The sequence below is a fragment of the Castor canadensis genome, chromosome 13 (assembly GCF_047511655.1).
Source record: "Castor canadensis chromosome 13, mCasCan1.hap1v2, whole genome shotgun sequence".
NCBI lineage: Eukaryota > Metazoa > Chordata > Mammalia > Rodentia > Castoridae > Castor > Castor canadensis.
In genome coordinates, this window is record NC_133398.1 from 87,484,855 (window position 1) to 87,629,033 (window position 144,179).

The 144,179-nt window shown below is 36.9% G+C and overlaps 1 protein-coding gene and 2 pseudogenes across 5 annotated transcripts; 1 reads left to right on the forward strand and 2 right to left on the reverse strand.

The window, feature by feature from the left end:
• Positions 1-18,772: 18,772 nt before the first annotated feature.
• LOC141415522 (E3 ubiquitin-protein ligase UHRF2-like) lies at positions 18,773-93,142 on the reverse strand. Of its 5 annotated transcripts, none has more exons than XM_074052224.1 (7): positions 93,017-93,142; positions 71,166-71,384; positions 64,835-64,944; positions 63,839-64,025; positions 60,834-60,957; positions 60,502-60,609; positions 18,773-18,801 (listed from the first exon to the last, which is right to left on the reverse strand). In XM_074052224.1, the coding sequence occupies exons 2-5, from the start codon at positions 71,357-71,359 to the stop codon at positions 60,849-60,851; spliced, it is 600 nt and encodes a 199-aa protein (XP_073908325.1). In that variant the 5' UTR covers positions 71,360-71,384; positions 93,017-93,142; the 3' UTR covers positions 18,773-18,801; positions 60,502-60,609; positions 60,834-60,848. The 5 variants fall into 5 exon arrangements, with proteins under 5 accessions (XP_073908325.1, XP_073908327.1, XP_073908324.1 ...); XM_074052226.1 differs by lacking the exon at positions 18,773-18,801 and adding an exon at positions 22,568-22,589; XM_074052223.1 differs by lacking the exon at positions 18,773-18,801 and adding an exon at positions 33,163-33,275.
• Positions 30,342-33,164, reverse strand: LOC141415472 (protein argonaute-4 pseudogene; annotated as a pseudogene).
• A 44,164-nt stretch (positions 93,143-137,306) lies between the features above and the next one.
• Positions 137,307-137,425, forward strand: LOC141416019 (small nucleolar RNA SNORA51; annotated as a pseudogene).
• The last annotated feature ends 6,754 nt before the right edge of the window (positions 137,426-144,179 follow it).

Consider the following 144,179-nt stretch of genomic DNA (forward strand, 5'->3'; position numbering starts at 1 on the left):
GCTACCCACTCTTCCTTCCACTGTCTGCAAAAACTTCTGTTGGTACAAATTGAAGCCAAAGGCAGTTGCATGCAAAGGACATGGAAGGAGAGATTCCAAGGTGGTGACTAGAGGGAGGAAGCAGAAAGTGTGTTTCCTAAAGTAAAATCTTAGAGAGACGCTGGAGATACACCTTGCAGGAAAAACCACCAAGAAGAGGCAAAACTCTGACACCTCCACACCCCCAGCCCACGCATAGCATCCCCACTCTACATTAAACAGAGAAACCAGAAGGGCTCCTGTGCCTCCAGACGCCAGCTCCTAGACTGGGAGAAGCAGACCACAAGGTGAGCTAAGCAGTATACAGTACTCCCACAAACAACCCTGGGCCAGATCAGCATAGCCCCCTGGACAGACTGACCCCCACCCAGGGAAAAAAGAGAAAAAACCAACCTGAATAAACAGGCAGCTGAAAAAAAAAAGACACGTAGCAAAGAGGGCCTCATGGAATGGTAAATAAACAAGCCGGCTGGAGGAGGAGGTGGTAGCGCCACCTCCCCTTGTGTGCTTGGAGAGGGGAAGGTTTCCAATGGTGGCTGAAGTGTGGCACACTCCACCACAGAGTGGGGGAGGGGCACATCCCCTCATGAACTCTAAATAAAAAGAATGCAATTGCAAAAGGCGGGTAGGGCTGTATACTGGAGAACTCTAAATAAATAAAGCCTGTGGGGCTAGGTGAGTGTAAATCTCATTCCTGAGTTCTGCAATAAATAAAGCCTGCAGCAGCAGATGGCTGAAAGTAGGTGGCAGGTGAGCCACAGCCTCAGATAGACATTCACAAAGCTGTCTCCAGACTCTTTTTTTTTCTCCCACTTCCTTTGATGAGACAATGACAGAACTAGGACAGGATTATGAAGGACTAAGTGAAACTGTATTGCATTTGAACTTGGGATATTTTTTGTTTGTTTGTTCTTGTTTTTTCCCCTTTGATGAGACAATGACAGAACTACTTCACAGGCACCAATACCAGAACTAGAGGCTGAAGGACAAACACCAAAATTATTAACTGAAACTTTATTCCATTTGAACTTGGGATTTTTTAAAAATTTTCTTTGTCTCTCTAATGCCTGTTTAGCTTACTGTTGATTAGTACACTATCTCTCCCTGTTTATTTCTTTGGCTTGGTTGTGTGTGTGTGTGTGTGTGTGTGTGTGTGTGTGTGTATGTTTGTTTATTTGGTTTGGTTTTTTTCCCTTTTTCTTTACCTTCTTTGCTTTCCCTCTTCTCTCAACCTTCCACTCTAGGTATCACCATTGTTATTATTGCAAGCTGCACAATACTGAATTACACACAGTACAGGGACAGTAACAATAGCAAGGGAAATGATGGGAAGATGGAAAAAAAAGGGAAACCATTTCCCCCCCAATAATAAATTAGTACAGGAACCAGAGGGAAATGAAGAAAACAGATACTTAGATCCAGACTGTAACAAAATGAAGATAAACTATGCCAAAGACCCAATGAAGCCCACAAGAACAACCAGAAAGAAGAAATCCTGAAAGTAATCAATGAGAATTTTATAGAGATCATACTGGATATAGTCAACAAAAATGTACAGGAGACACTCAAGAAATTCCAAGACAACAAAAATAGAGAAATTGAGAAAGAACAAGAACAAATAAAAGAAACTATAGTAGCACTGTATAAACACCAAAGTGAAACAAAGAACATGATAAATAAAAAGATAAATGAACTCAGGGTGAAAACAGACAATATTAAAGAGGAAGTGACTCAGGATATGGAAAGCCTCAGAAAAAAGAATGAAACAGAAATGCAAAACAAAATGGAAGGACAATCAAGCAGACTAGAACAAGCAGAAGACAGAATCTCAGAACTCAAAGAGGAAATGGTAATTACAGGTAAAACCAAACAACTATTAGTTAAACAACTCAACACATGTGAAAAGAAAATGCAAGAACTTACTGACTCCATCAAAAGACCAAACAGGAGAATCATGGGCATTGAAGAAGGAGAAGAGGTACAAGAAGAATGAATGCATAATATACTCAAAAAAATAATAACAGAAAAATTCCAAATTCTCAAAAAATATGCCCACATAGGTACAGGAAGCCTCCAGAACTCCAAACAGAACTGACCAAAATAGAACTATCCCACGACATGTTATCATTAAAAAAACAGGTACAGAGACTAGAGAAAGAATATTGAAGGCTGTAAGAGAGAAAAAACAAATAACATACAATGGTAAACCCACCAAAATTACAGCAGATTTCTCAACAGAAATATTAAGAGCAAGAACAGCTTGGGGTGAGGTCTTCCAACCATTGAATGAAAATAACTTCAACCCTAGGATACTCTACCCAGCAAAACTGTATTCAAAATAGATGGAGCAACAAAAGTCTTCCATGATAAGCAGAAACTAAAACAATATATGACCACCAAGCCCCCACTACAAAAGATACTTCAAGGGATTCTGTACACAGAAAGTGAAACACAACATAACCATGAAAGGGCAGGCAATACCAAACTACAGGAAAAGAAAAAGCAAGAAAGTGGAGAGTAACATTGATTTAACTACACACAATCAAACTCTCAAACAACTATGACAACTAAATGACAGGAATCAACACAGACATATCAATACTAACACAATGTTAATGGACTTAATTCCGCCATCAAAAGGCAACGTTTGGCAAACTGAATTAAAAAGGAAGATCCAACAATGTGTTGCTTACAGTAGACCCATCTCATTGATAGAAATAAGCATAGGCTTAGGATGAGAGGCTGGAAGATTTACCAAGCCAATGGCCCTGAAAACAGGTAGGAGTAGCAATACTTATCTCTGACACTGACATAGTAGACTTCAAGCCTACATTGATTAAACAAGATAAAGAAGGACATTCTATACTAATAAAAGGGGAAATAGACCAAAAGGAAATAACAATTATCAACCTATATGCACCCAATATCAATGCACCCAATTTCATCAAACATACCCTGAAGAACCTAAAAGCATATATTAATTCCAACACAGTGGTCATGGGAGACTTTAACACCCCACTATCATCAATAGATAGGTCATCCAAACAAAAAATCAATAAAGAAATCCTAGATCTAAAACATACCATAAATCAAATGGACCTATTTGATGTCTACAGAACATTTCATTCAACTTCTGCACAATATACATTCTTCTCAGCAGCCCACAGAACCTTCTCCAAAATACATCATATCCTAGGGCACAAAGCAAGCCTCAGCAAACATAAGAAAACAGAAGTTATACAATGCATTCTATCTGATCACAATGCACTAAAGCTAAAGCTCAACAACAAAAATAAAGACAAAAAACATGCAAACAGCTGGATACTGAATAACTCAGTGCTTAATGATCAATGGGTCATTGATGAAATAAAAGAGGAAATTAAAAGGGTGCTAGAAGTCAATGAAAATTAAAACACAACTTACCACAACCTATGGACCCAGAAAAGGCAGTCCTGACAGGAAAGTTTATAGCCATGAGTGCATATATTAAAAAGACTAAAAGATCTCAAATCAATGACCTAATGATACATCTCAAACTCCTAGAAAAACAAGAACAAGCAAATAGGAGAGAAATAATAAAAATAAGAGCTGAAATCAATGAAATAGAACCAAAAAACCATACAAAGAATTAATTAAACAAAAAGGTGGTTCTTTGAAAACAATAAACAAGATCGATAGACCCCTGGAAACCTGACTAAAATAAGGAGCAAAAATACGCAAATTAGTAAAATCAGGAATGCAAAAGGGGAGATAACACCAAACACCATGGAAGTCCAGGAAATCATCAGAGACTACTTTGACATCCTATATTCAAATAAATTTGAAAATCTTTAAGAAATGGACAGATTTCTAGATACTTATGAACATCCAAAACTGAATCAAGAGGACATTAATCACATGAATATATCTATAACACAAAATGAAATTGAAGCAGCAAAAAGCATCTCCCAAAAAAGAAAAGTCTAAGTCCTGATGGATTCTCTGCTGAATTCTATCAGACCTTTAAAGAAGAACTAATACCAGCTCTCCTTAAACTGTTCCATGAGATAGAAAGGTAAGGAACCCTGCCTACTCATTTTATGAAGCCAGTATAACACTTATCCCAAAACCAGGCAACGACACCTCCAAAAAGGAGAACTATAGGCCAATCTCCTTAATGAACATTGATGCAAAAATCCTCAATAAAATAATGGCAAACTGAATCCCACATCGCATCAAAAAGATCATTGACCATGACCAAGTAGGCTTCATCCCAGGGATGCAAAGATGGTTCAAAATACAAAAATCAATAAATGTAATAAACTACATTAACAGAAGCAAAGACAAAAACCACTTGATCATCTCAATAGCTGCAGAAAAAGCCTTTGATAAGATCCAACACCATTTCATGATAAAAGCTCTAAGAAAACTAGGAATAGAAGGAAAGTACCTCAACATTATAAAAGCTATATATGACAAACCTACAGCCAGCATTATACATAATGGTGAAAAACTGAATCCATTCCCTCTAAAATCAGGAATGAGACAAGGATGCTCACTATCTCCACTCCTATTCAACATAGTACTGGAATTCCTAGCCAGAGCAATTAGGCAAGAAGAAGGAATAAAAGGAATACAAATACGTAAAGAAACTGTCAAAATATCCTTATTTGCAGATGACATGATCCTATACCTTAAAGACCCAAAAAACTCTACTCAGAAGCTTCTAGACATCATCAACAGCTATAGCAAGGTAGCAGGATATAAAATCAACATAGAAAAATCATTTGCATTTCTATACACTAATAATGAACAAATGGAGAAAGAATATATGAAAACAACCCCATTTACAATAGCCTCAAAAAAAATCAAACACCAGGTGTAAACTTAACAAAGGATGTGAATGACCTCTACAAGAAAAGCTATAAACTTCTGAGGAAAGAGATTGAGGAAGACTATAGAAAGTGGAGAGATCGCCCATGCTCATGGATTGGTAGAATCAACATAGTAAAAATGTCGATACTCCCAAAAGTAATCTACATGTTTAATGCAATTCCCATCAAAATTCCAATGACATTCATTAAAGAGATTGAAAAATCTACTGTTAAATTTATATGGAAACACAAGAGGCCACGAATAGCCAAGGCAATACTCAGTCAAAAGAACAATGCTGGAGGTATCACAATACCTGACTTCAAACTATATTACAAAGCAATAACAATAAAAACAGCATGGTACTGGCACAAAAACAGACATGAAGACGAGCGGAGCAGAATAGAGGACCCAGATATGAAGCCACACAACTATAACCAACTTATCTTTGACAAAGGTGCTAAAAATATATGATGGAGAAGAGACAGCCTCTTCAACAAAAATTGCTGGGAAAACTGCTTAGCAGTCTGCAAAAAACTGAAACTTGATCCATGTTTATCACCCTATACCAATATTAACTCAAAATGGATCAAGGGTCTTAATATCAAACTCTAAAGTTGGTACAGGAAAGAGTAGGAAATACTTTGGAACTAATAGGTATAGGAAAGGACTTTCTCAATGGAACCCCAGCAGCTCAGCAACTAAGAGATAGCATAGATAAATGGGACTTCATAAAACTAAAAAGCTTCTCCTCAACAAAAGAAAAGGTCTTTCAAGTGAAGAGACCACCCACAGAGTGGGAGAAAATATTTGCCAGCTACACATCAGACAAAGGACTGATAACCAGAATATATAGGGAACTCAAAAAACTAAATTCTCCCAAAATTAATGAACCAATAAAGAAATGGGCAAGTGAACTAAACAGAACTTTCTCAAAAGAAGAAATTCAAATGGCCAAAAAACACATGAAAAAATGCTCACCATCTCTAGCCATAAAGGAAATGCAAATTAAAACCACAAAAGATTCCACCTCACCCCTGTTAGAATAGCCATCATTAGCAACACCACTAACAACAGGTGTTGGGGAGGATGTGGGGAAAAAGGAACCCTTTTACACTGCTGGTGGGAATGCAAACTAGTACAACCGCTCTGGAAAAAAAAATTGGAGGCTTCTTAAAAATCTAAACATAGATCTACCATATGATCCAGCAATACAACTCCTGCGGATATACCCAAAGGAATGTGACACAGGTTACTCCAGAGGCACTTGCACACCCATGTTTATTGCAGCCAGCACTATTCACAATAGCCAAGATATGGAAACAGCCAAGATGCCCCACTACTGACAAATGGATTAAGAAAATGTGGTATTTACACACAGTGGAATTTTATGCAGCCATGAAGTGGAATGAAATCTTATCATTTGCAAGTAAATGGATATAACTGGAGGACATCATTCCGAGTGAGGTTAGTCTGGCCCAAAAGACCAAAAATCACATGTTCTCCGTCATATGCAGACATTAGATCAAGGCAAACACACAAAGGGATTGGAGTTTGATCACAGGATAAAGCAAGAGCACACAAGGGAGGTGTGAGGATAGGTAAGACACCCAAAAAACTAGATGCATTTGTTGCCCGCAATGCAGAGAAACTAATGCAGATACTTTAAAGCGACAGAGGACAATAAGAGAAGGGGACCAGGAACTAGAGAAAAGGTTAATTCAAGAAGAATTAATTGAGAAGGTAATACACATGTACATTAAAGCAATGTGAGTCAACTCCCTGTATAGCTATCCTTATCTCAACTAGCAAAAACCATTGTTCCTTCCTGTTATTGCTATACTCTCTCTTCAACAAAATTAGAGATAAGGCCAAAATAGTTTCTGCCTGGTAGTGAGGGGATGGGGGGGTGAGGGGAGGGTAAGGGAGGGGGTGAAAAATGACCCAAACATTGTATGCAGGTATGAATAAAGAAAAAAAAAAGGACATGGAAGGAGCTAGTCAGAACTTCTGACATTCTGTGAATGGGTGGTAGGGTAGGGGTTCTTTTGTCATGTCCTGAAGGAGTATTGATGATATCCATAAGGAAGGCTGAAGGAGGATGCTGCAGGGTAAGCTAGGAAAGGATATGGGGAATGAGGGGCAACTTAGACATAGGATGAAGAGTGGAGCAGAGGGAATCTCCAAAAACCTTTTGTCAGTGCTTTCTTTCAAGGACTTTTGTCAATGCTTTCCAAGGGTCCAGAAAGAGACACTAACATGAAGTAACATCGTGCAGTTGTGCCATGACATTGGGTGGAAGGGAGTAGAAAGATGGTCCCTTCCTAGCAGCTTGGAAGAATGACTCTAAAAGGTAGACAGACTTTGTAAAACTCCTTTGGTGCCTGCTCTTGACAAATAGATTCTAACAGGTGTTAGGTAGTACCAGTAGAGTGACTTGTTTGCCATTTTGTTGGTATTTAGAGTGGCTAACCTATTAGACTGTCTTATTTGCCATTTGCTCCTCCCACATTATTAAGGAAAACATGTGATGAAATCATAGCTAATAATGGAGGGTGGACATGTTTTCTTTGGGTGAGCATCAATTAGATAGGATATGATTGTTTTCTTAACACTGTCCCCAGTTCTTTTAAACACTGTTGCCTATGCTCACTGGAAGTAGACAGTTGAGGAGTTATCAGTTTTGCAACTGACACCATGGAGACCCAAAATGACTCTAGTATTTCCAAAGCTATGGGGAAAATGAATGCTGAAGCCAGATGAGAACCAAGGACCCTAAACCCCATGTTGATAAGATTTCTCATTGACATGAACTGCCTAGTATTGCTTTAGCCAGAATCTTTTCCCCAACAAATAATTTCTGTGCTTTCTCACTCTTTTCACAAACACAGAAGGAAAATATAGATCACTTGAAAGACAGGGTCACTTGGTACTAACAGGAACAGGTTTTGAATAATTTCTCCATCCCCATCATTATCAGTAGGATGTATTTTCTTTCTTTCCTGTTCATTCCCATTCTTACCCTTGAGCATCAACCTTTTCAGTTTACAGAGTACTACTGAGCCCAGCTTAATACTGTACATTGTAAAAGGTCTAGAATAATTTTATCCTTCAAAGAAAAATATAATCACAGACAATATTTCTTTGCATTTAAGGCACAGCTTGTCACATCTAGATCAAGAAGCACTAGCAGAAATTATTTATATATCTTATCTGGGTTCTGCAAAAAAATTAGACATTGTTTTAAAACATCATTGAGTTTGCTTTTTTTGTGGTGGAGGGTTGTCATTTATGCAATTGTCAGGTCTAGCAATCAAGTTGTTCATGTCTGAGTGTACACACTGTAGAATGAACACTTTTTGGGTATTGTAAGAATGCAAGATTTAGAAATATGGTATAACAGAGATGATTTGTACTTCTATTTAATTTCTCTATTTCAAGAGAATTTGTTATTTAAAAAGGAAGACTGTAGTGCAATCTATTTTATCCTATTTTTGTGGTAGCCTTCCCTTGTACAACGTTTTTTTAAAATTCATTTATTCACAAGTGCATACATTGTTTGGGCCATTTCTTCCCCCTGCCCCCTGCCTCCTCCTTGTGTCCCCACACCCCCCCCTGACTTCTAGGCAGAACCTGTTCTGGCCTTATCTCTAATTTTGTTAAAGAGAAAATACAAGCAATAATAAGAAAGACAAAGCATTTTTGATAGTTGAGATAAGGATAGCTATACAGAGAGACTCCTAGCATTGCTTCCATTTACAAATGTGTTATGACCCAAGTTGATTCATCTCTAACTGATCTTTAGACTGGTTCCTGATCCCCTTCTCGTGATGCCCTCTGTCACTTTAAGGTTGATGTATTAGCTCCTCTACAGTGGGGATATCAAACATTTTCATATTTTGGGTTTCCTACCTATCCCCATACCTCCCGTAAGTGCTCTCCCCTTATCATGTGACCCAAGTACAACCACATTGCTGTTTTTGCCTTAAATCTAAAGTCCACATATGAGGGAGAACATATGATTTTTGGTCTTTTGAGCCTGGCTAACCTCCCTCAGAATGGATGTTCTTCAGCTCCATCCATTTACTTGTGAATGATAAGATTTTATTCTTGTTCTTGGCTGACTAAAATTCCATTGTTTATAAATACATTTTCTTAATCCATTCGTCAGTAGTGGGGCATCTTGGCTGTTTCCATAACTTGGCTATTGTGATTAGTGCTGCAATGAACATGGGTGTGCAGGTGCCTCTGGAGTAACCTGTGTCACATTCCTTTGGGTATATCCCCAGGAGTGGGATTGATGGATTGTATGGCAGATCTATGTTTAGAATTTTAAGAAGCCTCCAATTTTTTTTTCCAGAGTGGTTGCACTAGCTTGCATTCCCTCCAGCAGTGTATGAGGGTTCCTTTTCCCCCACATCCTCCCCAACACCTGTTGTTAGTGGTGTTTTTGATGATGGCTACTCTAACAGGAGTGAAGTGGAATCTTCTTCTGGTTTTGATTTGCATTCCCTTTCTGGCTGTGATAAAGGAAGGAGATGGTGAGCATTTTTATCATGTGTTTTTTGGCCATTTGAATTTCTTCTTTTGTGAAAGTTCCGTTTAGAACTTTTTAAACAGAAAGTTCTTTATTGCTTCATTGATTTTGAGAGAGTTGTTTTTTTAAGTTCCCTGTATATTCTGGTTATCAGTCATTTGACTGATGTATAGCTGGCAAATATTTTTTCCCATTCTGTGGGTAGCCTCTTCAGTTTAGAGATCACTTCCTTTGTTGTACAGAAGCTTTTTAGTTTTATGAGGTCCCATTTGCCCATCATTTCTCTTAGTTGCTGAGCTGCTGGGGTTCTGTTGAGGCAGTCCTTGCCTATACCTATTACTTCCAGAGTGTTTCCTGCTCTTTCCTGTACTAACTTCAGAGTTTTGGGTCTCATATTAGGTCCTTGATCCATTTTGAGTTGATACTAGTACAGGGTGATGAACATAGGTCTAGTTTCAGGTTTTTGCAGATGGATAACCATTTTTCCCAACAACATTTGTTGAACAGGCTGTCTTTTCCCCACCATACATTTTTGGTGCCTTTGTCAAAAACAAGGTGGGCATAGCTGTGTGGATTCGTATCTGGATCCTCTATTCTGTTCCACTAGTCTTCATGACTGTTCTTGTGCCAGTACCATGCTGTTTTTATTGCTATTGCTTTGTCATATATTTGAAGTTGGGTATCGTGATACCTCCAGCATTGTTCTTTTTGCTGAGTATAGCCTTGGCTATTTGTGGTCTCTTGTGTTTCCAAATGAACTTTAGGGTAGATTTTTCAATCTCTGTGATTAATGTCATTGGGATTTTGATGGGAATTGCATTAAACATGTAGATTGCTTTTGAGAGTATAGCCATTTTTACTATTGTTGATTCTATCAATCCATGAGCATGGGAGATCTCCCCACCTTCTGTAGTCTTCCTCAATCTCTTTCTTCAGAGGTTTATAGTTCTCTTTGTAGAGGTCATTCACATCCTTTGTTAAGTTTACTCCTAGGTATTTCATTTTTTTTGAGGCTATTGTAAATGGAATTGTTTCCAGATATTCTTTCTCAGTTTGTTCATTATTGGTGTATAGAAAAGCTAAGGATTTTTGTAAGTTGATTTTGTATCCTGCCACTTTGCTGAAGCTGTTCATGGTGTCTAGGAGTTTTTGGGTAGAAATTTTTGGGTCTTTAAGGTATACGATCATATCATCTGCAAATCGGGATATTTTGACAGTTTCTTTACCTATTTGTATTCCTTTTAATTCTTCTTCTTGCCTAATTGCTCTGGCTAGGAATTCCAGTACTATGTTGAATAGGAGTGGGGATAGTGGGCACCCTTGTCTTATTCCTGATTTTAGGGGAAACTGTTTCAGTTTTTCACCATTAAGTATGATATTGGCTGTACGTTTGTCATATATAGCCTTATAATGTTGAGGAACTTTCCTTCTATTCCTAGTTTTCTTAGAGCTTTTATCATGAAGTGGTGTTAGATCATGTCAAAGGCTTTTTCTCATCCACTGAGATGATCAAGAGGTTTTTTGTCTTTGCTTCTATTAATGTGCTGTATTACATTTATAGATTCCTGTATGTTGAACCATGCCTGCATCCCTGGGATGAAGCCTACTTGGTCCTGGTGAATGATCTTTCCGATGTGATATTGGATTCAGTTTGCCGTTATTTTATTGAGGATTTTTACATGAATGTTCATTAAGGAGATTGGCCTATAGTTCTCCTTTTTGGAGTTATCTTTGTCTGGTTTGTTGATGAGAATTATACTGGCTTCATAAAATGAGTTAGGCAGTGTTGATTCCCTTTCTATTTCATGGAATAGTTTAAGGAGGGCTGGTATTTGTTCTTCTTTAAAGGTCTGATAGAATTCAGCAGAGAATCCATCAGGACTTAGACTTTTCTTTTTTGGGCAATGCTTTGTTGCTGCTTCAATTTCATTTTGTGTTATAGATCTAGTCAGGTGATTAATGTCCTCTTGGTTCAATTTTGAATGGTCATAAGTATCTAAAAATCTGTCCATTTCTTAAAGATTTTCAAATTTATTAGAATATAGGTTGTCAAAGTAGTCTCTGATGATTTCCTGGATTTCCGTGGTGTTTATTATTATCTCCCCTTTTACATTTCTGATTTTACTGATTTGGGTTTTTTCTCTCCTCATTTTAGTCAGGTTTGAAAGGGGTCTGTCGATCTTATTTATTTTTTCAAAGAACCAACATTTTTTTCATTGATTCTTTGCTTTTTTGTTTGTTGTTTCTATTTTATTGACTTCACCACTTATTTTTATTATTTCTCCCCTTCTGGTTGTTTTGGGATTTGCTTGTTCTTGTTTTTCTAGGAGTCTGAGATGAAGCATTAGGTCATTGATTTGAGATCTTTCTGACCTTTTAATACATGCACTCATGGCTATAAACTTTCCTCTCAAGACTGCCTTTGCTGTGTCCCCTAGGTTCTGGTAGGTCATGTTTTCATTTTCATTGACTTCCAGAAAACTTTTAATTTCCTCTTTTATTTCATTAATGACACATTGATCATTGAGCAATGTGTTGTTCAGCTTCCAACTGTTTGCATGATTTTTACTGTTTTTTTGGTTGCTGAGTTCTAGTTTTAATGCACTGTGATCAGATAGAATGCTTGGGACTATTTCTATTTTCTTATATTTACTGAGGCTTGCTTTGTGCCCTAATATATGATCACTCTTGGAGAAGGTTCCATGGGCTGCTGAGAAGAATGTACATTGTACAGAAGTTGGATGAAATATTCTGTAGACATCAGCTAGGTCCATTTGATCTATGGTGTGATTTAGATCTAGGATTTCTTTATTGATTTTTTGTTTGGATGACCTAGCTATTGGTGATAGGGGGGTATTAAAGTCCCCCACTACCATGTATGGGAGTCTATATAAGCTTTTAGATCCTTCAGACTATGTTTGATGAAATTGGGTTCACTGACATTGGGTGCATATAGGTTGATAATTGTTATTTCCTTTTGGTGTATGTCCCCTTTTATTAGTATGGAGTGTCCTTCTCATTTGATCAATGTAGGTTTGAAGTCTCCCTTGTCCAAGATAAGCATTGCTACTCCTGCCTGCTTTCAGGGGCCATTGACTTGGTAAATCTTCTTCCAGCCTTTCACCTTAAGCCAGTGTTTGTTTCTGTCAATGAATGAGACTCCTGTAAGCAACAGATTGTTGGATCTTCCTTTTTAATCCACTTTGCCAAATGGTGTCTTTTGATGGGGGAATTAAGTCCATTAACATTCAGTGTTAGTATTGATAGGTATGTGGTGATTCCTGTCATTTAGTTGTCTTAGTTATTGGAGGGTTTGATTATGTGTAGCTGAATCAATGTTACTCTCTATTCTCTTGCCTTTTCTTCTCCTGTGGTTTGGTACTGCCTTTCCTTTCATGGTTTTATTTGCTTTCACTTTCTGTGTGCAGAATTCCTTGAAGAATCTTTTGTAGTGGTGGCTTGGTGGTCATATATTGTTTTAGTTTCTGCTTATTGTGGAAGACCTTATTGCTCCATCTAGTTTGAATGATAGTTTTCCTGGGTAGAGTATCCTAGGTTTGAAGTTATGTTCACTCAGTGGCCAGAAGACCTCACCCTAAGCTCTTCTTGCTTTTAATATTTCTGTTGAGAAGTCTGCTGTGATTTTGATGGGTTTACCTTTGTATGTCATTTGTTTTTTCTCTCTTATAGCCCTCAATATTTGTTCTCTGTACCTGTTGTTTTAATGATAATATGTTGTGGGGTAGTTTCATTTTGGTCAAGTCTGTTTGGTGTCCTGTAGGCTTCCTGTACCTGAATGGGTGTAGTTTTCTCTAGATTTGGGAAAATTTATGTTATTATTTTGTTGAATATATTATGCTTGCACCTCTTCTCCTTCTTTAATGCCCATGATTCTCAGGTTTGGTCTTTTGATGGAGTAGGTGAGTTCTTACATATTCCTTTCAAAGGTCTTGTGTTGTTTGAGTAATAGCTCTTCAGTTTTTCCTTTAATTTCCATTTCATCTTCAAGTTCTGAGATTCTGTCTTCTTGTTCCAGTCTGCTGGAGTGGCCTTCCATTGTGTTTTGTGTTTCTGTTTCATTCTTTTTTCTGAGGTCTTCCAGGTCACTTCCTCATTAATATTGTTAATTTTTGTCCTTAATTCATTTCTCTCTCTACTTATGGTGTTCTCTGTTTCAATTTGGTATGTATTTAAGGCTCCTATGAGTTCATTTATTTGTTTTTGTTGTCTTGGAATTTCTTGAATGCCTCCTGTACATTTTGGTTGACCTTGTCTAGTAACATCACCATGAAATTCTCAGTGATTTCTTCTTTCAGGGTGTTCCTGTGGGCTTCATTGTGTTCCTTGGGATAGTTTATCATTGTTTTATGGGAGTCTGGAACTGGGTATCCATTTTCTTCATTTCCCTCTGAATCTTGTATTGTTCCATTTGGTGCTGTTTCTGTCCCTGGTTTGTGTGTAATTTAGTATTAGCTAGCTAATGAAACCAAGAAAGAAAATGAAAAAAAGAAAAAGAAAAAAAATAGAGAACCAAAGCTATCAAGAGGGATAGATGGTGGACAAACAGTGAAGAAGACAAAAAAACCCCCTTAGAGACATTTTTTTTAAACTCCAGGTTCAAGAACAAAAGAATTTCAGTCTTAGTAGCTCTGGTGTCACTCCTTCAGTGTCCAGTCTTGATGGTGGTATTTAAGCAGAATCTCTGTTTGAGTCTCGCCAGGTTGTTGTGGAGACTAGCCAGTTTTTTCTTTTTCTTGTCTTTCAGCAGCAGCTGCTTAGTCAGCTCCTTCCTCAGTGAGGTGTGGATTCTCCTCAGGTTCTGGGGAACAGCTCTGTGGCCACTAGCCATCCTGCTATGGCATTGGGTTCTTGCTGTGTTGGTTTATTGGGGGCCTGTTACTTTGCGTCATGCCCTTTCTCTGGGGCAAGGTCAGAGATCTGTTAGCCAGCTATCTGCTGTCAGCATGTTATGCTGGTTTGTTGACTGTTTTTCAGTTTTGCGACTTCATTTGACTTTGGATGTAGCTCACTGGTTCAGGGGATGAGCTTTGTGAACCACTATCTGTCCTATTTCAGGCAGCGGCTCATCACCTGCCCAATGTCAGCCTGTCTGCCTTTCCAGGCTTTGTTTACTGAAAGTTCACGTGGAGATCAGCTTCTTGCTCTTCCCCCCCTTCTCTGGTGCACTCAGTGCACCCTGCCCCCTCTGCTGTGTGTTCCTTTTCAGTTCTTTGTTATTTATTTATTTATTTATTTATTTTTGCGGGGCAGGCATCAGTCTGTCCAGGAGGCTATGCTGGTTTATTCTAGGGGTAGCTGTGGGAATACCACGTACGGCTTATTTGCTCACCTGCTGTTCTGCGTCTCCCAAGCGGGTTTGGAGCTGGCGTCTGGCAGCATGGGAGTCCTCCTGTTTTCTCAGTGTAATGTGGTGGGGAGAAGCTTTGTGTGGGTTGGGGGTTCAGGGTGTCAAAGTTTTGCTTATTCTTGGTGGTTTTTTTTCTGCCCAGTGTGTTTCCAGTGTTTCAGCAAAATTTTTGATTTACAGAGTGAATGCTATCTGCTTCCTCCCTCTAGTCACCATCTTGGATCACAACTTTTGAATGATACAGAGTCCCTTCTCTCATCAACACATAAACCTTTCAATCTCAGATTCTAGCAGCCAGCTGACAAAGCCTTAACTTTTCTAAACATGATGCTGTACTTAGGGAAATGTGGACTTTGGAGGTAATCACTAGTTCTTCCTTATGTGCATCTAAGCTGGGACTCTGCTGCCTACCATATTTCTTCCTTAATGACAATGTTGGGAGGCTTTCATGTAATTGAAATTATCCCCTTTGAAGAACTGATGTGTTAAGTGATCTCATAATTTCATGAAGAACTAGCAATGGAGAAATGAAAGAGAATTTATATACTGGCAAAAAGTGGAAATAAGTAGACAATCATGTAGTAAATTTCTGTAGCAACTTTGTGCTACAGAATTAAAGTGGCCAGGTGTTGCCACTGCAGCATAAATTTAGAAAGATGCTTCTAGACTATTTTAGGTAGATCATCAGTACATTTGAGTTGAACTCCATGAATTCTGCCACTTGGGATGAAGGAGAGTAGCAGGAGTGCAAGAAAACAAATGGAAGCAAGTAACACGACCAGGGCCTTCAGCCCCAAGCACTCCCACAACAAGCAAGTAGTACAACCAAGTTCAAGCAACTGCAGCAGAGAAGGAATGTTTTTCTAAGTCACACGGCAAAAGACATGAATGAATAGAATTATATTATGTGTAATAATGGCAAATACGATTTGAGTTATCACAGGCTAAGTGTATAAGCCTGCAAGATCTTCATGTAAATCTCATGGTCCTTATAACTGAGAAGCATAAACTATAAACTTTAACTTGTTTATAGGTATAGTAGTCTTTTTACTCTCAAATTCTCAGCACAGCAATAAATTTGAAACCATGCTAGGCATGGAGGCCCATACCTGTACTTCCAACTACTTGGGAGGTGGACACAAGAAGATTGAGGTTCCAGGTCAACCCTAGGCAAAGTTAACACAAGATCCTGTCTGTAAAAGAAATTTAAAACAAAAGAACTGGGGCCATGGCTCAAATGATAGGGTCTTCCCTGGCAAGTAAGAGGCCCTGAGTTCACTATTGCAAAAAAATTAAAAAGGAGCCATTAATACAGAATTCATTTCAAATGAAGATCACAAAATATGCTCAGGGGTTCAGAGGATCTTGCTTATTTGGGGGAATTTGATTAGGGATAAAAATAATTTGGTCAGAAGAAATGCTTAGAAGATGTTTTTTGTTAGAAAATATGCAACTCTCTTTATTGTAGACTCACCCACATCTCAGGGCGCCTTCACCATTGTGGGAAGAACGTAGAGCTACCACCTCCTCCTCCAGGATCTTCCACTCCCTTTTCTTAGATTTCTGGCCAGTCAGCATATCACTGCTACTCCAAGTGAAGCCTGGTCTTGTCACTATCTGGAGCACATATATATTTAAGGAGAGCTACCCTCAACTTTTATTCTGCATAGATACGTGTTCAGCTCTAGAAGAGAACTTAAGTATGAGATGCATCCAGCACTTCATTCAAATATGTGAATATGTAGTTCTTTTTCTTCATGGAATACTTATAAATTCACATTTTAGCAAGTTTTTCTATATATTATGAAGGGAAGGAAAAGAAAAAGGGTTTAAAAAAGTTTCTAGGTCCCTCCTGTTGAGTCATACATATAGGCCTGCTAAGCTTTACTATACACCTTGTCCACAATACTCAATAATTTGATTTTTTTCATTGTATGAAGATGAATATTTTTATGGGCAGTCTACACAGTGTTCAGCAAACCTTGGAAACATGGTCTGGCCATGGAGTAGAGATTTGTTTCCATTCTGATGATCTATTTCAAAATCTAATCTTTGAGAAAGGCTTTAATCTGCTTGAATAATTTCAAATCCCACATTGCATGTCAGCATTTCACAAATGCTTTTGGATTCTGGAATGACTTTTATTCAAATAGCAAGATACAGAGATGGAGAGATAAAGATGACAAAGAAGACTCAGTTCTTCAGCCCAGCCCCTTGCACTGGGTTTGTGGCCTAAGACAAGAAAGAACATCTTTGCATTTCTGTATGGAACTTGGCACAAAAAGCACACAGGGATGTCGTGCCATCTTTGGGGTATAAACCACAGTTAGTTTCCTGGGAGACTAGACCCTAGAGAAGACAGTTCACTTGTGGAGGAGCCTCAAGCACATCAATGTGGCAGAACCCTTGCAGGTAGTGTGACTGATACCCGACATTCCAGTGACTGCCAGAGTGGAAGAACAACTGGAGCATAATTTTGGGACCTGCCTGAAACATCTCTGTGGATGCACAGAAAATATTAGGAGATTCTGAGTAGGTGTGTGCATAGGTTGACTAGAGTGCTACAGAAGGACAATTATAAATCAGCAAATTTTTACTTACTGATAGCTTTAGAACTTTGTGCCTAAAAACAGGTGAAACCCAAGGCAATTCAGGTTGCCCAGAGGTAGATATGCCAAATACCAACTGTTGAATTTCTTGGCCTCATCCAATTAGTTCTCTGATGACTATATTGAAGAATGGTCATGAGTTCAGTGAAAGCAACTCTTTACCACTCCTGCTCTGTCTTACCATCCTTATAATTCTTTGCTTTGGTAAATTCCCCAGTTTACTGCCATCCTATGTTCCTGATCTCCTTGCTGGCACAGGAACTTTTGAGGATGATGTTTGATTCCAACTCCATTTTTTGGTATTCCACAGAACATGTGTGACTGGACCTCAGAAATAGGGATATTTATTTTAGCCCAGTTGGGGCTCAGCATTTAGTGGCATCATTCTTTTCCTTAGTGTGCAATGTTTTGAACTCAATACTTTGATCATAAATATCTGAGGCAGATCAAAGAATCTGGCCAGCTTTTCTACTTCGAAAGCTTAAGTTGACCATAACCCAGTTCTAACATGCCCAAGTGTTTGGAGTACTTTCATTGCATAGACATCATAGAAGTCACATTTCAAGTGCATTTCAATTACTGACTCAGATTTCTGCAATATAAGTCTTGGAATGTCTTGCCCATAATTACACTCAATTTTCAGACTCTCATCAAATTTTTAGACTCTCTTGCTGCCCACAGATTTTTAGAGAAAGTCATAGGAAATGAACTTTTTAAGTAGCATCAGTGCTAAAGTGTGATTCTGAAAGCACACCCCATTTCCAAGGTTTTCCTAAGTGCTCCTTGAGACAATGGTCCCTAGGTGAGATTTGAACTCCTGTGAGCTGCTTAATACTGTCAGCTCTCAAACATGAGAGCCTTCCATTCCCAATGCTGGTGAAATATAGCCTGATCCAGCAGCTAGAAGGATCTCAACTTTGAGTGTGGCCCGCCATGAATGTGAAATGCTGAGTCTTTGTAGTATGAGTATTTGAAATGGCCTTTTGTTCTTAATTAGTGAATGCTTTTTCTACAACTGACTACCTGGAACTGATATGGTGAAGAAATCACATGGTTTGCAAGGGGACCTAGGAAAGCCATTATCAATCACAGTGTGTTAGAAATGAAAGACTGAAGAAAAGATGATTAAAGCCCCAGCAGCTGCCTTCACAAATGAACTTCAAGAGAAAAAGCACTTTTAGTGTAAATGTGGCAACTCTTCAGATGGAGCTTGATGAAATTAAAGGCAATGCCAGGTAATATAAACCACTGTTGAATCTTTCTTTTATTACAACTAGGCTAAAACAAGGAGTAGGAATTTGTCAGGTGCAGTAATTACTTTGGTACTTACTGATGAAAGCTCTCTTGGGTGAAGACCTCATCTATTTTCCATTTCTTTTGAGTTGTACTTTCAGCTGCTAGGGAAGAATAAATACAAGTGAAGGAGAAGGAAAAAACACTCAAAATACATGGTTAAACCTACTGCAAAGTGATTGGAAAAAAACACTTTTTAATGAAAGTTGTTTGTAATAATAAACTCTCTTAATGAGCTCCAATGGATCTTAAATATTCTTCAATTTTCCCATATCTTAATTGTATTTTAGTATTTCTGCCATAGAATGAAATACATAATAACACTGCAAATTAATTTCATTTCTTCAATCAATTTTTAAAGAATGAAATCCATCCACACTAGTGTGACTATGACTATTTATCCAGGAGCTAACTACTAATGTGCACTTGAACTCAAGGTGAATGAGAATAAAAAATATCCAAGAAAATGGATGAGATTTCTGGAAGCAAAAGTAGGTAATGGGTTTTCTATTTCCAAAGACTTCATTTCTTGGCTATTTGAAGATATAGTTAAGTTCATTTATGAATACTTAAAATCCTACCCAATGTTCATGTTATTAGCCATATTTAAGGCATTCAGCACCTAAAATAAGACATCTATCCTCTCTGCAAGTGCTGGTTAAAGCCTCCTGGTTGAGAAAAATGAAAAGAAAAATCACAAAGTGCATGAACATTCCTAAGGGTTTCAATATGAAAGTGAGGAGCACAGCAGGTATGTTAGATGTGCAAGAAATATTTAATGCATGAATAGAAAATTCAAAGCTTGTTCTTATTTATATTCTTACCTGCCAGCAGCTTAGGAAATAGCCTATTTGCCTTACAATTGCCAATGGTATTCAGTTCTTTTCCATTTTCTAAATTTAAAAGGTAACACATTCTTACCGCACACCTATGAAAATGGCTAAATTGAAAAAAGCAACAATCATATCAAATACTAATGAAGATGTAGATCAGCTGGAACTCTTGCACATTGTTGGTGAAAATGCAAAATTGTTCAGCAGTCATGGGAGACAGTGCACCAGTTTCATGTAAGGTTAACTATACACCCAGCAAGAACAGTTCTAGGTATTTCCCTAGGGGAAATGAAAATTTGTGTTCCTACAAAAACCTGTACACAAATGTGTGGGTTCTGCTCGTGGAAAATCCAAAATGAGAAACAGCCAAAATATCCTTCAGTGGGTAACTGGGTAAGCAAAATGGTGTATGTCCACAGGATGGAATACTACACAGCACTAAAAGGAGCAGACTAGTGATGTATGCAGCTACTTGGATAAATCTCAAGGGCTTTATGCTGAGTGAAATAAGCAAGTCTCAAAATCTTTATGCTGTATGATGATCTCAAACCCCCAAAACTATTGTTTGCCAAGGACCTCGAAGGGAGATTGCATGGGACTCTCAAGCGACAGTAAAAGGGAGGAAGTTCTCCTGTATCCTGATTATGCTGCTGGTGGCATGAATCCACTTGGGTTAAAATTCCTAAACTGTGTATTCCCAAACAAAAAGGCCAATTTTATGCTGTGATTATTAAAAATGGAAAAAAACTTATGGAAGAGTAGTAAACAACAGGAAAATGTAAAAGTAAATGGGAAGTTTTCATGCCTGATCTCTCTGGGGTCTGTCCTAGTGTATGTCCTTTCATCATGCTCCATGCTGTTGGGCAGGACCACCCAGTAGCTGGATATCTTGATTTGTGTCTCACTCCCTTCACTCTGTGATCTTGGACAAATTGTTTTACCTCTTCTTGCCTCAGTTTCCTTGGGAATAAAATGGTGCTAATGGTAGTGGAAGCATTTTCATAGCTTACATTTTTTGCTTAAATTTTAATATACAAACATGCATACATAAATACATTTGCAGTGTTCACAGAATGTTGATGCTGGTCTTTTTTATATCTCACCATGTGATCGACATCAGGCCAGTATATAAAGACCTTTCCTACTGTTATGTATTCCAAAGGCTGCAGATAATATATATGAGCTTAAATATATCATATATTAAATTATTTGCTTAGTAAATGTAATATTAAAATGAAATACTCTTTATCCTATTTAAACACATAATAAATACCAATAATATACTCAAAATGTTTTTATTGATGATGACCCTGTTTAACTGAAGTTCATTTTAAAATTTTTGGTTTTGAAATGTTCTCTCTGCTAATCCAATCAGTGTTTTCTTCCTTCTAGGATTTGCTTCAAACTTTATGCTTCAATTCTGGTGCCTTTCCCTCTTTTCATCTTCTTCCTGCTCTTTCTCCTACTTTTATAACTCTTCCAAAAATTTGAAGGGACTTTGGGAGGCAGAGGAGATGGTGTGTGTGGTAAGTCCACTGTTGTGATCCATAGTTCTAGAAGAAATACTGAAGCAGAGCCATCAGTTAACTGGGTGAACTTGGGAATTCACTTTATATGTATGGTTCTCAATCTCTTCTTCTTTTCTTCCTCTTCCTCTTCCTCCTCCTCCTCCCTTCTTCTTCCAGTACTGAGGTTTGAATTCAGGTCCTCTCACTTGCCAGACAAGTGCTGTACCATGTAAGCCACACACACCCCAACCTTGTTTTTTTTTTTTTTTTGCTTTAGTTATTTTTCAAGTAGGATCTCATACATTTTATTGGGGGGGCAATATTCATGTCCCTTGTTTTAAATTTCCATATAAATGTGGGTCAGCTTGTCAATATTGTGAATTAATTTCATTGATTCTTATTTTGATTGCAATTGCATTAAATCTATTTATCAACTTGGGAATAAATTAAGTCACACCTTGATTTAGTCTTCCAACACACAACTTCACTGTGTTTCTCTATGCAGTGATTTTGATTGATATTTTTCTTCTGACTTAGTAGTTTTCTGCACACAGATTCTGTACATACTTCGTTATGTTTGTACCATAATTTCTCATCTTTAGTACCACGGTATTGTCTTTTAGGTTGATTAACTGTTTATTATAGAAGGATTCCTGATATATTGCATGCAGTTTGGGGTGTATTTTAGAAATCAGTAAAATTCACAACCCCATTTATTATGGTGAACTGTGATTGCATTTCTTGGCCTCTGTTCATTACCTTTAATTTTATAGAATAGGATATCAGACCATAGCTCCTCCAACTCCCTTTGCCTTCCACCCTTATTACCCTCTGTGATGAGTTTATTATCCCCATATAAGCAAGCACGGTTTAGGCCTGAAATTTGAAATCAGATTTAAAATTGCATATGTGTTGAAGAAGTGGCCTATGCTATTGTTAGTTCAGAGTTACCTAACAAATTGCCACAGACTACCTGACTTAAGAAGCAGAAATTTGTTTTCTCCCAGCTTTGCAGGTGCTTGGATGGTTAGATTCTGGTGACAGCTCTCCTGCTGAGTCACACTGTGGCTACTTCCTCACTGTGTTCTGATATGGTAGAAAGAGAAAGAGAAAGCTCATTGCTGACTCTTCTTATAACAATACTAATCCCATCATGGGGGCTCCAACTATCAAGACTGACACCTGGTAATTCCCAAATGCCCCACTTCCAAAAATCACATTGGGCATTTGGGCTTCAACAAGTGAATGATCAGAAAATATAAACTGTAAAAGCTTTGTGTACTTGTCAGAATAAGTTAGGTTTTTCTGTTGTGACGAACTAGCTTCTCTATCATCCCGTAATAAAGATGGGCTTTTGAGAGACAGAGGTCTGATCATCCTAGGTCCTCAGAGAGTCAGCCCAGCAGATGTTCAACCTTAGCACCTGCTTGTAGGACCCCAGAGGCTGAAGAACAACAAGGATGGAGAACCACATGTTGTTGAAGCTTCTGCTTGGAAGCAACACTTACCATTCTTTTATGTCATTGAGCAAATCTAGGGGCCAGAGGTACACTGAACAGAAAAGAAATGGGAAACATCATGAAGGAAAGAATACAACAGCAGTAAATAATCCAGCTCAGTGTGCTTGAGGCAGTTTTGAAGGTTTATCATTTAACTCAATGTGTTTTATAATCCTGTCCTCCATGATACGTCAGTTGTGCTATACTTCATCCCTTTGACATATTTATCCCTTTGAGATTTCCATACGCAACACAGAATACAAATCCTTTAGTCCATATTCTATATTTCAGGGACTCCATGTCATCACACCTCCAGCCAAACATGGAAGGATTTTAATGCAAAGTTTAAATGGGGCTGGCATGCTTTTGTGAAATACCAGGAGAGAAGACAGAGGTGTGGAAATATGTGATTCCTTCAGTTAACTGTCAATAAGGAAAGTGTAATATAGGATTGTGATAGCAGCAAGAACATTTGAAATATTTGCATTTTTTTACCCCTGCCAAGACTTAAAGTGGGTTGGAGGCATATGGTCTCATAATCTTCAACCTCAGGAAAAGGTCACAGTCATCACTTGATTTGACTTGTTCTTAAAAACCATACCCTGAAACGAATCACATTTTTGCCTATTCTATTTGTCAATATTAGTTCTCTTATAATTTCAGAATCAAGACGGTGGCCAATATAGTGACTAAAATGTAGTATTTCTAGTATTTCTACACTGCTGTGTATTTAGCCTTACTATATCAAGGCAAACATTGCTTTTTTAAGTGAAGTTAATGAATCAATTTCTTCATTACTTGTCAGTGTATATATCTTGTTCATCTATAATAATAATGTTTGATTCATTTTATAAAGTTTTTATTCCTTTATGGTCAGCCCTGAATCAGAGTAAATGCTTTCATAAAACCATCACAGATCATTTAAGTGTTAACAATAACTAATTGTGAGTGGATGGTGCACCGTCTGGACTTGGACCATGAGGTAGGATCATATATTTACTACCAAAGTGATAATTCCATCATATGAATTTCCATGCTGCTTTTCTTCTGTCATCAGTCCCTCCTGATATCCCAAGTACTGGTAAAAACTGAGTTGTTTCCCACCCCTTTAGATTTTGCACTTTCTGAATGTATACATGTGGAATCATACAATGGATCCCATCTTGGATCTCGATTTTGGTCACATAGTGCAAGGCATTTAAGAATCATCCATGTTATTGCATGAATTGATGGTTTATTCTTTTCATTAATAAATATTTCATTGTGTGGATATACACAGTTTGTTAACTCATTTAGTGATGACAGACATCTGGACTGTTTCCACCTTGGGGCAATTATGAAAACAACTGGATATACAAACCAAGGGGTTGACAGATTTTGCTAAATCACAAAATAAAACTGATAGGGAGTTTATTTAATGCTGCGTCCTTGAGAGAATCTTGTGGCCACCAGAAATTTCTGTGGGAAAGTGAGGAAGGGAAAAAGAGACTTCACCAAATGTGTTTTCCCTACCAAGGAGAAAGAGCCAACAGTTCTAGAAGCCAGGGAGAGAGAACAACAAGAGGGTGTCATGAAATTCACTCACACTCACATAATGACTGTCCTGGAAAAAATGTAGAGGTGGAATTCTCCTTCATAAAGGGTAGAAAAGGCACCTAGGGATAGACACACAATCATTAACTGAGTGTGAGTGTGGGCTGGAGGCATGTCCTGGTCACACTTGGCTTAATTTATAGTTTTGGGAGAGGGGAGGGAATAAAGAAAGGTGAAAGAGCGTGAATATAGAAGAAGTACTATGCATTCATGTATGAAAATGGAACAATGAAACCTGTTGAAACTGTTCTAAGAAGGACAGGGGGGATAACGGGGAAAGATTGAGGTGGCAAACCTATTTAATATATATTTTGAGCACTTTTGTAAATTTCACAATGTACCCCATACAAATATAATATGATAATGAAAAACTAAAAATAGGAAATGAAAACATTCCAACACTAGCAAGTCAAAACAATCTGCCTATTGAATTCAGTTTCCAAATGCAGCCTTCCAATTACATTTCTTATGTTCTTATATCATAACTCTTCACCTTTTCTGTTCTTGCTGTTGGACCTTTTAACGTAATGATGAATTTAACCAACAAAATAAAAGATGAATGATTTCAAAAAATAATAGTAATAGTAGCAGTAATCATCACATTTTACCTAATTGAAAAGTAAATTTATAAAGATTGCATTTGTATTTGACTCAGTCAAATGATGGTGAATAGGTTCAAGACATTTCTAGTCCCTGGTAAGTAATAAGAACTTATCAAACTTTTCCACTTCTCTTGAGTCTTACCGTAATTCCTTTCTAAGGTCATGAATTACTCATAAAACAAACTCTACTTGTTCAACATTAAAAAAAGCAAAAATGAATTGACTTATAATACTATCTATAGATTTCCCTTCATGAGGCCCTTGAATAATATAGTATGTACATTTAGCAGCCATCTTGTATGCAAAATAGCAAACACAGTTATACCTCATTAATAGCATTTCTGTGCTGAGTGTATGTACGTAGAACAGCACCTGGCACATAAAAATTGCTCAGTAAGTGTAAACTCTTATTGTTAATGTCATTACAACAGGTTACTTAGTGTATTCTACATTGATTCAAAGAATTTCATACAAATATTGAACATATGTTCAATTATAACAGGATGATTTTTGGCAAGTAAACTTGAGCTCCATCAGGTGCTGAAAATGTTTTGCCTCCACATCAAATGTTTTTTTCTTTTTGAAATAGCAGACATGCCTTTTATATGGTTTCATAAGTGTGCACTTTATATGGTCAGATATGTAGATGGATTTACATTTTATTTTTTATTTTAAAGAGAACCCATGATGTAGACTTTCATCTTAAATGTGAACTTGAGAATTGATTTTTCAAAATTGATTCTACTAAGTGAGAAAATATCAAGATTGATGTTGGACAGTGATACAGTGTTTCCCACAGAAAACAGAAGTCACACTAGTGACCCACGGGTATGTATGTTTATCCATTTACCCATTAGGCCTTTAGTGCATGTTACAAAGTGAAACAGACAATAACTTCTGTTCAAAAAATGGGTCACTGGCAAGGATGAAAGCTCTCAGCTCATTCCTGAGACCAGCTGGTGAAGAACTGCCTTCGTGAATATACACCCCCACCTGGCTCCATTGAATACATTCTGTCTTGGACTCCTCAGTGAAGAAGCAAAAGAGGCACTTGGGCAAAAGTAAAGCAACTCAGTATGAAACCAACAGTGAATTATAGCCCTAGGAAAGACTCCAGGACCCATTTTTTTTTATCCTTTTGGCTCCAGGTTTAAACACACATCTCATTCCCATCTTAGTCATTTAAATTCCACATATCATTCTAAGTGTAGAGAGAAAAATTAGAAATCTTTGTCTCCAACACAAATAAGAATTTTTGACTCTTAAGTATCAACTCACTTGGGTGCTAGAGTCAACAAGGGTTTATTTGTTTGTTTGTTTATTTTAGCATGGAATTCAGCAAAACTAAAAAATATAAAAGGAAATGAATGTGAGGATTATCTGGCTGAACAGATCAAAACAGGCCATTTCTTGAATGCCCACACTTCATCCCCAGAGTAAACTTCAATGATCCCAGTGCTGAGGGCATCAGTTGAGCATCTCTAATGTGGGAAATATGTGGAGAAAAAAGAAAAGGTTGGTGGAGAAAGGTAGACCCCTTTCTCCACACACCATCAGTGTTTGCTTTCTGATGCTAAAATGAATAACTGAGAAAATCATCTTTTGATGATTAAGGGTTTGTTTTGGCTTACAGTTTTATAGGTTAAGATCTGTATCAATTGGTTTCATTGCTTATTGAGCCTATGGAGAGGCAGCACAGCATGCAAATAAAGGTGGTAAAGGAAGCTGCTCTTCTCATGGCTAAGAAGCAAAAGAGAGAGCAAGTAAGGGACTGGGTTCCACAATCCTCTCTGGGATAGGTCCTCAATGACCTAAGGAACTTCCACTAGTTCCCACCTCTTACAGGCTCCACCATTTTCCAATCCCAGCAGCCCGAGTACCAATTCTGTAACATATGGGCATTTTGAGGGACATTTAAGATCCAAACCAAAGCAGTCCTTAAAGTTTTCTTTTGTATACTTAAATAGATGTGTCACCCTCTACATAAGTCTGGTACAGAATTCCTTGTATCTCACTGTGCTTTTTGTCCTACCTTTGTTCTAGAAGTTCTCTGGTAACATTCCCCTTACATAATACATTTCAGCTCACATAGAAGAAAATCCATGATATTATTTTTCTCATAAAAGCTTTCTAAAACTTAGATGTTATCTAGATGTTTGCCACCCTCAAACCCCCAACATTCTACTCCTCAAATTCCCCCATGGGCTTTCTAGACACATGTCCATTGCACAGCTCATACTGTTGGCACTTGAACTTCCCTGGTGGCCTCCACATTCCAACACTTTATTTTATTGAAGGTGATCTGTAACTGACAAGATTCAATGGGAGTAATGTGTGGGTCCAGGCAAAGGAATCTCAAACTGCTCTGGACAACGACCCTTAGAGAATCCTTCCTCAGCTCTCTTCAGAAGTGATCAAAAAGGATAACTGAATAGTGCATAGAGATTTGAAATAATTGTGGCCTCCTGTGCCCAACTGTCAGTCCTTGGGTGATTGTGCCCCAAGCCTACACAGAGGCTATGCACTTGGGAAGAGGGTTAGAGCTGTGGGCAGGACAGCAAGATTCACACACTGAGGCATTTGAAGGACTGAGAGATGATGAGCAGTGTTAGAGAGCAGGAACCAGGAAGAAGCCCAGCAGTCATATAAAAAAAAAAGTCACATCTGCTTTAGCCATGCTTTAGGACAGACTACAGAGGTTCACAGTCCCAAGATCATGGGAAGTTCATGGGAAGGACATGGCAGGATGCACAGTGGACTGTGAAGTGAGAAATGTAATTGATAAAGAAGAATTTACAGGAAATGGGTTCAGCACTGAAATTACCTGAAGTAAACCAAAAATTTTAGAGACTGAGAACATAGGAGAAACTACCTTGCAGTGGCCACTGATTCCAGGGACTGAAGAAGAGCTCAATGGAAAACATATATGCAACATTCTGAGTTTCACCACCAAAAGGCAGAATCAACTAGGGCCTCATGGAAACTGCTTGTCTGCTCGTCATTACCTCTGTGCAATCTCAAATGCTTTGTCCATATTAGCCCCCTGAAGTAGGCTTGATAAGTCCTATGCAGGGCAGGGCTGGTGGGGACAATGGAGTGTACCACATAACTCATGGGAGCAGCACCTACCTGGTCCCCCACCCCACTTCCTTTCAGAAAACTGCCATGTTTTTGGAACTAGGTGGGATTTGGGTGGGTTATCTCAGAACTTTCTCCTCAAATAATTATTTAATTTGCTCTTATTTTTCCAAGTCTTAGCCCAGGCTAACATAAAATAATATATAGCTTGAGGGACTTAAGCAACAGAAATATGTTGGCCACATTGGAGGCTGGAAGTCCAAGATCAGGATGCAAAAGCATGGCTGGGCTATGATAAGGACTCTTATCCTGGTTTGCAGAGGATGCCTTTTTATGTATACTCATATGGTGGAGAGATAGAACAAAGCTCCCTGTTTCATGAGGACTAATCTCATTCTTGAATGTCCTACTCTCATGACCAAGTTAACTCCTAAAGGCCCCAATTTCCTAACAGAACTCATTGAGAAATTGGGGCTCCATAGGTAAATGTTGGGGGGGCAGAGTAATATTTAAACCATAGCACCACAGCTACTAAAAATGGAAGTGACCAATCCAAAAGACAAGGGACTGAGAGAACAGAGAACTCCAAAGTTTCATATGTTAACTTGTAGGTGGTGTATTTTTCATAATTGCTCTTTTGGAATCTAGACTCAAGGCAAGACTTGGATAATAACTGGAGGGACTCTGACATGCACCTCACCCATTGGCACCTAAGAGCAGCACACAGACACAGAGAGGCTCACAACAGACTTTGAAGGAAAATTGTGTGAAACACCTGTCTGTAAGTGTATCCAGGAACCCCGAGTGTTTTCTTTTTTTTAACTTTTGGCACAAGAATGCCGATTTATTCTCTTTTTTTTGGACACATGAACACAAAATATCCCTGCAGGCCAAAAAAAATTGCAAAATTTAAACAACCATTATCTTATCTCAACATGGGGATACACCCCTTCATTGATAGCTTAGAAAGTACCTCGTATTGCTAGAGACATACATCCAGTCTAAATTTAATAAAAATACATTTTTAAAACATTACAAGTCTAACAGCATAGAAACAAAAATCACACCATTAGTCAAATGAACAAATGCAAACATTTTCAGCCACTTAGACATAGAAAGAGCATGAATATGTCAATAGCAAGGGATAAGAAAATGGTTAATCAATAACAAGATCTTCCCTTTAGTCTTACAAGGAAAAATTCTTGGCGTTGAAGCAGTACTGATACAATGTCCTCAGCCTCCACTTTCTTAAAAGGAAAGCAGAGCTACCACCTTGCTATTGAGCAAGAAAATCTACAGCATATCCACAAAGGTTGCCAGGGTAGGGTGGAGAGAATGAGCTTTGTTAATCAGCAGGTTACCCTTTCCCTTGGGAAGAGGTAGGTAGCTGAGCCAGGCAGGTAAGCTCTGATATAGGCTGGGCACCAGATCCTAAAATGCAGACCATATAGAACATACCTGCTTATAAATCATCACCTTTGGAAGCAGCAAATAGAATTTACAGTAAGAAGGAATATGTTCTACCTGCCCAGAATGCTGGCTGCAGTAAGCCAGCTGTTTCACTTTAGAAACTGCTCAGGAGTCAACAGCTAACAACAAGAACAGAACATAATTGATTCAACATTTGGGTTTTCACCACTCTTACTGCCCCGCTCCTTATCCCCAAATTGTAACTCTTTAGAATTGTTACATTTAAATCTTTCACACCACATAACAGTGCCTAGATAGGCTGATTTTAAAAAACCAAACAGCTCAACACTACTTCTAGAGAATGCACACCTCCCACTGATTGACACATGCATAATGATTCAGACAGTCTCGAGGGGGTTACCTATTCGAATGAATGTCAAACAGAATTAAGTTAAAACTATGCATTCAGACTTGCTTGCAATAGTATTGCTGCAACTCTGATTCTGCAGTGATTTCCTCTTAAAGATTCACCCCTTAGCGAGTTTTTGCTAATAATCCTACTTCCTCCACATTTTTTTCCTTTTGTCCACAATGTCAGCATTGCACCCTTAATGGTACTGTTTTCCTATAACTATAGGCCTCCCGGCTTTTCCTCCACCACCATACTGGCCCTAGCATACTATGACTGACAGAGGTCATACAAACTATATAGTTCAAGGTCAAGTGTAGAGCCCAGCTTCAGGCAAGCGGATCAGTGCTTCCCGGCACTTGGCCTTGCTCCCTGCTCCATCAGTGCCAGGAGATGGTGAGAGCTTCTTCTGTGCGTTATTAACAAGCAAGCCCGAGGCACTCAAGTGCAGGTGTGGTGCCTGCTGGCCAGCCAGTCAGCCAACAAGAGTTCTTCACATTTTGGACTCCAGAGAGAGTCCCCCTTCTCCTAAAAATCTTCTGTTTTTTCTCCTCTTGGGTCCAGAGTAGCCATGCTGAAGGATATTTTCTGTGCTCTCCCTGAACAAATATGAATAAAAGTGTAGCCAGCCCCTCACCAACATGTCCTGATTTATATAATCCAAGTGAGGTATTTGCAAAAAAGGAAAAAAACTTAAGAAATTAACATCTGCCATCTCTTTACTCCTGCTATGTGCTCCAGTCACAGGACTTGCTTATTTCCCACTACCTGCAGAGATTAAAGACATCTGCCCTTGTCGCAGTGCGCTATAGGACTTGATAGACAGTATAAAACTCTCTTCGAGACCAGTCTCAGCAAACACTGGTGGTGCCGCCGAGCAACAGCACATGGAAATGTAAACTTCAATGTATTTACAAACTTGTTTAAAGACTGAAGAAAAACTATGCTTTATGTTGCTGGGATTTTTGAGACGGCTAGTTTAAGAGATTTGGACCAACTAATGAGTTCAAGCAAACACCCTTCACCATCTGATCCAGTGTTTCCCACCAGCAGTTTCCAGACAGAGGCCACATCATGTCTGTCTCTTTCCCCAGCACCTTTCTCAGCCATATAGAGCATGGCCTCAGGGTCCTTTCTCTCACTCTTGCCATTCCAGGATAGAGAATAGCAAGCCAGTAAGTAATATGTGGGCTGGGAAACACTGGCTGGAACTACCTAGACTATGTAACTGTTGTCCATTACAAAGCATTATCTACACTAAATACAGTATACATTTTCCTATACATTTTAACTGATGCTTGCTTGCTTGCTTGCTTTTGATTAACTCTCTTTGTTTGGATAAGAAAGGAATCCTCTCTCCTTGTGAGTGGAATCCAGAATCTAGTCCAAAAAAAATCAACATTTTCTACAGTTTTAGTTAAATAAAATGAAGAAAAACCCACCAAGTACATTTCAGGTTGAAAGAGAAACAAACAAACAAACAAGAAATTGCACTGTAAGTAATTGTGTGAGTAACCTTGATTCCCAGGGGGGACAAATTTAAATGCTGGTATATTTTTGCAAATGCAGCATCACTCAATGTGCCTTATGGACTGGCAAACCTATCCAATAAGGAAACATCCTGGTTCTAGCTTATTAAAACAAAGTGATAGGACACCAACTGTGACTATAAAATAGGTTAAAAACAATTCTTTAAAAAGGCATGGAAATATGTGCTTTTTTTGACTGGTTTCAGAAATTGCCAGATTATGATATATAAGAAATAGTTGATAAAATCATACCAAAATCTCATCTAGAAAAACTACATCACCAAGGGAAGGAAGAGGAGGAACCTTAAAAAAATGCTTATTACCAAGGTTAACTTTCTATGAGAAAAGTTTAAAAATCATTTAGATCTAACAAACTACACAGCAGCATAAAATGGGCACTTTTGAAAACTTGGAAAAATACTAAAAGCTATTTTTTTTCAAATAGGGAAAAACAAGAGTACTTTTACCATGGCAGTGCTATCTGTCACTGTGACATGCATTACATCTGTTTATGTCACACATTCACAAAAGTCAACCAAATAGGAGAACTGCCTGTTTGAATCTGCAGCCAAACATAGTGCAATTGCCTGGCAGCCTGTACTTGCACCAGCACAAGTCTGCAGAGATCAATAAGATAAAAGTAGTAAAACTAATAAAACTCTGTAAAACTTTCAAAAAATTAATGCTCATTAAAGGCATTTACAGTGACAAAGTCAGAAATCTCCATTAAAAAGTCTATGGGCCCACCCAATTAAATAGTTACATTGAACTGAAGAAGGTTGTTTGGTTTCTTTTCTTTCCCACTTTATGCATACACCCCACTCAACGAACACAGAAAAAAGGAATATTCTTCTCTTATAAGACTAGAGGGATGCGGTGAACACCACAGCTAGCAAAATATTCCATAGAAACCTTTCTTGTAAAGTCCTTTAGAAAGTTCAGGCTGATCAGCCTTTGCACATTGAGGTAAAAATTCTGTCCAGTGGATCATCAGAAAAGATAATCTATGAGTATCTATTATTTTAGAAAAATGGCTCAATTTTGTTGGTGCATCAGACAGTGCTGCAGAGTATATTTTCAGTGCAACTATTACGAGCTGCTGGTAGAAGACCACCCAAAGTCAACTTGCCTCTAGCTAGAGGTGGTAGGCATTCGAAACATTTTGAGGCTGTGTGGGGTGCCAGACCAGTTGAGTTCTTTTTCTGAGACTCTCAGGCAAAATACATTGTGTGCTGGGCATCATGGTGGATTTGCACAGCCTTAGCCAAGGCTTGAGGATCCCAGCCGTTGCTCTGTCCTGACACATGACTGCCTTCCGCACTGTCATGATCTTTATCCAGCAGATGATACCTTGTCCTAAATGCGACAAGCCAGGCATAGTATGCTGGAGCTGGAATAGAGACAGAGTGTGTGCACCTCACATAGGTGTGGCACAGCTGCTAAGTCAGTAGCTGGAGTTCATCTGCAGTGAATCAGTTGTCATCCCATAAGACCTGGTAATGTGAAGGACGGCTGGTTCCCTGAATTCCTGCATGACTACAGAGGTAAAAGTCAAACTCAGATGGATGTGTGATGGTACTGTCCACTGTAGTCCCTGCTGGGACATTGCCACTTTTTCCCACCCTTTCTGTTTTATCTGCACAGAAGAGTCGAGTGTGATGTCTCTTCTGCACAACAATATATGTTATTCCTGGCCGGTAATCTTCTTCCAAGCTTATACATGCCTTTCAAATTGCTATTAGTTCTGGCCAAGCTACCTGTTTCATGTGTCCCTCAGACACCCCTCCGTGGTAATAGATGAACCGAGTGGGTTTGAAGCGAGTAGACTTGTAGAACTGGAACGATCCCCGGAGGCCGCTGCTGCCGCGCGGGCCCAAAAGTTCCAGCCCACCACCGTGGTGGAGACCTTGGATGCTGACTCCCAGAGATGCTGAGCTGACCAGAACTGGAAACCCGTGTGAGTCTGGGGGGGACCAACGAGCTTTGGGATCCAAGGGAGCCTTTGGGTTTCAGCATCCTGTAAGACTTTACTTACCCATTTCAAAGCGGCATGAATACCTGCAGAGTTCCGGGGAAAAAGTGCTGGCCAGCTTCCCAGTGCAAGCCACGATCCACTTCTACAATAATGAGTCTGAGTCAGTTTCTGAGGAGGATGAACAAAGCAAAGACGGCCAGCCCTTCCACCCCACCCAGCCCTTCCACCTCACCCAGCCCTTCCACCCTCAGTGCCAGGAGGCGGAAGGCCCCGAGGAAACCAGCCCTGGAGGACAGGACAGAGCCCATCTGATAAACGCATCCAGAGGATGGGGTGGCCTATGTGGTAAGGGACAGCTCCCTCACGGTGACTCTCCAGGGGGCAGTGGGTACTCCTCATCCAAGTGAGGGTCTGCTTCATCCTGGGCCCACTCTGTGACCCCCACCCATGTCCTGGGGACAGCCCAGCTGGACTCAGAGGGGCAGGCTGCTTGCCCTGCCTGTGCCCAGAACCTGTTCAGAGTAACAACTAAGCTTTTACTTTTTCTTCCCTTGGTGATTCCTTTCAGTGTGCTCATGCATATCTTTGAGAAAGAGTACCGAGACAGAGGCTTGTGTCAACACAGGCTGCCATCAGCTTTGCCACTCTGCTGATCAGATCACAAATTATGCCTACATACATTAGTCACCCACCCCTGATTCTCCTTTAACCTCAGGCTCACTACCTTGCTATTTTCGCTTTTGTAAAAATAAGTTAGATGTTAAATTCTAGTTTTAACCCATTGTTGATGTGGTTGCTTAGAGCCATCCCAGAATTTTTTTTTACTTATGAAAAAAAAATCAAAATGCCGAGAAATTTCCATTAGAGTAACAAATAAGAAGATAGGGATTTCTAAGGGGTAACTCTGGAGAAAAATGTATGTGATAATTGTCCAGGGCTGTGTGTGAGTGTGCAGTTACCGAGGGTTAGGTCTTCTTAGTTGGTGGACTGCTCATTACTAGAATGGAATAACATCGTTTTTAATTGAAATATCTGATGTAAGTTATTTTGAGTTTTTTTACATTTTGATGATCAAATCAGTGTATCCCTTAAGGTTTCTGATGTAACTATCTTACCCATGGTTGTTTTCCTGTATATAGCCAATTTCTACTCAGAATAAATACTTTGAAATTAAAAAAAAAATTAAAAAAAGGGGAGAAAACAATGAACACAAAGGAAATCTAGGAAACCATCAGGGACTACCTTGAGAATCTATATTCAAATTAATTTGAAAATCTTGAAGAAATTAAGAAATTTCTAGATACATATGACAATCCAAAACTAACAAAGAAGGTAGTAATCACCTAAACAAATCTCCACCACACAATGAAATTGAAGCAGCAATAAAGAGTCACCAGAAAAAGAAAAGTTCTACCCTCTGATGGATTCGCCTCTGAATGCTATCAGACCTTTAAAGAAGAACTAATACCAACATTCCTTAAACTTTTCCATGGAATAGAAAGGGAAAGAACACTGCCTAACTCATTCTATGACAACAGTATTATACACATTCCAAAACTAGACAAGGACACTTCCAAAAAGAAGTACAGCCCAATCTCCTTAAAGAACATTAATGAAAAACTCCTTAATAAAATAATCGCAAACTGAATTCAACAACATACAGTAAAGCTCACACACCATGACCCAGGGACTCAGGGATGGTTCAGCATATGCAAATCATTAAATGAAATACAACACATTAACAAAAACAAAGACAAAACCACTTGACCATCTCAACAGATGCAGAAAAGGCTTTCAAAAGGATTCAACACCATTTCATGTAAAACCTCTGATGAAACAAGGAATATAAAGAATTTATTTCAACATTATAATGACAAACCTATAGACAACATCATACTTAATGGGAAAAAACTGAAGCCATTTCCCCTAAAGTCAGGAATGAGACAAGGGTGCCTACTCTCCCCACTCCTAGTCAACATAGTCTTAAAATTCCTAACCAGAGCAATAAGGCAAGAAGAAGAACTACTAGGAATACAAATAGGTAAAGAAGTAGTCAAACTATCCCTATTTGCAGATGACATGCTCTTACACATTAAAGACCCGAAAAACTCCACCCAAAACTCCTAGACACTGTAAACAGCTTCCGCAATGTAACAAGATACAAAATCAATTCATAGAAATCGGTAGCCTTTCTATACAACAGCAATGAACAGATTGTGAAAGAATATAGGAAAATAATTCCATTTATAATAGCCTCAAAAAAATCACACATTTAGGAATAAACTTAACAAAGGATGTAAATGACCTCTACAAGGAGAACTACAAACCAATGAAGAAAGAAACTGAAGCAGACTACAGAAAGTGGAAAGATCTCCCATGCTCATGGACTGGCAGAATCAACATAATAAAAATGATTACACTACCAAAAGCAATCTACATGTTCAACAAAATTCCCATAAAAATCCCAATGACATTCATCACAGAGACTGAAAATTCAACCATAACATTCATTTGGAAGCACAAAAGACTGCTAATAGCCAAGTCAATACTTAGCAAAAACAGCAATGCTGGAGGTATCTCAATATCCAACTTCAAGCTATAACACAGAGCCATAGCAATAAAAACAGCATGGTACTGGCACAAAAACAGATATGAAGACCAGTGGAACAGAATAGAGGACCCAGATATGAATCCACACAGCTATGCCCATCTTATTTTTTAACAAAGGTGTCAAAAATATATGATGGAGAAAAGACAGCCTCTTCAACAAATATTGCTGTAAAAACTGGTAACCTACCTGTAGAAAACTGAAACTAGATACATACGTGACACCCTGTCCTAGTATCAACTAGTACTAGTATCAACCTGTAGTAGTATCAACTCAAAACGTATTAATAAACCTTAATATCAGACCTGAAACCTTGAAGCTAGTACAGGAAAGTGCATGGAATACATTGGAAGCAATAGGCATAAGACTTCCTCAGAAGAACTCAAGTAACTCAGCAACTAAGAGAAAGGATTGACAAATGGGGCAAATTGAAAAGCTTCTGCACAAATAAATGGTCTCTACATTGAAGATGCCAGCCACAGAATGGGAGAAATCTTTGCTAGGTATACATCGGACAAGGGTCTGATAACCAGAATATACAGGAAGATCAAAATCTAAACACCTCCCCCCAAAATCAATGACCCAATAAAGAAATGGGAAACTGTACTAAACAGAACTTTTTCAAATGAAGAAGTCCAAATAGCTAAGAAACACATGAAAAAATACTCACAATCCCTGGCCATAAAGGAAATGCAAATCAAAACCACACTAAGATTCCACTTCACTCCTTTTAAAATAGCTAGCATCAAGAACACAAGCAACAACAAATGTTGGTGAGGATGTGGGGAAAAAGGAACCCATATGCTGCTGGGGGGGAATGTAAGCTAGTACAAACACTTTGGAAAACAATATGGAGGCTTCTTAAAAAAAATAAACATAGATCTGCCATATGATCCAGCAATCCCACTCCTAGGGATATATATATACACAAAGGAATGCTAGTCACATTACTACAAAAGCACCTGCATACCCCTGCATACCCATGTTTATTGCAGCATTATTCACAATAGACAAGCTATGGAAACAGCCAAATGTCCCACTACTGACAAATGGATAAAGACAATTGTGTATAAATACACAATGGAATTTTATTCAGCCACAAAGAAGAATAAACTTTTGTCATTCCCAGGTATATGGATGGAACTGAAGAACATCACCTTAAGCAAAGTTAGTCAGGCTCAGAAAGCCAAAAAATTGTATTTTCTCCCTCATATGCAGGTTATAGACCTAAAACAACTGCAGCAATATTATGGCACATGGGTCGCACTAAGGAGATACTGTGCATGGGAGGGGATAGGGCAAGGGAAGGAAACCAAAAACTTGAATGCTGTTGATGTGCTCCCTGTATGGGAGCGAATATAGTATTCTTAAACTGGCAGAGGCCACTATGGGAAGGGGACTAGGGAGTAGTGACGAGGACTGGTAGATATGCATACATGCATGGAAACAACACAAGGAATCTCCCTGCATAGCTACCTTTACCTTAAACTAGCAAAAACGTCATGTTTTTCTTATCATCTTTTATGCTTTTTCTTCTACAAAATTAGAGAACAGGAGGGAGAAAGCGGTTCTGCCCGGAGGCAGCGGGGATGGGGGTGGGTGGTGGAGAGAGGAGATGGCACAAATAATGTATACACACGTAACACAAAAATGGCACCTGTTGAAACTGTTCCAATAATCGGGGGAGGGGGTGAAAGAGAGCAGCAGAGGGGGAAATTCAAGTATGATATATTTGATACATTGTAAGAACCTTTGTAAATACTCCAATGCACCTTCACCCAGCACAACAATAATAAAAAATAAAATAAAAGTTAAAAAATACCTCCCACACTAAAATGTTATGCAAAAGTCTCATTAATATTCTTATACTACTTGGAAGGTTTTCATTTTTAACAACATTTTAAAAATGAACTTAGATTTGCAGAACCACAAAGTTGGCACAGAGAAGTCCCGCATATCATTTAACTAGAGTCAAGTAATATCACCTTACATAATCATGATACTGTTGTCAATACAAAGCAATGTACACATATGCATTTATGGTAACAAAACTACAGCCTATTCAAATTACTCAGTTTATTCCACAGATGGCTTTGTGTGCTGTTGTTCCAGGACACAATGTAGGATAGTGAACCACTTTTAGTAATCTGGTCTCACTAATTTTCAACTGGCTAAAATTTTATCAATCTCTATTTTTGTAACTGATGTAACATTTGAAGAGTATTGGTCAGGTGACTTCTAAAATAAAGGTCAGTTTGGGTTTGCCCAATGTTTTTTCATGATCAGACTGGGGCTTTGGGAAATAATGAGGCTAGAAGCATCTGCACTGGTTTGCAGTGGTGGAAGGTGTCCTTTTGATGCTCCTGCCTCTTGTAGGGATAAAATCTGGAAGGAGACTGGATGGCTATATATCTATTAAAATATCAGTACCTGTGGTCTGTGGGTATCTCAGAAGAATTTACAGTTGTTCTTCACCAACTGTCCTCCCCGCACTTACTGGCCATGCTTTACATCACTGTGTGATGCCATGTTTTCTGTTGTAGACACTCCAGTGTTTCAAATGGAAACAACAGGACACTAGCATGACTATAGTCAAATGTAATAGTTTTACTCTAGACTCAAGAAAACTGATGCCTGGGGAGAGATTACCCCTCCCAAGGATAGTCAATTCTTAGAGAGGCTCAATATGCCTTCCCACGCAAATTAACCTGTACAAATCATCTCCTCCAATTGCCTCTTTCATGTCTTTTGCATATCCCAGACCAATATTCCCCTGTACTGGTCTCCCCAGGACCAGGCATAGGAAAACTTGAGAAGGCTTCTCCACTGCATAGCATGCTGAAATGATTCAAACTAACTTACTTACTCTGCCTCACCTGTTCTTTCCCACAGAAATCACAATCAAGGCTTTTGCCATGTTTTCCTCTCATGTCCTACGCGTTCCAATGGACCCAATGCTTCCAAAGTGGCCTTACTTGAATGATGTGTCCCCTTCCTTTTGGGAACCAGGAATGTCGAGTAGTCTTGTTAATGGCAGCTGTCTTTTTCGCTCTTGGACATACCATACTGGAGTGACCCTAAAGTACAATCAAAAAAGTGTGGTGCCTCTTATCTTGTTCCGGCCTCTTTCCCTTGCCTTGCCATGTCACCTGTCACTGCACCCTACCCTTCCTTATGTGACCTCTGCTTCTCTGTGCCCTTCTTGGTGAAGTACCCTCAGGAAGTCATATTGCCATCTTGCTGTCCTTAGCAGGCTCTCCTCCTCACTCTATGTACTCTGACTGATGCCACCCTTCTCTCACTTTGAAAATGACTCAATTGCTATTTTTCTCAGCCTCATCTCTCCAGCCTGGACTTCTCCCCAACTCTTAGGCTAAATATGTTCAGTTCTGTTTTGATAAAGTTTTACTGGAACACAGTCATGTGCATACGTATTGACCATGGCAGCTTTAACACTACAGCTATAGGACTGAATGGTTATGGCAGGCAGTATGTACCACAGAACATGAAATATCTTTACTCTGTTGCTCCACAGAAAATTTTCTCTGGGCCATCATGTGTACTCAGTGTTTCTATGATGATATCTAACAAGTCCTAGAGCTCAACTGACCCAAATGAAACTTCATACTTTCAGTCCCTTCCAAACCCATCCCCCCTGCCCCTGTGACTGATGTCACTCTAATTCAACTCTACACCCAAGGGACCCTCCCTCCCCCTCAGCCCCTTCCACATCTAGTTAGGTATCAAGTCATCATAGTTTTATTCACATTCATAAACTTATTTCAAATTTTGTTTTCTCTTCTCTCTTTGGCCCTGTTCATGTGCATTGTTATCTCTTTCCATGACTCCTTCTAAAATTCCTACCATGCTTTATTTAACAACTGTTTATTGATACACAGTAGTCCTGTCTGCACAGCTGTATACAACCATAAAAAGTAACATGACACTAAAACTACAAGGGGATCTTAATAATCCACGGGAAAAATAAAAAGTTGTTTTGTCCCCTTTAAAGTTTTTTGTGCAAACCTTAAGATCTCCATCACTGTTGTATATTCATATATAAAGAAAAAATAATGTTTAATTAAAATATCTAACATTTTATTAAAATGTATAATTGAAAAGCATTAGAAACATGGAGAATCAAATTGATTTATTATTTATAAAATGATCAAGAGTGGCTTCAGCAGCGCTTGCCTTCCTATGCTCTTAAAGCATCTTTCCCATGCCTTGGTGAATTGTCACATTGATTTTTAGGTAGGACCAGCTCCTGCTGTTTCATCATTGGTGGTTTCAGTGTCATGAAGTATCCCTGGGAGATTCTGTGACCTCAGAGGTTTGCAGCATGCCCTTCTTCTTGGTCCTAGACATTCTCCTCATTCATTGCTACATTCTCCTCACCAGGTTTCCCTGGCTGCACATCTGGAGTCCTGGACAGTGGAGTGTCTGTCTTCCATGATCAGCTTTAACACCTCTATGTACATTTCACCCAAATTTCACTTGCAGAACAATACTCTTTTTTTTTTCCTGTATGTTTACCTCTGCTGACCAGTTCCCTCTTTTCGTTGCTAATTTTGGTAACTGTCATGTAGATTTATTACTGAGAAAATAGGAAGCAATGCAATTTCCTGATTTTCTATCTCCATGAATGGAGTGTCTGACACACACTGACCAGTCATCATCACATTTTGAAAGAAGTGACTTGGCTGGTCTCTGATTCTGAGGTGCACGTGTTACTTCTGAACAGATCTGCTGGCTGAAGCACAGTGTGAAGTTCACACTGTTGGTAAGAATGGAGTCTGATGCTTGAGCTTGGTAGTTGGGGGACTGATGTTGTTTGACTAGTCTTATGAGTTTGATGCTGGGAAATTTGTCTGTGTTTCCTTTCATATGAAAGCAATTGTCCTAGCATTGCTGAGAGTAATGTGTATCAGAGCTGGGTAGTGAGGACCACCACCTGTAACAGGTGTGCTGAACAGTGTTACAGTCCTGACATGGCAGCCTGAACAAGGCAGACATTTGTCCTGAGTGGGGGTCAAAGTGCACTGGGAAAGTGATGAAAAATTCAGCCGGTTCCTATATTCTAAAGTGAGCTAGAGCTAATGTGTTTCCTGAACACATCCTGCAGTTGCTGCCTCCATTCTGTATCATGTTCCATTGCCTTCTCCATTCCTCTTGATCTGTAACAGGTCAGAGAGAATCATCTCATTGGCAAAGCTCTCTCCTCTTTCTGCCCATCCTTCCTCTTCTGAGTCTTATACCCACTATGCTGCCCCTGCCCACTGCATGTCACAGATCATTGAAACCTGTCTGTATTTGTGGTTTTTACCATGAGCCCATGAGCCTACTAGGTCTGGAGCTGCCCTCAGTTCATCTTCTGTAGTCTCTGCCCTGGCCAGTTTCCTCCTGTTTGCAAATACTGACATAGGACAGTGACCCAGATACTCATTCCATGAAGCAGCTCAAGAAATTGATGACAAAATGTTACTGCATCTGTTGGAGGTATGGTTCCCAATCTTTCCCCAGTGTTATTACCTTAGTGAAGGTGACTATTCCTTTCTCAGGTCTGGTTTTAATTTTCCATTTTAGCTGCTGCTATGTCTCTTCTGTCACATTGTTTCTACAACATGTCTGGTGTTAACACACCCAGACCTGAAGTGGATAGTATTTTGGGCTTCACATTACCCACAGCAGCTCTTTTCCAAGAGGGCGTGCATATTTTAGCATGTCCAGGACAAGAGATTAAGATTGGTGAATAAAATGTTGGGGCCTATATTTACATTTATATAAATGATAGAAATTAAGGAAACTCTCTTACTACAGCTTATATGCTGTTTATATTTGCATACACATACAGAAATGAATCATTATGTTAAAATAGTTTCGCTGCTTGAGTTACCCCTAAAGTAAGTCAAAATTAGATCCAAAGTAGGCATGCTTTTGTTAGGAGCTAGCTTGAGCTAGCTTGAGCTTAGGCAGTCAGGGCTGGATGCTAGAAAGAGGCAACTGGCTAAAGTCACCAGAAAATAGAAGTAGGGCAAGAGAGCAAACACAGCAGGATGCTGATCAAGGTGTGAAAAGTGGATAAGAGCAATTGAAATTTGACAAACAACCTCAAGGAGGGGGAATGAGGGAGGAAAAATGTGAGTACAGACTTTGTAGCAAAACTATCAGACCAGTCTATCAGAAAACAGTTTTTTAGGAGCTTGCAAATGCTACCCTCAGAGCCAGATTAAAACCTCTAGTTCTCAGTTGTATGGCTCAGTATTTCTGAGTTCCACCCAGGCACTAAAGGTCCTCTGTCTTCCTGTACCTAATAAACTTTGTCTTGCTTTCTGCTCACCTGTTTTCCAGGCTTGTCATTCTTTGACTGATCTTGGACAAGTATCTGACAAACTTAACCCACAGTGGTATACAGTTATTCTTGTATCACTTTGTAATTAGTTGTTCTGATTTGCTGTAGTAAATACTATGAGAATTGTCTCCCAAATGCATTTTCCATGTCACAGTTTCCCAGCCCTCAGATTGATCAGAAATATGGTATCATAAGCTTCAATGTCATTAAGAACATGGATGTGGAGCTCAGGCAGGAGTGTGGCACCTGGGCCTACTCACAGGACCTGTACAGAGACACAATGCTACAGGCACTCGCCTCTGTGGGTGACCGGGTCTTACCCTAGGACCCCCAGTGCCTTTCCTTTTTACTTGCAATACAATATGGACCCTTTTTAGTGTGTAATACAATTTAGCTGTTAGATTCCAGCATCTACAAACATCAGAAATAATGTTGGTCTCTCACTTCTTCAATGCAAGATCCCAGTGAGTACCTGCCTGGGGCTATCTGGAAGCACCACATCATCAAACCAGAGGCCATTTACAAGTTAGAACAAGGAGAAGAGCCCTGGTTATCACAGCCACATGGATGATGGCCAAAGGATCCATGAAAATGAAAGGCTCTTCAGGGGTCCAGTTGCAATAGTGTGTAAAAAAGGATAGAGCCCATAAAACTAAAAGGAGATGACCAAACAGACTAGAGAATGGCAGTTTTCTTTCTTAAAAGCCAGCAAATAAAGAAATTGGATTATAAGTAAATATAGTAGCACTATAATAAAACTAACAAAGGTTATAAAATCTACTAAAATTGGGCATAGAGTAGGGTAAAAGCAGAATAGAAGCACACAACCTTTACTATTGTTTATAATAAGGGATCACTAGATTTTGTCTAAACAAATAAGTGGTTAAGGGAATGTAACAAAAAACCAGAAATGAAATCTATTTCATTTATTAAAAGGAAAATACAAAGCAGGGCATGGGGTGGGGCACACCTGTAACCACAGCTACTGAGGAAGACAAAGCAGGCCTCACCAGTTCTAGGTCAGCCTGGGCAATATGGGAAACTGGGTCAAGAAACAAAGGGCCAGGGATGTAACTCAGTGATAGAGTACTTGCCTAGCAAGCAAGAGACCTTGGGTTCATTCCCCCCAGTACGGCAAAGATATATTTAAAAGGAAAATACACTTACTGAGAGTATTTTTTTAAATAAACCCAACTGAAATAGAAATACCATAAGATGAAATTCAGACAAAACAGTCTGACAGGTAAGATATAATGACGTGTATTGAAAGCTGTTGAATAATGGGGGATAGGAAGGAAGGGAAAAGGGAGAGTAACAGAGGAAGTTGAACTGATGAAAGTAAAGTATACTCACAGTGTGGATACATCAAGAAACTCTTTGAACATTGACTTAGAAATCAATAATGAAAGACCATACTGTAAAATAGGTACATTGTTGTGGGGGGTACTTGTGGGAGAGAGTGGGTGAATGGAGGAGATGAAGGAGAGGGACTATGGTTGATGGGTTTCATATACATACACAACATACAACAATGAAACCTCTTGCAATTACTTTAAATGGGGCAGGGAGGGTTTTTGGGGAGGGGGAATGGAGGGGGTGATTCAACCAATGTACAAGGTAAGGCTATTCGTAATTGTTGCAATGAATCAGTCCTGTACAATGAATATATCCAAATTGAAAAAGAAAAAAACAGCCTGCCAATCAGTAAGTGCAAACTACTATCTTAGATACATTAGATTTTAAAAATTCCAACATATATTCCCATGTGTATTATGCCAAATAAACAAATAATTGAGGTTGAAAGTTTGAAGCAAATGGTGGCAAAGTTGATGACAAAAAATATGGTTTAGGGTTTGTGATCTAAGCATGAGTAAGAGTTAAAATTAAAGAATACAATCAGTAAATAAAAAAGGAACTTTAATAAACTGTAGAGCACAATGTTAAACGATGGTAAGAACATGTGAAAAATCTAGTAAGGCATCGAAAACTGAGAAGCAAAAAAACTCTCTTCATGAGGATAATGAAAAATTACCTCTCTTAAGCAACTTCTATGAAAAGGAAATCAGAATCCAAGCTGCAGAAATGCTATAAAATAGGAAAATTAATGCTGTATGTATAATAACTGTAGGATATGGCTAAAATGATCACGAGAAAATAATAGCTAACCTTCATAAAAAAGAATATAAAAGAACAATGACAAAATAAGAACATAAAAACTAGAAGAAATAAATTAAATTAAGTATACTTTTGAAAATGGGACGAATCCCCCTTCCAAAATAAAAAATCCCAAGAAATGTTTCTGACAATGGAAAAAAAAATGGATAAATTTTAGGTAATCTAACCAAGGTAAAAGGATGACAGCACACACATAAGAATTTTTTTTTCTTTATTTTATTTTATTTTTATTCACATATGCATGCATTGTTTGGGTCATTTCTCCCCCTGCCCCTCCCCCACCCTCTCCCCTCTTGCCCCCTCAGTTCCAGGTGGGTCCTGTTCTGCCTTTATCACTAGTTTTGTTGAAGAAAAGTGACAAGCCTAATAAGGAAGACAATGCGTTTTTGCTAGTTGAGTTGAGGATAGCTATACAGAAATATTCCTAGCATTGCTTTCATGTACACATGTTATGACCCATGTTGATTCATGTCTAATTGATCTTTACCCTGGTTACTGATCCCCTTCTCATGATAATCTCTGTTGCTTTAAGGTTTCTGTATTAGCTCCTCTGGAGTGGGGACATCAAACGCTTTCATGTTTTGGATTTTCTGCCTATTTCTGTATCATCCAATTATAAGTATGCACCTACCCATCGATACACCAGAATACTATTCAAGTATAAATATCAGGGGAAATGGGTAACATGTGCAGAGAAATATAAATACATGTGGTACATTATGAAACTTTATTGAGACAGCTGAAACAAGACAAATGGATGAAAACTAAACCAGGAAATGGAATGTTTACTGGGTATGCATGTGAATCACAGGTCTCAATATTTTTATTTTAAAGTTTTCAGTTTACACAAGCATACATATAGATTTAATGGTTTCCTGAAAATAATCCCACTCTTGTATGGAAGGGCTTGCTGCACACAGGGATTTTCATGTGTGGAGAAAGATTTGGTTGTCACACCTTGGGGAGTGGGGTTTGCTACCTCATCTAATGAACAGAGGTCATTGATGATTCTTAACAGCCTACAGTTCACAGGATTGCTCCCTAACCCCTACCAAAAGACTTATCCTGTCTAAAGTGTCTAAATTGCCTAGGGCTGAGAAACACTGCTCTAGCAGGGAGAGAACTTTTTATGAATCTCTGTTAGTAAAACAATATGTTATGTGTTAGTTTGGGATATTTAAACAGTTAAGCAACTGAGCAATTCAATTAAGCAATTAGGAATTAAGCAATTCAAAAACCCAAGAATAAACATGCACTTTACACATGTTGACCTGCAGGTGGCACTGCAGAACAGGAAGGGATCCTCTGCTTGTCTGTAAGGGTCAAATAGTCTCCCTTGTCTCACACCATGCCCTGAATCACTTTGCAATGGGCTGAAAACCTGATCATCAAGGCGAAAGAATACTTTAGAAACTTGTATGGAGGACATCTCTAAGACACAGGGGAGAAAGTGTTCCTGACGATAAAGAGAAAGATTATATATTTGAAAATGAAAAGACCAGTCAGAGAGTGACAGATAGATTTTCAACCAAAAAAGAGCCAAAATGTAGGTGGGCATGGTGGCTCATAGCTGTAATCCCAGTTACTCAGGATGCTAAGACTGGTAGCATCACATTTCTAGGTCAGCCCAGGCAAAACGTTAGTAAGACGCCATCTCCAACAATAAGCCAAGCATGGAGGTGCACAATTATAGAATCCCAGCCACTGGAGACATCTGTAGGAGGATCATTGCCTAAGGACAGCAATGGGCAAAAACACAAGATCCTATTCAAAAAGTAACAAAAGCAAAGAAAGGTCTGGGAATATGGCTCAGGTGGTAAAACCCTAGTATGCAAAAAAAAAAATGTGGAATGTAACACTTGCAACAGATACAACTCACAAAGAATTAGTAAGATAGAATGCAGAATTCAGATATTACTTTAGTGTGGGTTTGTTTCCATGATATCTTTCTTTAAGATGCATCCCTCCTCTAGGTGTCCACAAATCTCTGCCTGTTTCCCTTCTCCAAAGCACCTCTTCAGCATCCAATGGGCTGGGTATTGTGCACACACACTGATTTTCCTTGTTTTTTGTGACCCTGGGAATACAAGCTCCAAGTGAGCAAGGGACCTTTGTCTCTTGTTTGGTGCATCATATCCAGTGTCTGCCACATGGTTTTTTTTGTTTGTTTGTTTTTTTAATATTGAACTAGTATTGATGAATGAAGAACAATTTTTTGTTTTCCAAAGTAAAAAGTTTTCCCAGAAAAGGAAATACATGTGGCTAATAAAAATTAAAAGACAGTGGATTCATGGTATTTGGAGGAAACATAGCATTAGCTCCCAGTGAGATGCCAATTTATACCAATCAGTGTTACAGGGCGAAGCTGTCATACCTACTGTGTGTAAGAAAAGGTACTGTCAGAGACAAAAAAATATAAATATAGAAAAGAAAATGTACTGTTAGAGACACCTGTGAAAGTCAGGTGGCAGAGCCAGGGTGCTGTGACTGGCATCACTCTTGCTTTGGAAGTGCATATTCCCAGTTATAAGCAGTTGCACACCAGTCTCCTCATCTCTAGAGACACTTTTTTACATGTTCATAAGGCCAGGAGTGTACATGGTAGTATCATTTGCAAGGGCAAAAAAATAACAAAGTATAATGCTGTCATACAGTGGACTATGTTATTAAGTACAACAGGGACAACTGCAAGAAACGTAAGTTATGGCTTCCCAGTTTTATCATGGACATTTGGGATGGATAAGCCATAGCTATAATGGGCTGCTCTGTGCACTGGACAGTGTTTGCCAGCATCCCTGATTCCTCAACTAGATGTCAGCAGTATCTCCAAGTTCAGACAACCAAAAATGTCTCCTGATGCCTGGGGAGATACTCACTCATCTCTGGGTGAGTACCACTGACATATAATGAAAAAGATGTCACAGAACTCTATAAAATAGAATGAAATATCATTCTATACTATACTATATCTCTGTCTGAGCCCTCCTGCAACAAGATATTATTTGAAATGCAAGCGAAATGGAACAATAAAATCTATCCATATAACTGAAATAAAGGAAGAACAGGGAAATGAGAATCAAAGGCACAGTTAACAAATAATTAATAACATATAGAGCTAAACACAAATCACCAATAAATACATCCAATAAAATTGTCTTGGCCATTAATCAAGCACAGATGGCCAAATGCTCTTTAAAACTCTATACCCCTGCTTTATAATAGTGATGATAATACATTATCTGTATACATGGAGAATCTCTATATGCAGAGAGTGCCAGAACTAAGTTTAAAAAATAATGGAGAGCCAAGTGTTATGGTGCATACCTGAAATCCCAGCTGCTAATGAGGTGAACACATAATGATCATGAATTTGAAATAACCTAGGTAAAGTTAGTGAGAGTCTATCTCAAAAACAAAACAAGTGTAGTTCAAAAACAAAAAGTAAAGTTCAAGTTGTAGTGGCCCTTCTTTCAATACTGCAAAAAACCAAAACCAAAACAATTTTCGAACCTTTCCAAGAAACTTATTTCCAATATGATGATACAGGGAATAGTAAATGGATGCAAGAATTTATCCCAAGCAAACACGAATGAAAAGCTAACTGAAATGTGTGCATTCATAGTGGATGAAGCTGACTTTAGAAGAGTGGACATTTCCAGGGTTAGGAGGGACATTCCATAGTGTCATAAGAACACAAAATTATCTTAAATATGTTTTCACTTAATGTTAGGACTTGAAAATCACACAAGGGAAAACTAACCAAACTTGAAGGAGAATTTGACAAATCCACATTGAGAACTGGATATTTCAACACTCTTCTCTTGGTAATCAATAAGACTCAGAGAGAGAAAATCACCAACAACACAGGACAAGACAACACTATCCCCCAACTGCATCAAATAGATACATACTCTTTTCAAATGCACATAAACATTCACCCAAATAGATGATATCTAAGGTCTTTGCAGACTTAAAAGAATAGAAATCACATAAAGTATATTAGAATGCATAATGATATTAACAAGAAACCACTAAGAAAATGATGATATAAACTTTCTAACTGCTTAAATATTAACCAATTCACTTTTAAATTCTTTATGTGGCAAAGAGGAAGTCTCCTACGAAATTAGAAAATTATATGAATTAAACACTTTAAGATTTATGGGAGGCACATAAGCCAGTACTTAGAGGGAAATCTATAACCTTAAATGATGTAATTTTTAAAAAAGAAAAGTCTCACATCAATTAAGTTTCCCCTTCAGAAAAACAGATAAAGACCAAAAAATAAATGCAGATACATGGAAGAAAACAATAAAGATAAGAATAGATGCCAGTAAAATTGAAAAACAAAAAGCAGAATTCAGTGGGACCAAAAGGTATTTCATTAAATATAAAAGTATTTCTAGGAATACAGGCAAAGAATAACACAAAGAATTCACAATTCACCAATATCCTGAAATAACGGGTGTCATCATAAGCCAGGGAGCCCTCAAACAGATAAGGCAGGAGCACTACAAATGTTTCCATATACATAAAATGAACAACTTAGTGAAATGGACCTGTTCCTCCCCAAAACCAAACTTAAGAACTCTCCATGATGAAAGTGAGACCTTGAATAATTTTGTAATTATGAATGAAGTTGAATTTTCAGTTAAGGAAAAGAAATTCTAATCCTGGAACATGAAAAGAAATAATGTCAATTGCACTTTGTCTCTTCCAGAAAAACAGGGCAGGAGGGAACATGTCCCATTTTTACCTTTGAGGTTATGGTCACTCTGATCCCTAACCTAAGAAAGTATAAGAAGAGAAAGATACAGAGCAGTCAATGTCCCTCATGAGCCTTGTCACATGCAGGCAGCACTTTGCTGTCTCTCCTTGTCATCTACAGAATGAAGAAGAGAACACAGGAATGGGGCCCTAGGTTTTGGAGTGCAACTTAATGGCAGAATTGTACTATAGAAACCCATCTTAAAACCTTTTTAAAACAATCCCTGGTTGGAAAAGAAATGGAAAAGTGAACCATCATCCAGAGAAAGGTACAATCCCTATAAACAGCCAGGCCTCCTTTCCAGGGGCTCAGTTCAAAGTGGGAGGACTGAGAGAAGCCTGGGAGGAAGTAGAGGCTCCTCAGAGCCACCCTGTCCTCAGTCTAGCACCTCCTGCTCCATCTACAGGGTGAGGGAGCCACCTCTGTCCTGTGGCCCTTACACAGGTGTTTGAGGTAGGAGTGGGGTGAGGGGACCCCTCCACTTCAGCCTGTAGTGGGGAAGGAACTTTTCTCAAGCCTTGCCTTCATGGCAGAAGTGTAGACTACAACTGTGTTTCTGTCCCACTTTGTAAGTAAGTGCTCAGAGCAGGCAGCAGGGACACCATGAACAAGTGGTGCTGCCTGTGGCCTACATGCTAGTGAATTGGCCTGGCTCAGAGCTGCCATGCTTGGCCTCCCAGACACCTGCCTGGTGCAGTTGTGTCAAATGGGATCCCCCACCAGAGCCTCAATCCTTCACAGACCCAGGATCTCCAGCAGGAAAGCGGGCTTGCAACAGATGGAGGCAAAGATGACCACCAGGCTTCTTTCTGCTGACTCTGCCACCAGCACTCTCAGGGTGTGAAGAGTAGGTTGGGGATCTTCAGGTGGCTTAGGCAGAGAGGACAAGGACAGTTCTTAAGCTCTGCTTCTCTCCCTTCTCTTTTGCATCTGTGGGGACCAGTTAGAGGAGTCACTTTGCTGAAAGGAAGTACAGAAGAAAGGCCCTGGCAATGGCTCCCATGAAGGAGCCCTCTTTAAACCCCTGCCTAGTTCAGACAGCACATTTGCATACTCAGGAAAGTGAGTTGCCCATCATGTGATCCTTTCATGCTCATTTACTCCCACCTTCCCCTGCTGGAATTGGAGAAGTCAGGAGTCAAGGCCAATGGCTGTTGGAAGAGGAAGAAGCACCAAGGCACAGCAGAGGGAGAAGGCAACCCTGCTGTTTATCAGCCTTGTTCAGGCTTCCCTTGAAGAGCAGCTGTACCTGGTGAAATGCTTTCCTTTCAGTGCAAGGAGACTGGAGGAGACCTCTTATTCTTGGGTACAACCAACTGATTTTTCCTTATCTGAATATGAACAGCTAAGCCATGGGGATCCCAGATTTCAACTAAAACTCTAGGGACCCAGCACTAGGGCACAGGTGTTAGCAGGGAATGTGGAGAAAACAAGAGTTGGTTTTGTACAACCCCATGAGTATAAATTGTTCAAAGTCAAGGCTGGGATTGCAGAAGGGTCCTTTAACATCAAAGTCAATTAGTAGAAAACAGCTAAATATCATGTGCAAAAAAGTGATTTGAAAAATTACTTGAAAGAAGATTCAGTTTGTTTTTTCTTAGAAGACACTAAGTTTCAAATACATACAAAGCTCTAGTTTTGTGCTATAAAATTACATTGCTTCATTCTAGGTCAAGAAGTTGAATTTGGAGACATTGAGTGACTTGCCCAAATCATGGACATGGTAGTGACAAGGATATATAATCCCAGGGACCATGGGGGAAAAATAAATTTAGATATCATACAAAGATTTAGTGGCCACTGGAAATAAGTGTGTAACATATTCCTAGCACTAAATTATGTCAGGAATAAAAAGAAAGGGTGGAGGGACGGTCTTTCTTCTGAAGTTTCAGGATGATCCCTAAGCTGAGTGAAGTCCCTGGGTTAAGTAGTCATGGGTAAGGAATGATAGACACAGTGAAAGCATCAGAGGCAGTTGTTGGTGATTCCAGGTTCTGGACAAAAGAGAAGCAAGAGTGGTAGGCACTGTCACAGTGAATGAAGGTGAGACTGGTTAACACACACACACTCTCAGAACTGAAGACCTGTGCCACCCTCCCTTCCTAGACAGGATGATAGCCTTTTTCAGTGCTCATCTACTTTGGTTGGAAAAGTACTCTTTTAGTTTCTGGGTCATTTGTGAAACTGTGGCATTGTGGATATGAGGAGCACAAAGCACATGTCTGTGATGCAATTGGCTAGTCTTATGGCAGTGTGACCTAAGGAGTAGTGGTTCTTCAGCAAACCTCTGAGTAACCATGGAAACTGAGCCTGTTTGGAACAGCAGGCTCATTTCTTGTTTGGAAATGCAACATCCACATTGGCCATGGGTACAAGTACAACAAAGGATTGTGCTCCAAGAGTGGTTATGAGTTTGACCAACATTAGAGAACCTATTGGGGAAGCCATTAGGGAGCCCTTGACTATCTGGATCTGGATGCATTGTGCTTTGATAATGTGAGCAAGACAGAAAGGGGAGCTGTGGGTTTCTGGGAAAGCCTGTAGAAATTTCTTCTTGTAGGAATCCCTTTTGAAAATAAAATAGGTGAAACTGTCAGTATGGCAGTCATAAAGGAAGTGGCTCCTGGGAATAACAATGTGAATGCATCTTTTGTTATTATTTGGAAAAGACCTTTGTTCCTTGGTGCACTAATAAAGCATCTTCAGTTGCAGCATTCCACCCTGTGTTCTCGAGTGTCTGATCTACTGAAGTCAGTGTGAGACTTGAGACCTATGTTAAATAAAAACTATCTCAAGACCAAATGAGTAATACATCTTGAATGTATTTAGAAATACATATCTGGACATATTAAGAATCACTTCAGGGACCAGGGATAGTAGAATACTTGCTTAGCATGTCTAAGGCCCTGGGTTTGATCACCACAACTACAGGAAAAAAAATTTTATTAGCAGTGAAATATTTTGAGGTAAAAAATCTGAAAACAAGAAATGTATTTTTGTTATTTTCTCCATTATCTCATTTTAACATCCATTTCTTCTTGGTATGTATAAAATGCCAAATGTTTATATAATTTAAAGTACATGAATCTTACTAAGACAAACTAGTGGTGGTAAGCAAATCTGGAAATATGGACATTATCTTTGTAACAGATTGAACCCCTTGACCATTTCTTCTAGGGTGAAGACACAAGTTTTTGACATAAAAATTGGACACAAATCATTTAAGCAGCATTTGACAGATGTGTGTGCACTGACTGATGGGAATGTGACTTTAATGAACATTGTTTATTGGAGGTTGGCACAGGTGTTTGACCTCAGGCCTCCAGCTTGCTAGGCAGGTACTCTACCACTGGAGCCATACCTTCAGCCTACTTGCACAGCTTTTTGAATAATGCCACGGAAGAAAAACCTATTTAGCAAATTTTAGTAACAGACAATTTATTATTGATGTTTGTTTCAGACTTTATAACCTCCCCAAACAACTTTACTTCAAAAGACTGAAGAATAATCACTTAATTGAATCATAATAAAAAATCAAATTGAAGCTGGCTGGAATCCTGGCACTCAGAAGGCTGAGCCAGGAGGATTATGAGTTTGATGTCAGCGTGGGCTTTTGAATGACTCTATGGTCTCTGTAAGAGGAGGTCTCTGTGAAGACTGTGAGATTGTGTAAGTCTAGGTGGTGCTGTGGGAGGTCTCTGTAGGAGATCTCCTGTCAGGAAATGGCAAGGCAAGGGCAAGGGCAAGTCTCTGTATATTGTCTTGGGGTGAATTGTGTATGAACTCTATGGAAAACTTCTACATCTTTGGGAAGCTACTGTGGGGAAATGTGAACTCACATGGCAGTTTTGTGTGTAAAGTCTCAGTATAAGATCACTGTGAACTATGTGTAGTCTCTATGGAAGGTCATTATGACATTCCCAAGTGACTGTGCATATGGTCTCTGTGGGAATTCACTCTGTCATCCCCTAGTGACTGTGTGGTCTCTGTGGGAAGTCACTATGACATACTCTAGTGACTGTGTATATGGTGTCTGTGGGAGGTCACTGTATCACACATAGTGAGTGCGTGTGTGGGCTATGTTGGGGATCCCTGTGCCAACCCTAGTGACTGTATGGTGGTCTCTGTGGGAGGGCAGGGTGATATCCCCTAGTGACAGTGTGGTTCCTGTGGGAGGTAACTGTGCCATCTCCTAGTGCCTGTGTGGTCTCTGTAGGTCATTGTGACAGCTCTAATAACTGTGTGTGTGTAGTCACTGTGAGAGGTCACAGTGACATCTCCTTGTAACTGTGTGTGCTCTCTGTGCGAAGTCAACTTGACATCCCCTAGTGAATGGTCTCTGTGGGGGATCATTGTGACACATCGGTAATGTCAGTACGTGTAGTCTCTTTGGGAGGGCACTTAGACATCCTCTAGTGACTGTGAGGTCTCTGTGGGAGGACACTGTGTCATCACATAGGGCCTGTGTAGATTCTCTGGAAGGTAATTGTGACATCCGAAGTGTGTGTGTGTGTTCTCTTGGGAGACCACTGTGCCATCCTCTAGTGACTGTCCATTCTCTATGCGAGGTCATTGTGACACCCCTAGTAACTGTGTGCATTCTCAGTGAGAGGGCACTGTGACATCTCAGAGTGACTGTGCATTGTCTCTGAGGGAGTACACTCTGCCATCCCCTTGTGACTGTGTGTGTTCTTTGTGGGAAGCCCCTGTGCCATCTCCTAATGACTGTGTGTGGTCTATGCGTGAGGTCACTCTGACATCCTCCAGTAACTATGTGTGGTCCCTGTGTTAGGTCAATGTGCCATCCCTTAGTGACTGTGTGTAGTCTATGTGAGAGGTCATTATGACATACCCTAGTGACTGTGTTTATTGGTCCATAAGGTCACTGTGCTATCATCAACTGACTGTGTGTGTAGTCTCTCTGGGAGGTCACTGTCACATCATCTAGTGACTCTGTGTGTTCTCTTTGAGAGGTCACCTTGAAAAACCCCAGTGACTTTGTGATCTCAGTGGGAGGTCACTGTGTCATCTCCTAGTCTTGTGTGTGGTTCCCATGGAAGGTCATTCTGGCATCACTTAATGACTGTGTGTGGTCTCTGTGGTAGGTTACTGTGACATCCCTTAATGAATGCCGGTGATCTCTATGAGAGGGCACTATGACAAACCCTAGTGACTGTCTGTGGTCTCTGTGGGAAGTCATTTACATCCCCTAGTGACTGTGTGCAGTTTCTGTGGCCAGCCACTGTGCTACCCCCTAGTAACTATGAGTGTGGCTTCTGTGTGAGATCACAGTGACATCCCCTAGTGATTGTGGTCTCTGTGCAATAAGTATGTGTGTTGCCTCTGTGACATGTCAATGTTTTATCACTTAGTGACTATGTGTGGTCCCTTGGGAGGTCACTCTGACATCCCCTAGTGACAGTATGTGTGGTCTCTGAGGGAATTAACTGTGACATCCTATAGTGATTCTGTGTGTGGTCTCTGTAAAAGTTCACTGTTACATACCTTAGAGACTGTGTGTGATCTCTTTGGGAAGTTACTTTGATATCCCCTAGTGACTGTGCATGACCTCTTTGGGAGGTCACTGTGACATATGCTAGCATCTGTGTGTAATACCTGTGGAAGGACATCTCCTGTGTTGTCTCTGTAGGAGGTCATTATGGCATCCATAGTGACAGTCTGTGTAGTCTCTGTGGGAGAGCACTGTGACATTCTCTAGGGACTGTGTGTGGTCATTGTGGGAGGTAATTGCCATCACATAGTAACTGTGGTCAGTGTGAAGGTCAGTCTGCCATTCCCTACTGCCTAAGTGTGTGGTCTCTGTAGAAGGGCTCAGTGGCAAACCCTAGTGACTCCTTATGGTGTCTGTGGGAGGTCACTGTATCATCCCTTAGTTACTGTGTGTGGCATCTATGGGAGGCCACTGTGACATCTTCTAGTGACTATGTGTGTTGGCTCTGTGGGAGGTCATTGTGATATCCCACAGGGACTGTGTGAGGTCACTGTGACATCCCCTAATGACAGAGTTAGGTATCTGTCAGAGGTCGATGTTAATCCCTAAGTGATTGTCTGTGGTCTCTATCAGAGGTCACTGAGACATCCTCAGGTGACTGTGTAGGATCTCTTTGTGAGGTCACCTTAATATCCCTTAATTACTATGCAAATGGTCTCTGTCAAGGTCACTGTGACATCCTCTAGTGACTGTGTTTGCTCTCTGTGGGAATTAAATGTGACTTCCCCTACTGTCTGTGTGTGGTATTACGGAAAACCAGTGTGGTACCCTCTAGTGACTTTGTTTATCGTCTCCGTGGGAGGTCACTGTGACATCCACTACTGACTGTGTTTGGTCCTTGTGGAAGTTCATTATGATATCCTCTAGTGACTGTGTTTGTGGTCTCTATCAGAGGACACAATGACATCTTCTTTTTACTCTGTGTTCTCCATTGGAGGACATTGTGCCATCACTCAGTACCTGAGTGTGGTCTCTGTGGAAGGTCACATTGCCATTTCTTAGTGACTGGCTGTAGTCCCTGTGAGAGGTCACTGTACCAACCCCAGCTGACTGTGTGCAGTCCCTGTGGCTGGTCACTGTAACATCCCTAGTGTCATATGTGGACTCTGGAGATCATTGTACATCCTCTAGTAACTGTGTGTTCTCTGTGGGAAGTGATTGTGATATCCACTAGTAACTATTTGTATGGTCTCTATGGGAAGTCACAGTGACATCCTCTAGTGACTGTCTTTGGTCTCTGTGGGAGGTCACTGTGACATCCTCAAGTGACTGTGTGTGTACTCTCTGTGGTGGGTCACTGTGCCATCCCATGACTTTGTGTGGTCTCTGTGGGTGTGGGAAGTTACTGTGACATCCCTTAGTGGTCTTTGTGAGAGGTTAGTGTGACATCCACTAGTGAATGTCTGTGATACGCACAGAAACGCATACACATAGTCACTGTAATATCCCCTAGTGACTGAGTTTGTTCTCTCTGAGACATCACAGTGACATCTCCTAGTAACTGTGTGTGTCTTCCGTGGGACAAAATTGTGACATACCTAGGGACTGTGTGGTTTCTATGGGGATAACTGTGATATCTTCCAGAGACTGCATGTGTCTTCTCTGTGGTAGATGACTGTGCATCCCTTAGTGACTATGTGTAGTCATGTAAGAGGTCACTCTTACATCTCCTACTATAATCTGTGTGGGTCTGTGGGAGGTTACTGTGACATCCCTTAGTTGCTATCTGTAGTTTGTGTAAAAGGACATTATGAAACCACCCATTGACTATGTGTGGTATCTGTGGGAGGTCACTCCTGCATACTTTAGTGACTGTGTGTGTGGTCTTCTGACATCCCTTAGTGAATGCCTGTGATTCACACAAACACACATACACACAGACACTGTGATATCCCCTAGTAACTTGGTGAGGTCCCTGTGCGAAGTCACTGTATCTTCTTCTAGTAACTGTGTGTGGTCTCTGTGAGAGGTCAATGTGACATCCCTTAGTGACTGTGGTGTCTACTCTTAGTGACTACTCTTAGTGGCTGTGGTATCTGTGTGAGGTAAGTAGTATCTGTGTTCCTTGTGGGAAATCACTTTGCCTTCCCAGAGTGATTATGTGTGTGTTCTCTGTGGGAGGTGATTGTGGCATCTCCTAGTGACTTTGTACAATCTCTTTGGATATCACTGTGACATTCACTAGTGGTGGTGTGGTCCCTGTGGGAGTTTGTTATAACATTCCCTAATGACTGTGTGTGGTCTCTGTTCAAGGTCACTGTAACATCCCTTAGATACTTTTGTGTGGAGTATGTGAGAGGTCCCTGTGATATCACCTAGTGATTGTGTGGGAGGTCATTGTGAAATCCCCTATGCACTGTGTGTGGTCCCTCTGTTGGATGTCCTTGTGATATCCCCTAGTGACTGTGTGTGTATGGTCTCTGTTGGACGAAACTGTGGTATAGCCAGGTGACTAGGTGATTTCTCTGTAGGAAATCCCTCTCCCATCCTCTTGTGACTAGGTGTGCGGTGTCTCTGAGCAGTCACATGACATCCCCTAATGACTGGGTGGTCTTTGTGGCAGGTCACTGTGACTTCCCCTAGGAACTACTGTGGTCTTTGTGAGAGGTCACTGTGACATCCTCTAGTCACTGGGTTTGTAGTCTCTGTGGGAGGTCAATGTGTCTTTCAGTAGTGACTGGGTGTGTGGTCTCTGTGTGAGGTCACTGTGTAATCAAGCAGTGGCTGTGTGTCTGGTCTTTGTGGATGGTCACTGTGCCATCCCTTTGTGACTGTTTGCTCTCTGTGTGACTATCCCTAGTGACAGTATGTATAGTCTTTGTAGATGATCATTTTACACCCTTTAATGACTGGTGGTAGTCTGTGAGGAGATTAACCTTGACATCCTCTAATGAGTGTGTGTGTGGTGTCTCTGGGAGGTCACTGTGATATCCTCTAGTGACTCTGTGTGGTCCCTGTGGAAGACAAATGTGCTATCTCCAAGTGCCTGTTTGGTCTCTGCGGGAGATCACTGTGACATCCATTGTGACAGTGTGTGTGGTCTCTGTGAGATATCACTCTGATATCCACTAGTGAATATTTGGATTCTCTGTGAGGTCATATGACATCACCCAGTGACTGTGTGTCTTCTTTGTGAGAGATCATTATGACATCATTTAGTGACTGTATTTGTGACTGTGTAAGTTACTGTGACATCCCCTACTGATTATCTGTGACACATATGGAAACACATACATAGTTATTGTGATAACCCCTAAGGACTATGTGTATATGTTCTCTCTTAGAGGTCAGGGTGACATCACCTAGTGACTGTGTAGTCTCTGAAGGCAAGAAATCTCGACACTGACCTGCAACATATGGATAATACTGAATTCTATTTATATTGTTTTTCCTATCCATACATAAATATGGTAAAGATTAACTTGTAAATTAAACACAGTAAGACTAGCTTATTTCTCTTGAAATAGCTAAAACTATGTGGAGGCACTAGTCCAGGATCTGAAGATACAGGTCAGTGATAGAGCACTTACCTATCACCCATGAGACTTTGGGATCAATCTCCAACATTTCAAGAGTAATTCTGTGTTTGCCAGGTGTGGTGGTTCAGGCCTATAATCCTAGTTACTTGGGAGAATTGAAGTTCGAAGTCAGCTGGGAGAAAAAGTTGGTGAGACTCCAATCTCAACCAATTAAAAAAAAAAAAAAAAAAAGCTGGTGTGGTGGCAAATGCCTGTTAGCCCAGCTACAAGGAAAGTGTAAACAGGAGGATTGTGGTCCAGATTGACCCTAGCATAAAAACATGAGACCCTAGTTCCAAAATAAGTAAAGCAAAACTGGGATGGGGAGATGGCTGGTAGAGTGCCTGCCTAGTAAGCACAAGCCCTGAGTTCAAGCCAAAGTATTGAAAGGAAAAATAAAAAGAAAGGAATAATCGTGTTTGACTTTCAACTGCTTTAAAAAATATGCTAAATGGTACCATAGTAACAAGGCCAAATTACCTGTCTCAATTTGGGTCCTATCTATTTTCCAAGCTTTGTCTCCAGCTCCTCTTTCATGGAGCCTCTGTGCTTGAGCCAAAACAACTCAATGTCACACGAACATGTTATCCATTTCTAAACTGCTAGTCCACCTTCAGGGGCCTAATGCTTTTCCTCGTCTTCAATTGTGCCTCACTGAAACAAATGTTCCTTCTTTGTGTACTTCAAACTCCCTCAGAAAGATATTATAATTCAGTTTGCCACATAATTGTTACAGTAAAAGAAGGTGAAATTCAAACTTATACAGTGACGTTGGGAGTAGAAGGCACTTTAGAAGTCAACAAGAAACCGGAAGAAAAACAACCCAGAAAAGACTAGGCCTTGAAAATACGAGCAACAGACGTGATCACCTGATTTCCTCACCTCACCAACCCTAGTAAAAATAAATCTTATCTTTCATCTCTTTTCCATTTCTTAAGTGGTAAACTCATCCTATAAGCTGCTCAGGTTAACAACCTCACAGTCATTTTAGTCCACATTGAAGGGGTTTTTAAAGTCTCGGAACGAGGCAATAAGCATGCAAAAGTATTTAGTAAATGAAAATATTTGCAGTGTTTTATTATACATTTAGATCCAAAGTCATAGAAATGTAAACATTGAATACCAATTTAGCCAAAATATGACACAACTATTGCAAAGATGAGAGGACATAAAGTACTAAATGTTCATATTCCATAGAAGGAAGTTAAAAAAAGTAAAGTATTAGCCAGGATGCCAGTGGGTCACGCCTGCAATCCTGGCTACTAAGGACGTAGAGATCAGGAGGATCACGGTTTGAAGCCAGCCCAGGCAAAAAAGTTCAAAAGACCCTATCTCGAAAATACCTAAAACAAAAAGGGCTGGTGGAGTGGCTCAAGATGTAGGCCCTGAATTCAAGCCATGGTACTGCAAAAAAAAAAAAAAAAAAAAAAAGTGAAATACAAAGGAAAGGAGGCCATATAAACATGTTATTTAGAATTAAGAAAGTAAATCTAGATGAAATAAAATTTTATCTCTGCAAAACAGAAAAAGGGGATGAAAAGTAGGGTGGGTTTTAAAAATACAAATCAAATACTACTTAATTTTTGAAGTTATATACATGTGCTACATTATTTTAATATTCTATCAAAAGTGTATGTACCAGGGCCATCAGTATAAAAATTAAAGCCTCTCTTAAAGTCCATAATCCTAGATATCTCTAATTAGAAAATGCTCTACTCAAGAGATTATTTTCCTTTTGTATTAAGTTTTCCATGATAAAATTAACTTTCTAAAGAAGAAATTAGGAATATATACAACAAAGCAGTCTTCAAGGGGAAAAAGTAAAATATTTTATTCCTCAATTAGCTGGCACTTCCTTCTGCCCAGTACATCAGCATTCAGAATTAGCCTCAAAGAAAGCACATGATGAAGTCTAGAACCCAATGACATTAAATGAGAATTTACCACATGAATTAAAGAAAAAAATTTAATATTTAAATATTAATTTTTCTAAAGAAAAATTGTTTACAAAGCTCAACAATAATGTTAACACTGTAACTGTAACAGAACAGTTAAACAGAGTGATAATAAGGACAGCTGATGCCTAATTTTGTGATGTATGTTTCCTGTGTGTTTACCTCTGGGGAAAAATATACTTACCCCAAAGAAACACTTTCATTCTAATAACTGAAAGCCACGTGCTATTAGGAAAGTTGATTTATAACCAATAGATGTTAACATTGCTTCAATTTTAATTATACCAAATTTTACCCTTTCAACTAAGCCAATTTAAAAACATGCCTGAGAGCTAGGTGTGGAAGTACACACCTATAATCTAAGCACTCAACAGGCTGAGGCAGGAGGATTGAGTTCAAGGCCATTTTGGGCTCTGTAATGAGACCGTGTCTGAAAAATCCAACAAACAAAAGTTCTTAAATAAGTAAATAAAAACTTACTTGAACTCTAAATCTCCAAGTCGATCCAACAGGAATACCAGGAATAGGTCCATAATGCTTAGAAGGAACAATAGTACATTCTTTCGTTCAACCAACACAAGCCATTCCCTGTAAATCATAAAATAAGGTGTTTGAGAAATCATTTATGTTAAATCTTAATGAAAAACTTTAATTCCTATAAGATGTAAATGAAGTAGAAACCCAGCTAATGATATAATTTAAGCATCACTGTTATTAACAAACATTGTTTAATCTTTTACACCATTACTACAGTATGGAAATATTCTATACTATAAATTCTACTAAGGAAAAAACAGAAGCTGCTTCTTTACCCTGCCCCAGTCTCTTCAGCTTTCAGTACTAGATGATGGCATCTTTGCTTTCTTTTTGCTCATCTTGAGTTTTTCACCAGCCTTTACAACCTCACTGGAATCAGTTTTACAGCAAGGAAAATACCTTTAAAAGCAAATTTGACAATACATTAAAGCCTGTAACAGTAATAGAATAATGGCCTGTCTAGATTAGGTTATTTACAAAGCTTAAGTTGACACTGAAGGATTAAACTTTTCAAAACATTTGCATGATTAGGCCAGCTGTAAAAAAAATTGTCATTCCTTTAGAGAATTTAAAGATTTTAGTATAAATCCTCATGTTCAGTTCAAAAGCCAGACAAAACTATGAGATTCAAATGGAACCACAAACTCTTATCTTATCTAAGATAAGAGAATAGAAATTATTCACTTGAAATTCTTATCATTAAAACTAAAGCAGAAAGAATTGATGCTTCCAGATCAAATATTTAACTGTACAATAGATACATCTTCACATCTGATGTTGGTTTTTAGAATTCTCAAGAAATACACATGTCACAGTGGAACTACGTATAGATATCTTACACAAACAAAATTGTCTTTTTTTTTCCCCAAAAAAAATAGAGAACAGGAAGGCAAAACAGGTCCTGTGGTGGGGGAATACCAGTGGGAGGGAGGAGATTATAAGGAAAGAGTGCAGAAGAGTGGATATGGTAAAAATATTATGTACTCATGTATGAAAATGGAAAAATAAGACCTATTAAAACTATTCCAGGAATGAGGGGAGGGGATATAAAAGAGAGTGATGGAGGGGATGAATTTAACTATGATGTAAGAAATTCTATAAATGTCACAGTGTACCCCCAGTACAGTAATTAATAATAAACAAACAAAAATAAAGACTATTATAACAAGTATATAGAATACCAAGGATGTTTGTTTATAGGAACCTTACCTGTAGCTCATTTCCTGTACTTGTCTGTTCTTTCTCGTAAGTTGTCTTAATTTTTTTCTGGAGGATGAGGGTGCACTACTGGATTTTGAGCTCAGGATTTCAAGCTTGCTAGGCTGGTGCTCTGCCACTTGAGCCATAAAACCAGCTCTTTTATGCTTTACTTTTCAGATAGGCCTCATGGAGTTTTTTTGCCTGGTACGGGTCATCCTCCTACCTACAGCCTCCTACGTAGTTTGGATCACAGGAGTGCATCACCACATCCAGCTTATTTGTTGAGATGTGGTGTGGCTAACTTTGTGCCCAGGCTGGCCTCAAACAGCTATTCTCCTGGACTCTGCCTCCCGAACAGCTGGAATTACAGGCACAAGCCACTCTGACTAGTTCCTTAAATCTTTTTCAGAAACCAAGGTATATGTCTATAGAATGAGATGCGGCTACTTGTGTCACAGAGAACTGGGAACTTAAGAGAGTATTCTAACAAAGATCTAAAGGCCACTGCTCAATTAGTCTTATATTTGTCTATATTTTCCATTTCATAATTATCTATTCCAGATGGGCTTTAGAGCAAAGAAGACACGTATCTGTCAGTCAATCTTGACTAATTATGAGATATCTTATTTGGCAATATAGAAGAGAAAACACACACATAAATCACTTCGTGAGGCTGAGAAAATTATGTTTGAGAAAGCACTAAATACAATAAATTAAAATCCCTTCCATTAAGTGGACAACATTGCCTTTTAGAGAAACAGGAATATAACCTCCCCTAAAACAAGCGAGAAGAAAACTATGAGACTTCAGAGGAAAGGTAGTTACCCAGTGGTGGCAAAATTCATGCAAGTTAGTGGTAGGAAGTGACAGGAAGAAACTATATCCCTTCCTCCTTCCTCTTCTATCTTTGTAAGACAGAGGTGTTTCACATTGGTACCAGCTACCCATTTGTGCCATCAGTATTTTTGACTATCATACCTTGTAATTAAAAACCTTTAATGGTAGTATAATGTGCCCATAGTTTTAAAAACCCTTAATATGGTATTAAAAGTTCACTATAACTTCGGGCACGTTTTCCCAGTTTCTTTTGTAACCACTTTTTTTTTGTCCTCTGTAGCAATCACTACATGTGGAAGTTTAGATCTTGGCAAGTACACTCGACCTTGGAGCTTTGTTCTACTTATCAACTTCATAGAACTAGATACAATATTCCATATAAAGCATTTTGTCAGAGTCTAGTATGTATTAAATACTTAGTAATTATTAAGCACTATTTTAGAACATAAGAGGAGCATCTAACACATAGTTGGTTGGGAGAGAAGGGCCATCATAAAGGCTTATCGGAAGAAATGATATTTAAGTGAAAAGCTGAAGGGTGAATGTCATTTTCAACCTATGCATAAGAGGAAAATGCTTCTAAGAAGAAAATGAGTCAGGTGTGAAAATCCAGAAAAGAAAGAGTAAGAGTTTTTTAAGGCAAAAAGTTAGGAATACTGCCATCTCAACCAACAAGCTGAGCACGTGGTACGTGTCTGTGACCCCAGCTCCCCCAGCTCCCCCAGCTCCGTGAGATGTATAAATAGGAGGATGGCGGTCCAGGCTGACCCTGCACAAAAGGCATGAGACCTTATTCAAAAAAGCAAAAAGGGCTAGAGGTGTGGTTCAAGTGGTAGAGTACCTGACTGGCAAGTGAGGCCATGAGTTCAAATCCCAGTACCATTCCCCACCACCACCAAAAAAAGAGAGCAATAGCTAGAGAAGCAATTAAATAGTATTATGCAGGGTTCTTTAAGGCAACATAAAGCCTATGAAGCAAAGGAGTAACATTCAGAATTCAGGCTCTATATTGGAGAAGGGACTATAGGCCTTAAAAGATGAAGCTAGAATCCAGAAGTCGCTAAGAATTTTTTATGTAATTGAATAAAGATATTAATGCCAAGAAACCATTGGCTATAACATTTAAGCATGCAACCGTACACTATGTATCTTTAGAAATCTACTTTTGGTAGTTCAAATACATATGTCACATTTGATTCTTTATAAAATAACAACAACTACAACAAAATTTGGGTGACCCTACCAGTATTCTTCTTCTGGAACTTCATCCAAAGGTGGATTCAGGCAGTAAATATGATAAGCCATATTACACTCATCACACAGAAGCTGCATGTTGGGTTCCTGTTTCTCACCGTATTTATGACAAGAGCATGTATGGCATTTCTTATCTGGATCTCCACCACACAGGTCACATTCAGGGTCATTTTTTCCTATTAAGAACAAAATTACAGCAAGTCTTATGTTAAAATAAATCTTGCATCTTAAATCTTTTCTTACAAAAAAAAATTTTTGGAAACACCATATAGCTTTTTTTTTTAAACAACAACAACAAAAAGGAACTAAAAGGAATAATTAAGTATGAGACTTAAAGAATAATTGCTGAGTCCCACCCTAGACTTACTAAATCAGAGTTTTAGGAATAGGGACAAGGCATATGCCAGTGAAAAATGGAATAACCAGCAAACATTATCTCACATAATTTCCTAAATGGTGCATACTCAAGGGCAGTGTAGAGAACTCACTGGAGCATCATAGAATACCTTAGAATTTCAAGGGAAACATAATTTCTTGAACAGTTAATAAGTGGGATAGTTCAGTATTTCTTGTAGCTTATATGTGCCTTTGAAAAAAATTACTGAAATATCAATGGCTTGACGAACCATAAAAAGTATGAGAAACTCAGAACAAGAACTTAGATAGATCCTTAATTCTATCTAAAGAGATTCAAGCTAATACTCTGGGCATTAATTCTTAGATTAGATATATGTTCCGTATTGATAAAGATATAGAGAAACTAGCCATTGTTGGTGAAGATGCCAATTAATAAACATTTGAAAGGCCACTTGACAATACTCAGAAAAACCTATTAGAAGGTATTCCCTCTTCCTACTCTGGTACCTTTAAAACAAATTTGTATGGTGTACAATTTTATACTCCTCCCAAGTTATTCAGATATCAGTAAAAACAATTTCCCTCACGTACAACACATGCAGTCTATGCTCAAAAGAAAAATCCATACTTAAAAACTTTCCATCTGCAAATGAAATAGGATGGGCTCCAGGCTTCTCGACCTTGAAGATTTCATCTACAAATATTACCCTGCAGTCATTTAATGTTCCTTCAGAACCCCTGTTTAAAATAGGAAGAAAGGTTAACTTCTACCAAGAAAATCTAAACCTTGTGCAAATAATAATGATTAGAAGTCAGTTTGGAAACTCATTGTATTTTGCCCATTTACAAATTGAGATTATAGCGATGCCAATTATTCTGAACTATTGTTTCTAATAGTAGGAAAAGTACAATTATGATTAGTTAGCACTTAAAGTTAGGTGTAACTTTAGGGTAGTATCAAGGAAAAAGAAATTCAGGACTTCGTTACTTAGAGAAACTGGAATCTCTAATTCTCTTAGAGAATCTGTCTTGTAAATTTAAAAACTATGCTATCCTGTCCATTAAAATGAAAGACTTATTTACAATAAACACAGTGAATTTCTGAGCAAAAAGATGGCCTCTTTTTTTAAAAAGTCTTCCAAATAGGAAGCCATATTTGCCAGGATTTTAATTTATGCTTATTTGCATGTTTCTTCAAAGTTAAGTTTCCTATATGATGGTGGGGTTGTACATTTTTCTTTTTAATTTGTTAACTTTTGTTTTGTATTTCTGAAGATATATTATTAGGTATAAACAAATTTAAGAATCCTAAATCATTTTATGAAATACTGCTTTTTATCTTAATAATGCATTCTACATCAACATCAAGGCTACTTCTGTTTGGTTAGCATTCTTTGCTTGGAAGACATTTTCTACCCTTTACCCTTTCTTTTAAAATTTTTAATGTCAAATGTAACAAACGTAGAATGGACATTTGTACATAGACAAATGTATATCTTAACCAGTTTGAAGGTGTATATCTCCCTGTAAATCACTAGCCGTGACAGAAGATAGAACTGTCAATTACCTAGAAGTCCTTGACCATGCCTCCTTCCCAACTGACAATTTCTTTATAACCTCTCAAGAGTTATTAGTTATCTTAATTTTCTTGAGCCTCATCACCTGTCTACCTCCCTAAGCATATGGTATAATTATGTCTGTATTTTTAAAAGCCTACAATCTATAAATTCTCACACCATCTTTACTTCCTTGCAGTTTCTTAAAGTGCCGTAACCATTTGTCCAATAGATTTTCTCACAGTCTGGATTTTGCTACTTGCATTCCCAAAGTATAATTTAAACTGTTTTTGTACTTCCTATAAATTGACAATTGGAGCTGAAGTAAAAGCAGAGAAATCTTGGTTCACTGCCTGTTTTTGTAAATAAACTTTTACTGGAATCTAGCTGTGGGCAACTTGATTGTATATTATCTGTGGCTGGTTTAATGCTATTATGGCCCCCAAAAGCCAAACTATTTACTCTCTGGCTCTTCACAGGGAAGGTGAGAGGACTGTAACCCTTGCATTGAAGGCACTTAATTACATTTAGGTTCATTTTCTTCCAAGACTATTTCATAGGTCTATTTCCATCAGGGAGCATCTATTTAATTATTTATTTTCCTGTCATGACAGTAGCCACTAATGCTCAATGCTTGGATTTATTAATGCACTGGATCCTAGAAAACACTGGTAATTCTAGTTCTAGCATTTGCTGGGGAAAAAACTATGAGATGCTTTAAAGTAAAACATCTTTCAATTACTTGGTGACCCAGTGGTATAGCTTTTATCACAGGTAGGTAAAATGCTTCTTTGGCATTTTTTAAAAGAATAGTTTTCCAACATCTTCTATAAGTGACTAGTACATTTTTGTATTGATATGAACTTGTAGATTTAAAGAACTTCTTTTGTTTCAATCTACTATAGCTATTTTCCTTCTCAATATTCAAACTGTCTCATTTGTGGCTAATGGGAGCTTCTAGTTTACTCCCAAATCCTTCTGAAAAAATTTAGCAGTATTTGCAGATTTCCTTGTTATTTATATGACAAGATGTCTCAGGTTCATCTTGTAAATTTTCTGTTCCTGATCTGGAGTACCTAACCCTATTTCTTCTTCTTCTTTTTTTTTTTTGGTGAAGAATTCAAAACTCTGGCTTATAAGAGATAGAAAGTAGGGTCAGTGGAGCCAATGAGGATTGTGGTAATGACTATAATGGAGCCCATGGGAACTCTGGGATGATGAAAATGTTCTTGAACACAATGGTGGCACTGATACATCTATTTCTTCATGTTCACAGAAATATACACTTAAAATAAATATAGTCATAGTTTAGTATCTACAGAGGATTGGTCCTAGGATATCCCCTCTAATAGCAGAATCCACAGATGCGCAGATATCCTATATAAAATAAAAAACTTTGAAGTTTTTATTTGCATACAACCTATGAAACATTCTCCTATATATCTTCTTTAGATGACTTACAATGTTTAATATCATTTACATGTTAAGTGAATAGTTGTTATCTGCACTGATTAGGGAACAATGACAAGAAAAATGGTCTACTTATCAGTACAGATGAACTATTTTTTAATATTTTTGATCTGAGGTTGGCTAAATCTGTGGGTGTGGTAATCCCTGCACACAAAGGGTGGAGTATGTTACTGTATGCAAGCTATACCTCAAAAGTGATTTTTAAGCTGGGCATGGCAGTACATGCCTGAAATCCCAGCACTCTCGAGATTGAGGCAGAAGGATCATGAGTTCCAGGATGGCCTGGGATACAAAGTAAGACCCTGTCTCTTAAAAAAAAGAAGCTATGGAAATTTATTTTCTGAAGTGTACTCTCTTACCCTGCTGTAAGTGAACCCTGTTTTCCTTGTCTCTATTTTCTTTGTCCTACTCAATTTGGATTCTACTTATTAGTTTCTTCTCAATTTTTAACTCCATGGCAGATGGTAATAAATAATCTAAAGCCAAAGGGCTGGGGGTGTGGATGGAGTGGCAGAGTGCTTGCCTACCAAGTACAAGGCTCCAAGTTCAAACCCCAATACTACCATCCCGCTCAAAAAGAAAAAAAGAATTAGAAACAAGCAGGAAGAAATTTCAAGTTCCCTTATTAACGCTCCAGGACAGATTAAATCTCATGTCCTCTATTTGTTTCTTCCTCTGCACCTTCAATACAGGAAAAGATTAAATTTAGCTGAAGATTAATTCTTTCCAAAAGTCTAACAAAACTAATAAACCTCTGGTGAGAATGACCAAAAAGTCACAAACTAAATTCAGAAAGAAAAAGAAATAGCACAATAGACATTGTATGCATTAAAAAAGATGTGGCTAACAAATACCTTAAAATATAGATATAGCAGACAAATTACCAGAAAATTTAACTCTAGGTCAAGAAATGGGGGGAAAAAATGAAGTCATATGATCATTATAGAAACTGAATCAATCATCACAAAACTATCCCATAAAGAAAACAGCCCTATAGGACTTTGCCAAGGAGTTTACCAAACATAAAACACTACCATAAAATAGGAAAAGAATATGTCATTCAGGACAAGTAGATAGGAAAAGTTATACTCAAGTTTTACTAACACAATGCTATAGAAAATACTGACAAACCAAATCTAGGAAAGCAAATATACAAAACGTCTGTATCAAACACTGCAGTTACTAATGAAATTTTGAAAATTCTCTTACAGCAGGAAAAGAAATAATATACCTATCACTACCTCTTTTCAACAATGCACTAAAGAACTCAGCTGGTAAATAGGGAGAAGAGGAAGAAATCAAAACAGACAAAACAAAATTAATTGAAGGATGATATAATAGTACATATTTCAAAACAATCTACATGTAAATTAAAATAAACCTTCTAAAGCTACCCCATCTAAGATTAAAGATTACTTATATTCCTATATGTCAGTACACACAAGACACTAAGAACATTTAAGACCCACCTACAGAATAAAATAGAATGGCCTAGATAGTAAGAGTATGTTTATGATCTCTGGAAATTTCTTAAGCAAGACAGAGAAAGTACACATGAAAGGACAAAAAGTTACTTCAACTTTCCAAACCTTATCTACATTAATATAAAGAAAACTACTATACAAACATCCTACAGAGAAAAGATAGGCCAGAGATAGAAAAGATACTTTTGCCACAGATGACTGAAATGCTAGTCTCCATAATTAGAATTCCTAAAAACCAAGATAGACTACCCAAATAACAACAAAAAATAACAGCAACAAAAAGGCACCAAAGTTTGGAACTTGGTTCTCACAACTTGTCAATTAAACACAAAAATTTTCTCAACTCCTCTAGTTAAGGAAATGCAAATCAAGGACAAAAACAGATACGATTTTATTACAGACTCACTTGATTAGCAGAAACCCACATCTGACAAATTAAGTGTGAATGTGAGTGCAGCACAATGGGAACTCTTGCACTGTTGCAGAAGTTTAACCTGGTACAATCACTTAAATGTTTGGTCCTATTGACTAAAGCTATAGATGCACAGGTTTTGTAACTAGAAATTTCACTCTAGACATGATGAATCCTGGAATAACTAATGCACAAATGTGACAGGGCACAGCTACAAGAATGTCATGGCAGCACTTTTCATAACAACCCTAAACTACCAGCAACAGAATGCGCATACACCTTAGCCCTAATTATATATCCATTCCTTATTGTGACAGGACTTTTTTTTAATTTTAACTTTAGCCATTGAAAAGGGATTATTTTTAAACACTTTTTATTTAGCATGTATTATTTGTACAGGGGGTTTCATTGTGACATTTTCATATACGCTTACATTGTACCTAGGTTAAGTTCAACCCCACCATTATTCTCCTTCACCCCACTCCACCCTACTTAAAATGATTTCAACAGGTTTCAATGTTTGCTCTTCATAGAAGTATATAAAATATATCGACTATATTCACCTTCCTTTATCCTTTCCATTTCTCACTACCACCATTACCTACCCTCTAACAGGACCTGTTTTACATTCCTGTCCTTCATTATTTGGGTGTATATACATTGTTCAAAGGATGAGTTTCACTATGGTATTTCACCAGTAAATATATTGTACTTTAATCAGTCTAACCCCTCTATTACTCTTCCTTACCCTTTCTCCTGCTACTCCTTACTATTCTACAGCTTTCAGTGCTTTTGTTTTAGGGAAAAATTGTTAATCATGAAAAAACTTTCCATCCTCAAGCCATACTAGCTTCTTTTTTGGCTCTTGTGTTCCTAATACTTCTAGTAAAAACTCAAATGATGGGGAACACAAAAATTTGCAGGATAGTGTTTTACTATTAGGATAGCTACCACATAATGAGCCAGTATTTGCCTATCCATTATATCTACCCAATCTTAGTTCTAATCTCCAAAGTCACAGTACTCCACTCTACCTCATGATCACTTGGGAAAACTTTCTAGCACAGTGAGTATTGTTAGGTCCTATTGCATGCACGTGCTGTTTTATGTTTCCTGCACTCAAGCACATTACAAGGCTCTCTACAGTCAATTTATTTAGTTGCTTTCTCTTTTACTTCATGGTTTGTATCCATATCAGAATTTTAAGTTGTTTGAAGTCTGTAATTGAGCTACAGAAATGCATGAAATGCATATAGAAGATCATTTAAACATTATTTACAATAAAGAGAAAGTTTAAAAGATTATCTTTTAAAAATTGTAAATTAGTGATTATTCAGCCAATAAGCTATTCAGAAGAAGCAGACAGGTGGTATAATAATTTGCCAGGTATAAGAGCTAACTGTGAAACAATGTCTAGTGCTTTTATCACCTAAGAGAATTTCTTAAAGAACTAGCAAGATAAACATGTGAGTGATTTGGTATTTCAGATGACTTTTTGCATTTTGAATTCTCTTCATTAAGTTACAGATAGCTATTGCTATTGCTGCTGCTCTTATATCAACATAGCTACTAAAATGATTTTCTGTGTGTGTATATATATGTTATCATATATATTATATGCAATATATACCATTATTTATATTATTATGTATACATATTAGTGAAAATGCTAGTGAAGTTTATTAGGAAAGGAACATACTTTCAAAAGAGTGAGAGCAGATCATCTCTAGAGTGAGAATCTTCATTCTAGGAGAATGAAGATTTGTGTATTACTTTGTTTCATCTTTAACATTCCTGTGATAAATGTAAGGATTTCTCTAAGATACTCAGATATTACCAAGATTCTCCCAAACATTTCTAACCCTACAGAAAACAAAGATTTAAGCCATTCTTAATAAAATTTGTAAAAATATTCTTCCAGAATATGAAACTTTCCTTCTTTCATAAACTCCATCTTTTTAAATCAGAAACATGTGTTTTATATCTAAAAATTTTATTCCTGAATTCAATAACTAAAGTCAGTGAAGAGAATCCTACCCCAGGAAAATTTTCACACGAAGTTCTTTTTTGGTCCTTGAGATTGTCTTCAATGTGGTAATTTCTGCATCATACGAAAATCCTCTTTTTCCTGGATTTTCTTCATTGAAATTAACCATTAGTGTATCACCGACATTTAGTTCATTCCATTTCAAAATAGTTCTAGCTCGTGGTCGAAGATCCTTCACATTCATTTCTAGTGTACCACTTTCTGGGTATCTGAGGAAAGAGAAAGGATGACACAACACAGCTTATAATCAATGCCAAAGATGACTAAAATTATATGCAACATATAGAAAAATCTAATTTTCAGAGCTGGTAATTTGGGAGAAAAAGTAAAAGAGATTTCAAGGTCCTTAAATAGAGATGTGGATCATGTTGGATTCTTACCTGTACCATGATAGTAACGGGTTGGTTACTGTAAGTGTGAACATGAACCCTCTCCCCACCCCCACTAGACCTTGGAGATGTGACTCTCTTTGTGGTTTACAGAATGGCAGGAAAAGTGTACATTCTGTGTTCAAAGACCAACCACCGGCTGGCTATGATGACACATACCTGTAATCCTAGCTACTCAGGAGGTGGAGGCAGGAGGAGGACTGTGAGTTTGAAGCCAGGGCACATACCAGCACCATCTGGAGATGTACTAGAAATGTACATTCGAAGGCTCCACTTTGGGCCTGAGTCAGAAACTCTAGAAATGAAGTCCAGTAATCTACTTTTACAAATGCTGTCAGTGATTCAAATGTATGTTCAAGTTTGAAAACCTCCCGTTCAACAGGAACATGAGAATAGTTAAATATTATACCCTAGTATGATAGCATTTAACAAGACAAGAACCAAGGGGAGAAAACTCTTGATCAACGAGAGTGCACTGCTCAAAATGAAAATGGGCTTGAAGCTGGAAAGCCGCACCAGTAGCTAGTTTTGGTTCTTCCAAATCAAATAAGGACTATGCAACCCTAGAACTCTCACAATACACTTAACTCATTTAGAATAAATAGATATGAATCCTGTATGGGATTTTAAATTACCCAATTTAATCAAGTAGCTAAGTTTTTGTTAATTTGGGAAGGGGGAAATTTCAAGACAGGCAGAGGGCCTCAGAGACTATTTGATCCAGTTAACCCATCAGTGTCTCAATTTCCTTTAACGAAGCTTCCAAACAATCAGCCTCTGCTCAAACAGTAAGCACTGGGGACATTTTTAACCTTAAGGAAAGCCATTCTGTCTTCATACAGTTCTGATATAGGGAAGAGAAGATACCCAATAGTGGATCAAAGATAAACTTTAAGAATTTATTGAGTTCCATCCATGAAGGTATCTATATATGTGCTCTACGACAGACCTAATATTTGGCAATCTAAATGTCCCTGACACCTTCAAACATCTTCTCTAATCAAAACATTGTTTTTAGTGAAGTTCCTTCATCTCACACGACCAGATTTTGAACCTCTTTATTATCCTTGTGTCTTCACACAAAATACATCCTGTTTTCAGCCTGCCTAGGTTTAGATTCCTGATTTACTGTGTATCCTTGGAAAAGTTATTAAACCTCTGCGACTATTTCTCATCTGTAATTCTTACCTAATGGTAACTAGCCCTCATATAGTGGTATTAAGAGCTAAAACTGGAAGAGTTTTGAAGTGCTTAAAACAGTACCGGGTAAAGTAAGTATCAGTTATTAGTATTTTGTCACTATTAAATAGAAATAATTCTAGTTGACAAATATAAAGTCGTGTTCATGGTTCTACTCTTCTTCCTCTATTTCAATCCTACTTTAATGGTCAAACCTAGAAGTCTCCAGGCCAACATTTGGTGTTTAAAAACCAATTTATAGACAATTATTGTTTCTTGACTTGGTCAAAAAAGTAGCCAACATTTTTCTCAACCTACAAAATGAAGAGGTTAAAACAGATTTTAAACCTTTTCTAATGATAAAGTTGTGAATTCAACTTCATCCTTAATATTCTTAAGGCCATGTGAGACAGAAAACTATTTTAGATGTAATTCTTTTTCAGCTGTAATGTGAAAGTTATGTTTTGACATCGTGACATTGTAATTATTCTGTACAGTTTTAAAATGACATAGTTAAAAAGCATGCTTCAATAGCAAAAATGTCTCCATTTTCCAAAGTTTGTCAAAAATTAGATACTCAGAATGGAAATAGAGAACATGAACAAAGTTTTATGGTTTCTTTATTTATATTGGGTGTATGTGTTTTTGTTTAAGACAGGGATTCCCTGCGGGTGAACTCGCTATGTAGCCCAGACTGACCTTCTGCCTCTGCCTCTCAAGTGCTGGAATTACAGGCATGCACCAGCTCCTCTAGGTGTATTTTTAAAGAGACAATCAAGGAACTCTGAACATTGACTACTTACTTGATAATAAGAATCATGGGACTTTATAGGATTTGTTATTATGCTTTATGTATCCGGGTTCCTAAAACCATCCCCAGGTAAAATGATTCATTAGAACTCACAGGCCTTCTTACACCATGGCAGATAGCTATAACTATTGCTACCGTTTACTATAGCCAAAGGGAAAATCAAAAATCAAAGGCAAAGGACCAAAATCAAAAGTGACTAGAGGAAACTAAACACAAGCTCTAAAGTCCTGTCCCACTAAGACATTTCCTCCAATCACAAATTGTGATAACATACAAAATATGGTTTACCAGGATAGCTCAGCAAAATTCTCAGTTATTAGGGGCTAGTCACATAGGTACTCACATATGCCTAGCATATACCAAAAGTCCAGCTCCCAAAAGCAGATGTTCACATAAACCATCATGAAAACAGTCCTAAAATCTAAGTTCCCAAACATCAATCAAAGGCCAACTAACTAAGCAGACCTTTTGAAGAATAATATCCTCAGATCTAATGTCAACTCTTTTCTGCAAATTCTTTAAAAAGAATCCTTTTACCTATTTTGTCAGTTGGATGGGGAAGCAGATGTTAAGATGAAGGTAACACCTATGAAAGATAGGAGAAGAACCAGAACTACGCAATAGGGCCCTTAGACCATGATTCTGGTCAGTTGTGTTGAACAGAAAGGAAGGAGTGTCTGGCAAAAAGTGTCCCAGAATGTGGTACACCTCTGTGGTACAAGTTTTGGCCAACCCAATATTGAGCTCAGTTGTGGAGATTAAGCACAGAGTCCCACAAGGGGCAGAAATTGCCAGGCCCTATAAGTCTTGTCACACTTAGTGTGTATGAGAGACACCAGGAAAGAATATAAACCATGGCTCAAATACTTCAGATCTCAAAAGTGCTATTTTTGAATGTTATTAGCTAAGTCAACTCCTTACAGCTGGTCAAATAATTTTTTGAAGGGAGAGTCAAGCAGCATACCCACCAAGGTCACTATAGTCACATTTTATATATATATATATAAGGCCATTTATGACAAATGATGTAAGGTCTGAGATTCTCTTCAAAATAATCCAGTGATGGTCAGAGATGCTGGTACAAATAATACAAAATTAGCCATGAGTTGATAATGGTTGAAGTTAAGTGATGGATTCATTATATTGTTTTCTCAACTTCTGCATGTGTCTAAAACTTTCTATAATAAAAACAAAATAAAAATGCTGCAAGTTAAAATCCAAAAACTAGCTAAACACCAAAGGATTGCTCCAAATTCTTTTTGTCCCATTATCAATACAAAATTCGAAAGGTTAGTACCCAAGGCTCATAATAAAGATGAGCAGCCTCCTGCTCCAAGTCCACTGTGCCCCTTACTTCTGCTCCCCAGAGACAACCACTTTCAATTCCTTGCTATTTCTTAATTAAATCTGTATTTTTAAATAACATGCTTATACTGTATTTTTTAACTGCTACTCTATCCGTATCCCATATCTAGTTCACTTGCCTCCAAATCTTCTTCCTTATGATTACTAACACATAAAAGAAAATTACAACAACCCTTATAACAGAAGTAGGAGCCATTTTATCCTAATATTGCAGATAAAGCACTGAAGTTAAAAAACTTAGACATATTTCAAACTGACCATCTGACTCTAGGCTCCATAATTTTAAAAAGGGTTTACAAACTTTCTTGCTCTTTAGCATATTATATAAACTATATCATGTAATGTTTTTAAAACATAATGACTAGACAATATTCATAGCTAAGTAGTGAGAACACTTTAATTAATTTCCTTCAGAGTTTTGTATTCCTTGTACATTGAAGACAAGGGTTCCAACACATGAAACCTTTCCATGATACACACAAACCATATTTAAACCACAGAAGGTGGGAACACAGAATTCCATGCAAAGCTAGTAAGAAAAATGTTTTATTAAGTTTCTGGTGTTCTTAAAATCAAGAACGAAAACCTGTAAGCAGCTGTACTCAAGAGAAAGATTATTCAAGTATAGACAGCTACTAACAAAACATTCTCTTTCCCATGCAATTTAATGTAAAGGTGAAGCTACCTCAAATTAGTCCAAGTAGCTGATGTTTTCCAGCATTTGCACTGAGGAGAACTGACTGTACTGACTGTATGAAACATTTTGGGAGAGTGGAAACTTGAACAACTTCTAAAACAGGGCTTAAGATAAATAAGGACACCATTCATCTGCAGGCAAGTTCCAGTTCACAAAATATTTAATGTCATACCATATGCAAAAAAGAAAGCATTTCTTACTCAAAAAGATAACATTATGAAGTTTCACACCTTGAATTTAGATCTTACATACAATTGTGAATAACTTAATTAAAACTGCTTGCTCTGAGGTGTTACATATTACATGGAAATAAATCTCATTTTTGAACATAGAAAAATGGTGAATAACTGTTTTGATAATAATGGATACAATAAAATTAGGCTAAAAACACCAATGTCAAAAAATAGGATACTCCCAAGTATTACCTAAGAATACTTATCAAAATAACATTAATTATTAAGTAAAATCAGCAGTTTGATTTTATTGCTAGGTATTTTTCAAAGTTATAAAAAACAAATACCAAGTAGATATTTACAGGAGGGAAATTAAGGTTGAAAGATTCTTTAATAACGAAAACCTTAGCAATGAAGACCTAAAATTCAAACCAAATTCTCAATCTAGTACCTAAACTATATAGCCTGTAAGCGAATCACTGCTCTATATACTCTATATACTTATTAGGCCCCTGGTATACCTATTTGAAAAACAGATTCCTGGGCCCTACCCAAGGCCCACCTAAGGTAGTGGCAGGGAGGGATCCCCTCAGAAATCTGCATCCTAAACACCTTACCTGGGTAAATCTGCAGTGTTTCTGACCATCACTGAGAAACACTAATGTAAAAGGATGATGCATCAATTTGAAAAGTCAAAATCAATTGATATCTGCAAAGTCATTCTTCTAAGTACTAAGTGATCTTATAACACACGTAAGAGCAATGGTAAGGTCACGTGTATGTCTAACTTCTTCCATTCTCCTTTTGATTATCATCTATTCGGAACCCTGCAAGTCATAGAAGGTTAAAGGAAATATTTGAAGTCTTTAGTAAGCACATCGGTAACAAACAAAAAGCAACATGGTACACTGGTCACTGCACCAGGTTTCTGAGATTAAACTCTTCGTTCTAGCTCCCAACACTCAAAATCAACATGACATCAACTTCAAGAAAATTCTACTCTCCCATCAAAATCCAGAAATCATATCATTTAATATCACTCAGAACACTTTTGGGATTTCTTTGGAAATAGATCATGACATCAATACACTCAAGACAATCAGTTTTATTACTTTATAGAAAAGTTACTTCCATCTAAAAATACCACTTGATTTTATTCACAATTGGCTCACTGACTTCTATTTGTAATAGCCATAATTAAGACTACTCAGCCTATACTACAGGAGAATAGACTCAAAAATCTTAAAAAAGTGGTGGTACATGCCTGTAATCCCAGCTACTCAGGAGGCAGAAGCAAAAGGATTGGGACTTGGAGGCCAACCCCAGCAATGTTAGTGAGACCTTATCAAAAAAGCAAAACAAAACAAAAGAGCTGAGTCATGGCCTAAGTGGCAAAGCACTTGCCTAGCCAGCTGAAGGCCTTAAGTTCAAACCCTAATACCACAAAACAAATAAACACAAAATAGAAAAGAGAAAAAAAAAGAGACAAAAGGGCTGGAGGCATAGCTCAAGTGGAGCCTGAGCTCCACTTGAGAGCACCTGATTAGCAAGGGAGAGACCCTGGGTTCAATCCCCACACTCCAAAAACAAAACAAACCACCACCAAACCAAACCAAACAAACAACAAAAACAAAATCTACAGAACACTGGGAGCAATGGGTAAACCCTCATTCAATTCCTCCTTAACAATATTTTTATACTTTGCCTGTTATAACCCAATCCTAATGCAATAAAATTATTCATCAAAGAATTGCTATGACCACCACCATCATCCACTGCTTTTTTTAAACTTTTTTTTTTTTGGTGGCACTGGGGCTTGAATTCAGGGCCTGCTGCTTTCTAGGCAGGCATTCTACCCCTTAAGCAGCATCCCAGGACCCCTTCATTCTTTTAGTTAACTGTTGCACCTGCATTATCCCCCACACTTGCTATATGATTCCACTACCAGTACCTCAACCCCTAATCAATATAAACATGAGAATTCTATTCATCCCGGTTAAATCTAAACTTGCTGTTTATTCCCTGCTAAAGATAAGCATCAGGACTAGAGGTGTGGCTCAAGTGGTAGAGCACCTGCTTTGCAAGTGTGGAGTCCTGAGTTTGAACCTCAGTCCCACCAAAAAAAAGAAAAGAGAGAGAGAAAAAAAAGATAAGCATCAAATTCAAAATAGGCATTGATAAGAATACTTTGGGCCACAATACAAACAATAACATATAAAGTAATCCTAGCTATTATTCTACTTTTATTAACAAATGGATCTTTTACTCCATCAGCACTTATTTCCACTTCAGCACACATATGATTATGTAAGACCATCATAACCACTAGCAATGAATGATATGACTTATTTCAATACTAGCAGAAACTGACTAATACTTTATAGAAGAAGAATCAGATGTGTCTCAGACTTTAGTGTCAAATATACCTCAGGCCCATTCATTCTGTTCTTCATAATTCATATGATAAATGCTTTAACAATAATCCTTTTAAGAGCATTTCATAATCCCCACATGCTATACAACTAATTTTACTATCAAAACCCTCTGTTTGACTGCTTCATTCCTATGAACTCCAAGTTTCCTACCCCTGATTTCAGTGTGGCCAATTTATACGTTTATTATAAAAACTATATCCTAAACACAAGTCCTATGCATATGACACATCTCTATACCCATTATTATATTAAGTATCCCTCCTCAAACATAATAATTATGTCTGATAAAAAGTTACTTTCATAGTTTTAATGTAATCGAGGTATGACATACACAACCCCTCTTATTTCTAGAATTATAGGAATCTTCATGCTATAGAGTGACAGTGGCTCACCCCTACAATCCTAGCTCTTGGGAGGCAAAGATCAGGAGGATCAAGGTCAAAAGTCAGCCCAGGCAAATAGTTCATGAGTTCCTATCTCAAAAAAACCATCATAATAAAGGACTAGCGGAGTGGCTCAAGTGGTAGAGCACCTGCCTAGCAAGTGTGAGGCCCTGAGTTCAAACCCCAGTACCACAAAAAGAAAAAAAAATTCATGCTACTTAAGATGCCATATTCTACAAGGTCAGCTAAATAGGGTCGAGGGCCCATACCCTGAAAATACTGTTTGATATCCTTTCCTTACTAACTAACCACCATTAACCTAGCGAATCTCCTCTCAGGTACTATATTCATAATACTTAGTTCACAACGATTATTAATTTGAGGAGATTTAGAAATAAGCATACTACTCCCATCCTAATTACAAAGAAAACCCCCACTCTACAGAAGTTGTCATTAAATATTTTTCAATACAAACAACAGCATCAGTAATTCTAATAATTGCTATTATCACAAATATGCTTCATTCAGGATAATGGACTATTAATAACCATTACTCTTAAGTATCACTTATAATAACCCTAGCAGTGCTTATAAAGTTACAACTAGCCCCATTCCACTTTTGAATACCAGAATACAAGGAATCCTACTTACATCAGGAATAATTCCATTACATGATAGAATTTAATGCACATCAATTCTATTTTAAATCTCAACACCAATCAACCTAAGTGTAATCCTTACTTCAGCCATACTATCTATCCTAGAAAGTGGTATAAGAGGACTTAACTAGACTCACTTATGATGGAGTTTAGCCTATTCATCAATTGCCCATACAGGATGAATAGCTATCATCATGTACAATCCATCAGTAATAACTCTGAATCTATTAATCCATATTATAGTTACAATATTTAACTTAAATTCTAACACAACATTATGACTGCTTCATACATGATATAAAAAACTAATAATAATCTCCATAATTCTTATCACTCTTATCCCTAGGAGGCCTACCACCAATCAATCACAGGCTATCTACCTAAATGATTATTATTTAAGAAACAACAGAAAATAACATTTACTCTACATCCACTAACAGTATTCTCATCTACTAACAACATAAAAAGTGACCACTTGAAAGCATAAAACAAATATTCTGCATATCATCACTAATAGTATTATTGACCTTTTTGCTCCCCTAGACTCCATAATATGAACAATGGACTTGGAATTTAGGTTAGGAAGACCAAGGGTCTTCAACTAAGCAAGTGCTTATATTTAATTTCTGAACTAAGGACTGCAAAACTATGTTACATCTACTGAGTACAAATCTAATGATAGCTATTATTATAAAACACCTCAATTAAGCTAAATCCTTACAAACTGATGGGGTTTTATTCTATGAAAATTTAGTTAACAGGTAAATATCCTAATCAACTGGCTTCACTCAAGCCATCCCACCATCAAGGAAAACAAAACAGGAGAAGCCCAAGCTTCTCTATAACATTTGCTGTATGAGCTCTTAATTACATCCCAGTGTAAGTTATCCCCAAAGTAACCATTACTTTGACATTTCCATTTTATCTCAATCCTACAGTAAAACTTTGACACTGTAATAAAAGCAACAGTTTAACACATTTAGTTAAAAAAAAACTTTTCAAATACTAATAAATTGTTGGTCTTCCCTACAGAAAAATGCATAAGTAAAGAACCTCTGGTTTATGGTATTTGTTCTGCAAAAACATCCTAACTAGAGATTAACACAGAAAAAAATTTAAAGTTATGTGAACAACCCTATATACAACAGACACTGTTAATATAAGGTATTATAAACAGGTATAGATAATACCTCTTTATAAGCATGCTTCTCCCAAAACGAGAGGCAGTTCTGGTTGCAAACGTGCTTTTTCTGAATCCAAATCTACCACCTACTAATACTGGGCAGGATGCTTAACCTCTCTAAACCTCAGTTATTCCCACTTCACACATAAAACAGTACTTCACTGAGTTTTAAAGTAAGAATTACATGAGAAAATCCAGTAAAGCATTTGTGCACTATTAGACACATGGGTTATTTTAACAGAATTACTAGATTAAGCTACTATAATTTGGGCATCACTATAAAAAGACTTAGCAGTCATTTTCCCACATTTAAAAATGGCAACTTTGCCTACTTACAATTATGCATTCTTCAGATATAATACAGAAATATATTAACTCTCATGAGAATTTTCCTTTTTTACATACATACTACCTTGTTCAAATTATCAGATGTTTTCTAGTTTTCCTCTTAGAAATCAGATAAAATTTATAAATTAAGACCTCTATATTAGACACTAAATTTAAAGCAATAAAAAAAAGCAGGCCAATAATAAAATAGTTTTCTTAAATTTACCTCTTTAATTGGCCTACAGGACTGACTAAAGGTACACACGTTAAATCCTTGGTAGAAGAAGTTAAACACAATGTGTAGTGAGTAATATGGTAACTGTGCCCTAAGAATTAAACATGGACCATATGACTGAGAACCTTCTGTCAATATTTCTCTAGAGGGCAGGGCACAGTGGTACACATCTTTAATTTTAGCACTTGGGAGGCTGAGGTAGGAAGATTGGAGAGTTCCAGGCTTGAACAGAGACTGAGCTGCTTCAGCTAATGACACCATTTCAAAGAGAAGCATTTTACAATCAGGAGAATTTGAGACATAGTTCAACCCTAGTTTAACTTCAGAAAGTTAAAAGGACTGACTGCTATATTTAAGAGCCCAACTTAAAAAGGAAAACCATAACTAGACCTCAGAATATTCAACTACCATTTTCCCTACTCAAGAATTTAATAAATTTCCCATAAGCACATTATGAACATTACTTTCTATGCAAACTTAATATGGGTAAATACTGCATAACAGAGAAATCGTCCCTCATATAAAGTCATCTCTACCATTCATCTCCACCATTTAGCTTGAACAAAATATCTCCTTTAGAAAAGCCTTTGAGTTCTAATAATTTTGTCTATATGGAAACAAAATAGAAATAAAAAGTAATTAAGGACAGGAGGTATGGCTCAAGTGGTAGAGTGTCTGCCTAGTAAGTGTAAAGTCCAGAGTTCAAACCCCAGTACCATTACCAAAAAAAGAAAAACAGGAACATTCAAGGAAGCTATAAAAGTAAACAAGTATAAGCTTACCAAAATGAAATAAGGGAAAATTTTGTGTTTTCTCCCTTATACTTAATGATTTATAATAGCTTATAGTACTTTAACATTTGCTTACATTTTTTTGGCAGTACTAGAGCTTGAACTCAGAGCCTCATGCTTGCTAGGCAGGTATTCTACCACTTGAGCCATGCCCCTGTCCTGTCATTTGCTTATTTAATCATACTCCTTTTTTAAATCACAAAATACCATTAAAAGTTTTCATTCAGATTTAGTCTGTTCCTAGTAATCAGGGCTTTGTAGAGTTGGGAAGAGAAGTAGCACTCCTCACAGCCAAAAATTATGTATGCCCACTTGAGTGTGCTTTTAAAACCTATTTAAATATTTCTTTGAACCCAGGTACCAGTGGCTCATGCCTGTAATTCTAGCTACTCAGAAGGCAGAGATCAGGAAGACAGCAGCTCAAAGCCAGCCCCAGGCACAAAACAGGGCTGGTAGAGTGGCTCCAGTGTTAAAGCACATGCCTTGCAAGCATGAGGCCCTTAGTTCAAACCCCAGTACCACCAAAAAAAAATCTCTTGGAATCTAGATCTCTGGAGCAGTAATTTCTCTTCAAATACTAACCATGTTGGCTGAGTTCTAATAAAACAAGGGCAATAATAGATGAGTGATATAATAGCAATAAAAAAAATCCCCCCCAAATCTACACTGGACCAGATATTTGATGTTAACTTCATATTTGCTTGATATTTTCGGCAGTAAGATGCAAATCATAGAGTTGACAACCTAGATAGAGAAAATATATATTCATAAGATAAACAAACTATATTTTTTCACAAGAAGCCTTCAACAATTCAGCTAATGTTCATGAAGGAACTGATAGAAAAGAGAATTTACTAACAGCAAAAATTGAAAACATCTCAAACCTTTTATAATAGCCTCCTTTTCCTAAAGTCAGTGCAGTATCTATAATTTTGAGAGGAAAATGAAGATAGACTAAGGAAATTATTTCATTTATATTTTAGAACAATGTCCACTACTGTATCTTAAAATTTCTTAGTTTGTTTTTTGAAACTCCTCTACCTAATAAACATCACTAAGCCTGAAATGCCTATCATTCCCCACAGACTAAAAATTGTTTTTAACTCTGATCTGAATAGAGTGGGAATTGAAGATGAAAAAGAATACTTATTTATCTTGATCTGATTCTGAAAGCAATTTTGTTTTAATGGAGGCTCGTTTCAAAGCCTAAGAAGTCATATGGCTTGGTAATAATTATCTATTGTATACTGTAAAAATTGCTCTTAAAATCCCTATAATTGCTCCTATAATCCCAGCATTTGGGAAGCTGAGGCAGGAGGGTCACTTGAGCATAGAAGTTTAAGACCAGCCTAGGCCACACAGCAAGAGAGCATCTCAAATAATTAACAACGAACAGCTCCATTTTAAATTGACAAACACCGCATGTCCTCCAAGTGTTCCAGAGGCAGGTTCTTGATCCTGCCCATGATACTTGCCTCATCTTTGCTAAATTACAGCTTGTTCAAGCGACATTGCTACACTCAAAGAGATCTGTAGATCTGATTATACACAGATGTGACAAACAGGCAAATTGCTTACAACTTACTTAGAAGGAGGGTCAAGTTTAAGGCCAGGTTGGGCAAAAAGTATGACAGACCCCATGTCAACCAACAGCTGGGCGTGGTGGAATGCCTGTTATCCCAGCTATGTGGGGATGCACAAATAGGAGGATGGCAGTCCAGGTTACTGTGGGCATAAAGTGAGACCCTATCTCAAAAATAACCAACATGAAAAGGGCTGGCAGAGTGGCTCAAGTGGTAGAGTGGCTGCCTAGCGAGCGCAAGAACTTGAGTTCAACCCCCCAGTACTGCAAAAAAAATAAAAAAGAGATAGCTCCCCTCTCTCTCTTCAATGCATCTTCCATTCAAAGACATGTTTAATGATTAAAATCAATAGGTAGTTTATCATACTTTTAAATTCATTTTTCTAATGACCATGGAGAATGAAACAAACTTATTATCACATCCATATCAGGTCATAAAGATTCTTTCTAGGTGCTTATGTTATGCTAGCCTTTTGTTATTCAGGAGCTCAAATAGTTTATATACAGTATTTTATGCAGTTCTTTTATCTTGTTTTTTTAAGTTTCTTTTTTCTTTTTTGGAGGTACTGGAGTTTGAACTCAGAGCCTTGTGCTTGCTAGGCTGGCACTCTACCACTCGAGCAACACCTCCAGCCCAATTCTTTTATCTTTTGACATGTGAATAACATTTACTTACCAGTAAGCTTCTGTTATCTTTTATTTTGCAAAGAAAGTTCTGCTATTATATCTTTAGGTTGCCAGCACTGAAACATTTGTCATATAAGAGTATTTTAGACTTCATATGCATGTTGGATTTAGGCTCCATTTTATTAACACTCATTCTAATCAAGAAAAGTTTCTCTAAGCTCAAGGCCCTGAGTTCAAACCCCAGTACTACCCCTTCCAACTCCCCCCAAAAAGAAAATTTTCTCCAATAAAAAATAGCCAAATAAATGTTAATGCTGTGTTTTGTGGTCTAACATTACACCAAACTCAAGCATTGGACCTATTCCTTAAAAAGTCTTACTCCCAAACCATCTTTAAGAGTCTCTAAAAGTATAAAATTTAATTAGCTTTGGTTCACTCAGTGTTTATTTTTGGCCAAATAATAGCTCTTTGATTAGCCAGAATGAGGTCCCCCAAGTAGCAAATTTCTTACTTATTTCTCCAGCTCACCAAGATACAAAACTCAATGAAGAAATTAAACACTATTTGTTGGCAGCAGATAATACAGATGGCTGAAATCTCCTATCATTACAGTAACTTGCCTCTGTGCCATGGCATTTATAAACTGAGGTACAGCTTATTATCAACACATTGACTCCAACCCCTTTCTACACCAGCCCCAACTCACCAATATTGCCAGCCTGGTCAATCCCTGGTCAATGAGTATCTTTATCCTCATTCTCATTGTTGATTCTATTATCACATACTGGCTTTTCATCAGAGTATTGGTAGTTTAGCCACAACCACAAGAAATATCAGAAAAGGAAAGGTTAAAGGGGTCTACTTTTGACACCTTCCCAGCTATTCTGGAAATACAAGTTTCTACCAAAGTTGTCTTATGCCATGTTGGGCTAGAAAAATTCATAAACATTCTTAAGATTTTGAATTCTTACATGTCAAAAGAATATGATAACACTGTAACTTCCATAAATATTAAGGTATCATTTGAGCAGTGACTTAAGTTCATTTAGTGTGTTTAAGGTTCATTAGTGTTCAATATTTAAATCTGTCCCAACAATAACTTTGTCTTTTTTTTTTTTTTTGGCAATACTGGGGTTTGAATTCAGTACCTACATCTCGAGCCACTCCACGCCCTTTTGTGTGAAGCGTTTTTCACAATAGAGTCTTGTGAACGATTTGCCTGGGCTGGCTTCGAACCACAATCCTCCTGATCTTTGCCTCCTAGACAGTTAGGATTACAGACATGAGCTGTCAGTGCCTGGCAATGATTTTTATACTACGATTTCTTTAAATGGATACTAAAATTTAGTGTTAGAATCTAGGCTCTTGAAGACAAGTTCTTACCATCATTTCCATCATAATGTTTCAGAAAATCTTTTGTTTGTGGGAAGGAGATTGGGGGGTGACTATGCTAATGGGTATGGAATTTGTTTTTTGGAGTGGAAAAAAAGGTCTAACCTTAAGTTTATGGTCATGTACAGTCCTGTGAACATGTTTAAAAATTAAGTTATACCCTTCAAATGGGTAAATGATATATAAATTATCTTGATAAAAAGATGTTTAAAATATTTTATCTCATTCTAATTGCTATTGTATTACATGTTTTAAAATACTTTCTAAAACATTGTTAAAGTACATATTAAAGAAAAACCTAATACAATAAAGACATAAACAGAAACCTGAACATCCTAAATTAAGTTGAGTATCAGAATATTGAAAACAAACCACAACCACCTATGGGTCAGAAATGACTGAAAGTTAAGAGTCCTTATTATCAGATAACAATCACCAAACAAAGAAATAGATTGCACATGATTTCTTCAGAAAGACTATTTAAAATAATCTTGAAATGCAAGGATTTGTTTCTATACACAAAAATATCAATGAAGTCCTCAACAGCATGAGCACTTATTCATCATACTCAATATGATAAATAACGTCTTCAGCAGCAGCAACTGAGTATGAATTAGATGTAGAGGGTACATTGTAAAATTTATTTGTGTTCTCTTTGGAATTATGATTTACATTTCCATTAGTCCTTTTATAAGAATTGTTATTCTTCAGTGGAGTTTTGCCACGTGAATGTCCAGCAGAAGCTCTAGTAACACTATGTATGTGTGCTTCAAACCAAGCACCAAGGCCAACATCTGTGGCATCCACCAATTCATTTACCTAAAAAAGGTTTAAAATTAGTTAATGAAGCTTAATTTCATCTATTGCTTCAAAAACCTTACTGTAACTCACATTATTTAAGAACTATTATGGTAAACAGTATTTGCAGCTACTCATGTTTCAAGTGATTAGAGATATATCAAAACTATTCTTTCTGGATTGTACTATCTTAAAGTTGCTATTTACTAATATGAAACTTAATCTTCCTCCAATTTCCTTCATTGAAACAGGTATTTTAACTACTGTGTATCCATGTCTATACTACACTTTGAAAGTATGATTCTTATGTAACTAAGGCTCATTCTTGTAAAAGTCATCCAATAAGAATGCTAATAAAAAAAACACTTTAAACTATGATTTTCAGACTTTGCTCCATTAACATCTTCATAATTCTAAAGATAACTACATAGTCAGTTCATCCAGAGAACAGTATTAAATAGAAAATTAAACTTGAAAATAAAAGAGTTAGGTAGAAGAACAAAGGGAAGAGTCTAGTAAACTCATCTTTACAAATGGGAACATTTAGTTATTAACTCACAAGGCAAATCCTCGAAGAATAAAGATAAAATGTAAGAGCAGGGGTACAATATACAAAAATGGACAGACAGTTGAGTAGATGATCCAGAATTAAATCATGTAATTTGACAAAAAGAAAACTCAATATTAAAACATAAGATAAAATAGAGAAGTAAGAGTTAAGAAATGAAAGCACATTTTAAGAAATCACCTCCAAAAACATCTGAGGACATCATTGTAAAAGGAAGAAGCTCTTTCAGGCCAACAACAAAGAGAAACCTTTTCTATCTTTAAGTCCTTAAAAAGAAAAACTGAAATCACCGACACACGATCATCATCTCATCAAGATGACCACTTAATGTTATATTAATATAATTCTGACAGATGGTATGCCTTAGAGAAGAATGTATATACTAAAAATTAAATACTCATGCCATATATTATACAATTTCTTTTTTTAATACAAGTTTCTTTACTTAGGTTTGTTTAACCCTAACAAACTTAATAATTTAAAGACTCTCAGAAGTTAACTCGCTATAGGTGAAAGATAATAAAAATGGAAAGCTAGGTATTTAAAGACATCTTAACCTTGAAACTTGTGTTTTTGCCATTACACCAAGAAGCTTGATAAGACAGATAAACAGAAATTTCGAAAGTAAGTGATGAACTCAGAAATGAGGTGTTAAGGACTGGGTGTGTGGCTCAAATGGTAGAGCACTTGCTTAGCAGGTGTAAAGCCTTGAGATCAGTCTCTAGAACTGCAAAATATAAAGAAATGAGTTATTAAAAATGAAAAAAGATTCCAAATCACCACACTGACACAGAAGGTGAAGAGGGTACTGAGAAGCCAAAAAAGTATTAACTTTCACTATCAGGAGAGGTACAACAGTTAATGGAAGGCAATAATGAACACAATAGCAATGAAATCACTTGAAAGAAAGTTCAATATAACATAAGAATGAAAAGTTTAGGAGAAAAGAGAAAGATCTAAGAGCCAGTCAGGTTAGGTATGACTAAGAGTCAGAGATGAGACATGTTACATATTGCATAAATTCATGTATTAAATGGACATAGGCACATTTCTTCCATAATAGTCACTGACAATTTAAAGGCATTTAGCCTCTTATAGACAACACAGCTAAAACCAAAAAAAATAATCTGTGTTAAGGTTTATGATACTTGGAAAAATCAACTGAGGTTACTACTCTTTCACTGCAAATTGAAATGTAAGATTTCATATAGCACTACACAAATACTGCTGTAGAATCAAATGTAGCATATAGTCAATGCTAAAACACTGATGACAGTGAAAACATCTGGCATGGTGGCATACAACCGTTATCCCAACACTCGGAAGGCAGAGGCAGGAGGATCACAAATTCAAGGCCAGCCTGGGCTATAGAATGAGGTCCTATCTCAAAAAAAAAAAAAAACCCATTAAGCAGACTGGTGGAATGGATTAAGTGGTACAGCACCTGCCTAGCAAACATGAGGCCCTAAAGTTCAAATCCCAGAACCAAAAAAAAAAAAAATTAAGCAATATAAAGCTTAATATGGAGCAGTAAAAATGTAATATTGAACTGGAAGGCAGATCTACCTACATATATAACTGGAAAAAAGAACTACAAGCTTTATTATCCTAGAAACCATAGTGAACCATTCACAATAATGAATACAAACAGGTTGGGGTGCTCTTACATTCAAAAGTTTCTGCACATCACACAGACATACTAAAGCCAAATTTAAATGGGTCAAACTGCACATAAGAGATGAGCTCTTTTAAAGAGCATGAGTTTTAATGGCAATTCAGAAGAAAACTACTTGAACCCATATAATTAACATGAAAACAGGATACTGCCATGGTGACTTTCTAAGTAATCTAGAAGAAATTAAGAACTGAAGTAATTAGCTAGAAAATAACAAAAATGAAATGACAGCTGGGCATCATAGTACAGATCTATAATCCCAGCACTTGGAAGGAAAAAAGATCATTTTGAGTTTAAGGCCAGACTGGAATACATAGTGAATTCAAGGCCAGCCTGGGCTACATAGCCAGACCCCAGGACCCTATCTAAAGAAGAGAGAAAGGGAGAAGGGAGGTAACAGAGAGAGAGGGAAAGAGAGACAGACACAGAGAGACAGAGAAAAAGACACATAGAGAAAGATATAGAGACAAAAGAAGAAAATTGAATGTGGGAGTATTTCGATTGTATTACAGGATTTTAATTTATGAAAATAAGTAAAGGGCAAACAGCTAATGTCACTGGAAGAAGAATTATTTAACATTTCCCAAGGAAGGCACACAAGGACACAGAGGGAAACAGCAGACTTGGTCAAGAGACAAAAGATACTAAGGGAAATCACAGCCCAGAGCCTTTACTGTATTTTCCATGGGAAAGGCAGGATAGGGCAAACAGGGTAAGACTAGCTAGCTTGAATAATGTCAGTGGGCAGTAGTCTCCAGTTGGCTGGTACCTGGCCATGGATGATCAGGGTAGAAGAATATTGGACTGATGTGTGAAAGTTAGATGAGGAACGTGTTCCAGGATACAGAATCAGGACTGTTTGCTTTGTATGTGAAAGGAAGGCTCACTGACAAGTTGTTAACTATCTCTAAGAACTAGCTAGACCTTTCAATTCCCAATGCCAAACTAACAAAATATAAAGGAATTAGCTAGTCCTAGGGAGGACAGTCTCTCCCCAGCCAGCAAGGCCCCTCAAAGATATCAAAACCTCATAAAACATGGAATGTTAAAAATAAATATGGAGCTCAAAAGTCATGTGGGGAGTAAGTCAACCACATGAGCTGAATTTATCCATACTAAAAAATACAGCCATATATTGAGAAAAATCTTCCATGTCCAAATATTTGAAATTCAAGAAAAACCAACAATTTGAAAACACACAAATACAACAAAACAAAACAAAAAACCCTCTGAAATATAGGAAGCAAGGAAGAACAATTTTAAAAATAATGCTAAATACCAAATACTGGAGGGCTTTCTTGAGAATGTTTCTTTGTTCCTCTTGGGTTTGTTTAGTTTTGTTTGAAACACAGTCTCACTAGTTTGTCCAGAATGACCTTGAACTCATGGTCCACCTGTCTCAGCTTCCCAAGTAGCTGAGATGATTGAGTATACTTCTAGACACTTCATTTGTTCTATGGAAAACACTCCACAGCTCTGCAGATAAACCTGAGGGCAAGTCCTTTTTCACATATTACCTACAAGGTATAACCTTGAAGAAGCTAACTTGTCCCAGCTTCATACTTTGCAATGTTAGAACATACCTTGAAGTGTATTTGAGGTAAGGTAAAAAAATCCATATAATGTGCCAACCTAGTTAGGAAGCATACAATATGTACAAATGAAACAACTGTCTTTTTTTTTTGTTTTGGTGGCACTGGGGTTTAAATTTAGGGCCTCACACTTGCTAGGCAGGCACTCTTACCACTTGAGCTACTTTGCCAGCCCTACATCAACTGTCTTCTTACACCAAATATCAACATCTCACTAAAACTCAGCACAGTCTTATTTTCCCATTGCTTGGTAAACATTAACAGTTTACACTTTAAATACATTATCTCCTTTAATAATTATAATACAAAACCATTTCTATTTTCCAGTAAGGTTCAGACATGAAATACACTCACCTTCAAAAGATACATAGCTAGAAAATATGTGAGCTGAGAACATCAGTTTATCCAACATAATGTGACTTATTCACTTATACTGTTTCTTTAGTTACAAATAAAAAAAAATACAGTACATTTCTGTTTATACAGAGTTCAGAAACAGGCAAATCAGGGTTGCATAAATAGGTTAAATATCAGAAATAGGTTGTTAAAGATTAACAGTAGGATAAAGGACATTATTATCACAGCAGTTTGGGTAGTAGTTACAGGTAGAGAAGAGGGAGTTATAATCAGGAAGGGGTACACAGGAAGTTCCTATGACACTGCTATTCTGTTTTGTAATTTGGATGGTGTTTATAAACACTGATTTCCTACTATTTCATTAAACTATTCTTTTTGTATTTTCTATAGATTTCACAATAAAAAAAGGTTAAGTATCAAGAATTGCAGCCATAGCAGCTGTTGCAAATTCTACAGCAAACTCTTCCACCACCAGTGTGTTCCAAATGCTTCTGACTAATCTCGCAACAATTAGAGAATTTTAAGCACTCAGACCTTGGCCAAAGATGATGCAGATGAGAAACAAGTATCAACACAATAAAATCCCAGTTAAAACAATGTTTTTTAAAAATTCTTAACATGGAAGTTGAGCATCTCTAGGGGAAGAAGGGCAAATATGCTTGCTATGTACTATGCTACACTGACATCTACCAAAGTTAATGTTTACTTGGTGTAGATTCATTTGTCTGTTTTATTTACTTTTCCCAGGAAAAGGTATATTTTAATAGTTTTTCCTTTATAATACACTATGAGTTACCAAATTAAAAAGAAAAGAATTGCACCATGGACAAAAGATAGGATATAATATATACTAAAATGTCAATATTTTCACATGGATAACTGATAATTCTCTTCCTTCATAAATTTCCGATAATGAACACAGGACATGTAAAAGGTTTAACAGTGCCACACACTTAGCTAATCTTTAAAACTTAACATCCTAAGTGTATCATTTAGGCTGAATAACAACCATTTGAAAAGTAGGACTTATTTGAGTCATACAAAGCGTCCATATTAAAAAACCAGAATTAAAATCCATTTAGGTATGAAAAGTCCACATTGATTCAGAAAATAAATTTAGTATCTAATCCAAAGTCTACGTGATTCAATTTTCTTCAATGCAATGAGAATAAATGAGCCCAGATCCTGTACAATCTGTTTTTCTTTTCCTTTTTTAGACAGGGCTACCCTGGAACTCACTGTGTAGCCCAGGCTGGCCTAAAAGCCAAGATCTTCCTGCCTCTGCCTCCCAGTGCTAGAATTACAGGCATGCACCATCACACCTGGCTTCACAATCTTCTATAGACTCTCCCAATGTGATTAGAAATACCTAGTTTCTTGCAACATATGGAAAACTGAGAAACTAACCAAATATTATCAAATACAGCAAAACAAGAATGATACTGGATAATAACTTCAAATTAAAATTTCATTTTTACCCATGTACCCATGTCAGTTCTGAATAAAGTGAACTTGAAAATTCACTCTCTGTACCCTGCTTATCTTGAAGTCCAAATAATATTTTAGTCAAATGCAAAGAAAAAAACCAAAACTTTGCCCATCCAGAAAGCAATTTTAATTATAGAAAGCTCTATATTTATAAAATGCAAGTCTGGAGCTAGTGGTATAGGGGTATAGCTCAGTAATAGAGCAAGTGCTTAGCATGTGCAAGGCCTGGGGTTCAATTCCCAGAACCACCACCACCAAAGACAAAACATAAGCATAATTTTGATATATTAATCAAACTTGCACAACAATAAACAAAATTTAAAGTAAATTCAAAACAATCCAAAAGTAGAAAGTTCTAAGCTGTTTTCAGTTTAGCTTAAAAAAAGTTAGCATTTTATAAAATTCCAACAAAGCCAGAGACAGTATCATTTGTGTACTGTTCTATTCATTATACCTAGTACAAATATATGCTAGATATGCAAATATTCATTAAATGAATGAAGTATCCATGGCATGAATGAACTTTTTTTTTTTGGTGGTATTGGGGCTTGAACTCATGGCCTAGCACTCTACCACTTGAGCCATGCCCAAATAAGTACTTGTAAATATTTTTTGCTATTCCCTATGTCAAACTCACTCATTTCACTTCTTTTATACTATGAGCATCTAACAACATTTTTAGAACAATTTAAATAAATTTTTTTTGTGTAGTTACTTCAATCTATATCAGTAACTATCGTTTAGAATATGTTGGGGGCTACATTATTTATAGCATTTTAGATGTGAAGTAACATAGGAGATCAAATGAAAATATGTATTAAGATTATGACAATCATATTTTACCTTACCATTTTAATATCACTCTTTTCATTGTAGAGTCTTTATTAATTCTTAGTAAAGCTAGGGTTTATGCACATTGATAATATACATGACAATTATATCAGTTTCAATTCAGTGAGACTAAATTCAATTTCTGCACAACTGTAAGCCTGATATTCAATAAACCACTGGAATCTGAAAATAATGATCCTAATGAAAGCATAGTGAAATGAATAAGATTATTTCTTTCCTTTTCTCAAGACAGCCACACCTACTTGTTTTCCAAAATGACCCCAATGTCTTGATATCAACATACCTGATTTACACATAATCTCAAAACTTCATTCTTCAAAACAATAAAGTAGTCTTCCAACACTGCTGCAGGATATTGTCTCTTTAACTCTCATGTTTTCCTAGTAAGTAAAAGAGTTAATTGATTTTATCTACAGCTTCAAAAAGAAGTGTTTGTAGAGTACTTCACTTTAACCTCCTCTGGTGTATGGTCCTATTTTCTTTCTAAATGGCCTCTGCTTATATGTACATTCACAAGAAACTGGTCTCAAACTGTGACTGCATCTGGTAGCAATTAATGGAAATAGATAATAACAGTGTCATTTTCATCCTTTACAGAATGTTAAGTCTTTTCTCGAGGGTCTGCATAGCTTATAGCTTTAGATTGACATGACACTGGCTTTCAGTTACAGCTTTGGGTGAAAGCAGGAGGATTTCTCAGATGTCTCAAAGCTCTTGGAGACCAAAGCTCAGAAGAGGCATTTGTCTCTTTGGGCTGCTTCTAATGAGCAGATGCTGCAGGGTAGGTATCTCAATTTCCACAGAGAGGGCCACAAAGAGACCAGTGGGACAGAAAGAATGACATTTTCACAAAAATAACATTGCGTGGGTGAAGGGACTTACTGACTCAGGATGGTAATTTTCTTGGTTGGACTTGATGGTCAGTAAGAACCACTGTGTCCTCTCTAGTAAAAGCAAACTTTCCTTTTAGGTGACAGGGACAGTGGATGCTGAAAATTATGGAATGAAGTCCCTGGGCCTTCAATGATTAAACTGCTGTAAATTAGCCCCTATAAAGTGTGAACAAGGGCTTTCCTTACACCTTTATTTAATCTATTCAGACAGTTTCATTCTCAGTTCACTTTTTTTCTTTAATGAGTTGCTTCAGAATCAACCCACTTCACCTGCAGAGTTACATTTTTATTCTAATTTCCCTGCCACAAGCTCTTTTCCTTATTATTTATTATTTCTTACAACTCTTCCTGTCCTCCAATGCAGAAATAGCAACATAGTTGATAATAGGGGCCTCTCTAGATTTCCCTGGAGGTAGTAGGTAATTCATATTGTATTACTTTTCTAAAACTGGAAAAACTACGACTTCTAAGAGTTTAAGATTTTCAAGGCTTTCTGCCTGCTTGTTTCAGTCACCGACCTAACTAATGAGGATAGTTCTGCTGGGTTGGTGGAGATGTGCAAAAGGTTTATTGCATATCCCAACCTAAAAGAAATGATTTCCAATCCAAAATCTTAATTGTTCAAAAGCTCACATTTTCCAAACATTATTAGTTCATGTATATTTAGTTGTATCTCTTACTTGTTGAACAAGCTAAGTTTAGATCTATTAAATTGCTCTTATTAAAAATGTATTAAATAAACCTTAAATGAATTAGTTAAAATATACTAATCAAAAAATACTTTTAGTTAAAATTATAAGTGAATTCTTAAATTTCAGAGGACCCACCAGATTGAGGACCACTGAGAAAGGGAGTTTAAATGTAAGTAGATGACCCCAAAGTTTCCTTGCAGTCCTGGCAGCCTTCCATGACAACCCTGGGCAGAGACTGCCATTGGCTGCCTCTGCCCAGGATTCAGGTGGGTTCTTTCTAAAAATTTCACTGCTGATTCAAAGATTGATTTGTTAAGAAACATGATCATTGTTCCAATTTAATGACTTCCTTTAAGACCAACTACACTGAATTAGGGTTCTGGCTTCAATCTGCTTGATCAATGAGACAAAGCAGGCAGAAACATTCTTTGCATAACCAGAATGACTAACTGTGACATCAGAAAAGTGTCAGATACATCAGCCCACTGATTTCCTTTTCCCTAAAATTCTCACCATAGGTGAAGTTCACAAATGTTGCATCAGCTCCTATTGTTGTGTAGTGAGCCCTTAGTTGATAAATGGATTTCTGAAGAAAAAACCCTTGAGAATCAAATTTTAATTAGCTATCAATAGTCATAAAATATTCATCATTCATAACTACACAATTTCACTGCTAGGAACTTATTCAAATGAAATAATCATAAATGTATGCAAAGATTTTTCTATCAGAATATTAATCACAGTTTTGTTTTCTTTTTAATAACAACAGTGAAAAAATTGATTATAATCTAAATGTCCAAGAAGAGGAAATTGCTTAAGTTAATTTCTACATAAAATAAATAGAGTCACCAGAGGCACCTGCACACCCATGTTTATTGCAGCACTATTCACAATAGCCAAGTTATGGAAACAGCCAAGATGCCCCACCACTGAGGAATGGATTAAGAAAATGTGGTATCTATACACAATGGAATTTTATGCAGCCATGAAGAAGAACGAAATGTTATCATTTGCTGGTAAATGGATGGAATTGGAGAACATCATTTTGAGTGAGGTTAGCCTGGCCCAAAAGACCAAAAATTGTATGTTCTCCCTCATATGTGGACATTAGATGAAGGACAAACACAACAATGGGATTGGACTATGAGCACATGATAAAAGCGAGAGCACACAAGGGAGAGGTGAGGATAGGTAAGACACTTAAAAAATTAGCTAGCATTTGTTGCCCTTAACGCAAGAAACTAAAGCAGATACCTTAAAAGCAACATTGGCCAATAGGAAAAGGAGACCAGGAACTAGAGAAAAGGGTAGATAAAAAAGAATTAACCTAGAAGGTAACACACATGCACAGGAAATCAATGTGAGTCAACTCCCTGTATAGCTATCCTTATCTCAACCAGCAGAAACACTTGTTTCTTCCTATTATTGCTTATACTCTGAGATAAGGCCAAAATAGTTTCTGCTGGGCATTGCGGGGGTGGGGGGGGAGAGGGAGGGGGCAGAGTGGGTGGTAAGGGAGGGGGTGGGGGCAGGGGGGAGAAATGACCCAAGTCTTGTATGCACATATGAATAATAAAATCAAATTTTAAAAAATGGAGTCAATGTTAAGAATTAAGTGCAAGACTTTGGAGGAAAATATGGTAGGATCAGAAGCCACTCAACTAATGACTAGTTTTGCAATCCTGAGCAAGATATTAAATATTTCTATCTCTTCATTTGATAATATCTTCCTTACAGAAGGAATAAAATTGTACAACTTAGGCACACCATGAAGCACTGCATCAGCTATATGGTAAGAGCTAATTAATTAACTAATGATCATCATTATAATAAACAAGAAATTAAATGCCAGTACTAAAGTTATATTATTAAAGAATACTTAAATATGGGTGAATGTTTGTAATGTATTAACTCAGAAAAACTAGTAATGAAGTGTAGAATATAGTAAATAATCCTAATTTTTAAAACATATGTTTACGGCCATAAAAATAACAGGATCAATATAACCAACCTTAATAGTATTTACTCCTATGGACAGAATTGTAGTTAATATCTACTTTATTCTTCATGTTTTGCTCCAACAATTGTATTACCTACTGCAAAGTAAACATGTTTTGCAAACATGTAAAATGGTGACTGCTCCCCTCCAAAATGAAAAACAAAATAATTTGCTTTAAAGCAGCAGAACAGGTTGCATTGTATCCACTTGAGTGGATTAGAGGAAGCTGCAAGGAGGATGTTGTACATGAAATGAACCTCCAAATATATGCAAGCCTTGGCCAGGTGTGGACAAGAAGGGCACCTCAAAGGAAGAATAGAAAGAAAGGAAATGCAAAGAATACATGTATGAAACTTATTTAGGGGATGGCACATGTGAAGTTCAGTGTCTATGAAGTACAGGTAAGAGTTTCTGGTGTCCACAGCAGAGAGAAACTGAAGGCCAATTCTAAGAATTTGGGCATAATCTAAATGCCCAAATCATTTAGAAGAGCTTGCTAAGGAAAACGAAGGAAAGAAAGGTCAACAGCACTTCCATGACTGACCATGTGAGAGAAGCCGAGGCTTCTGCATTCTACATAGTTCTTCCTGTTCCTTTCCCCTCTGCCCTGTTTATGTTATTGCCTTAATTTGTATGGTAGTTTTCCAACATGCACTTCATGTTATAGATATAACAAACCCATTAAACCAGGTAAAGCAGATATTCCCAGTTTGCTGATGAAGTTTATTAAAGTTAGGAGTATAATAAATATACTCCTTAGGAGACCTCTGTCACAATAGCCATGGGGCCCCAATGTAGATCACAGTGCTAAACATGCAGAATAGAAATACAAACTGAAGTGCTAGTAAATACAAATATTGCTTAAACAAGTAGCAGTGTAAGGCTGGGTGTTGTGGTACACTCCTATAATCCCAACACTGGGAAGGCTGAGACAGGAGGATTATGTTTTCAAGGCCAGCCTGGGCTACATAGTGAGTTTGAGGCCAGCCTGGGCTGTATAGTGAGACCCTGGTTTTAAAAAAACTGAAAACCAAACACTAAAAACCAGGTAGTAGCAGTGATTGCTTGTAAGAAGAAAATGCCAAGGATTATATGTATAAAGTGTCAAGAAACAGAGTATGAAAAATGTGGGGAAATTTGATATATCATGGAGAAAATTTAAAAAATGGATGCAGCCATCACATCAAAATCAATTGATTTAAAAAACATCTAACTTATATAACAAAATATAATAAGAAAGACTGCTTTATAATTATCTTGAGTTATTGAAACACTTCATACATTTCTGTTTTTTATATTACATTAAATTACCACTGTTAAATCCGTCTAGCTTAGTTCTCATCTCCATGGTTCAACAGGGTCAAAATGTATTTTAGACACTAAAGAGAGAAAGAGTGATCTGAGAAACAACCTACCAGACTCTTGGATCCCATGTAATGCCCTTCTCTACAGATAAACAGCAACTTATCATCTTAGTATGTAAACTAGAGACACTAAATTTTTCCTCAAAGGTCCATTATTGAGCTTTCCTGTGGAAAGAAGTTTACACAATATTTTGCCTAAGTCATGAAGGAAAAGTTTGAGTTTGAACTTTGATTTGTTAAATTATTAGATAATGGCTTATTATTCCACAGAAATTATGAGTTGAGTTGTAGCCAATTTAAAATTAAACATTACCAAACCCACTTCTAAAACACTATAGGTACTGACCCAGGGCAAATGACTATGACCTTGAAATACACTATGTTTAAAAACAGGGAAGTCAAATTCAATAAGCCTCAGCATGAGCACATTTTACAATAGTATTTATAAGGAATCCACTAGAGTTTAATGGGTACTTTAGGATGGAAATAATAATCTAACTTCAGGTATTTGTGACAAAGGAAATGGAAAGCTCTCCACAGCTAAAATGATATTATAATTTCTAGATTTTTATCTACTTGTTAGATATGTGTATGTATATGTACACATGTAAAGAAGCATGTGAAGAGAGAGGGAGACAGAAGTAGAGAGATGGAGAGGGAAAAAGTTAAATATAATTTTAAAATTATAAGGACACGATAGATGACAATTATATTTATTTTCCTTTAAACACTAATGAAAATCATTTTAGAAATATATTTAAGAGATCACTCATCACTTCAAAATGATTTTAAAAAAATCACTAATAAAATTTCAAATACTTATGATAATTACATACATAATTTATGTATTCATTTATTCATTTTCATTTTTATTCTCTTATATATCAATGTATTCATACATTCATTTATTGATGTGCTTCTTTATGTAATCATTCATTATGCATTTATGCATCTATATATTTATTACTTTGTTCTTGTGTTCGTTTTTTAATTTTAGTCATTTATGGGTGTGGAGGATGTGCAGGTGGCTGGGGTGAAAGTCTTCCTAGAGGAATCAAAGGCTCTGGTGACCTAGTGGCACTCTGGAATGAGTGTGATCCAAAAGAAACTGGGGGAGTCATTGAGACTGTTTACAAGGTAGAGGCCAGAGGCAGTAGACACCCAGTCAGAGGAGCTGGAGAAGCCAATGGGGACAAGGTAGTGACAAAGCCATCATCCATAGGCTGTCCAGAAGACCTAGACATAACTCCATGCAGCTATAGTCACCTGAGTTATGACAAAGGAGCCCAGTATGAAGGATGGAGAAAAGATAGCCTCTTCAACAAATGGTGCTGGGAAAACTAGATATCTGCCTATAGAGGACTGATACAAGATCTCCGTCTTTCACTCTGTACTAATATCAATTCAAAGTAGTTCAAGACATTAATGTAATGAAAGAAACTTTGAAACTATTCCAGGAAAGAATAGAAAAAATACTGGAGCATACAGGAATAGGAAGGGACTTCCTAAATAGTACCTCAATGGCACAGCAACTAAAAAAAAATTGACAAATGGTATTGAATGAAACTAAAAGAGTTCTTTACCATAAAGAAAACAGTTATCAGACTGAAGAGGCAGCAGCTCACAGAATGGGGGAAATCTTTGCCAGCTATATATCTGACAAGAGATTAATAGCCACAATTTAAAGAGAGCTAAAAAAAAATCTCCCAAACAATTAATGCGCCAGTGAAGAAATGCATAAATGAATTGAACAGAAATATCTCAAAGGAAGAAGTAAAAATGGCCCAAAATCATGAAGAAATACTCAACATCCCTGGTCTTAGAAGAAGTGCTCATAAAAACCACATTAAGATTCCACCTTAATTCTATTAGAATAGCTATCATCAAGAACACAAACAAGAATAAATGTTGGCAAAGATGTGAGGGAAAAGGAACCCTTAACCATTATTGGTGGTAATGTAAACTAGTATAACCACTATGGAAAGCAGTATGGAAGATCCTCAAAAAACTAAAAATAGAAGTACCATATGATCCAACGTTACCACTCCTAAGCATCTATCTGAAGGAATGTAAGTCAGGATACAGTGAAGATTTTTGTACACTTATGTTTTCTGCAGCATTATTCACAATAGCTAACTTAAGGAAAAAGCCCAGCTGTCACATAACTGATAACTGAATTAAAAAACGTGATATGTATATATAATGGAATATTTATTCATCCATAAAGAAGAATGAAATTTGGCTATTCACAGGTAAATGGATGGACCTAGAGAACAAGAAGTTAAGTGAAGCAAACCGGGTTCAGAAAGACAAAGTTTGCATGCTTTTTCTTATTTATGGAAGATAGACCCCAATATAAATAAAAACATTATTGTGCATATATATATATGTCATATGTTTTATATCGTATACATATACATATAAATATTATATATGATATATATAAAATAATGTCTGTATATATGCATATGAGAAAGGGAGATGAACAATACAGGGTAGGGGGGAAAGTGTGATGTTAAACTGATTAAAGTACCATACATTTGCAGGTAAAATACCAAGGCAAAACCACCATGAACCATGAACAGACAACCAATGAAGAACAGGAATGTAAAACAGGTCATGTTAAGGAGAGGCTAACAGTGTGAGCGGGAGGGTCAATGAAGAGGTTAAAGGAGGGTGAATATTTCAGAGATACTTTGTATACGTGTATAAATATGGAACACTGAAACCTGTCAGTCATTTTAAGAAGGGGAGTGGTGGAAAAGAGAGAATACTCCAGGACATGAACCGAAATGGGGTACTATACATATATGTGGAAATATCACAACAAAACTGTCTGTTAAACTATCATATACTAATAAAAACACATACAACGTTAAAGACATCAGAATTTATCTCTTGGTTATCAACACACTTCAGTAAGATATAGAAATTTACTTGTTATTTTAATGAATATCACCTTTTAGGTTATTTATCATTTTATAAGCCACCAGATAAAAGATACTGCATTTTGTTAACCATCCAAGTTAGTTTTTAACTGATTGTCTCAATCTCATAATTATTTATAATTCCATAGAGATGGACTTTACCTTACTTTGTAGTAGAAACAATGAAGAAGAAACAGAAATAGTTCCAGTATTTATTTCTGATATTAAAAAATTCAGACAGTGTGCATACCCTTGAATGTTCACAATTGTTGTAGATCTTAAAAGCTGTAGATCTTAAAAGGTGCTATAGTCTCAATTGCTTGCTAAAAAAACCCAAAAGATTCATAGCTGTATACAACCTAAAGGCAGTTTTTACACTTTTATTAGAGTATTTAATTTTGGCTTTATGTTTTCAATTTCATGTTTCACTTACACTGTATAAGAAGAGATCAAAGATCAAAGAGATCAAAGAGTGAAAGCTCAGATGGGGAAAAAAACACAACAAACCCATGCAAAATACTCTAGACAAAAACACAGTTTGCAGGTGGAGGAACTTTTGGTAGGGGGCCACCCAACTTTTGCACTCTGATTGGTTGGTACCCATGAAGAAAATGGCCCAATCAAAGTTGGCCTAAGGGTTCCTTCTCATCCAATCAGAACAAGCCCCCTGGTAGGCCTCATTTGAATACGGAGTCTATAAAAGGGCCGCTTGGGCCGACCCCACCATTTTCTCCCGTCTTTTGGCTGGGGTGTGCGTGTCTCTCTGTGTCCCGGCCTCCAGCGTGGAAGGAAGCCGCTCAGGTGGACTCCGCGCGGAACGGGAGATGCAGAACCGGGTCTGCCGCCTCCCGGAAAGCGTCCAGTGCCTCTTAGTTCTCCAGCATGTCATCCCGGGTGAGTCTTGTCGTTATTAAAGTTTGCTTGGGAGGTTGTGACCACGGGCCCTAGACACTCCCTTACTGGAGGGCGGAGTGGGGAAGGAAGAATGAATGAGCTGCTTTTTCCTATGGGTGTGTGGATGTGTTCCTGGAATGGGGTGCTGGTGGTGCCGGGTGCCCTCTTTAAGGAACTGCCTGACCTCCTTGTCATCTCTAGGTAAGGAGAGGAACCTTAGGCTGGGCAGGAGAAAGAGTGGCTCCGCTAGCCACTAATTGTCCACTAGCTTGGTCCCATCCATCTGGGGCCATTCTGGGCATAGGGAGTCACCTGGAATTGTCAGAGGTTCAGGTTCAGCGTGTCAGGAGCCTAGCTGGCAGGTGGCTGAAACACCGGGCGAGTCACCTCTTCCTGTTGGCCGGGGGCACTAGGGTCCCCTGACACTTTGTTATTTCTGCATTTGAGAGTTTTTTGGTTGCGTCTCTTGTTGTTTAGAAGGCTTAGTTTTCTTTTGTGGAGAGGTGGTTTCTATTACATCCTCTGTTGGCTCAGCAGTCATAAGTTGTCATTGAAGGTCCTCAGGCACAGCTGCCTCTTTGAGGACCTTGGGCACTTGCCATGCGACTCTGGGCCCTGCTGCTTGGACATGCTTGCCTCAGCCTAGTGCGCTTCACAGACTTGACCATGGAGGCTGGCTCCTGGCCACCTTCCCCTCCCAGAGCCTGAGGCACGCACGTCGGACACACCAGGGGCTGCACTCTGCAGGCTCTCACCACTTGCTTCTGTAGTCTCTGTGTCTGTGGAGAAAGGTCACACAGACACAGAGACAGGAGACGCGAGGCCTTGCGGGGAGCCTCCAGCCAACCACCCTGTGCTGGCAGACAGGAAGCTGCCCATGGATCACTTCTGGGCCAAAGAGCCAAAGATGCATTTTGTTATGCATGTGTGTGGTTGGTTAGTTAGGTAGATTCATTCATTGATTCATATTTGTGTTTCTTCATTCATTCCTTTAATGGGTTTATTGGTTTATTGGTTTATTGATGTATTTATTCCGTGATTTATTTATTTATATATTCTTTTATGCACTTACTGATATATCTGTGTATTTATGGATATACATATTTATTCATTTATGCATTCATTTGATCATTTGTGTATTTATGTGTTTATTTAGGTAGCTAAGTATCCATCCATTCATTTATTGATTCACTAATGTATTTATGTGTTTGTTGATCTGTGTATTTGATGTATTTATTTTCATTCGTTTTTCTCATTTATTCATTCATGTATTCAGTTGCTTATTCGTGAATTCTTTGTCATTGATTTATTCTTTTACATACATATTTATTCATGCATCCATGTATCTACTCCTTTGTTCGTGTATTTTTTACTAAGTTGTTCACTTATGTATTCATTTATTCATTTATGTGTTTATGTATTTATGTATTCATTAACTCATTTACATATTCATGTACATGTTTACATATTTATTTATGCATCTAAGTATGTATTTCTCTTTCTTTGTTTTTGTGGGACTGGAGTTGGAACTCTTGGCTTCAAAATGAGCCACTGTCCTTGTTTTTGTTACGGGGTTTCCCCAATTATTTGCCCGTATATGACTGTCAGCGCAATCCCCCTATTCGCTGTCCTGATGTTCTGGGAAAGCAGGGGAGAGCCCTGGAGTGCTTGGATGAGCTCAGTGCAGCCCCACTGCGCTGCACAGACCCTGCAGTGGCGTCTGGCTTGGGCCGACCTTGCCACCGAGCGTCTAAGGCACGCACATGGGGCACATGCAGGGCTGCACTCCTCAGATCAGGTCCCGCACCTGTTTCTGAAGTCTCTGTGGCGGGGCTGCACTCCTCAGATCAGGTCCCGCATCTGCTTCTGCAGCCTCTGTGGCTCTGGGGAAATGTCATCCAGGAGGCAATGCGAGCCTCCAGCCAAGCACCGCTGTGCTGTCAACCAGGAAACCACTGATGGATCACTTGTGGGCCGAAGAGCCAACGATGACTTTATGTATGTGTTGTTAGCTATTTAGTTTTATTCATTGTTTCATATTTGTACTACATTTAATAATTTATGTATGTATTTGTTGGTGTGTTTATTCATTTATATATTCCGGTTTGCGTTTATGTATCTAAGAATTTATGGATTTACGTATTTATTTAATTATTCATTTAAGTGTTCATTTATGTATTTGTGTTTATGTATTTAACCATTTTGTCATTGGTATGTTTATTGACATTTCTATGTATGTAAATTGTGTTGATAGACATACATAATTTATGTATTGATTTATTCATTTCATTTTTATTCTCTTATGTATCAATGTATTCATATATTCATTTATTGATGTGCTTCTTTATGTAATTATTCATTATGTATTTATGCATCTATATATTTATTTGTTCTTGTGTTCTTTTTTTATTTTTAGTCATTTATTCACTTATGGGAGTATTCATTCTTTTCATTTATGTATTTGTGTTTATGTATTTATATATTAACCCATTGATTTATGTATTTTTTATGTATCTATATTTATTTCTCTGCTTGTTTGTGTGTTTATGTTTGTGGGACTGGAGATGGAACTCTGGGTTTAAAATGAGCCATTGTACTTATTACAGCTCTATTTATGATGCGTTTGTTGAGATGGGTACTCACCAATTATTTGCCCGTGTATTACTGGCCGAGAAATCCCCCGTTCTCTTTCCTGATTGTTTCTGGGTTGTCCATTCTGTATTGTTGGTCTGTATGTCTGTTTTCATGCCAGTAACAAGCTGTTTTGATTATGATAGCTTTGTAGTATGTTTTGACATCTAATCTGATGTTTCTGGCTTTGTTCTTTTTGCTCAGGATTCCTTTGGCTACTCAGGGTCTTTTGTGCTTCCATATGCATTTTAGGGGTGCTTTTTTCTACAAGCATTTCATTGAACATGAAGACTGCTTTGGGTATTATGGACACTTTAATATAAATTCTTCAATCCATGAACATAGATGTCTTTCCATTTTGGGGTGTGTGTCTTTTAATTTCTTTTGTCAGTGTTTTATGGTTTTCATTGTAGAGTTCTTCTACCTCCTTGGTTAAATTTATTCTTAAATTTTTAAAAGTTGTTAATGTCATTGCTTTCTTGATATCTTTTCAATTAGTTCATTATTGTTGTATAGAAACACTATTGTTTTTTCCTACATTAATATTGTGTCCTGCAAATGTCTTGAATTTTGTTATCAGTTATAACATTTTTTCTTTTTCTTTTGAGACAGAATCCAATGGTTTTTTTGTCGAGCCTTTAGGTTTTTCTATGTGAGATCATGTGATCTGCAAGTAGAAATAATTTAATTTAACTTTTATAATTAGTATATACCTTTTAATTTTTTCCTCTTGGCTCTATCTAGGACTTCTCATACTATGGTGAGTAAGAGTACAGAAAGTGGGCATCCTTGCCTTGTTTCAGATCTTGAAAGAAAAGCTTCAACTTTTTCTGTTGAGCGTGATGGTAGCGGTGGATTTCTTATATATGGCTTTGATTTTATTGATGTTCTATATCTATTTTTTGAGTGTTTTAATTATGAAGCCATGATGAATTTTATCTAATGGTTTTTCTGTACTTGTTGTGATCATTGTATGGCTTTGTCCTTCATTCTGTTTGTGTTGCAACATATCTGTTGATTTATGTGGGTTTAACCATCCTTGCCTGCCTAGGATGAACCTTATTTGATCATGATATGCAATCTTTTTGATGTGCTCTTGGATTCAGGTAGTTTGTTGGGAATTTTTGCATCCACGTTTATTGGCCATCTTGATTTGTAATTTGCTTGTTTATTTGTTATATCCTTGTCTGGTTTTTAAATCAGGGTAATGCTGGCCTTATAGAATGAATTTGGAAGGACTCTCTTCTCCATTTATTGAATAGTTTGAGAGAATTGGTGTTAGTTTTAAAAATATGTTAGAACTTGGTAGTGAAGCCATTTGGTACTGGGTTCATCTTTGTCAGGAGACTTTATTATTGATTCAGTTTCACTGCTTGTAATTGGTCCCTTTAGGTTCCTATTTTTACTGTTTCAATGTAGGTAGGTTGTCTGTGTCCAGAAATTTATCTCTGTGTTCTAGGTTTACTTATTTGTTTGTATATAGTTTTTTGTAATAGTCCTTAATGATCCTTTATATTTCTGTGATACCCATTATAATGTCTCCTTTTTATCTTTGGTCTTATTAATTTGGGTTTTCTTTCTTATTTAGTTCAGCTAAAGTTTTGTTGGTTTTGATTTTTTTTAAATCAACTTTTTGTTTCGTGGATCTTTTAAATTGATTTTTAGTCTCAATTTCAGTTATGTTTGCTTTGATATTTATTTTGATACCTTCTACTAATTTTAGATTTGGTTGTACCAAATCTTGTACCTTGTACCTTGAGTTGCATTGTTAGATTGTTTATTTGAAATATTTCTACTTTTTTGTTCTAGGCATTTATTGCTACAAATAACCTTCTTAGTACTACTGTTGATATGTAGCAAAGTTACTTATGTTGTTTCAAGAGTTTTTTTGTTTCAGTGGTACTGGAGTTTGAACTCAGAGTCTTGCACATACTAGGCAAGTACTGTACCACTTGAGATATGCCTCCAGCCCTTTTTGCTGTAGTTTATTTTCTACATAGGGCCTACCACTTGAGGTTGGCCTTCAACTGCAATATTCCTACTTCCCACCTAGTTAAAATTACATGGGTGTGCTACCATGCCAGGATTGTTTGTTATAGAATCTCACTACCACAATTCTTCCATCTCCATCTCTCTCAGAACTGGAGATTATAGGCATGAGCTCCTATGCATGACCCTGTTTCAAGAAATTTTTTTATTGTTGTGCTTTGTGTGGGTACATTGTTGTATTTACAAAAGTTCTTACAATGTATCAACTATATCATACTTGAATTCACCCCCCCAAGAAATTTTTTAATTTCACTGTTAATTTCTTCATGGACTCCTTGGTCATTGAGGAACATGTTTAATTTCCATGCATTTGTACAAGTTCCCATAGGTTCTCTTGTTAATCAATTTTTAATTTTGTTCAATGTAGTCAAGAGAAGATACAGGATATGATTTTGATTTTTAAAAATTTATTGAGATTTATTTTAGACATAAAATGTGTTCTCTGTTAGATAATGTATTCTTGTGTTGATCCTGATTTCTTCAGGATGATGTTCTGTAACCATCTGTTAGGTCATTTTGATCTGTAGTTTAGTTCAACTGCAGTGTTTCTTTGTTGATTTTTCTGTTTCGATTATCTGCCCATTGTTAAAATGTTGAAATTCTTAATATTGTATTGAGTCAATATATTTGGCTGGTCCAGTGTTGGTTGCATATCTATTTATAACTGTTATGTCCTCTTGCCGAGTAGATCCTTTTATCAATGTATAGTCACCTTCTCTGGTTCTTTGTATAGCTTTTGACATAAAATGTGTTTTACCTGGTATGAGTACAGCTACTTCTGCTCAATTTTGTTTTTTGTTTATGGGTTATATCTTTTTTTGATCCTTTCGCTTTTAGTTTATTTTCAGTTTTTTATTGATGAAGTGAGTTTCTTGTATTTTATCCATTCAGCCAGTTTGTATCTTTTAACTTTGGAATTTAATCCATTTATATTCAAAATTATTATGGATAGGTAACAATATCCTACTGTCATTTTGTTAATTGTTTTCTTGTAATTTTTTGTATTCTTTATTCCTTTCTTTCTCTTATTGTTAATCCATCTTTCTGGTATGGTGGTTTTCTGTAGTGTTAAGATTTCTTTTCTTTTCTCATTGTGTATTTACTAGCTTTTTTATTTTTTATTTTCATGATGATAATTATGGTCCTTTTGATTCTTGATGTATGACTACATTTATCCTTTCTTATAAGTCCAGCCTAAAGGTTATGATTTCCCTCAGTTTTGGCTACCCTGATATCTTTTCTAAGGCTTGGGAAGTTTTTAGCTATTTTATTAAATGTGCTTTCTGTGCCTTTCTCTCTGTTTGCTTAATGGTCTCCCATAGGTCCTATAAAATTTTCTGTGCTCTTTTTCGTTGTTTTTTCTTTTTCTTTTCCTCTCACAGGGTTAATTCAAAACACTGTTTACAAGTAAATCTGGTCTGTTGTGTCTCTTAGTTATTTTTTTAAATTTCACTCATTAAAGTCTTCAGTTGTAAGTTGTCTGTTTGATCATAACACCTATCTCTTAAACTTTCCTCGTACCACTGAATGGTTTTATATTCTTTTGAATCTTGCTAGGCTTCCTTCTTACTTGGAATCCCTTTTCAAGCACTGAGTATGTGCACTTAGTGACATTGCCTTCTAATATGTTAAGGCTGATTAGTTACTGTGTTGTGTCATTTTTCCAAACATGATTTGTGACCTTAAATTTCTTGTTTATTCTCATGCAAATTCACCTTAAGAGCCAAATTTAATATGTTTTTGCCCTAGTACCAGTGCTTACAAAACCCCATATTCCTTGACATTTAGAAAATAGTGTTACCCATAAAAGTCATTAGCATCTAAAGAGATTAAATTAAAACTCATTTAAAAGCTTCACATGTCCCCTGAACATTCTTAAGATTTCACTGTAAGATGAACTTTTGTCATATTCCTGATATTTTTCTTTTATCATACAAGAATTATACTTGAAGGGGGAGCAGGAAATATTTCTCCCTCCTTTCCCCATTTCTCCCCATTTTTATCCTGCTATACTAAATTCACTTTCTATAAATTTGGCTTTAATTGCCACTACAAAAAAAAAAGAATTACACTCATTTAAGCCCAGTTCCCACCCCCCCTTCCTTTTCTTCCTACTATATGCTGAAATAACAGCCTAATTTGGAAATTTGACTGATTGTACAGTTAAAAATTCTGATATACAAATGTCCTTACTTTATATGAGTACAGCTGAAAAACTAGGTTTCATTTCTTTCTCTTTCCTTCCTTCCCCTCTTTTCCCTTCCTTTTCCTTTCCACCAGGGCACAGATAGGACACAGAACTGAGAACCATAAGCTTAGTATCCTATCAGCCTACTTATTCATTTTTATATTCTGCAAGTGTTGCATATGCAATTATATTAAGTAATTTCTTTAGGTCTTGCTCAGACTATGAAGATGTCAAAAGAAATATAAACCACCAAAACAGGACAGCAAGTTCACTATTACATTTTCCTTATTAATGTAGTAGTGGGCCTCGGAGCAAATGGTAAGGGTGTAATAATCACATTGACCAATTGAAGGTGGGAGAAAAAATTTAGATTAGGTCTGATAGAGACATCATTTGGGTTGAATTTGTAAGGTGATGTTACATCTTAGAATCAGAATGAGAGTAAAATGGGTACAAGTAATTAAGCTGGTTTGCTAAAAATGCAAAGTCCCTGTCATAAATGTCTAAATAGTTCTCTATTCCAGCATCTAAGAACTAGAAAAAGAAAAACAATGTTCTTTTAATAAAGAACATCTAGCTGTAATTGAAAGATTTTAATATTGAAACATGAGCTCTGGAATCAGACTTCAAATTGCATCTCTGTGACATAATGATAGACATTGGACAGTTCCTCATGATTGCAGCTTCACAGCCTGTGAAATGAGGGTAAAAACAGTACCCACATCATTTACTCTACACTACACAGAATAGAGTGCTTCATACACTACCTGGCACATGCCAAACACATCATAATGCTAACTGCTGAAATAGTATTATTATTAGTATGTGCTAATTGTACAAAGGTGTTTCATTGTGATATTTCCATATACTCATGTAATATAGTTTGATCAATTCACCCCCCATTACTCTTTCTGATTCCCCCTTTAATAATTTTAATGAGTTTCAATATTCTATTTTCACACATGAATATAAAGTACTTATATCATATTTACTCCTCCATCATTTTTTCCTTTTGTACTTCCCTTTCTGGCTCCCCCCACAAACAGTCCCCCTTTTGTATTCATGACACTTTTTCTTTTAGGTCTAGATTCCACATTTGAGCAAAACTATGTTATATTTGTGTTTCTGGGTCTGGCTTATTTTGTTTAACATGGTGATAAGTCCCACTTTTGGTACATGTTCTTTGTATATTTGTATGTATATGTAATATTGCTTATATTTAGTTGGGCCTGCATTCCACATATGAGAGAGAACACATGACCTTTGGTTTTCTGAACCTGGGTAACTTCACTTAAGATGATGTTCTCCGGTTCCATCCATTTACCTGTAAACGACAAAATTTCATTCTTTTTCATGGCTGAATAAAATTCCATTGTATATAAATCCTACATTTTCTTAATCCGTTCATCAGTAGTGGGGCATCGTGGCTCTTTCCATAGCTTGACTATTGTGAATAATGTTGCAATAAACATGGGTGTGTAACCCAAATTGCATTCCTATGGGTATATCCCTAGGAGTGGTATTGCTGAATCATATCGTAGTTCTAATTTTAGTCTTTTGAAGAGTCTCTGTACTGTTTTCCAGAGTGGTTGTACTAAATTTACATTTCCACCAACAGTGTATGAGGGTACATTTTCCCCCCCATCCATACAGACATTTGTGAGTAAAGGTAAAATCTCAAGTGACATTTGTTTTTACCAACTATTTTCTCTTTATCTGTTTATTGGTTCATTGGTATCTAGGCGGATTCCATATTTTGGCTAGTGTGAATAGTGCTGCTTAAACACAGATGTGCAGGAATCTCAACTTATATTCCTTTGAATATATGCCAAGGAGTAGTATAACAGGATCAAATGATAGTTCTATTTTTAGTTTTTTGAGGAAATTCCATACTGATTTCCATAGTAACTGTACTAATTTACATTCCAACCAACAGTGTATGTGGGTTCCTTCTCCCCATTACCCCAACATCCTCAGCAGCGTTTGTTGTTTGTTTTATTAATGATTGTCATTCTGACCAGGGTGAGAAAGAATCCCAGGGTGAGATAGAATCTCAGTGTCATTTTGATTTGCATTTCCTTTATGACTAAAAATGTTGAACATTCCTTCTTGTATTTATTTGTCAATTTGTACTTCTGTTTTTAAACCTGTCTATTGAACTCATTTGCTAATTTATTAATTGGATTATTATTTTGCTGCTTAATTTTTGGAGCTGCTTATATATTCTGGATATTAATCCTTTGTAGGTGGTAAATGTTTCTCCCATTCTATACATTGTCTCTTAATGCTGGCAATTGTTTCCTTTGATGTGCTGAAGCCTTTTAATTTGATACAATAGCACAGGTTAATTCTGAAATATTATTATTAATAACAATTGTAGTTATAATAACTATATATCATTATTAGAATCCTAAGGCAGTTTCAATTAATTTAATTTTTAATTTTGTTCCTTTTCTTTATTTAAGTGCATAGAGTTATTCTTTCATTTTTTGTTGGAGTCCTTTATACAGCTGGAAATTTTCTACCCTCATTATCTACAATAGAGTTTATTGGAAATTTACTTTGGCATACGACTGTCCTGAATGATTATTAATTTCCAAATTTGTGGCCTTTGATAAAATTTTTGTTATTATTCAATAATAAAAATATTTAGCCAGAGTCCATTTTCATGCTCTCATTCTGGGGATTTCACTAAAACTTTTTATTAAATAATCAAGGAACCAAAATGATCCAAAGATAGGAAGACTGTTTTCTATATTTCTGGTTCTCTTATACTGAATGTGTTTAAGTCTTAGTTTGCGCTAATTGAGAGTTAAGAACTTTGTTGAAACTTAGGTTCTGCATAAGTGAGACAATCAATATTTGTTGTCTGTGCCTGGCTTATTTCACTTACTATAATGTTGGTCTATTTTATCCATGTTTTCCCCACGTCCTCACCAACACTTGTTATCTTTCATCTTCTTAACAATATTTATTCTAGCAGCTGTGAGGTGATATTGTTGTTTTAATTTTCATTTTTCTGTTGATCAGTGATCATCAGAATCACTATTTGTATGTCTCTTTTGAGAAATATCTGTTTAGATCTTTTACCTATTTTAACTTTGGACTATTTTTCTTGCTGTTTGCTTTTTGAGTCCCTTATATTCTTTGCATATTAACCTTTTATCAGATTATAATTCATAAATATATTCTCTCATCCCATGGGTTGTCTCTTCATTTTGCTAATTCTTTCCTTTGTGGTAAAGAAGACTTTTAATTTGATGTACTTAGTTACCTGTTTTTGCTTTTGTTGCCTGTTTTTAAGGTTAAATACAAAAACTACTCCCCAGACTGATGTCATGAAGTTCTCTGTTTTCTCTAGCAGTTTCATAATTTCCAGTCTTACATTTCTTTAATGCTCTTTGAGTTTAATTTTATATATGTTTGAAATAAGACTAATTTCATTGTTCTGTAAGTGAATTTTTCTCAGCACAGTTATTGTAGAGATTGTCATTTCCCCCATTGTTCTTGGCAACTTTGTTGAAGAATCCATTTAGTAGAAATGAATAGAGTTATTTTGGGGGCTTCCTATTGTGTTCCATTGGCCAGTTTTTATGCCTACACCACAGTGTTTTGATTTCTATAACTCTCTTTCTAGTATATTTTGGAAACAGTAGAGTCATGCCTTTAGTTTTGTTCAAGATTGTTTTTATATTTTGGGGCTTTCGTGGATCCATAGGTATTTCACGATATTTTTCTTCAATTTTTTGGAGAAATATCAGCGTTTTGACAGAGCTTGCATTGGATCTGTAGATCACTTTGGGTAGAATGGATATTTTAACACTATTAATTCTTCTAATCCATGAATATGTGTTACTGTGTCTTGTTCTATTTCTTTCATCACCTTATTGTACAAATATTTCACTCATGCTAAAGTGAATTAATATATTTGTCTTTTGATGGTACATTTTTTTATTATCCATATTTTAGTTTATTTAAAGAGAAGCACAAATTTAAACATGTTTCTGATAGAATCTAAGAGCAGAAATTTGGAGAACATTTTCATGACATTTATTTTCCTCCTAACATATGGCATATACAAACTTTAATCCTGTCTATATCTGAAATCCAGGAGATATTATTACTGCTCCATGTGTTTGTATCCATTTAAATTTATTCACACATTTTTTCTCTTTTGCTTTTAATTATATCATATATAATATATATGTAATATCATATATATTATATATGTGTTTCTTAATCTATATCTGGAGAGCTGATTCTTTTTGGAGCAGGCATTTAATGTTTTTATAATAGAGTTGTGCTGGTGACAAATTCTGTTTTCTGTCTAAAAACGTCTGTGTTTCATACCCATTTCTTCAGGGTTCAGAATTCTAGAGCAGTGTTTATGTGTGTATATATATATATATATATATATATATATATATATATATATAGTACTTTGGAGATGTTCTACTGTTTTCTATTTTTTATAGTTTTTGCTAGTAGTATTGTTTTTTGGAAGGAAGACATCTCTTTGCTTCCCCTCTGTTTGTTTATAAAATCCCCTTTGTTTTTATTTTTTGGAAGTTTTACCACAATGGTACTGGGGATTTTGAACTTAGGGCCTTGTGCTTGCTAGGCAAGTGCTTTACCACTTGAGCCTAGTCCCCAGCCCTGATTTATTTTTAAGATTCTTTTTGATTATTTTTGGTTTTGTTTCTTTTGAAACAGGGTCTCACTATGTAGCCCCAATTGGCATTGAACTTGAGATCCTTCTGCCTCCACCTGCCAAGTGCATATGCTACCGTGCCCAGTAGTAGTAGTAGTGTATTTTTCAGACAGTTTGTCATTAGTTTCTAGAAATTCTACTTACCTTACATGTTTACTTTTTTTATCCTGAAACTTTCCTAAATTTGCTTATAAATTATTTTTTTGTTGTTGCTGTAGAGGTTTTTTTTGTTTTGTTTTGTTTTTTTAGCATTTCCTATGTATAAGATCATATAATCTGAAACACAATTTAGTTTCTTTCTTTCTTTCTTGTTTGGATGCTTCCTTCCTTCCTTTCTTCTATCCCTTCCTTCCTCCCTTCTTTCTTGCCAAATTGTTCTGATAATGAATTCTAGTACTATGTTGAATAGAAGAGTGGGCTCCTTTTCTTGTTCCACATCTTAAGAGATACCTTTCTACTTCTACCACTGAGTGTGATGTTAGCTGTTGGTGTGTCATTCATAGCCTTTACTTGTTGAGGTACCTTCCTTCTGTACTTAATTTTTTGATGGCTTTTTCAATCATGAAAAGATGCTGAATTCTTTCCACAAACATTTTTTTCAAATGATTCTGCTGCATCGATTGAATAATTATATGGTGTTAGTTCTCCCTTCTTAACATGGTGTTATCCCATTTATTGATTTGCATACATTAGATGATCCTTATACTCTAGGGATGGATCACATTTTATCATAGTGTGCATTCTTTTTTTTCTTTTTCCTTTTGTGGTACTGGGCTTGAACTCAAGGACTACACTTTGAGTCACTCCACCAGCCCCTTTTTGTGATGGGTTTTTTTTGAGAAGGGTCTCGCAAACTATTTGCCCAGGCTGTCCTTGAACCATGATCCTCCTGATCACCGGCACTCAGCTCTTTTGAAGTGCTGTTGTATTCAGTTTGCTAGTATTTTCTTGAGAATTCTTGCATCGATGTTCATCAGGAATATTGGTCCATAACTTTTGTTGAGTCTTTGTTTGCTATGTCTTTGTTGTGTTTTTGTATCATGGTAATAATGGTTTCATAAAATGAGTTTAGAATACTTCTCTCCAATTGTTTTGGAAGAGTTTGAGAAGAATTGGTATCAGTTCTTTTAATATTTAATGGAATTCACCTGGGAAGTTTAGGTTATAAACTTTTCTCTGGTAAGGACTCTTTATTATTGATTAAACATCCTTTGTCATAATTTGTTCGGATTTTCTATTTGGTAGATTGTGTGTGTCCAGGAACTTACCCATCTCTTCTTTGTTATCTGTATTCTTGCCATATAATTATTCATAGTAGTCCAGGTATTAGTTGCAATAATCAAATTTTTTCATTTCCTATTTTATTTATGTCAGTTCTTGCTCTTTTTTGTGATTAGTCTAAAAGTTTGTAAAAACTTAAATGTTTTAAAAAAATTTCTTGCGAGGTGTCAGCTAATCATGCTTGTAATCCTAACAACTCAGGAGACAGAGATCAGATGGATCATGGTTTGAAGACAGACCAGGCAAATAATCCACGAGACCCTACTAAGATTTCACCTCACTCCTGTTAGAATAGCCATCATCAAAAACACCACCACCAACAAATGGTGGGGAAGATGTGGGGAAAAAGGGACCCTTATACACTGCTGGTGGGAATGCAAACTAGTATAACGACTCTGGAAAACAATAAAAAATTAAACATAGATCTGCCATATGATCCAGCACTCCCACTCCTGGGGATATACCCAAAGGATTGCGACTCAGGTTACTCCATAGGCACCTGCACATCCATGTTTATTGCAGCACTATTCACAATGGCCCAGTTACGGAAACAGCCAAGATGCCCCACTACTGATGAATGGATTAAGAAAATGTGGTATTTACACACAATGGAATTTTACTCAGCAATAAAGAAAAATGAAATCTTGTCATTTGCAAGTAAATGCATGGAACTGGAGAACATTATCTTAAGCAAAGTTAGCCAGGCTCAGAAGGCCAAAATTTGTATGTTCTCCCTCATATGTGCACTTTAGACCTAAAACAAATACAATAATATTATGGGACATGTATTCTTCCCTTAGGAAGGACACATAGATGAAGAATAGGAAAAGGCAGAAAACCCAAAACTTGAAAGTGATGTGTCCACTGCAGAGGAACTAATACAGTAACCATAAAACAACAGAGGCGACTATGGGAAGGTGATTGGGAAGTAGTGAAGGGGTCAGGTAGAGATGAATCAATTCGGGTTGTAATACACTTGTGCATGGAAGCAATGCTAGGAATCTCTCTGTATATATAGCTATCCTTATCTGAAACTGGTAAAAATGCTATGTCTTTCTTACTATTGCTTATGTCTTCTCTCCAACAAAATTGGAGAAGAGGGCAGAACAGGTTCTGCCTGGAAGCGAGCGGGGTGGAGGGAGATGAAGGGGGTGGGGAACAGGGAGGATAAATAGCCCAAACAATGTATGCAGATGTGAATAAATAAAAAAAAAATTTTTTAAAGACCCTACCTTGAAAAAAAATCACATAAAAAAGGGCTGGAGGAGTGGTTCAAGGTGTAGGCCTTGAGTTCAAGCCCCACTACCACAAAAAAAAAAAACAACAAAAATTCTTATTTTTATTATTTCTTGTCTTTTATTAACTTTTTGCTTAGTTTGTTCTCTTTTTAGTTCCCTGAGATGAAACATTGGTCTTGCTTGCTTGTTTTTAGAGATCTTTCTTCCTTTTAATGATTTTTTTTTTCTTTTGCTATCCGCTTCCTTCTAAGAACTGCTTTTGTTGTATTGCCTGGGTTTTTTTTTCAATTTCTCCTAAATTTGATACATTTTGTTTCCATTTTTGTTTGTCTCATTTTATTTACTTATTTATGCAATACTGGGGTTTGAACTCAGGGCCTCATGCTTGGTAAGCAAGCCCTCTAACATGTGAACCAAGCTCCCAGCTTTTTTTAGTTTTTGTGTTTCTGTTGGGTTTTGTGCTTTTTTGCCTAGGACTGGCCTCAGACTGTGTTCCTCCTTCCTGTGCTTCCCACATACCTAAGAGGTGTATGTTACCACATCTGGCTTGTTTGTTATGATGAGGTCTTAACTATTTGTCAGTACTACCTTGAACTGCCATCCTCCCTATCTCTGCCTTCTGAGTACCCCAGATTGCAGGTGTGTACCACTGTACCTTGCCTTCAAGATATTTATTAATTTCTCTTTTAATTTCTTTGAATTCTTGGCTGTTTAGGAGCATGCTTAATTTCTACACACTTGTGAATTTTTCAGAATTCATCCTATTGTTGATTTGTAGTTTCATATCATTGTGGTCAGAAAAGATGCTTGATACGATTTTAATCTTGAATTTATTACAATGTGTTCTGTGGCCTAACACGGTTTATCCTAGAAAATGCTCTGTGAGTGCTTGAGAGGAATGGGTATGCTGCTGCTTTGGATCAAAGGCTATTTTAAGGTGATAGCAATTTAACCGTTCTTGTGCAAGAAAACCCCACACTTTTACTCCCCCTCCAAATTTTGATTTTCTTTATTCTAAATTTTTTATCAGGATATATTCATCATATGGGGGGAGATTCATAGTGACAATTCTGATTAGACTTATATTATACATTATTTACATTGCCCCATTGTCTCTCCCCCTCATCCCCTTCCCGATCCCCACTTAAAGCAATTGCAGGAGGCTTTAAAATTCTGTTTCATATAAGTATTGAAGTCCAACAACCATATACCATCACTAAGCTCCTTCCTTCACCCACTCACCTCCCATTAATGCCCCCACCCTGCACACACTGTGCCTATTTTACAGAACTGGTTTTCATAATTAATATTTGAAATGACAATCAAAGGGGTGTCTCAATGTATGCCCTTTGTGGGTGTGCTTTACTTTGATCTGTTCAATCCCTTAAAATACTCTCACTTACCCCTTTACCTCCCACTCCCCCGTTTTTCAACAGCTTTCAGTGCACATCCTTATATCCTCTACCTTTACACCTTATGGTATGCGATATTACTGATGCTCTATGATTTTCTTTTCCTTTCTCTCTTTCCCCAAGTTCCACAGAGTATTTGTACTGTTAAAAATACATTCTACAACTGAGTATGTGTATGATTATGCTTGTTTTTGTATATATGTTTATCTTTCGATTTATCTTCCATATATGAGAGAAAACATGCAGCTTTTGTGTTTCTGATCCTGGGGCTAACTTCACTTAACATGATGTCTTCCAATTGCATCTATTTACCTTTAAAGCACATGTCATTATTCCTTGTGACTGAGTAATACTCCATTGTGTATACCACAATTTCATGATCCATTCATCAGTTGTAGGGCATTTGGGTTGTTTCCAGAGCTTGGCTATTGTAAATAGTGCTCCAGTGAACACTGGTATACTTATGTCTCTATTGTATCTTGTTTTATGTTCTTTTGGGTAGGTGCCTAGGAGTGGTATCACTGGATCTTATGGCAGTTCTACTTCTAGCTTTTTGAAGAATCGCCATACTGTTTTCCATAATAGTTGTACTAATTTGCATTCCCACCACCAGTGTATAAGGGTTCCTGTTTTGCCACATCCTCACGAGCATTTGTAGTTACCCTTGATTCTGGCCACTCTAACTGACATGAGATGAAATATAAGTGTTGTTTTGATTTCATCTCTTATAACCAAGTAGGTTAAACATGTCTTCATGTATTTATTGGCCAATTGTACCTCTTCATTTGAGAATTGCCTGTTTAATTCATGTGCCCATTTCTTCATTGGGATGTTGATTCTTTGGGGGCTGAGTTTTTTGGGTCCCCTGTGGATTCTAGATATTAGTGCCTTATCAGGTGAGTAGCTGGCAAAGATTTTCTCCCATTCTGTCAGCTGTCTCTTTTTTTTATTTTTTATTTTATTGGTATGTGCATACAATGTTTGGGTCATTTCTCCCCCTCCCTTCCCCCCCCACACCCTCCCTTACCCCTCTAACCTCTTGCTACCAGGCAGAAACTATTTTGCCCTTATCTCTAAGTTTGTTGAAGAGAGAGTATAAGCAGTAATAGGAAGGAACAAGGGTTTTTGCTAGTTGAGATAAGGATAGCTATACAGGGAGTTGACTCGCATTGCTTTCCTATGCATGTGTGTTACCTTCTAAGCTAATTCTTCTCAATCTAACCTTTTCTCTAGTTCCTGGTCCCCTTCTCCTATTGGCCTCAGTCTCTTTAAAGTATCTGCATTAGTTTCTCTGTGTTGAGGGCAATAAATGCTGTCTAGTTTTTTGGGTGTCTTACCTATCCTCATTCCTCCTTTGTGTGCTCTCACTTTGTCAAGTGATTGAGGTCCAATCCCCTTGTTGTGTTTGCCCTTGATCTAATGTCCTCATATGAGGGAGAACATATGATTTTTGGTCCTTTGGCCCAGGCTAACCTCACTCAGAATGATGTTCTCCAATTCCATCCATTTACTGGCAAATTCTTCTTCATGGCTGCATAAAATACCATTGTGTATAAATACCACATTTTCTTAATCTATTCGTCAGTAGTGGGGCATCTTGGCTGTTTCCATTACTTGGCTATTGTGAATAGTGCTGCAATAAACATGAGTGTGCAGGTGCCTCTGGAGTAACCTCTGTTACAGTCTTTTGGGTATATCCCCAAGAGTGGTATTGCTGGATCAAATGGTAGATCAATGTTTAGCTTCTTAATTAGCCTTCAAATTTTTCCAGAGTGGTTGTACTAGTTTACATTCCCACCAATAGTGTAAGAGGGTTCCTTTTTCCCTGCATCCTCGCCAACACCTGTTGTTAGTGGTGTTGCTTGATGGCTATTCTAACAGGGGTGAGGTGGAATCTTAGTGTGGTTTTAATTTGCATTTCCTTTATTGCTAGAGATGGTGAGCATTTTTTCTGGAATTGGCTTTTAATGGAGAGAGGTTGTCTTGATATTTCCTTCTGTATTGAGATGTGTACATTTGGAGTTGTTTTTTGTTTGGGTTTCAATCCCTTGTGCCCCTATAGTTGGTGTTTTGATGTGCTCTTGGATTCAGGTAGTGTGTTGGGAATTTTTGCATCCATGTTTATTGGCCGTATTGATTTGTAATTTGCTTGTTTATTTGCTATATTCTTGTCTGTTTTTTAAATCAGGGTAATGCTGGCCTTATAGAATGAATTTGGAAGGACTCTCTTCTCCATTTATTGAATAGTTTGAGAGAATTGAGAGAGGGGTAATGATCTTCTGATTTGACAGACTAGAAAATCAAAATTCATATAGATGAGAAAATCATGGCCATGAAGCCAAGACTCACATCCTCATATCTAGGAACATGTTTACATTTCAAGTTCTCTCCATTTAGCTTTAATGATGCTTCCAAATAATTCTCCTTATGGCTGCCAGTTTGAACGCTTCAGTCTTTCTCTTACCTGTCCCAAAATCTAATGCCTTTTCTGTGTTCAAAAGTCTAAGAGCTTATGACTGGATTCTGGCAAGGTTGTAGGAGTTAATACAAATTTATGTATCCATTTATCTAAACCATAAAGGTGAAGACAAAAAAAAAAGAAGTGAGATAGTCCTTTGGAGTATTGATTATGTCAATGGTTTTTCATTTGCCTGCACTTTTGAATTACATGAGGAACATTAAAAATAAATTATCATGTCTGTATTTGACCTCTTGAAAGCCTTGTATAATTGCTCTGGAGTTGATGTCCAGACATGAGTATTTTTTAAAGCTCCCTAAATGGTTCTAATGTGCATTCAGTATTGAAAGCCACTGGGGAAATTCCTTCTTTCACTCCCTTCTAAAGCCGTCCCCCAATTTTTCACCACTCACTAAAATATACAAGAGTTCTGCATCTTGGCCACACTAATCATATTGCTCTAAAACTTACATTCTAAGGAAGTTGTGTGAATATGTTTGCTTTGGCTACTCTGGGATAAGAGGAGTAATCATGGAGAAGATGTTATGGAAGAGATCATGAGCTAGAGACATTTCATGTCATGTATTTTGAACCACTAGACTATAGACTCCACATGGAGAGTGATTTGGTCTGTTTTGATAACTGCTGTTTCCCCAGCAGGTTGAAAAGTGTTTGCAACACAGCAGATACTCGATAAATATTTGCCAATGAATATTTCTTCCAAATCTCTATCACCCACACTAATCTAGAAGTAAATCTAGAAGTAAATGGAACGCCTCAGAATTTCTCCCACTAGGGAAATCTCAGTTTTGGTGTCTATTATCATAGATCTTCACTTAGAATACTTGCTTTCCTCTTTTTTCCTCAGTTTCAAATCCTATTATACTTCAAAGTCTAGCTTTAGTGAACTTTCTTTCTCAAGCCTTTCTGATTCTCTTTTGAATTGCTATAGACCATTACCTGTATTTCATTCTCCATTGCATTTCCCATTGCCTCTCTTGAGTACATTGCAGTTATTTATGTGCATGCTTTCACTTTTCTTCTAGACATGACCAATTTTATCTTTGCATCCCTCGCAGTACACATAGAAATCTTTCAATAACAGCTGGAATGATTAGCCATTGCTTCTGTTATGTGAGATTCCTACATTATACAATGATGAATGTTTTAATAGCATTTCATAGTGATTGATCTGATCTTGTTTTTATGCTTTATATTTTTAGAAATACTTCCAATATACAGTATATGATTTTCTGCTCCATACAACTCTGGGGAATGAAATGGATGATTTAAATGAAAAAAACTGAGCACAATGATGATACCAAATTATCTACTCATGATTATATACCACCAAAGAGATAGTATGGGTAGAGTGTCCAAGTTTCCAGTTTGAAGTTCACAAGATTCACTAAGGAAAAATGTGTTTTTTCCAAGCATGGAGTGAACAAATGGACACCATTGTTTTTGTTAACTTCCATAATCTATAATACAGACTCCAGCTTATGTGTAAAACCCAAGTCTACATCTCAAGTAAGACATGGAGAGTGTCCTATGTTACTTTTGACACAAAGATCTATGTGTTTAGCCAGAGTATAATTCAAATAGGTTAGTTCATTTTGTTCTTGTTGATGTTTTGTACATCACATTTTTCTTGTTTCAGTATTTCATGACTTATTTATTTTACTTTTTTTAGCCTTCAGTTTGCTCATTACATCAGAATCATGCTAAAAATAGAGACAAATATTTGTGAAAATGTGGATAAGTAGTCAGTGTGTGAGAAGGACCACATTCAAAAGAACCAGTAGAAAAGCAATGAGAACCCAATGGTTTCAGTTGATTTTCTGTGTGTAGTTAAAAAATTAAACCTTCACTTAACTATTAGGCAGTTTTTAAACATGAACCTGCAGTACAGAGAGTCTCTTTACTGTATATTAGAGTCAAAAAGGATGATTAAATGTCTAGAGGTTTAGTTTTCATAATGTGTATGCATACATCAATGAAAATATCATCATAATCATGAGAGCAAGACTCACCATTGACTTATTTAAAATGGACTTAAACAATAGTTTCCGACAACATAAGGACTGTAAATAGCTCTTCTTATTATCATTTAAATTTGGTCATTACATATTTTAATGATAATTTGTGACCATTTTGTTCAGTTTTCAAGTGTACTCATTTTTTCAAGGAAAATAGAAATAAAGCATCAAGTACATTAGAATGGTGCAAAATTGTGTTTTGGTTTGTTTAAGGTGTAGTTACACAGAGAGTTGATTTTGACTATAAGGACTATAAGGGGTGAAGTAGCCTTATGATACTTTTTTCATTTATATAAGTGCAGTTCAGGGAATATTACTAATGAAGTGGAGATGAGGTTACCTAGCCACCTAAGGGAAAGGTTACTACTTTAAGTAGCCCATCAATCATTATGAATTAATGTCATATTCTAAGTGAAAGTACTAATCATAATAAGTTCATTTTTTATTCACGAGGGTGTCAACTGTATACCCAAAGAAATTTCATGCCATTTGTTGTTATGGAAAGAAAAATTAAAATGTGACCTATTCACAATCTCTTTGCTCTAGCTTCTACTGAGATGCATGTTGAGATGCTGGTGGACATGTAATGTCTGGGAAGGCTGGGAACCCTCACTGAGATTAAGATTATGGGAAGTGAAGTGAAATCTGTATCAGGAATGAGGACAGAGCTGCTGGCTGACATTTCCATGCCTTCTAAGGGGATGCCAACCCATTAAGGATGTGCTTGAGGACAGGGATCTGAGTAAAAGTTCATGAGACCCCCATATAGGTGCAAACTTAACTCACTACCTATGCCTACCTTCCATTTGAGGTAATAGTATTGTCACTATCACTTTAACATTACAAAAGTGACCTGAGAACCTCCCCAGGGTGGGGACGTTAGGCACCCATAATTCAGTAGGACATTGAACATTCTACAACAAAACTTTTTCTTCTTCCTTTCTCCTTGTTAGAAGTATTGAATAAAACTCCTCATGGAATCCATTTCCATGAGAAAAGAAGTAATGGAGATGGTAGATGAATGAAATAACAAGTGTCTAGCATACATTTAGAAATGTAACTCTATTTGGATACAATTAAAGTGTTAAATGGCTTACTGGTTTATCATTTTGATTATTGTTATTGTTATTACTGATATTGTTTACTCTATAAAAATGAGGAACCCTACTCACAGATTGACTAAATAAGTTGCCTATGTTCATCAGTGAGTAAGTCATCATTTGAACCAGTATTCTGCCTCTCTGTCATTATAATAATACCAACTTTATGAGATTATTATGAAGAATAGGTGAGGCTAGTAGTATAAATTTCTTAGAAGAAATTGTAGGTTTTTTGGGTTTTCTCTATTTGGCTCATGCACCAAATAGCAATTAAATATCATAGTCAGGGATCTACCACTCCTCAAGAAGCCCTTGCCACCATTACTCAGATATTCTGAGTCCTGCAACACTTAAGTCCCGAGATTAGATCTAAACAATTCTCTGTGCTTTCTGAAACTCCTCAGAAGTGATATGACGGGCACTGCTTTGTGTACTCTGAATTCCAGAGTATGTAACATCTCAGAATTTCTCCATTTTGGTACCATTTTGCATAGAACTTTCACCTTAAGGTCCAAATGGGTAATTTAAACACCATAGAGCTGATTTCTCTCATCACATTTTTCTCTTCCTTTCCACCAACAACTCTGTTTTGATGAAATAGAGACATATTTGTTTTAGAACGGCAGGACTCAGAAACAACAGAACTTCAGAACTCTACTCTGCTAATCCTAGAAGGCCTTTCATGCACACTCCTCTTCCAAAGATTTAATAGCAGAGAGCTAACCTGAGGCAGTCTATGTGTAAGAGTTCATTTCTCTAGCAAAAATGTGCTATGAAGTATTACATCCAATGAAAGGAAGCAGGGCACAAAGGACTTGTCAAATGGCTGGAAATAGGATTATTAGTTCATTTTTAAATCCTTCCTTGTCACTGAAATTTCTAACTGGCTTTGGTCAAGGCACGTGTTCATGCTGTTTCCTAACCAAATAGCAATGACTCCCATTCACAGAGAGTCAGTTGACCTTCCCCGGACTATTTTCTTGGTTTTGTCTCTACTAATAATTTAAATCTTAATCATACTCTGATTTGTGTTATTGTTTGGCATTTTAGATTGCAAGTTCTTATGAAATAGGGCATATGTCTTAATATAAAAAGCAATCTGGTATGAAAGAACGCTGGAATTTATCTCAAAGGCAGTATAAATATTTCAAATGGGGAAGTAACTTGATTAGTAGGTAACAAATTACAAGGAGTTTTGATTCACACCAAGATTTCTATCCAGGTAGACTAGAGTTTGACATTCTTGCATGATTTTCTGATGATTGTTTTGAGGGATGCAGGCATTGCTGCCCTTGATGAAACGATATACTCACCACTTCATTTATTCTATTTATGACATGTGAATACCTAACGGTCAGTGAGGAAGATCGTGAGGAGGGCTCATAAGATATAAAATTACCTTTATACTTATTTTATGTAACTATCACTTTTTCATCCCCAAATTACATCCATCCATTTAAAGCACAAGTTTTGTATAAGAGTATTGATTCTTTAAAAAAATTAATACCACAGAACATAAGTTCTTGCCTTTTTAGGGGTTAATAATGTACCAACTAGGATACTGGGAAGCAAAGGGGCTAATGATAGATGTTTTGGTGAAGATAGTATTTAAGAGTATGGGAACAATTAAAGTAACTAATAGAGGACAAAGCATTCTGAGATCAGCAAAGATGAAAAACCATTACCTTTGGTAAACCTAAGTGGGTGAATGGAAGCAATGATGTTTCTAGAATCTGGGATGAAAGACTGTCCAATAGGAATCAATACCATGGAGGAACACTGCCAGTTGATGTTATTCAGAACTTGCAGTGTTGAAATTCTGAAGAGAATCATGGCATAGAGAAATGAGTCAGATACTTCATGATTCTAAAATCTTAAGCAACATAGGTAAAGAAACTAAATAAAAAAAAACTATTGAAGACAAAATAGCATATTTAGCAGTTTCATCATTCTGAGGAAATAACAATTGAGAGTAATTCAATAGACTCATTTGGAAATCCTAAAGGACTACATCCTAAGAATGAGAGTGAACTAGAAGTAGATGAAGCTTTAAAAGACACAACCCAGCCTTGGCTCCTGACAAGATTAAAGTGATATTCCAGAGGATAGAGTAAAAGCTTTCTGGAAGAAATTAAAATCATCCAAAGCCTCTATAATTACTAATTCAAAATGTCCACCATTCAAGCACACCAAGAAATGAAATCAAGAGAAAAGACAGATATATTTTTGTTTGGATTATCAAATACAGGCTTTTAAAATAACTACTGCTGTAAATGTTTTAAAAAGTGATGAAATGAAAAATGCACCTAAAAAATAGAACTTACTTAAAACCCAAATGAAAAATGCAATAACAAAATGAAGATATGAATGGTGACTTTAATAACAGATGGGGCACATTAGAAAAAGAGAACATTGGTTACTAGAAAATATTCAGGCTGAAGCATGAGGAACAAAAAGAATCAAAAGTAAAGAGTAGAGGAGGACACATATGAGATAGAATGAAAATGCCTAATGTAGATATAATTGGAGTCCTGGAAGAAAAAAAGGAGAATAAGGCAGAAACAACATGTAAAGCAGGTAAACATCTCAGAATTTCTCAAATTTTGATAAAAGAGATATTCAAGAAGTGCTATGTATCCAAACCAGAATAAATACAGATAAAACTTTATGCAGCACATCATAAATTGTCAAATAACAAAGGCAAAAGGAAGATATCAATGGCAAGCAGAGGGTGAAAAAGTCACCTTGTCTTCAAAACAACAGCAATAAGACTCATTGTTGACTTCTCCACAGAAACAGTAGAGGCTGGAAAATAATGGGATGGTTATTTATAAAGCACTGAAAAATTGCTGACAATCTATTTACCTGTTTCAATGAGTACTTTATATACATTGAAAATATTTTTTAAAAAAATGATAGCAAGCTGCCCATGGTGTGACACATGCCTATAATCCCAGCATATGTGAGGCAGATGCAGGAGGATTGCCAGTTCAAGGCCAACTTGTGCTACAAAATAACATCCTATCTAAAAAATAAATAAATAAACTAATAAAAATCCTAGCATAAAGACAAACAAAACTGAAAGGGAAATAAAAATGAAAGGTTTGGTGGAGTGGCTCAAGTGGTAGAGCGCCTGCAAGAGTGAGGCCTGGAGTTCAAACACCAATACCACCAAAAAAAAAAAATATTAAAAAATTAAAAAAAATAAACCTGAAAGATCTCATCTCACCAGCTACCACTAAAGAAGATTCTGAAAGGAATCCTACACAGACAAGACAAAACAAACATAACCATGAAAGGATGGGAAGTATTAAACCTCATTAGAAGAATAGACAAGCACTCAGAAAGTAGCATTGAATCAGCTGCACACACTCAAATCCATAAACAAGAAAAATAACTAAATGCAGGAATCACCACATACCTATCAATACTAAGACTGAATGTTAATGGACTCAACTCCCCCATCCAACGACACTGTTTGTCAGGTATTCCTTTTTAAACCAGTTTGCCAATCTGTTGTTTACAAGAGACCCACCTTATTGCCAGAAACAAACAGTGTCTTAGGGTGAAAGAAGATTTGTCAACCTAATAGTCGCTGAAAACAAGCAGGAATAGCAATACTTATATCAGATAAAATGGAATTCAAACTTAAATTACTCAAAAGAAATAAAGAAGGTCACTTCATATTAATAAAAGGAGCAATACATCAAGAGGAAATAACAATTACCAACTTATATGCACCCAACGTCAGTGCACCCAACTTCATTAAACATACACTAAAGGACTTAAAAGCACATATAGACCCAAACACGGTGGTAGTGGGAGACTTTATTTAATATCCCTCTATCAGCGATAGATAGGTCATCCAGACAAAAAAAATCAACAAAGAAATTTGGGTTAGCCTGGCCCAAAAGACCAAAAATCGTATGTTCTCCCTCATATGTGGACATTAGATCAAGGGCAAACACAACAAGGGGATTGGACTATGAGCACATGAGAAAAGCGAGAGCACACAAGGGAGGGGTGAGGATAGGTAAGACACCTAAAAAACTAGCTAGCATTTGTTGCCCTTAATGCAGAGAAACTAAAGCAGATACCTTAAAGCAACTGAGGCCAATAGGAAAAGGGGAACAGGAACTAGAGAAAAGGTTAGATCAAAAAGAATTAACCTAGAAGGTAACACCCACGCACAGGAAATCAATGTGAGTCAATGCCCTGTATAGCTATCCTTATCTCAACCAGCAAAACCCCTTGTTCCTTCCTATTATTGCTTATACTCTCTCTACAACAAAATTAGAGATAAGGGCAAAATAGTTTCTGCTGGGTATTGAGGGGGGGGAGCGGAGGGGGTGGAGTGGGTGGTAAGGGAGGGGGTGGGGGCAGCGGGGAGAAATGAACCAAGCCTTGTATGCACATATGAATAATAAAAGAAAAATGAAAAAAAAAAAAAAGAAATACTAGAACTAAATGACACCATAGATCTAATGGAACTGACAGATGTCTATAGAGTATGCCATCTTGCAACAGCACCATATACATTCTTCTCAGCAGCCCATGGAACTTTCTACAAAATAGATCATATTTTAGGTCACAAAGCAAGTCTCAATAAATACAAGAAAATTGAAATAACTCCATGCATACTATCTGATCACAATGCAATAAAACTAAAAAAAAGCTGTAGCAGAAAATACTCAAACAATTGGAGACTGAACAACACATTGCTCAACAATCAGTGGGTCATAAAAGAAATAAAGGAGGAAGTCAAAAAGTTTCTGGAATTTCATGAAAATGCAAACACAACCTATCAGAATCTATGGGACACAGCAAAAGCAACCCTAAGAGGAAAATTTATAACCATGAACGCATATATTAAAAGGACGAAAGATCTCAAATAAATGACCTAATGCTACATCTCAAATTCCCAGAATAAGAGTAAACTGAACTCAAAACAAGTAGAAAGAAAAAAATAACAAAAAATCGTATGTTCTCCCTCATATGCGGACATTAGATCAAGGGCAAACACAACAAGGTGATTAGACTTTGATCACAAGACAAAAGCGAGAGCACACAAGTGAGATATGAGGATAGGTAAGACACCTAAAAAATTAGATAGCATTTGTTGCCCTCAACGCAGAGAAACTAACGCAGATACCTTAAAAGCAACTGAGGCCAATAAGAGAAGGGGACCAGGAACTAGAGAAAAGGTTAGATCAAGAAGAATTAACCTAGAAGGTAACACACATGCCAGGAAATTAATGTGAGTCAACTTCCTGTATAGCTATCCTTATCTCAACCAGCAAAAACACTTGTTCCTTTCTATTATTGCTTTTATACTCTCTCTTCAACAAAATTAGAGATAAGGGCAAAATAGTTTCTGCCGGGTATTGAGAGGGTGGGAGCGAGAGGGAGGGGGTGGGGTGAGTGGTAAGGGAGGGGGTGGGGGCAGGAGGGAGAAATGACCCAAACATTTTATGCACATATGAATAATAAAAATAGATAAAAATAAATAAAAAAATAAAAATAAGGGCCAAAATTAATGAACTAGAGACTAAAAAAAAAACCATACAAAGAAACAAAAATCTGGTTCTTTGAAAGAATAAACAAGATTGACAAACCCCTGGCAAATATGACTAAATGAGGAGGGAAAGACTCAAATTAATAATATTAGAAGCAAAAAGGAGGAGATACCAACTAACACAAAGGAAACCCAGGGACTTCCTTTGTGAACCTACATTCAAATAAACTGGAAAATCTAGAGGGCGTGGACAAATTTCTAGATGCTTATGACCATCCAAAATTAAACCAAGAAGATGTTAATCACCTACACAGATCTATAACACATAATGAAATTCAGGCAGCAATATAAAGTCTCCCCAAAAGAAAAGACCAGGACTAGACGGATTCTCCACTGAATTCTACCAGACCTTTAAAGAAGAACTAATACCAACACTCCTTAAACTTTTCCACAAAATAGAAAGGGATGGAATACAGCCTAACTCATTCTATAAAGCCAGTATTCTACTCATCCCCAAACCGAACAAAGACACATCCAAAAAAACAAAGAACTACAGGCCAACTTTCATAATGAATATTGATTCAGAAATCCTTAATGAAATAATGGCAAATTGAATCCAACAACATATCAGAAAGATCACTGATCATGATCATGATCCCTGGGCTCGTCCCAGGGATGCAGGATGGTTCAACATATGCAAATCATTAAATGTAACACAGCATATTAATAGAAGCAAAGACAAAAGCCACCTGATCATCTCAATAGATGCAGAAAAAGCCTTTGATAAGATTCAACACCAACTAATGACAAAAGGGCTAAGAAAACAAGGAATAGAAGGAATGTACCTCAACATTATAAAGGCTATATATGACAAACCTATAGCCAACAACATAATGAGGAAAAACTGAAACCATTCTCCCTAAACTCAGGAACAAGGCAAGTGTGCCCTTTCTCTCTACTCCTATTCAACATAGTCTTGAAATTCCTAGCCAAGTATCAGGGGAAGAGGGTTGGGGGAGAGAAGTAAAGAGGGGGAATTTAAAAATAATATATTTGATACATTGTAAGAACATGTAGCATTTATAAATGCTACAATATACCCATACCCAGCACAGCAATCAAAACAAAACTGAAAGATCTCACCTCCTTTAATTAATTAAATGAAATAACCTCATTAATAAATAAATAATTAAAATGCAAAACAAAGTCTTCATGATGAAAAAATAATTCCAAGTAGAAACAGCAAATTTCAGGAAGCAATGAAGTATAACAGAAAGTAAAAATGTGTGGGCCAACATATATTAATATCACCTGAACCAAATAACACTACTGTCTTGCAGACAGTGTATTGCAGAATTAAAATATGTAACAATGCCGGGTGTGGTGACACATGCTTGTATTTCCAGCTACTTGGAAGGCAGAGAAAGAAAGAAGGATTGCATTTTGAGGCCAGCGCAGGCAAAAATTAGCCAGACCCTATCTCAGAAACAAGCTGAGGATGGTGGTCTACACCTCTGTGTAATTAGGGCTATTTAGAGGCAGAGGTGAGAGGATCACAGTCCAAGGCCAACTCAGGCAAAAGCATGAGTTTTTTTTTGTTCAGCCGGGGCCGCACAAAAGACCCTGTCTTGAAAACAAAAAAACCAAAAACAAATCTATAGAAGAAATCTTTAACATGCCTCTTTCATAAATAAAGAAAGGAGATTTAAAAATCTGAAAAACAAGCTAAAAGCATAACAAGTAGAGGTATGGCTCAAGTGGCAAAGTGCCTAAGTACAACCTCTCCACAAACAAAAGCAACATTCAAAATAGCAAAGTTGAAATATTCTAATGACCAACAATTGTCTGGGAAGTGGTAAAATAAGTATTTTAAACTGTTATAAGTCAAATATGTGTTTTAGAATCTCCAGGCAAGCCACTAAAAGTATAATTTAAAAATTATTTCATTAATTAGCAAGTAGAGGGAAACTAAAATAATGAAAATATGCATTAATCTGAGAAAAGAGAAGGAAGATGAGAATATAAAAGAATATAAAATAAAATAGTATAGAAAATAAATAAGATGTTAGGGATTGGTACAAATATGTTTAATTACATTAATAATGCAAATACATTCAAACTGAGTTAAAACCATGTAACTTATAAGGGCCATACCTTAAATATGATCACTCTGTGAAGTAGAAGAATGGGAAGGTTCGTAATGCAGCTGAGAGTATAGCTCAGTGGTAGAGTGTTTTTCCTGCCTAACATCTATGAAAATCTAAGCGCCATACCCAGAACTGTAAATAAAATCAGTAATAATATCAAACATCTAAACAATTAACAATGATGTTACTTCTTTCCTCTACATAACAAATATAAAATAGTTTCATAGTATATTGACTGAAATAACAGAAGTGAAATGTAAATCAGGTGATGTTTTATGGAAGAAATCTTCTTAAAGAGTGGGTTTTTTCATTTAAGAAAACCAAATCATCGAAATGCTACATATTAAAGTTTTCCTTGATATAAATTTGTATGTAACCTAAATCTTAAGTAAAAATTCTCTTCAATTTTATTTAAATGTCATATTTGTACTATCATGGGAAAACAGGTAAAATTTCAGAATAAATGATCGATCACCACCCCTCGGTGCTGTTATACTATTACCATACTGGATGGCACATATGCATATTGATCATCTCACTTATCAATGTTAATAGTTGAATCAGGACGATACATATGATAAAGGCAATTATTTAGCACCATATAATGACACCCTGAAACGTTTCTGTGTTTGAATTTTGTTAGCTGTTGGGCTGTTATTGTTTGATCACCATTTTAATTATTATCACTATTATGCTTCTTATATAACACATGAAGTGTTGAGAAAGCACATTTTGGGGCTTAATGAGAAGGAATATTTACTAAATAATATATTTAAAATTAGTGGCAATTAGTGTGAGTGATGTGTGTTGTAAGTTCAACTCTGAAGTGACTCCTAACCCTGGTATTATGACATTGTAGCACATTTCCAATTAACACACAGGGTATTAAGACCTATTTAAAAAATTCACAAAAATAATTTGTTAAGCTTGTTTTAATTGCATAAATATCATTAAGCATATTGATAGTAGCTGACGAGAGGAGGTTACAAATTTTAGAAACAATGACAAGATTTAATAAAATGATAAATTATACATTACTACAAAACTAAGAAAAAGTACTGAATTTATCCTCCTTATCCTTCTAGAACCTTCCCTCCCATTGCTGTATGCAATATAAAGAAATACTTAATACAGTATCTTTCAATATAATTAAGTCTCAATGGGGCAAAAGTTTGCATTTTCTGAATCAGGTTATGATTGAAGGATACATTTACTTGATAATAAAAAAATCCAAGATTCTGATTCAAAAGAAATTGGAGATCTCAAAGTATGAAATATCCCTCCTATTAAAAGAAGAAACGAGAATGTCACGTTATAAAACTATCAGTCATTTTGCAGAAAATAAGTCAGTTTCCATAATAAAAAATAAATGTACTTTTTTGGTTGGCTAATTTTAAATCACAGTAATTCATTCTTTCACTGATGTGACTGAACTTTATTCAGATATTTTATTTGTTGTCAAAATGTATGCTTAAAGGTATATAAATATTCTTTTATATTTAAAAAACACAGATATCAATAATCCATTAAATATTTCAGAATAAAGGAAATAATGTTTTCATAGTTAAACATGTATCCTTATTTAACTGGCAGTTTTGTTCGTTGCTATCTGAACTGTATAACATTAAGATGACATACATTAAAATCACATTAAAAATTAAAATTGAACACCATTAATACAAAATTACTAATACAAATTGAGTATTCCTTACTTGAAATTCTTGGGACCAGAAGTGTTTTTAATTTCAGATCTTTTTTCAGATTTTGGAATATTTGCCTATATATAATGAATTATCTTGGGAATAGGACCAAGTCTGGACAATTAACTCATGTTTGATACATACCTTATGCACATACCCTGAAGGTAAGTTTATACAGTGTATTTAATACACCTGGGTTGTGACTGACTGATCACATGAGGTCAGATGTGGAATTTTCTACTAGTGGTGTGTCATGTCAGTGATCAAAGAGTTTCAGATTGTGGAGCATTTTCACATTAGAGATTCTCAACCTGTACTTGGTTGACTAAAAATCCATGATGCTTAAAGCTATACAATCAAAGCAGCACTATAAAGTTCTTAGAAATTACCTAAGCTAGGGGTCATCAAACTCTTTTTGTAAAGGGCCAGAGAGTAACATTTATAGTTTTTCAAGCTGCATGGGCGCTATTATAACTACTCAACTCTGTAGTGCAACCATAGACAATATGTAATGACTATGCTATGTTCCAATAAAAGTTTATTTATGAGAATAAGTGATGGTCTGTGGATCATAGCTTGCCAACCCTTGAAAGTCAACAATACCTGGTCAGTAACTGACTGCCACTTACCATATGTCATGCCTTGTGCTAGACACTGAAGACACAGAAATGTATCAGACCTGATTCCTGCCCTCAAGGAGCTTTCAGACTAGCAGGAGAACATGTACATTAAATATGTGCAAAATATTGTTTCGAGTGGCATGACAGATGTAGTGAGTATAGGAGAGAAAGAGAGTCAGTGAGTGGGAGAGAATTATTAGTTAATGAGCATAGTGAAAATTTCTTAAGACACACAAAAAGAAGACTGGTACTTTGGTAAGCAAAATTGTGAACAAAGTTATAGAAGCAGGTAAGAATTTAGAAGTTTAAAAACTGAATAATAGTTTAATAAGTTTGACGTATAGTATGAGAAATAGCACATAGTAAGAAACGATATTCCCTAGGATCTATAAGAAATTCCTGCTAATGACTCTGGATTTCTTGATAGGGCAGTAGAGACAACCAATGGGTTTTGACCTAGAGAGGAGGGTGATCTTATTTGTATTTTTGAAATGCTACTGATAGCAGTATTGTGGAGTTTTGGGGTTTTTTTTGACAGTGTTGGGTGTTGAACTTAGGGCCTCATACATGCTAGGCAGGCACTCTAACTAGCAGTATTATGAATGATGCAGGAGAAAAAGGCAAGGTAAGGAAACCAATCCATGGAGTCTACATACTGGGGTCCAATTCCTAATTAGAAGGGTGAGAGCAGTATGAACATAGCATTGTATTCATTGAATTCTCTTGAAGACTTAGGTCTTCTTTTTGCTAGAGAAAAAAGCATCAATATATAAAGTGATCAAAGTATTTCAAAGATCATTTAAAGGAAATATCTTATTATCAGATATCATAAAATTTTAACAAAAATGTATTCAGGATGGAAATCATGATTTATGTATCATGTTATTTTTAGTACTTGATTAGAAACTATAAGATATAGTTTCTAATCTCAGCTTTAACACATAAAGTCATAAGCTTATAAGCACATTCTTTAATCTTTCTGAGTGTTGATTTTTATTTTGGAGAAAAGTAGCCATGGAGAGAATACCTTCTCCTCCATGATTATAGGGAAATACATTAATGGTTGTGAAGGCATTTTCACTATAGTTTATCACTCAAAATTATTATAATATGAACAAAACATTTGAAAGCACTAATTATTCTTGAGTACCTGATGGATAACAGACAGAAGAGAGATCAGGGACTGCTAATGTATTGGTAGAAATCCATATCTACCATTGTGTTTTTAGCCAGCTCAGAAAACCCAACCCATGGTAAATGAAGTCCAGAATAACTCGTGAGATTAATGATCCTTCTAAAATGGCCTGCCCTTCAGTGCTTTCAGGCTCTTAGCATTTCTTATTTGTGAGTGCACACACACATGCACCCTTACATATCACACACAGATACGGTTGTGTTTAAAATCTCATTGTCCTTCACACTAAATCTCATTAATGCTCTTTGCAATCTTCACAAATGCACATACAACGTAAATGTCTGATATGTGACTAGAATGTTAGTATCTCCTGTTCCTTTTTGGCTCTGCAGTCACTATATCCAACTCCTATGGTACCCTCACAGACATGCACACACAACTACAACATACACAGTACAGCAAATACACAATATACAAGCAAAACTCACACAGAACACAATACACATAGCACATACCACATGTAACACACCAACATGCACAACATTTATGCTCAGTATAAATACATGCAAAATGCACACACAAATAATACTATGCTCATTGCACATAAAACACACATAAGATACACAAACCTACCAACACCATGATGCCAAAGTACCAGTCATTTATCTTCCACTTACATAATATTTGCTCTGTTTGCTTATCTCCTAAACATTCTTATACCTAATATTTTACCTGGCTTATATACATACTAAAGAATATTTAATGTAATTTTTTCCTGCTCTCTTTCCTTGTACTTAACAAACTGTTACTTATCTTATTTTTTTGCATATTCAACTTATCAGAGGTATCAGACAGAGAAGTATTAGAATAGGTCTGGTAAATTTTAACCATCAGTTATGAAAATGTTGATTATGCTAGTGGTAGGAGATTAATCTACACATACAGCAATGCTTTTTTGACTTACCAAAAAAAGATAAGAGTTGTTATTATTTGCAGTAACTCAGCTGAGAACTGAGTCCAGGGTCTGTGCGTGCTGGGCAAGTACTCTACCACTGGAGCCATGGCATCAAACTGGGATTATTTTTTAAATTACAGGAAACATGAGGCCAGCCAATTCAGTTCCTCTCGTTAGGATTGAATATTGCTGTTAAAAATGATCTTCACTACGTACTGTCTTCTAAAAACTGCATTTTCTACTTGAATATTTCTGAGATTTACCTTTTGTTCATATTTATTTTCATACTAGATGAATTTTGAGAATAAATAACTTGTAGATTTAATGCAATTTTTAAAATGAATATATGACACGTAGGGCAAGGAGGTTTTAGTATTATACTTTTCTTTTGAGGAAAAAATCTTTCCTGTGGCATCTGGCATCCAAATATCACATTGGCTAAGAGGAAAAGGAGAGTAACAAACTTCGTGTTTCCAGCAACCAAACTCTTCCACTCTTGAATTAATGTTCTTACAGGGTATTTGAGAAGATAAAGTTATGCTCATATTACGGTCATAACACATTTATTTTTAACTTTTTCAGAGCTTGATTTTTAGACTGTCTTTGAGACATTATTGGTGCAAAGCAAGTTTTAACAGAGCTGGGGTTGGTACAAATACTTTTGAGGGAGGCAAAAGGAGTATCTCTTATACCCATGTGTTTAGACTTTCTTTGAATTATGAAGAACTATCCTTGAGTTTGGTGTAAAATAAATGCAGAAATATGCAAACAGACACAAGTTTTCTTATGGAATGCTGTGTTAATTGGTTTATACATGCCTTAATGACATATCAGTGAAAATTAGTGTGTGGATATTGCACCTGACTTGTATTTCATTCAGAAGACCATAGCTCTTGGAACACTGGTTCATAAGCTTTAGATGACTATGACTTTCAAATTTCCTGATTATTTTTCCCATAGGTAAACTCATATAAAAATTCATCCTTTCATAAATCTTTTTCATTTAAATCATAATCAAAATAATATTCTTTTAAGAATATGTGGACAGTTTGTGACTCATAATCAACTTGTAAGCCTATAAAAATCCATTAAAGGATGAACTAAATCTAGGTAAATGACACTGAGATGAGTAATGCTTACATGAAATAGTTTTCTAAGAAAAAATGTCCAAATTGCTAACCATTTAAGATGTTTTTAAAGCTTAACCTTAAACATTGAGTCCTTTTTTGTTACTGAGTAGTCTTTGGTATATTCTGATAAATTTGTGGTCAAATAGAGTGTATCAGAATGTTAAGGGATTAAAGCATTAAAGGGATTGAACAAATTACTTCTTATTCCTTTTCAATTTCATAAGACTGTGACTACATATTTATATAACTTATTAATAGCCTCCATATAATATACAATAAGAAATATACTATCCTTAATTTTAAGGAACTGCCTAAAACACATCAAAGAAAACATTCTTCTGGAAAACACTCCTTCAGGCTGTGTCCTATGGCACATATTCTGAAGGGCCTTTCTATTGTAATATAACCAGATCCTGGGTCAAAACAGAGAAGATAATGTACTCCTAGTTTTCCAGTACTAAATAAAAACTCTGAGGCCAATAATCCCCCAAATATATAAATGAATAAACAATGAAGAAAACCCCAGTAACCTGACTGAAAGAGAATATGGATTAACACAAATGTTGACCTGCTGCTCTAGAGTTAAACTAGGATCCATGGAGGAAGCTAAAGAAGTCCTTGATTGACAATACTTTTGGGTCTTGGAGGAAGAAAAAGCAATTCTTCTTGAAAGAAAACATCTCCAAGTTAACTCAGGAGTCTCACTCTGTAAAATCAACTAAATGTGAATTCATAATCATTATCAAACATAAAATAAAAGCTACCAGAAGGGGCAATCAGCAGAAACAACATGCCAGACTTCAAATCATGAAATGATCAGAGATAAAATGTAATAATGCATGAAATGTTTAAACAAATAAATTGGAATCCCAGAAATGAATAAGTAACAAGTCTCTATGAATACAGCCAGGGATACTGAAACAAATTGGGCTTTTATAAATAAAAGCTTTAAACAGTTAAAATTTAAAACCCAATAGACAAACTAAAACACAGATTTGATACAAGTGAAGGGAATACTTGTGACTTGAAAGATGGATCTAGAGAAAAAATATACCACAGCACAGAGAGACAAAGAAATGAAATATGAAAGGGAGTTTAAGGAACATGAAGGATCGGATCATATGTGAAGTCCTAGAATGACAGAATACAGACAACTCAGTAAGAGGTAATATATTAAAAGCCAAGAAGCATGTTCAGTTTGGTGAAATCTGAAGCCTAGATATAAAATTTCAGTGTTTCAAATTGTCTTTGAACTGGCAACCATCATTATCACTTTGTCATCACATTAGAGGTTTTAGTTGGATCCTGTACCTTCATGTTATGATACCAACTGAGTAACCATGGCTATGACTATACTATGGTTTGATAGCTAGTGAGAATTTATTCATACATAGGCCTGACTACAAACTACTACAATATTCCATCTTATCTGTAGTATCAACTTACCCTAAGCTAGATCTCCTTAGTGTCCCAGCTTCTCAAGAGCTACCTAACACACGTCCTGGTGCTTACCACAGACTATGTTCTTATACTGACTGTATAGATAGAAGAGGAAGAAAAGTAAATCTAATCCAGGCCTTGTGCCTGGTCTGTATGGTGAATGGGAAGACATGGGGTGGGAGAAAATAAGAGCTACCTAACACTATGAATGTGTAAAGGAAGGGAAGTTGGAGTGGAGACAAACAATAGTTTAAACCAGTTGAGATTAAAAATCTCACCTGTTAATATACCATACATACAAACATTTGAACACAATGCTGGGTTCCACCCATGGAATTAAGGAACCCCAAAAGTTAAGCTTCATTGCAAAAATAACTAGAATTGATATAAGGTAACTCAACAGTTAAAGTAAGTGCAAAGCACAGTTAGGGTCTCTTTTTCTGCAGAGGAGTCCTGACAGATCTGCATGTTCCAGACTTTCCTATCCTAGCTGTTCTCTCCTGGGTATTTATGAAACAAATCAAACCCCTCCACAAAAGAACTCATGATTTCTGCCATCCAAACTTTTTCTTCTTTTCTCCTTTGTCAGTGTTCTTTACTTCAAAAAAGGGCTCATGGTTGAACAACTTGCTCAAGCTTAAAATGTAAGATTATTTTTTACTACATTCTTTTATTCATGCTTCACACCCAATATATCAGTTGTATCTTCAGAGTATTTTCAGGTTCTAATCCTTTTTTTCCACTTCTTAGACACATGTGCAAGCCTCCATTACATAGTCGTCAACCTGGCCTGCTTTCCATCTTGCGTCTCCAGTCATGTGTCCACCTGAAGGATTATATGTGAAGCCCTGATGAATGTGGAATTTGGAGTCCCAGAGTGACAGAAGAAAGACAACTAATTAAGAGGTAATACATGAAGATTAAAGAAGCAGAGTGATCCTTTAAAAACAGCAGTCAGGTCCTGTTTATCCTATTGCAACAAGAATAAAAGCCAAACTCCTTAACAGGCAGGCCCTACAAGGATTTATGTAATCTGGCCCTTGCCCGTCTCTCCAACCTATTTTCTGAGCCCTTTTCCTTCCTTATTACCCTGCGACGGATGTCTTCTGCAAACACACTAAAGTTATTCCCATTTGCCATTTGGAATACTCTTCTAGCAGAACCTCACATGAATCACCCCTCACTTCTTTCAGGGCCGCTCAAATGTCATACCATCAGAGAAAACTCTCTGCTATCCCTATCTACAAAACTACCTTTTTGTTACTTTTGATTTCTTCATCCTGCTATATCATTCTTAATTTGATTTATTGCTACATGACTTATTCATTATATGCCTCTATCTCTAGACTATTGCCATGAAGGAATTCTTATTCCTTCATGAATTGAATGAATCCAACATTGAATACCTAGACCCTAGAACTTGGTCCAAGCATAGACACCTCCACATTAGTTCATTTATTTTAAGAAGCCACATTGCCATCATGTTATCATTAATAAGGTCATTCAGAGCCAGCATATTCCAGGAGATGAGAGATTAAGATATGCATATTCAATTTTCTTCCTAAATTTTTGGTCAGTCTGTCTTCTTGAAAAACACTGGTCATTGTGTGTGCCCATTAGAACTGACTGATTCTTGCAAGCAAGGTTATAGTTCTTATCTTTTTCTGGAACTCCTTGGCTTACTTGAAATCCCCAGTGCTCATTCTTTACATACATGGGGAATATACATGTACACTTTAAAAGAATCTGGCATACTTAAGAGAAATAAGACTATCATATATCTACTTCCTGTTCCCAGAGCTAACAGCTACTATGTAATATACATTTTAGTATATATTAGATATTCTAAGTACTTTACCCATAGTCATTTGGCCTTCACTACAACCTATGAAGACTTGTTATCCTAATTTTACTGATGAGGAAACTGAGATCAGAGAAATGAAGTAACTTGCCCAAGGCCTTAAAGTCTGTGTTATAAACCTGTGGCTGTAAATTTTGTGAAATAGGCACCTGCAGTTTCCATACGGGATATGAGTCATCAATGAGCCAGTTTATAGCAATGAGTAAATACTCACATTGTAAATGCCATATGTGTTGGGATCCATCTGAGCTCTCCTTGACACTCTCACCCATTTCCACTGTCGATTCTTTCTGTAGAACTCTCAGGGCTCAGTCTCTCCATAATAAGTCCTTCCTCAATCCACATTTTCCTACTTTTCTCTTAGGGAATGGACCTCACTCTTCTTGCCTCATTAACTGGAACATTAGTGAGACTCTCTACTTACTGCCTCTGCATTGTTTCCACACTCTTCTTATTCCAAGAAAGGAAGGTGGTGTTGAGCAACTGGCTTGCTTAACTTTGCAGAGATGTTTCTGCAATTATGAGAGAAAGGGAAGGTGGCCTAGACAAACCTATAAACCACCACAGCTTTAAAATTTTAGCATTTAAAAATTGATGGTATATCAAAATTATAGAAAAGTTGCAAGAATAATGCACAGGAATCTCAGATACTGATATCCATCACTTCCTATTTCCAAATGTTAACATTTTACTTACATATGTCCTCTCTTCCTCTCTTCCTTCTTCTCTCCCTCCCTCCCTTCTTTCCTTCCTCAAATTCACAAAAAGCTAACATCAAAATCCAGATATAATCACTACAACCTCCCAAAATCAGTAATGAAAATGATTTTGTCAATTAAACATTTATTTGCAAAAGAGGGCCCAAGTGCTCAAACGGAAATTTATTTTAGAAAAGAGGTTTGCTGTTCCAGACAGTTTTAATATATGTGGGCCACTCTGTCTCCCCCATACCTATCCCTCTACCACCAAGAAAGTAAAATATGCTCATATAGGATTTGAAATGCACAAATGAAACATCTGACCCAGTTGGCAGTGGTGCTCATTAGTTGTTTTATGTAATATTTCAGAAGAGTAATACCTGGAACATTAAATAAATAAATTGAAAAGATATCATGAAACTATGAATTCTAAAGAACCTGAACAACCTCCTGGGACCCCTTTAAACCAAAAGACCACATATAAAGAAATTATTGGGACAAGGAAAAGGACTTGACAAAGAAATTGAAAAGGAAAGGAAATTGCTACATGTAACCACAACTGGGGACAGATTGTATCACAGGATTATTAGAATTTTCAGGAAAACATTATTATTTTTTAAATTGAATTGGATTATTTATTACAGTTCTAAAAAGTATTGAACATGAGGAAGAGTCCTAGCAAATATTAGATTATACCAGGAAATAATGTATATGAGAGGAGCATCTCAAAGATAAATCTCTATACAAACATTACAAATAATAAATTTTTCTTCTTGTAGCACCAATCTGATAAGAATTGCTTTTATATTTTATAAATAGCAAGCACTATAATTCTGCTTTCTTGCCTTTGCAGATAGGAGTAGTAATGTTTTCCAGAGATGACAACCAGGGCCGCATTTTATGAACCTGGTCCAGTTGGTGACCATTGTGAGGAAAGTACAGGAGAATTCGCCCATGGAGAAATGTGAATTTTGTTTTTCTTTGCAAAGTTTCAGCTAATTAACTCTTTCGACCCTTGCTTCCACCTTCTAAAATTCTTTTCAGTCAAAAATTTACCTCCTCGGGGGTGAGAAGAAAGGGGTGGTGGGAAAGAGCTGGGGTTGGAGGAAGGGGGGAGTAATGACCCAGTCATTGTATACACATATGAATAAAGGAAATAAAAAAAAATTACCTCCTCTAGGAAACCTCCTTGAATATCTAAATGGAATATTTCTACCACCTTCCAGGAGCCCCTTCTACTTTTCAAAATACAAATATATCATGGTGGTTTTGCTTTATCTTACATAATAGAGTATCTGTCTTCTTCAGTTGATTGTATAGTTATGTACAGATGCCCATGCATCTGTACATAGTAATTGCTTTCTAATATATATATAGATAGATGTATATAGTGTTTGGCTTCAAGGAAAGAAATGTGTGTGTATTCTTACAGACATAGATATACAAAAGGCAATGCTGAATAATTGTTTTTTGGAAGAATGACTGAATAAATTCCCATAATTGTAGTAATTGGGAAAGTTCACAGGCAGAACTTTAAGAATAGAGTTTTATCTTCATGTAAAGTCTAGTTGCTCTTATACCATAATGGAAACACATATGTTTTCACCCTACTTGCACTTTCCACCATTGGGAAAGCCCAAATTGCCTCACAGCTCATGACAACTATGTAATTCTGGTCTAAGCTTCTCCTGATTTAAACTATGCCATGGTCCATAAGGATCCAAGGAGTTGAACAGATTTACTTCCTGATATTCTTTGGTTATTAGTGATATAAATTGCACACCCACTGCTTGTGTGTGGGTGTGTGGAAATGCAGCTTAACATTAAACTTTGGGCATGATTTTATAACACTCTGCAGAAGCAAGTCCGGTTTCCTGAGAGCACTGGACAAAGAGCAAGGAGAGAATTTAAAATGGTATCAAAGAGGTTTTTAGAATTCTTCTAAATGAAAAATAGGACAAGTTCATTAAAACAAAACCAGTTCAATGGATGAGTATATGTCTGGAGAGAAAACTGAGATGGTTTCCAAAGCTTCTATCTTAGATTTCTGTTTTTAATGACTTCAGAGAAATGTATATGTATTTATAGTACTCAAACCAAACAAAATCCCTCTTATGACAGTTCTTAGAATTCATGGCAGAAAAAGAACGCAATGAGTGTCATTTGTTTATTTGCTAAAAGGCACAGCTATCATTGCCCAATTAACTGCAAACTGGAAGAAAAATTCATTTCCCTCTTCAATGCTGTTAGGTGCTTTTATAAGTGTGAACAATTGGGTTTTAACACTGAGAGTATCCTCTGAAATTTTGGTAGTAATTACGGTGGAGGCTCTGACCTTTTCAACATTCCCATGTGCTCTGCCTTGAGTCCCTTGAAGGTTACTGCTGTACATCACTGGTCTCATAAAGCACTGCTGAAAGTCTTGAGGCAGAATTTGTGCATGATTATTTCTGATTCTCATGGGTTTAAAGGCCCCAACTGAGGTTTTCTCCTTATGCTGGTCTCAACTGACTTTATCTGCTGGCAGGAGAAAAAAAAGAAGATTGTGTTATTCATGTGCTTTCCCATAGATAGACCCAGTAAGCCCTGAGAGCAGCTGCTTGTTGGACCTATCATTTTTTTCTTCCCCTGTACTCACTGAGGTTTTGGAGACTCAGTCTAGGAGCCCCCCTTTTAGCACCTTATTCCTGCCTCTTACCCACCCAGAAAGCAGATAAGAGAAAAACTGGTGGTCTGCAAACATTTGGAGAAAATCACTGTGTCTACTCAACCAAGCTGTCCTATCTCGCTCCAATATTAAAGCAAGTCTCAGTTTGCATTTGTGTTTGTAAATGAAATAATTCTGTAAATCCAAAGCTGGAAATAATTATAGGATGTAGACCAAGAACAAAGATGGACATATGCTTCTAATTAAGCTAAATTCTACTCACAATTTATGTCTGGAGGGGTTTTTTCTTTTAGAATGAGTAAGGAGAAAGTTTGATCAATGTTTTGAATCCCCACTAAAGCAAATCTTGCATCAAATGTTTAGAAGCAAATATCCTTCTGCATAATTTTGTGCATAAAAATTATTGTAGGGAAGCAGTATTTATGAGAGGAGTATGGAAAAAGTTCAACATGTGCATTTTTGCTCATATTTAAGTTTAAAGCTGCACAAGTAAGTTTTATTATAAGGAAAACTAAAGGTTAGATCCTTTAGTTTTAATTGAACTTCAACATTGGGCAAGGTAGGGTGCAGTTATATTTCAAAAAGCATTTCACATTAACTTGCCTGGCCCTGTAGTTTGTTACAGAGTCGATTCCATCTCACAAATCATGGCAGCAGATTAGTCAAATGAGTGCATGCCAACCTACGTCAAACCTTTTGAGGTTCACCTATAACTAGCTTTAGTACTCCTCATTGTGGTCATGTGATACTCAGATGGGAAGGAGCCTTGTCTGAATGCAATAAGGATTTTATTTCTCTTTTAATGTGCCTTGCAAGATAGAGTGCTTCAACCACCAAGTATGTGACCACTGAAGTTCTTTGAGGTTTGTTCTTTATACACTGTATGGAATTGTTCTCTCTTGACGTGAGCTAGCAAAACCAATGTTTTAATTCAAATAACAGCACTCACCTGGGAAGCTGGCAAATTTGTACTATAGCCCTTACCCTAACATTGTTTTCTTTCTTCTTTCTCCCTCATTATAAATTAGTAAGCCATTGACATTCAATTAAGACTTTCTATCTTTTAACTGAATGCAATGTGTGAGACTGCATTGGTGATACATGGAGAATAGAGGAATAGTTTAGTTTTTTAAGAAAATGGAGAGGATTTGGAAAAGTCCTTTATGGCTTTGACAATGAGATCTAAAGTTGTTCTCTGGGAAAACACCAAACAGAAGATGACTCAGGTGCAGCTGGAAGGCCCATCTGGGGAAGTCACAGAGATTTCTGCAGCAACCTTCATGTTCCTGATAGTAGTAGGGACCAGGGATTAGACCGTGGGCTCTTGGATGCAGGCCAAAGACAGGGAGTAGATGCCCATCATCAAGCTGAGCCGCCTTGGCTGGGCCCTAATTGCTGGGATTATAGTCATGTACCGCCAAGCACAGTCTTAGAAAACAATATTGCAGTGCTTCTCAAATTGTATTCATAGGACCACCTTGAAAAGCACCAAAAGTGCTGACTAAAAATATGAATTCCTGTGGGATGCCAGTGGCTTACACCTGTAATCCTAGCTACTCAGGAGTCAGAAATCAGTAGTTCTGGCACCTGCTACTGCCATGAGAGAGGCCATAATTTTGTTCAAACCCTCTATTACCCCTGTGCAGAGAGACTACTGGAAGAATGAGATTGGCAAGCCCCACACCATCTCAGGAAGGGTGG

Excerpts from the sequence above, each read along its gene's own strand:
- LOC141415522 (XM_074052224.1), bottom strand. The coding sequence starts at position 71,359 with ATGAATGTGAAGGATCTTCGACCACGAGCTAGAACTATTTTGAAATGG. Across the intron at positions 64,026-64,834 it reads TGCAGATGGAAAGTTTTTAA|GAAAAAATGACCCTGAATGT; the intron begins GTATGGATTTTT and ends TGTTCTTAATAG. Across the intron at positions 60,958-63,838 it reads GTTCCAGAAGAAGAATACTG|GTATTTTCCTTGCTGTAAAA; the intron begins GTAGGGTCACCC and ends TTGCTTTTAAAG.